At 44.0% G+C, this 121,896-nt stretch overlaps 1 protein-coding gene across 1 annotated transcript; it reads left to right on the top strand.

Annotated features, from left to right (window-relative positions):
• Positions 1–22,837: 22,837 nt before the first annotated feature.
• On the top strand, positions 22,838–80,712 carry ABCC12 (ATP binding cassette subfamily C member 12). Its single transcript, XM_057492742.1, is given in 34 exon segments — positions 22,838–22,950; positions 26,026–26,178; positions 28,443–28,590; positions 28,879–29,112; positions 30,351–30,524; positions 30,984–31,129; positions 36,057–36,207; positions 38,610–38,717; positions 40,749–41,039; positions 44,891–44,944; positions 47,342–47,451; positions 47,453–47,482; positions 50,232–50,304; positions 51,933–52,135; position 52,254; positions 55,499–55,633; positions 55,745–55,820; positions 55,880–55,974; position 56,456; positions 58,523–58,612; positions 59,319–59,351; positions 59,354–59,421; positions 61,351–61,548; positions 62,345–62,568; positions 64,997–65,134; positions 68,559–68,715; positions 73,800–73,836; positions 73,839–73,888; positions 75,595–75,801; positions 76,245–76,399; positions 77,468–77,546; positions 78,580–78,693; positions 80,231–80,395; positions 80,498–80,712. Coding segments are annotated over 34 exon segments (4,164 nt in total). The 3' UTR covers positions 80,651–80,712.
• The last annotated feature ends 41,184 nt before the right edge of the window (positions 80,713–121,896 follow it).

Here is a 121,896-nt window from a genome sequence, read left to right as displayed (position 1 = left end):
GGTCCCTACAAATGTCAAGTGATATTATTAGCAGTGATTTGCATTTATGAAGAAAGGAATGGAGGCAAGCAAAAGGGGACGCCTCAGACTTGCATAAAGAAAGTCTGCCAGCCAGCCCACCCCAAGCCAGGGAACCGTTCTCAAAGGACTTGGCTTCCTACACTGCCACGGTCAGGAGATCCTCCCCATTTCCTACCTCCCTGTTGGGCAGGAAAAGTATTGGCTTGGGTTGGGGAGCCTCCTCAGTGAGATACATCTGCAGAACTTGGAGGATCCAGAAACAGCCAGCAGGGGGAGGAATTGACCAGATAAGAGTAGAAAGAGGGTTGGGCAAGCTTGAAATACTATAGTAAAATTTATCATACAATTCACGCCAGTCAGGAGGTCTTCTAAGGTGTCCAAATTCTTAAAAATGAATCAGCTATTAATGAAATCAAGTGGACAAAAATCTTAGAAATGAATTTGTTATTTCTGAATTTAGAGCTTTTACTCCCAACCATCCACTGGCTACTGTGGAATCCTTCAGCCAACTCTGAGCAAGGCACCATAGCCAGGCACTTAAAAAGAATTGGAAAAGACCTGTTCTTCAAGGTTTGCCAAGCTTAAAGTGAGATAAATAAGAAACTCGTATATGCAAGAGGTAGCTGTTGGTGCCAGCCCTGGACTTACCTTTCATTTAATTCAAGAAAAAAAGAAGGGCTTGAATTGCCTTTTAGTTTTTGGTTAAATGAATAGGGAATGAATGAATATGATTTTCTGTGTTTTGAAGATTGGGTTCCCCTTCTTTCTGCAGACCTCAGAGTTTTCACCTTTGAGGGAACATGGGAAATACATGCCTCCTGGAACGCAGGGGACTTAGCTACAGGTCTCAGCCTTGCCCCAAGCAGGTCATGGAAAGCCTCCAGCTTGGAGGGGAGACTTTCTCCTTCTTTTATGCAAAGCTGTGATGTGACAGGCTCAGAGGGGGTGGCTGTGCAAGCACACTGTACCAGCTTTGAATGTCACTGAAGGAATCAGACTGTACCACAGGTCCATATTGGGAGGGGATAGAGCCCTTTAATGTGGGTAGAGGGAATGTTGGTCCCCCAAAGTTCCCTTTGCAGGTGTGGTGGGAGTGGCAGTTGAATGGGGCAGTTGGGGAGGAGGGCTCCAAGCAGGTAGCACAAAGGAAGTTGGATCTAAGGTCCTTGGCAAGAAGGAGACGCAGGCACCACCTCTGAACCCCAGGGCTTCTGACCCTTCCTCCTTTCCATCATCCTCAGGGTACTAGCATTTCCTGCCCAGATAAAGCTCCTCTCTGCAGCAATCAGCTTCCAGTTAGTCTGGGCCCTTGTCTCTCATCCCAGGACAGGCTGTGGTGCCCACGGGATAAGGCAGGGACCCAGCGCCTTCCAGAGCCTAAGGAAGGCCTGGAGAACTTCCATTTTTGGATCTCCCTTGTATTGTAAGAGAAAAAGTAGAAATGCCAAGACAGGATTTTCAAATCTGTGATATACAAAAACCTACACTGAATAAATGAAGTCTTTCTCTCTCTCTCTCACACACACACACTGTACTATTTACAATTTAATCACAGGATTTATTTTTCAGAAAGCTTGAATTTATGGTACACTATTATGTCTAAAACAGGAGTTCTCTTCTTCCTTCAATCTTGCCAGAACATCTCTGTAATGGAAAGTGTGACCGCATCTGGAGAGCCCATCACAGTACCATTTGAGGCCCTCTGGAGATGAGAGGCTGTGAGCAAAACTCCTCCGCCCCCTTCGGTACCCCCAGGCTTTTGGACTCCTCACCTGCATGTGCTTCCCTCTCCAACTCCAACCCCCACCTCACTCACAGGTCCTTCTCCTGGGAGGGTCCACCACATGACTACTGGGAACAGCTGGTGTAGACAGACAGCTTCTCCTCTGAGCTTGGGGGCTGGTCAGGGCCTGGAGGGAGGGCATGAGACCATCAGATATTGGCAATTTTGATGGCTTTAAATTAAGAATGAATTTATTAAAAAGAATTGGGGCCGTAATCCCTTACCTGGGAAGGATTTTGTGATTGAAAGTGTTTGTAGAAGAGTCCTAAGGAAGGACTTCCAAATGGCACTTAAGAAAACTGAGAATTCAATTCTCAAACAAAATATTGTTACTTGTTAATTTTCTGGGTTTGAGAGGTAGAAGCAGAGCATAATTGAGCAAAGAGGGTAGGTGTGGAAAATATTTCTTCTTGAAATGTCCTCTAGATATATTTTGCCCTTTGTTGTCAGAGAGAAACAAGTATAGGAAAAAATGATTCTACTGTAAGGGTAACAGCAGTGCAAATGTGATAATAGGTGCTAAGTTTTCCAGAGACCCAGAAAGTCAGGGCAATAAGGAGTGGTGAGGACTGTGGCAAACTAAAGCATGTACACCCTGGCAAAAATGGGTTGCTGCTGCTCAGCGTGAACTGATGGTAGCCACATGAGCATACAGAGCTCCTGACTCTTTAACACAAGCTAGAAGTCTTTTTTATTTTAATATGATATCTCCTAATTTGACTTAAAGCAATTATAAAATCGTGCAGGCCAAATAAAATGCACCTGCAAGTTTTATGTGATCCATAATCTACCAGTCTGTGTCTTCTGCTCTAAACAGAGGACTTCCTGCTCCTGGCTTGTCAGGTCTTTTGAGGTCAGGTTAGGAGCACCCTGCCAGCAAGCAGAGGGATACTCCAGGGACATTTTTGCAATTTCCTACCAACCCACAGATGCTCTGAGTAGAAAAAAGGCATGCCAGGAACATAGTCCTGGTGGCTGTGGGGGCCCTGGCCTGTCAGGCCCTCACTCTTCCAGCTCTCACCACCACTCCACCCCCGCCCTGACTGCCAGCAAGCAGATTTGCCGCTCCAGGCAGCTCCTTGCTCCTGGCAGAGGATGGCATGACAGACAGGGATAGAGACGTTAGCCAAAGTAGACTTCCTGATTTAAAGTCTCCTTTTCCCCACGGGCTGCCAAATTTAGCAAAGTGCCATTCCAGCTGCAGTGCTTCCAAGCTTAGGTAATCATAACTGCATTCCCTGTGGAGCGCTCAAGGAAATTACCTCCAGGTACCAATTTCCTATGTACCCTGATTACCTGAGCCTGGCCAGGGCAGCCTGGTCTCTGTGTTTGGCATCTTGGAGGCTGAAACCCTTAAGACAAGCTGATGACAGCTTCCTGCCAGGACTCTTTGCCACTAGAAAAGTAAGGAAAATAACCAAAGTCATAGGTAAGGACTCTTCACAGGCCGCGGAGCCCACGCTCTCAGAAGGAGGATCAGGACTGGAGGGACTGGGCTGGTTTAGCCTGGACAAGGGAGAAATTGAAATGGGTTGCTAAAGGTGAGCAGAGGGACACAACAGCCCTCACGTATCTGAGGGCACAGGAAGCTGGCATAGACCTAGTCTGTATGGCAGCTGAGCGCATAGCAGCTGTTGCAGAGAATCACCGCCAGTTTCACAGAAAGAAAACAGTTCATCCCCTTTAGGGCTATTTCTTTAAAACCGAGTTTAACTTCTTATTCTGAAATGACTTCAAATTTACATGAAAGTAACAAGAATAACCCTAAGAAATCCTAACTACCCTTCACTCCAATCTGCAAATTAACATTTTGCCACATTTGCTTTAACATTCTCTCACTGTGCATAATTATTATTTTTCTGACACATTTGAGAATAAATGGCAGATATTTTGCTTGCATATCTCTAAATACTTCAGTATGTATTTCCTAAGGATAAAGACTTTTCTTACATAGCTTTAATTATCAATATTATTATCAAATTGTACAGTTATCAAAATCAGAAAACTTTATGTTGATATAATATTATTACATAACCTACTGTCCATATTCAAATTTCCACATTGTTTTGCCTGGTCCAGGATCCAGTGCAGGATTGTGCATTGCTTTTAGCTCTCTTGTGCCTTTAGTTGTCTTTAGTCTGTAATGTTTCCTGCCCTTTGTCTTTCATGATACCAACATTTTTGGAGCACAGACAAGTGGTTTTCTAGAATGTTCCTTTGGGTTTGTCCAATATTTCCCTATGACTAGATTCAGGTTATCCATTGTTTGCAGAAATACTGCAAGAGAGCTGTCTTGAGAAGTGTGGGTCTATTGCCAAAGCTTGTTGAATTATGGTCTGATTGGCCAGAAGGAAATTCTCACTGGAGACTCTGAGTTTGTCATGTCTGATGTCTTCTTGGGTTCTTCTAATTTGCGTGTTCTGTGATTCTGTCTCCCCAAAATAATTTCAGTTGGGTTTCAGAACTTGGAGTGAACTCTTTCCTTTTTATCAGCTAATCTGCTTTCCTACCTTGGCTTTGTTCAGACTAACCTTCTGTGCAGCCCTCAGGACACTGAAGGCAGGTGAGTGACCCAGAGGGAGCAGGAAGCCTCAGGCAGTGGTTAGGGTCCAGGCTTGGCTTTTTATGACCCATGTGTGGCAGTAAAAGAGAGGAGGGGAATGTGATGGAAAGACTGCATGCAAGGCTATGCCCATGTCCAGATTCCCCTTACCTTGCCTCTCTGGCCAGGGCTGGATTGCATTTATTCCAGGAGTCAGAACCCATCCAAAAAACTGAGAGGCCAGCATTTTCTTTACTTTTCTTTTTTTTAACTCACAAGGTTTTACTATTTATTTATTTATTTTTTATTAAGATATCACTGATATACACTCTTATGAAGGTTTCACATGAAAAACATTGTGGTTACTCTACATTCACCCATATTATCAAGTCCCCCCTAACCCCGAATGAAGTCACTGTCCATCAGTGTAGTAAGATGCCACAGAGTCACTACTTGTCTTCTCTGTGCTACACTGTCAACCGCCATGTGTACCAATCACTTAGTCTGAGCATCCCAGCAGCAGCCAGCAGCCCTGCAGTGTCTTCCTGCAGCAAATCCAGAAAATCCAGGGCATGGTACTTTGGGTAGAGGAAGCTGCAAAGGGCTTTCTGGTAAACAGACAAATGCAGGTCTTGTGGGGAAGGCTCTTCAGGGGGACTTTTGCCCAGGGCTGGGCCCTTGCAGGGTCCAGCAGCTGCTGGCTACATACATAAGGGCAGATCTGAAGCCCTTCACTGCTGTTGCCATTCTTGTTGCTCTTGACTTTCTTGCCCAAGCATGCAGTGCATGGTTCCCTTAGTAGAGCCTCACTGTGAAGGTGCCTCACACGCAAACTCAGCTGAGCATCTCACCTGGATTTCTCTCAATCTCACCTTCTCTCCCAAACACCCAGCTTTTGTCTCACTTGCTGGAAGAAGTCTTCCCTAACCCCATCATCCTTCCAGACCATACTGATCTCTCCTTCCTCAGACCTGGTAGCTCAGGTGGTCTGCATTACTCAGGGACACTGAGTGCAGACAGCAGTTCCAGGGTTTACATTCTTTCACATTATAACTAAATACTGTAATTTCATTGGGCAATCCCTGTGTAACTTTTAGGTCTCATTTCTCTCCCTCTCAGAGGTAACCATGATCTTGAAATGGGTATTTACCTTTTCATTCATTTTTAAAAAGCAGACTTTATATCTAAGGACTGCTTTAGGTTTATAAAAAAATTGTGAAAATAGAACAGAGGGTTCCCCCTATTATTAACATCCTACATTAGTGTGGCGTATGTGTTCTGATATTGATACATCATTATTAAGTAATATGTATAGTTTATTTAGCTTTCCTTAGTGTTCACCTAATGTCCCTTTCTGTCCCAGCATTCCTCCAGGCTGCCACGTTACATTTAGTCATTGTGTCTCCTTAGGCTCCTCTTGGCTATGAGAATATCTCAGACTTTGTTTTTTGTGACCCTGACAGTTTGAGGAGTTCTTGTCCAGTATTTTGTACAATACTGCTTAATTGGGATGTATCTGGTTAGGCTGGGGTTACAGGTTTTGGGGAGGAATACCACAGAGGTAAAATGCCCTTCTCATTCATGTCATATGTCTCATATGACATAATATACATCATATCAAGGACTCATACCGTCAATGTGACTTATCGCTGTTGGTGTTGACCTTGATGTCACCTGGTTGAGATAATGTTTATGAGCATCTCCACAGTAAAGTTAAGCTTTTTTCCATTTTTCATATTGTACTGTACTTTTGGAGGCACTGTATTCTAGTTGATGAAGTTATTTCTCACAGGGCTAGCTATATGATGAAAGTCCTGATACTGCTGCATACGTATACTGGAATTGAATTAAATAAATGCTTCAAGCCAGGTTTCTCACTTTTGGGGTGGGAGTTTACAGATAAGCAAGGGGAGGAGGCTAGTTATGATGATTACAGTGATGAATTACAGTAGGAGAAGCAGTAGGAACTCATGTTTAGATTAAAATAGATACAGGTCATTTTTAGATTTATAGATATGTCTGTCTATACTGGTTAATATACATGCATACATTTCCTGCTCTGTCAACTGAAAGGACCTAGAAGCAACAATATCCCAGTAGCGAAGAATACACCTAGTGCCCAGACCTTGGTTTCTGATGCCATTCTCTGGAGAAAGGAGTCAGGGCTATTTGGAGAAGTGAAATTTTACTACAAATATATTTGTCAGTAAATGAATATATTGTTTTGCAAGTGTGTGAACTTTACACAAATGGTTGTCGGAGTGTATATATTTTCTTCAACTTGTTTATTTTCATCTCAAATTATCGTGTGTGATATTTGCATAGGTGGATGGGTAAAGTTAGTTCATTAATTTTTACTGTTGAAGAGTAACATACTGTATCATATTGTACAATTCATCTGTTTTCCTGTTGATGGATATATAAGATGTTACAAACAGAGCTGCTACACATATTTCTACAGACAGACCAAAAATACTTGTGCATGAGATTCTATCCTCTGTGGTTTTCTTGTGTTTTTTCTACATTAACTTCAGTATTGACATCAGTGAGTTTGAGAGATGAAAGGCTAGCAAAGGTTGGGAGAACCTGTGAGGATGATGGAAGAGAGCAGTCAAAATTTGCGGCCACTCCGTACTGACTTCTTGAACATGCTGAATTTGTTCAGGAGAACTGCTGGCTATGTTAGCAAAACAATCTTCAACTTGACTAGATAATGCCAAATTGCTTTAAAACCCATCAGTGGGATTAAAGAGCTGATGTGCTTTGTACATAAATGAAGATTTACAATTTTCAGACTTCATAATATTACCTATCTGAAGAATGAGAAATAGCTTTTGTGGTGATGGTTGTTTCATTTCATGCTTCCCTGATACTCATAGATCAAATATTTTTTTTTTGTATTTATTCTCATCTGTGAGTTGCCTATTTATGCCTTTTCCCACCATTCTAGTTGGTTGTTTGCCCTTTTGTTATTGATGTACTGCACACTCTTTGTAAATTCTGCATAACAATTCTTTTGTAGTTAAATGAGACACATTTATATTGGCATGTTGCTTCTCCTTTTAATCTTTAAAGATAAAAAAATTTTTTTTAATGTTTTAAAAATTGTGTCTTTTAGTTAACATGTCTTGTCACTGTTGATGTTGACCTTGGTTACCTAATTGAGTTAATGTTTGTTGGGATTCTCTACTATTAAGTTACCTTTTTATTCCTTTTAGTCCCTTTATATTTAATGTAATTATTGATGTAGTTAGGTTTAAGTCTTTCAGCTTGCTCCTTGTCTTTTATTTATCCTTCTGTTTTTATTCCTTTGTTGATCTTTGCCTGTATTTTTTGGGTTAACCTACTACTTAGTGCTCCATTTTATTTCTTTGATTGACTTCTTAGTTTTAAGTCTTATTTTCTTGTAGTGTTTTTTTCTAGGGATAACACTATGCTTAGTTTACATTTTTATGTGTGTTATTGTGTGCTGATTTCTCTTTTTCTGGGGAGAGGAGTTGTGTCTCAGAGTTGTCTCATCACCATCATTATACATTCATTTATTCCTTCATTCAACAAAACTATATTAAACATCAACTATGTACCAGGAACTATACTAGGTGTTGGAAATACAGCTATGAACATGACAGATGTGGAGCCCATAGTCTGTTTGGGGAAATGGATAAATAAGTAGGAAGTTTTCCCGAGGAGGACATGTCTGAACTGAGCCTCAAAGGCTGAACAGGAGCTAATCAGGTAAAGCAAGGGATCTTAGATTGTTTCAGGTTGTAGCAGTGGTGAATACAAAGACCCAGAGGCAGGAGCAATTGGTTAACTTCTTCAGGGAGCATTAAGTTATGCAGCATGGCTAGAACACAGAGTTAGGTGGTGCAAATGGAGGGTAGATTGTGGAGTATGGTGTGGAGTATGGTGTGGAGTATGGTGTGGAGAAGTTTAGGGAGTCCCTGTTTAGTAACTTCTAATTTTCTCATTGAGTCAGGAATGTAGAGCTCAGTGCCTGGTATTCATGTCATTAGTACTCATTAGCCTAGTGACTGAAGAAACTTTGAGCAAATTACTTCCTATAAAACATGTACTGGCCTCCAGGGAGGAGCCAAGATGGCGGTGTGAGAAGAGCAGCAGAAATCTCCTCCCAAAACCGTATATATTTTTGAAAATACAACAAATACAACTATTCCTAAAAGAGAGACGAGGGAATAAAGTACAACAGCCAGGCTACATCTACATCTGCGAGAACTCAGCACCTCACGAAGGGGGTAAGATATGAGCCGCAGCCCGGCGGGACTTGAGCGCCCCGCACACCCCAGCTCCATGGCGGGAGGAAAGGAATCAGAGTGGGGAGGGAGAGGGAGCCCAGGACTGCTAAACACCCAGCCCTAGTCATCTGCGCTGGGAGCGCAGACACACAGTGCATGGTGTGCTGGATATTAGGGAAATGGAAGAGTAAAACCTGCAAGGGGGTCCCTGCACCCAGTGCCCCTGGGACAAAAGAAAAGCAAGTGCTTTTTTAAAGTCTTAAAGGGACAGGGGCCTCACAGCTTGACAGAAGCATCCTGGCACACACAGCACAGCAGCTGGAAACCCTGGGGAACTCTGGGTGCCCTAACCCTCTGGGAGGCAGCACAGCTCTGAGGCCCCCATCCATTCCCCCTCTAGCATGGCCTCACCATAGCACAGGAGTAGCCTGAGAGTGGCCGTGCCCAGAGCAACCACCCAGAGCCTCGTCTGCAGCCACCTGCGCCAGACTCAGAGGCCCTGTTGGCATGCAGCTGCACAGCACAAGCCACTAGGGGTTGCCATTCTCGCAGAAGAGGAAGGTGGCCAGCAAGCAAGAAAGGACTTTGTTCTACCAGCTGACACCTAGCCAACTGCCAATGACTATCTCTACCACCATGAAAAGGCAGAAGAATTTGATCCAGACAAGAATAACCCAGACAACCCCCTAGAAGGAGTCTGGGGAGATAGAGTTAATCAATCTTCCTGAAAAAGAATTCAAAATAAAGGTCATAACCATGCTGATGGAGATGCAGAGAAATATGCAAGAGCTAATTGGGAGGGAGAATATAGAAATAAAACAATCGCTGGAAGGACTTAAGAGCAGACTGGATGAGGTGCAAGAGGCCATTAATGGAATAGAAATCAGAGAACAGGAACACAGAGAAGCTGAGGCAGAGCAAGATAAAAGGATCTCCAGGAATGAAAGAATATTAAGAGAACTGTGTGATCAATCCAAATGGAGCAATATCTGCATTATAGGGGTACCAGAAGAAGAAGAGAAAGAAAAAGGGATATACAGTGTATTTGAAGAAATAATTGCTGAAAACGTCCCCAAACTGGGGGAGGAAATAGTCTCTAAGACCACAGAAGCCCACAGAACTCCCAACAGAAGGGACCCAAGGAGGAAAACAGCAAAACACATAATATTAAAATGGCAAAGATCAAGGACAAGGACAGAATATTAAAGGCAGCTAGAGAGAGGAAAAAGGTCACCTACAAAGGAAAACCCATCAGGCTATCAACAGACTTCTCGACAGAAACCCTACAGGCCAGAAGAGAATGGCATGATATATTAAATGCAATGAAACAGAAGGGCCTTGAACCAAGGATACTGTATCCAGCATGATTATCATTTAAATATGAATGAGAGATTAAACAATTCCCAGACAAGCAAAAGTTAAGGGAATTTGCCTCCCACAAACCACCTCTACAGGGTATTTTAGAGGGACTGCTCTAGATGGAAGCACTCCTAAGACTAAATAGATGCCACCAGAGAAAATAAAATCACAGCAAAGAAAGCAGGCCAACCAAATACTAACTAAAGGCAAAAAATAAAATCAACTACCCACAAAAGCAGTCAAAGGAAACACAAAAGAGCACAGAATAAAACACCTAACATATAAAGAATGGAGGAGGAGGAATAATAAGGGAGAGAAATAAAGAATCATCAGACTGTGTTTACAATAGCTTAATAAGTGAGTTAAACTAGATAGTTAGATAGTAAAGAAACTAACCTTGAACCTTTGGTAACCACGAATCTAAAGCCTGCAATGGCAATAAGTATGTATCTTTCAATAATCACTCTAAATGTAAATGGACTGAATGCTCCAATCAAAAGACACAGAATAATAAAATGGATAAAAAAACAAGACCAATCTATATGCTGCTTACAAGAGACTCACCTCAAACCTGAAGACATACACAGACTAAAATCAAGAGATGGAAAAAGAGATTTCATGAAAACAACAGGGAGAAAAAAGCAGGTGTTACAGTACTAGTATCAGACAAAATAGACTTCAAAACAAAGAAAGTAACAAGAGATAAAGAAGGACATTACCTAATGATAAAGGGGTCAGTCCAACAAGAGGATATAACCATTATAAATATCTATGCACCCAATACAGGAGCACCAACATATGTGAAACAAATACTAACAGAATTAAACGAGGAAATAGAATGCAATGCATTCATTCTAGGAGACTTCAACACACCACTCACTCCAAAGGACAGGTCCACCAGACAGAAAATAAGTAAGGACACGGAAGCACTGAATAACACAGTAGAGCAGATGGACCTAACAGACATCTACAGAACTCTACACCCAAAAGCAGCAGGATACACATTCTTCTCAAGTGCACACAGAACATTCTCCAGAATAGACCACATACTACGCCACAAAAAGAGCCTCAGTAAATTAAAAAAGATTGAAATTCCACCAACCAACTTCTGAGATTAAAAAGGGACAAAACTAGAAAGAAATTGTACAAAGAAAGCAAAAAGGCTCACAAACACATGGAGGCTTAACAATATGCTCCTAAATAATCGATGGATGAACAACCAAATTAAAATAGAGATCAAGCAATATATGGAGACAAATGACAACAACAGCACAAAGCCAAACTTCCTTGGGACGCAGCGAAAGCAGTTCAAAGAGGAAAGTATACAGGAATCCAGGCCTATGTAAAGAAGGAAGAACAATCCCAAATGAATAGTCTAAAGTCATAATTGTGGAAATTGGAAAAAGAAGAACAAATGAGGCCTAAAGTCAGCAGAAGGAGGGACAGAATAAAGATCAGAGAAGAAACAAATAACATTGAGAAGAATAAAACAATAGAAAACATCAATGAAACCAACAGCTGCTTCTTTGAGAAAATAGACAAAATACATAAGCCTCTAGCCAGACATATTAAGAGAAAAAGAGAATCAACACACATCAACAGAATCAGAAATGAGAAAGGAAAAATCATGACGAACCCCACAGAAATACAAAGAATTATTAGAGAATAGTATGAAAACCTATACGCTAACAAGCTGGAAAACCTAGAAGAAATGGACAACTTCCTAGAAAAATACAACCCTCCAAGACTGACCAAGGAAGAAATAGAAAATCTAAACAGACCAATTACCAGCAATGAAATTGAATCGGTAATCAAAAAACTACCCAAGAGCAAAACCCCCGGGCCAGATGTATTTACTGTAGAATTTTATCAGACATACAGAGAAGACATAATACCCATTCTCCTTAAAGTTTTCCAAAAAATAGAAGAGGAGGGAATACTCCCAAACTTATTCTACGAAGCCAGCATCACCCTAATACCAAAACCAGGCAAAGACCCATCAAAAATGAAAATTACATACCAATATTCCTGATGAATGTAGTTGCAAAAATACTCAACAGAATATTAGCAAACCAAATTCAAAAATACATCAAGAGAAACATACACCATGACCAAGTGGGATTCATCTCAGGGATGCAAGGATGGTACAACATTCGAAATTCCATCAACATCATCCACCACATAGACAAAAAGAAGGACAAAAACCACATGATCATCTCCATAGATGCTGAACAAGCATTCAACAAAATTCAACATCCATTCATGATAAAAACTCTCAACAAAATGGGTATAGAGGGCAGGTACCTCAACATAATAAAGGCCATCTATGATAAACTCACAGCCAACATCATACTGAACAGTGAGAAGCTGAAAGCTTTTCCTCTAAGATCGGTAGCAAGACAGGGATGCACACTCTCCCCACTGTTATTCAACATAGTACTGGAGGTCCTAGCCATGGCAATTAGACAAAACAAAGAAATACAAGGAATCCAGATTGGTAAAGAAGAAGTCAAACTGTCACTATTTGCAGATGACATGATATTGTACATAAAAAAACTAAAGACTACACTCCAAAACTACTAGAACTAATATCTGAATTCAGCAAAGTTGCAGGATACAAAATTAATACACAGAAATCTGTTGCTTTCCTATATACTAACAATGAACTAACAGAAAGAGAAATCAGGAAAACAATTCCATTCACAATTGCATCAAAAAGAATAAAATACCTAGGAATAAATCTAACCAAGGAAGTGAAAGACCTATATCCTGAAAACTACAAGACACTCTTAAGAGAAATTAAAGAGGACACTAACAAATGGAAACTGATCCCATGCTCTTGGCTAGGAAGAATGAATATCGTCAAAATGGCCATCATGCCCAAAGCAATCTACAGATTCAATGCAATCCCTATCAAATTACCAACAGCATTCTTCAACCAACTGGAACAAATAGTTCTAAAATTCATATGGAACCACCATAGATCTCGAATAGCCAAAGAAATCCTGAGAAGGAAAAATAAAGTCGGGGGGATCTCCCCAACTTCAAGCTCTATTACAAAGCCACAGTAATCAAGACAATTTGGTACTGGCACAAGAACAGATCCACAGACCAGTGGAATAGAATATAGACTGCAAATGGACATTAATCCAAAGATATATGGTCAATTAATATACGATAAAGGAGCCATGGACATACAATGGGGAAATGACAGCCTCTTCAACAGTTGGTGTTGGCAGAACTGTACAGCTACATATAAGAGAATGAAACTGGACCATTGACTAACCCCATACACAAAAGTAAATTTGAAATGGATCAAAGATCTGAATGTAAGTCATGAAACCATAAAACTCTAAGAAAAAACATAGGCAAAAATATCTTGCACATAAACACGAGCAACTTCTTCATGAACATATCTCCCTGGGCAAAGGAAAGCAAAGCAAAAATGAACAAGTGGGACTATATCAAGCCGAAAAGCTTCTGTACAACAAAGGACACCATCAAAAGAACAAAAAGGCATCCTACAGTATGGGAGAACATATTCATAAATTACAGATCTGATAAAGGGTTGACATCCAAAATATATAAAGAGCTCACTCACCTCAACAAACAAAAAGCAAATAATCTAATTAAAAAATGGGCAGAGGAGCTGAACAGAAAGTTCTCCAAAGAAAAAATTCAGATGGCCAACAGACACATGAAAAGATGCTCCACATCGCTAGTCATCAGAGAAATGCAAATTAAAACCACAGTGAGATATCACCTCACACCAGTAAGTATTGCCACCATCCAAAAGACAAACAACAACAAATGTTGACAAGTTTGTGGAGAAAGGGGAACCTTCCTACACTGCTGGTGGGAATGTAAATTAGTTCAACCATTGTGGAAAGCAGTATGGAGTTTCCTCAAAAAGCTCAAAATAGAGATACCATTTGACCCAGGAATTCTACTTCTAGGAATTTACCCTAAGAATACAGGATCCCAGTTTGAAAAAGACAGATGCACCCCTATGTTTATCACAGCACTATTTACAATAGCCAAGAAATGGAAGCAACCTAAGTGTCTATCAGTATGAATGGATAAAGAAAATGTGGTACATATACACAATGGAATATTACTCAGCCATAAGAAGAAAACAAATCCTACCATTTGCAACAATGTGAATGGAGCTAGAGGGTATTATGCTCTGTGAAATAAGCCAGGCAGAGAAAGACAAGTACCAAATGATTTCACTTATATGTGGAGTATAAGAGTAAAGAAAAAACTGAAAGAGCAAAACAGCAGCAGAGTCACAGAACCCGAGAATGGACTAACAGTTACCAAAGGGAAAGGGACTGGGGAGGATGGGTGGTAAGGGAGGGATAAGGCGGGGGGAAGAAAGGGGGCATTACGATTAGCATGTACAATGTGGGGGGAGGTATGGGTAGGGCTGTGCAACACACAGAAGACAAGTAGTGTTTCTACAGCATCTTACTAGGCTGATGGATAGTGAGTGTAATGGGGTTTGTGGGGGTACTTGGTGAAGCGGGGAGTCTAGTAAACATAATGTTCCTCATGTAATTGCAGACTGATGATACAAAAAAAAATTTACCCCTTCTAGTTGTCTATAATGCTCCAGTTTCTACTGTGAGGGATCTGTCTTTCTGAGGTAACGATATTTTAAATTTCAAATTCTATTGTAAGAAAAAATATATTATTTAGAGGAGTGTTTATTGTAACTTAAGGGATTTTACTAGTTTTTGGAGATTTTTCAGGATTATTGGAGAAGAGAGGTACATCACTTTAACTTCTATCTAGACCTCCTCAGATGAGATAGTGCCACTCATTTTCATATACAACCCCCCACCAGTTTTATTGAGATACAGTGGACATATAACATCGCGTAATTTTAAGAAGTACAATGTGTTGATTTTACCACAGTAGCACTAGTTAACACCTCCATCTCCTGATTATAATGAGAATAACATCTGCTGTCTCAGTAACTTTCAAGTATGTAATATAGTAGAATTAAATAAAATCATCATAATGTACATTAGATCCCCAGAACTTATTCATCTTATAACTGGAAGCCTGTATCTTTTGACCAACATCTCATTTCTCCACCCCCCAGCCTCTGACAATTACCATTTTACTCTCTGTTTCTATGAGTTTGGCTTTTATAGATTCCATATATAAGTGATATTGTACAATTTTTTCTTTGTTTGACTTACTCCACTTAACATAATGCCTCAGGGTCCATCCATGTTGCTGCCAATGGCAGGATTTCTTTCTTTCTCAAGGCTGAATAATATTCCATTGTGTATATGTACCACATCTTCTTTACCCATTCATCCATGTATGGACACAGAGTTTGTTTCCAAAACTTGGCTATTGTGAATGATTCTGAAGTGAACATGGGGATGCAGATTCTCTTCAAGATCCTGATTTCATTTCCTTTGAATCAATAACCACAACTGGAATTACTGTATCATATGGTAGTTCTATTTTTAATTTTTTGAGGAACCTGCATACTGTTTTCCATCGTGGCTGCACCAATTTACTTTCCCACCAACAGTGCACAAGGGTTTCCTTTTCTCCACATCTTCACCAGCACTTATTTTTCTTGTTTCTTTGATGGATCCATTCTAACAGTTGTGAGGTGATATTTCTTTGTGTGTGTGTTTTTTAAATTGAGGTATAATTGACATATAACATTATAATAGTTTCAGAAGTACAACATAATGACTCAACAATTGTATACATTTTGAAATGATCAGCACAATAAGCCTAGTTAACATCTGTCACCATACATAGTTACAAAATTTTTTTTCTTGTGATGAGAACTTTTCAGATGTACTTTCTTAGCAACTTCCAAATGTGCAATACAATATTATTAACTGCAATCACCATGCTGTACATTGCTCCTTGTGGGTTTGATTTGCATTTCCTTGATAATTAGTAATATTGAGCACCCTTTCATATACATTTTGGTCATTTATATGTTGTCTTTGGAAAAGTGTCTATTTAGTTCCTCTGACCATTTTTTGATTGGATTTTGTTTTGTTTTGCTGTTGAGTTATGAGTTCCTTAAATATTTTGGATATTAACCCCCTATCAGATATATGATTTGAAAATATTTTCTCCCTTTCCACAGGCTACCTTTTCACTTTGTTGATTATTTTCTTGTGCAGAAACTTTTGTTTGGTGCAGTTCCACTTAATTATTTTTACTTTTTATTTTGCTTGTGCTTTTGGTGCCATATTCAAAAAAATATTGCCAGGATCAATGTCAAGGAGCTTTTCCCTATGTTTTCTTCTAGGAGTTTTATGGTTTCAGTTCCCATGCTTATGTCCTTACTCCATCCAGTTGATTTGTTTAAGTGGTGTACAATTTTATTCTTCTACATGTGATTATCTTGTTTCCCCAACACCATTTTTTGAAGAGACTATCCTTTCCTCATTGTGTATTCTTGGCTTCCTTGTCAAATATTAGTTGACTGTATATGCAAGAGTGTATTTCTTGGATCTCAATTCTGTTCAATTGGTCTATATGTCCACATTTATGCCAATACTATACAGCTTTGATTATTATAGCTGTGTAGTATAGTTTGAAGTCTGGAAGTGTCATGCCTCCAGCTTTGTTTCTTCCTAAGGTTTGCTTTGGCTATTCAGGGTCTTTTGTGGTTTCGTACATAGTTTAGAATTGTCTTTTCTATTTCTGTGAAAAATGTTATTGAAATTTTGATAGGAAGTACATTGAATCTAAAGGTAGCTTGAGGTACTATGAATATCTTAATGATATTAATTTTTCTTATCCATCAACAGCAGGTATCTTTCCCTTTGTGTCTTCTTCAATTTCTTTCCTTCCTGTCTCATACATTTCAGTGTAGAGATCTTTCACTTCCTTGGTTAAATTTATTTGTAATTATCTTATTTTTTCCAATACTATTGTGAATGGGATTGCTTTCTTTTTCAGGTATTTTGTTGTTAGTATATAGAAAAAAACTGATTTCTGTACGTTGATTTTTTATCCTGCAATTTTGCTGAATTTGTTGACTAGTTCCAACAGTTATTTTTGTTGGAGTGTTTAGGATTTTTCATGTATAAAATCATATCATCTGCAAACAGAGACAATTTTACCTCTTCCTTTCTAATTTGGATGCATTTATTTCCTTTTCTTGCCTAATTGCTCTGGCTAGGACTTCCAGTACTATGCTGAATGAAAGTGGTGAAAGTAGGCATCCTTGTCTTGCTCCTGATCTTGGATAAAAAGCTTTTAACCATCATTATTGAATATGATATCAGGAGTCATGCATACCTTTTTATTATTTTGAGGCATATTCCTTCCATACCCAATTTTTTGAGAGTTTTTATAATGAATGAATGTTGGAATTTGTCAAATGCTTTTTCTGCATCTGTAAGGATCATCATATGATTTTTATCTTTAATTCTATTAATGTGGTATTAATAGAATTGTTGATTTATGTGTGTTGAACCATCCTTGCATCTCAGTAATAAATTCCACCTGATCATGGCATGTGATCCTTTTAATGTGCTGTTGAATTCAGTTTAATATTTTGTTGAGAATATTTGTTTCTATATTCATCAGGGATACTGGCCTATAGTTTTCTTTTCTTGTAGTATCCTTATATGGCTTTGGTATCAGAGTAATGCTGGTCTCATAAAAGTTTAGGAGTACTTCCTTCTGTTCAATTTCTTGGAAGAGCTTGAGAAGGATTAGCATGAATTATTCTTTAAATGTCAGGTAGAATTCACTAGGGAAAATATCTCATTCTGTTTTTTTCTTTGTTGGGAGATTTTTGATTTTTGATTCTTCTTACTCATAATTGGTCTGTTTGATTTTCTGTTTCTTCATGATTCAGTCTTGGTAGGTTTTATTGTTCTAGGAATTTATCCATTATTTCTTCTTGGTTATCCAGTTTGTTGATGTGTAATTATTATACCAGTTTCTTATGATCCTTTGTATTTCTGTGGTATCAGTTGTAATGCCTACTTTTCATTTCTGATTTTATTTGAGTTCTGTCTTTGTTTTCCTTAGTCTAACCAAAGGTTTGTCAATTTTGTTTATCTTTAAAAAAACAGCTCTTGATCTTTTCTATTGTTTTTCTGGTCCCTATTTCACTTGTTTCTGTTCTGATCTTTGTTATTTCCTTCCTTCTGCTAACTTTGGGCTTAGTTCTTTTCTGTAGTTCTTGATGTATAAAGTTGTTTATTTGAGATCTTTCTTTTTTCTTAATGTAGGCATTTATTACTAAACTTCCCCATTAGAACTGCTTTTGCTGTATTCCATAATCTTTGGTATATTACATTTCCATTTACATTCGTCCTAAGATTTTTTGAATTTCCCTTTTGATTTTTTTCATTTGACACATTGGTTGTTCAGAAGTATGTTGTTTAACTTCAACATATTTGTGAACTTTCCTGCTTTCCTTCTGTTATTGATTTCCAGTTTCATATCATTGTGGTCAGAAAAGATAGTTGGTATAATTTTAATCCTCTTTAATTTCCTAAGACTTGTTTTGTGACCTATCATGATCTATCCTGGAGAATGTTCCATGTGCCCTTGAGAAGAATGTGTATTCTACTACTGTTGGATGGAATGTTCTATATATGTCTGTTAGGTCCTTTTGGTTTAAAGTATAGTTCAAGTGTAATGTTTCCTTATTGGTTTTCTGTCTGGATGACCTAATGTTGGAAGTTGGGTATTGAAGTCCTTGATTATTATTATACTGTTTATGTTACTTCCTGAAGATCTGTTAGTATTTGATTAATACATTTGAGAGCTTTTATACTGGATGGAGATATATATATATATGTACCCATCCAATATTGTAAATATATATATATATATATATATATATATACACATATATACATATATATACATCCAATAAATACATCCATCCAATACATAATATAGCAAATACAGATATGTTATATCTTCTTGATGAATCAACCTCTTTATCATTCATCATGTAATAACCTTCTTTATTAGTTGTTACAGTTTTTGGCTTAAACTCTTTTTTGTCTGGTATTCTATAGCTATCACTGCTTTCTTTTGGTTTCTACTTACATGGAATATTTTTATCCATCCCTTCATTTTAAGCCTTTGTATATCCTTAAAGCTGAAGTAAGTCTCTTGTGGGCAACATAGAATTGGGTCTCTTTAAAAAAACAGCATGGAAAATTTAATCTGTTTACATTTAGAGCAGTTATTATTATTATTATTATTATTATTATTATTATTATTATTTATTTTTTTTTTAGAGCAGTTATTGATAGGCAAGTTTTCTGGTTATTTTATAGTTCCCTTGTTTCTTTATTCCTATCTTTCTGCCTTCCTTAGTGAATTGATGATTTCCTGTGGTGGTATGTTTTGATTCCCTTCTCTGTATCTTTAATGAATCTACTGTAGGTTTTTGTTTTGTGATTACAAAACAAAAACAGCCTATATTATGATGATAATAACTTTGCCTACAAAAACTCTACCCATTTACATTTTTGATGTCCCAATTTGCTTCTTTTTCTATTGTGTGTTCATTAGCAAATTATTGTAGGTATAATCATTTTTAATACTCTTGCTCTTTAATCTTTATACTAAAATTTAGTGTTTAGCACACTACCATATTATGGTATTAGAGGATTCTAAACTTGACTATATATTTACCTTTATAATGTGTTGTACATTTTCATATGTTTTCATGTTACTAATCAGGGTCCTTTAATTTCAGCTTGAAGAACACTTTCAGTATTTCTTCTAAGGCAGATCTAGTGGTCATGAACTTCCTTAGCTTTTTTTTTGTGTCTGGAAAAGTCTTTATCTCTCTTTCACTCCTGAAGGATAACTTTGCCAGATACAGCATTCTTGGTTGGCAGTTTATTTCTTTTGGCTCTTTGAATACATCATCTCACTGTCTCCTGGCCTGCAAAGTTTTTGCTGAAAAATCCACTCAGCCTTATTGGGGCTCTCTTTTAAGTTACAAGCTTCTTTTCTTTTGGTGTTTTAAAGATTCTTTCTTTGACTTTTGACAATTCTATTTATGTGACTTGGAGATGATTCCTTTTGAGTTTGTTTGGTGACATATAAACTTTATGAACTTGGACACATAAATCTCTACCCAGATTTGGGAAGTTCTCAGCCATTATTTCTTAAATAAGATTTTTGCTCCCTTCTTCCATTCTTCTGGAACTTGAATAATTTTCAGACTGTTTCTTTTGCTCATTTTCCATAGATCATATAGACTTTCTTCCTTCTTTTTTCTTTGTTCTCCTCTGACTAGATAATGTCAAAGTTCTTGTCTTCTAAATTACAGATTCTTTCTCCTGGTGATATTCTTTATTGTATTTTTAATTTCCTTCATTATATTCATCAGCTTCAGAATTTCTGTTTGGTTCTTTTTAATGTTTCCTATCTTTTTGTTAAAGTTTCATGTTGTTATTGTCTTCTTGATTTAGTTAAATTGTTTTTCTGTGTTTTCTTGTAGCACACTGAGTTTCCTTAAAACAGTTATTTTGAATTCTTAATTGGATTAATTGCATATCCTTATGTATTTGAGATCAGTTACTAGGAGATTATTGTTGTCCTTTGTTAGTGCTGTTTCATTGATTTTTCATGTTCCTTGAAGTTTTGTGTTGCTGTCTTCACATTTGAAATAGCAGTAACTTTCTCCAGCCTTTACTAAGTGCTGTTGGGAAAGAAAATCTCTTTTGTTAAGTTTTTCCAGGGATTCTGAGGCTTTCTCAGACTTCCTATGGATATACCTTCACTGTGCTTCTTATTATGTCTTGTGACAGATTTCTTAAGCTTGTGTGCTTTCTCCCAGTCTTGCAACACACCAGGCTGGGTGCTGACAGCCTCCCTGTTGTTTTCCCAAAGGTGGTACTAAAGCTCAAGTTCTTGGTCCCCTTCTGGCCCATATATTTGGCCTTGCTTTCTGTGCATTCTCACTAGCTGTCTGTCAAAATTCCCTCTCACTCTGCCATCAGAAAGATGCACAGGGAGTTGGCCACACGATGGATGTGTGTGTGGGTGAGGCATGTGGAGTTTGGGGGCGCCTGTGGGCCATTTTGGGGCATCTATGGGTGAGGCATCCCCAGTAGCTCATGGGCAGGCTTCTTAATGTAATGCAGTTAGTAGGATTCACATTCCTTTAATGCCCTTTGAGAGTCCTACTGGCCTCTCTTCCAGCATCTTCCTTCCCCTGTCATTTAGTTGCAGTTTAGTACTATGGATGTGGTAAGAGAGAAATGGTCTTCTTTTTCAGCATCCTGCACAGCTAGGGAAGCTGGATGATCACTCACATACTTTCACTTTCCTCTGTGGAAAAAATCATGGGCTGAGATTTCTCTAAGCCCAAAGTTGTGTGGTCTTGGGAAAGGGTGATGTGGGTAAAGTCAGACTGTTTCTCCTACCATCTTCAATGCATCCAAACTGTATTTTTTGCCCCAGTGGTGTACCAGAACTTGTCCACTGGAAATCTGAATTTCTTCAAAGGTTCTCTTGTTTGTGGGTCTAAGACAGTGTTTTCCAGGGGTTCCTGGACCATGGCCAAGAAGGGCTAGAGCCAGTTCATGGGCCACTGTAGGGTCCTTAGGTGGGACTGAGGTCTGTGTGCCTATTACCTGGTAGAGAGTGGGCAGGACTCCTCCTGGGTCCCTTGGGATATGATTCTGGACCCCACAGCTTTCAGAAAGGTATTTTTACTTGTGGATGGATTCCTAATTGCTGTTGGGGACAGGGAAAGCATTAACAAAGATTTTTTTTAGTCAGCTACAATGCTCATGTCACCACTACATGTACTCTTAAGTAAGTCCCTTCCCCTCTTCAGGCCTCTTCTATACAGTGAAGAGCTTGTTAAAGATTGCATCCAAGGATACTTCCAATTCTGACATGCCATCTGACGTGCCATGGATTCATAAGCCATTATAACCTTGAGTAGAATTGGTTTATTTGATGTTTCTACCCATGAAAAGTTCCTGAGAGAATTCATGAGACTGGGACCCCCATGTATATACAGTATGAGGCCTCTGGTTCCAAGTGACAGAAGCTAACTCAAGATTGTTTACATAAAAAAGGAGAATTTATCCACAGCACATGGGGAGCGGCATGGCGTGGAACCCTGGAGCAAGAACAGAGCTTGGTCTCAGGAAAGGACTGGAACTACGACCAGGAAAACCTTTAGGAAATGTTCTCTATTCACTGGTGGTTGGCGAATGGGATGGTTGGTTTGTGGACTGGACAGGCACTCCAAAAGGTGTCCTCTTTGCCTAGATTGTGGTTTTCTTTGGGGGCAATGGTCACAGAGGTAGGAAGGAGGAATAGGAGTCTGTCCAGATGTGCATGGTCCTGAGGAGTGGCCTCCTTGAAGTTCTATCACCCTTGAGTATGGGGACAGGGGAATGTGGATGTGCAGGCTCCTGGATATCTGAGAGAATTGGGAAGGAAAAGGAATGTGTGTGACAAACTACCTGAATCATACTAAGATAGCAAACCCACCTTCTTGGAGGTCTTTTGCCAGGCTGGGACTCAGGCTTTGCCACAGGCTGGATCCCAGTAGAAAATCTACAGTAGGCTTTTCTGTCCTCAGTCAACTGAAAATGGGAAAGAAGGAGAATCTAATGTTCTTCCTAATGAGGAAGCCTCAGAATAGAGTTGAGAGGTCTGGTGGGGCTTCTGACCACTTTCTCCCTTAAATGTGGAAGCTAATTGATGAAACCAGGTCTAAGGGGTTGGAATAAGGGAGCTGCTCTGGATGCAGTAGGGGCTGTCCAATCTCATTTCAGATTGTCCATATCCATTAGTGAACCTTCCTCATTTCTCTGCTGCAGAGTGAATGTATTCTAGGTCAAGAGCCCAGAGCTCTGGACTGCCATCAGGATGGTGGGTGAAGGCCCCTACCCAGATCTGGACCAGCAAGGCCAGAGGAGATCCTTTGTAGACAGATATGACCCCAGCCTGAAGACCATGATCCTAGTGAGACCCTATGCAAGGTAAGTAGGGAGGAAGATTGGAGGGAGAACCAGGGCACAACATCCAGGAATAGCTTCCAGTCCATTAAGAGAGTGGGCACAGCCCATACTCCCTATGCTGTTGCTCTATATCCTTGTCCTCTTGTCTTTCCTTCTGTCCATCCATCTATACATTCATCCATCCATCCATCCATCCATCCATTCATCCATCCATCCATCCATCCATCTACTTGTCAACCACTTCTTGATTCCTAATGTCCTCTCTGAGAGAAAGAGACAATACTAATGTTTCAAAGTGCCAGGACCTTTCCAAGTACTTTACAAACATCTGCTCATTCAGTCTTCACAACCACTATGGAGGTATTTTTATTATTGTCACCTGATGGGTGAGAAAGTGAGGCACAGAGAGGTTAAGTAACTTGCCCAAAGTTCATTAGTTAGCTTTTGCTTTGTAACAAATAGTGCTAACACTTAGCAGCCTAAAACAACTACCATTTAGTTAGCTTACAATTTTGTGGGTGGGTCAGCAACTTGGACTAAGCTCAACTGGGTGATTGATCTGGTCCTGAACAGGCTTACTTACACATGTGCTGGTCAGCAAGGAGGCTGTGTTTCTGAGGGTTGGCTGGCTGTTGACTGGGGCAATGGGGGCAAGTGGCCACATAGGCTATTAATCTCCAGCAGGCTAGCCTGGGCTTGATCACACAGTGATATAGTACACTGCCAAGAGGATAAGTTGCAGCATATAAGGCTTCTTGGGACCTGGCTCAGGACTGGCACACCATTTCTTTCACTGAATTCTATTGGCCAAAGCAAGTCACAAGTCAGCCCAGATTCAAGGTTTGGAGAAAAATACTAGACCTCCTGATGGAAGGAGGTCAAGAATATAAAGTCATATTCCAAGGAACTGGGATACAGATGGGGAGAAACAGTTGGTTCAGTTTTGAACTGTAAGATAAGGACACAAGTGGTCTGATGGCCAAACTCACATGTTTAACTGTAACATTACATTACATCATATTATTACTGTTATATTAACAATATTATTATAAAGTGCTGCCTTTTCTACATGGAAAGGGCCCTGTGTCCTGTTTGCTGAGCCACAGAAGGCCACATGGAAGTGACACAGCACTTGTCTTTCCAAAATCTCTGAACCAATGATATATCTTTGAGCCCTCTAAGGTGAGAGGTGAAGGTTGAAAGGTAAGGGAATGAGCTACTGTAATAGTCCCAGTCAGAAAAGTGCTAACTACCCACGGTTGTGGCTCAGTTTATGATTGCTTTGTGGAGAGGCAATGTGGGGTAGCACTTAAGAGAATGATGAGACCTTGGAGTCATCACGCACTGGGTTTGAACCACTGCTCCACCAATTACAATTATAAGACTTTGGGCAAGTACTCTGAACTTTCTGTGCCTTGATATTTCTTGTTTATGAAATGGGGTCACAATATTATCCTACTATCCATCTCACTGTTTTGAGAGGATCATATGTGGTAATGCATACCTTTATCATAAAAGCCACCTTTTAGGAAATTTTATTATTTGACAGGCACAGAGTATCTTGTTAATGTTATCTTTGTTTGGGTTCTCCCTAAAGCAGACCCTGAGTCAAGAACTTGGCTACAGACAGCTCATTTAGGGGTTGGTCCTGGGAAGCAGGAGGGAAGGTTTAGGGAAAGTGAGGCAGGGAGAGGCAACAAGGGGTGTGCCATCAGTATAACTGTTGTAGGAATGGGGACTAGACTTCACTAGGTCTTCCTGAGAAAGTGTACTTTTTTCTACCCAAAGGAAGGGGTGGCATTTAAACATGGGCTCCACCAATGCAGTAGTTGAGGATTCCCCCTGGGGGTATTAACCCCCATCCCCTGGTAATTCTGGGCTGCACTTATGCTCCTGAGGAGGCACTGAGACAGGTGGTGAAAAGAGGAACAGCACACGAGTGAGGCGGGACACTGTCAGCGTGAGCGTGAGCGTGAGCTTGCACGACGTGTTCTCCACAGCTGAGATCAGGGGCTATGACAAGAGTCTGCAACCCCGCGTCTTGACTGCATCTGCCACAGACAGAAAGCCTGCACAGGGCCTGGAGCATAATAGGCACTCAGTAATTGGCAGATCACACTCCGTCTCTGATTTTATTCTGTTTTAGATGGGTAATTTTTCAAGGGCAAAAAACATGGTCTTTTCCTCCTTCCTCATTTTCTCTTCCTTTTTTCCTTCTCTTCTTTTCTTCCTCTGCTCACTCTTTCTCCTCCTCCTGCCCCCTCCTCCTTTTCCTCCCGTTCCTCTCCATTTCTTCTTCCTCGTTTTCCCTTTCTCCTCTCCCCTGCCTTCGTCTCCCCTCATCCTTTCTTTTCCTGCTGGCTGGTAGTTGTGTAGCCCTTTATAGTGTTGACCCATTCAGTGCTTACAATAAACCACAAGTTTGCCTGCAGCTCCTGCCTGCTTGGGCGGCCTCGCCCCTGCTGCGGCCCGCGCTGCGTGCGCCTTTCCCATCCTCCCGAGAGCAGCACACCTGTGCCCGACTCCTCTGGTGCCCAGCTGCCGGGTCTCCATTTCCTCGTAATAAGTGGAGCAGGTGCCCTCTTTCCTATGGGCTGGTCATGAGCTCAAACACTGGTAAATGTTTAACAATTGGCTGGCTATAAACAGTTTCCTGGTTTGAAATTTTTCCCGATTTTTATGGTGATGTCACTGAATGCAAAGTTGCACTCTATTATATGGCATTTCCACTATGTAGACACGATAGCCTTGTATAATCCAAAGAGCATAAATACTGGTAAAACCTAGTAAGATAATTAGGAAGTGATAAGTTTCCAGTACTTATTACATTTGTCTTCAAGGCAACCTATTTAAGTTTATGTAATTTAATATTGGCTGTGTTTTAACAGCTAACTTGCAAAATGCCCCAAAATTTTACAATTGGCTTTATAAGCTAATATGAGCTGGTCCCAGCCCACCACTGTTGGAAGGACTAATGGGTGTGAGTCACGGGTTCTGTGCATGGCCGTGGTTATTACTGTAGTTAAGAACTTAAGCCAGGGACTCTGGGCAATGACCGCCAATGTCCTGGAACACCAAGCATCTCATTTGTTTTAGGTTGGCCTCCAACCCAGTGGATGATGTGGGGCTGCTCTCCTTCGCCACCTTTTCCTGGCTCACACCTGTGATGGTTAGAGGCTACAAGCACACGCTGACTGTGGACACCCTGCCCCCATTGTCATATGACTCATCTGACGTCAACGCCGAAAGGTACCGGGGTCTGCCTGGGTCACTGTGGGAGGGGGGGCCCTCCCTGGGAAAGGGCCTGTGAGACCCTGTGTGTGGTCGCATTTCCCCGTGTGGAAATGGACATCTGTGGGTCCCAGTGGCCCTTTGCAGTGGCTGCTCCCTGACATGGGCTGGGCTGACTGAAATTCTTGGCTCAATATCTGGAGAGGGGGGACTGGGGAGAGTTGGTGGGGAGAAAGGACTGCTTGAGAGCTATTGGCCTGAGGCTTAGGACCATTCTGGCCACACTGTTGGCTGTTTGGTAGAAACGCTATGTCAGAACAATGATGGCCAGAATTTCACTTTGCTCTGTGCTGGTTGGCCCCGACCTGGACCACTGCATGCAGCTCCAGGCACTGTGTTCTGTTTTAATTAAAAATCATTATTGGACTTCCGCATTAGAAAATATACCTAGGTTAGATCAAAGGGAACTGCCAATATTTGACAATTTCAAATTGCAATAAATGTAACTTTCATTGGTTCAACCTAATGAATTCATATTCATTATAAAAATGTGAAAACAACAGAAGTTTAAATAGTGAAAGAAGCCCCACTGGACTCTGGTTCTACACCCCAGAGACGGTGCTGTTAAATGGCAGCGTGGGTCTGTCCAGGAATTTTTCTGCTCTGGTTAAACACACTCTGTGCTACCACCTTCTGTGGATCAATGTCTCTTCTTCCTCCCCATTTACAGGTCATGTTTTTTTCTTTAAATAAAGTGAAATATATAATGGTTAATAATTTTGCTGATTTCATTTAAGAGTTTATAAAGATTTGCTAGTGTCAGCAAAAAGTTATCAACTTAATTCTTTCTACCAGCTGCATTGAACTTTGAGGTTCTGATGAATCATAGTGTTTTAAACAATGGGGAAGTTCTCCAAGCCTTCTCTCTGAGTTCGATTCTTCTGGAGGTCTTATCTCTGGCTATGTGTAGTAAAGTGCAAGGCTTGCATATGTGCTCAAATGTCTAGGAGTTTTAATCATGGTCTCACAATTGCTTCTACAATTGTAGTACCCCTCATCTGTGCCCTGCAGAAATCTCATTCAGTGGCAGTTTCCAGAATATATAGTTGGAGAAAGTTGAGCACAGAGAGAAAGGGGCTGGACTGGCTGGTGCCCATGGAGTACTAGATTTTCCTTCCAGTTCTCTAGCCACTACATCCCTGTCTGCATCTGCCCCAAATCAACTTAGATCCTCTTCTCTTCCATGCTTTGTCTGTTGCTAGGTGATCTTATTCACTGCAAAGGCTTAATCACCAAACATGTCCTGACAACCTCAATAGCATGCTGTCTTCAGTCTATGCCTCCCTTCCAGACTCTGAATCCCTCTGCCCAGCCTCCATCTGGACAGCTGCACTTGGATGACTTACAGGTGTTTGTATCCACAGTTGCAATCTTGATCCACAGCCACTCCCTGATGGTGTTCTCCTCTTCTTCCTCTTTGCCCCATGTCCGTAAATGCCATTCATACAGTTGGTCAAGCCAGAACACTGGGATCTTTGATGCCTCTTCCCTTTTCTTCACATCTAATTTATCAGCAAGTCCTGCTGTCTCCGTCCATCTTTTCTCAAACCCACTTTCCTTAAATCCAGTGTCAAGCCACTGTCACTTCTCTCTTACGCCTACAGTCTCCTACTGTGCTCCCTCTGCTTTTGCGTTTGCCCCCTCATAATCCTTTACTTTCACAGCAACCAGAAGGTTCTTTTAGATATGTAAAGTGATTTTGTCAGTAAAGCTTAAAAACCTGGAGTGACTTCCTTGGCACTCAAATGAGATGTAAACTCCTTCCTGAAAACTAGAGGCTCTACCACTTTTGGCCCTGCCTGTCTCCCTGTGCCATGTCAGCCCTTCCTCTCTCACTGTGCTTCTGTCACACTGGCCTTCTTTCAGGTCTTTGAAATGGACAAACTCCTCCCTGCTTGGGACAAGATATCTCTCTTGATTTCTTTGTTGCCTCTGTTTTTTTAAATCAGAACTGGTATTGTGCCAGAGATGGGCAGTAGAAGCAGGAAATGGAGGCCTAGAAAGTGCCCAAATATGCCTGTGTCAAGACTTTGCCCCTGCCCCTCCCATATCCCACCTGTCCTGGAAAAGGAGAAAAGAGAATCGATGTTGCTTGTCCGAAGCCACCTGTGCCATGGATGAGGGTTATGCTAAACACCGTTGCTCGGTTTGTCCATTGAAGTTGTTTCAAACAGCAAGTGTAAGTGTAAGTCCCTTTCCTTCTTCCTGTTCTTTCATCACAGATTGCGAATCCTCTGGGATGAAGAGGTAGAAAGGGTGGGTTCTGAGAAAGCCTCTCTGGACCAAGTGGTCTGGACATTCCAGAAGACGCGTGTTTTGATGGATATTGTGGCCAACATCCTGTGTATTATCATGGCAGCCATAGGGCCGGTGAGTGGGGGCGACCTTTTTTCTGCCTTATCTCCTACATCCCCATACTGGCCAAGAATGTCATTAGTTACTTTCTCTACGAGCTGGTGGGTTTATACATTGTCATTATCTTTGAGCTCCTTGGGGGCAAATTTTCATAAAGCTAATCCTTGTCAAGCACAGCAGCAGTCACTAAAATTAATTAAAAAGTTTGCCTCATAAAGTCAGCTTGCTGACATTATCTGAGGCCTCCTATACCAACCTCAACCCCCAGCGGCCCTCTCCTTTCTCCACCATACTGTTTTACAGACAGTTCTCATTCACCAAATCCTACAGCAGACTGAGAGCATCTCCAGGAATGTCTGGGTTGGCATTGGCCTGTGCATGGCCCTTTTTGCAACTGAGTTTACCAAAGTCCTCTTTTGGGTCCTTGCCTGGGCCATAAATTATCGCACAGCGATCTGGTTGAAGGTGGCAATCTCTACCCTGGTTTTCGAAAACCTGGTGTCTTTCAAGATGCTGACACATATCTCTGTTGGTGAGGTAAGCTGGCCCAGAAGGAGTCTAATTTTAGAAATTAAATTGTGAATTTTCTGAATATGTGTGAGATATGTTTCCTGGATGGGACATCTGCTTCCCTTTTGTTTGTCAGTGTCCTGCCTATCATGTCCCATCTCCCTGCTAAATGATGAGGTGGAGACTTAAAACACCAAAGGAATACAGGGAAAAGAGGGCTGCATTTGAGCTGGAGAATTTGGAAAGACTGCCCTGTTCCAGTAGGAAGAGAGCTTAGGTGACCTCATCTAATTCCCAAGGAGGACACTGAGGCAGCATGGGGCACCCTATAGGCATTTAATGAAATTGATTGACTGCCATCAGTGTGGTATTTGGGGTGCCAAAGTCATAATGAAGACCACAGCTGTTGGACTTCAGAGATGACATTTGCTTAATCCTTAGTAATAAAATCCTGACCATTTATACAAGAAAATTTCCTTAGTCAAGGGAACCCTGGATGGTATGAGGTAAGAGAAAAGACTTGCTTCTTTCTTAAAGTTGCTCCTTCAGTATGTTCAAAGCATCCTTTATCAATTATGATTAGACTCACCTGCATATAACAAAAAACCCAAAGTAACAGTGGATTAAACAAGATGGATTTATTTCACTTTTTGTAAGAGGAGTCTGGAAAAGGACAATCCAGGGCTGGTATGGGGACTTTCAGATCTTTCTGTCTTTTTCATCACTGTCCTAGCACATGGCTCTCATACTGGTTCAGGATGGATGCCCATCTCAGCCATGTTTCAAGATAGCTGGTAAGAGAGAAGAACAACAGGAGTATGTTTTCTAAGTTGAGTTTGGTTTCTGTAAGACTTCATCCACAAAGTCCCATTTGACATTTTGGCTTTTATCACATTGCCCTTAACATAGTCACATGGCCACACTCCTTCCATGAAGTAGGCCGGTAAGTGCAGTCTCGCAGGGCTCGCTGCTGCCCTGGGTAAAGCGGAGTTGTGCTAATAAGGAAGAAGGAGAAATAGGATGGATAGCAAGCAGTCTCTGCAGCATGCTCTAGATGGTAACATTACTCTTCACACTTTTCTTCTTTGGAATTCTTGGTTCTAAAAGACCAAACTCATCGTGTTGGTTCCCTGACGACTCCCCACCCACTATTAGAGAGTTTTTCTCTTCTCTCTTCAGACCTCTCAGCCACTCTGAAAGCCTTCAGCTGAGGAAGCATTTTGAGTGTCCCTTCCAAAGACTGAATCCATGTGCTTTCTTTCCAGGTGCTCAATATACTATCCAGTGATAGTTATTCCTTGTTTGAAGCTGCCTTGTTTTGTCCCTTGCCAGCCACCATCCTGGTCCTAATGGCTGTTTGTGTGGTGTATGCCTTTTTCATTCTGGGGCCCACAGCTCTCATTGGGATATCCATGTATGTCATATTCATCCCCATCCAGGTAATGGCAGGTCTTTGCAGTTATAACTGCTTCACACTTGCATTTTGCACACACACTCTGACTGAACTGGATAGAACGCTGGGCGCCCAGTCCATGGGCCTGAAGCCTATGACTCCCCTTCATGCTCACAGATGTGCTTTTATTGCTGGCACAGCGTAGTTTTTTTAAAAACTTGAATCTGAATGCCAGGGGAGAGGGCGAAATGCTTCTTCAGTTTGTCAAAGCCCTCAAAGCTCTCTTTGCATCCTGCAATTCATGTATTTATATCACCTTCCATATCTCCAGGGGGGCCTCCCAGATCACATTAGCTGCCACAACTCAAGAGAAGGACTCAGCTGAGAATCTCAGGCCAACTTCCCTTAGAACTTTTCTTGGCACTTATACTCTGATTTCTGGACTTTTAAGCCAGCTGCAACTCAGCAATTCTCTCTGAACACAGTGTTTGTACCTTGATTTCAGATGTTTATGGCTAAGCTCAATTCAGCTTTCCGAAGATCAGCAATTTCGGCGACAGACAAGTGAGTTCAGACAATAAATGAGTTTCTGACCTGCATCAAACTGATTAAAATGTATGCCTGGGAGAAATCTTTTACCAACACCATTAGAGAGGTAGGATGAGCAGCTGCTTAAAGAACCACTTTCTTTTTTTTTTATTTTATTTTTTATTTTTATTGAAGGGTAGTTGACACACAGTATTACATTAGTTTCAGGTATACAACACAGTGATTCAACATTTATATACATGATAATTCTAGGTACCAGCTATCACCATACCAAGTTGTTACAATATTTTGACTATATTCCTTATGCTATACATTACATCCCAGTTACTTATTTATTTTACAATTGGAAGTGTGTACTTTTTTTTTTTTGTGAGGGCATCTCTCATATTTATTGATCAAATGGTTGTTAACAACAATAAAATTCTGTATAGGGGAGTCAATTCTCAATGCACAATCATTAATCCACCCCAAGCCTAATTTTCGTCAGTCTCCAATCTTCTGAAGCATAACGAACAAGTTCTTACATGGAGAACAAATTCTTACATAGTGAAGTTACATGGTGAACATTACAAGGGCAGTCATCACAGAAGCTTTCGGTTTTGATTATGCATTATGAACTATAAACAGTCAGTTCAGATATGAATATTTGTTTGATTTTTTTTTCTTTTTTTTTTGTAGATAATTATTTTTTATCGAAGGGTAGTTGACATACAGTATTACATTACATTAGTTTCAGGTGTACAACATAGTGATTCAACATTTATATACATGACAGTTCTAGGTACCAGCTATCACCATACCAAGCTGTTACAATATCTTGACTATATTCATTACATCCGGGTCACTTATTATTTTACCATTGGAAATGTGTACTTTTTTTTTTTTTTGTGAGGGCATCTCCCATATTTATTTATCAAATGATTGTTAACAACAATAAAATTCTGTATAGGGGAGTCAATGCTCAATGCACAATCATTAACCCACCCCAAGCCTAATTTTCATCAGTCTCCAATCTTCTGAGGCATAACAAACAAGTTCTTACATGGAGAACAAATTCTTACATAGTGAATAAGTTCTTACATGGTGAACAGTACAAGGGCAGCCATCACAGAAATCTTCGGTTTTGCTCATGCATTATGAACTATAAACAGTCAGTTCAAATATGAATACTCATTTGATTTTTATACTTGATTTATATGTGGATACCACATTTCTCTCTTTATTATTATTATTTTTAATAAAATGCTGAAGTGGTAGGTAGATACAAGATAAAGGTAGAAAACATAGTTTAGTGTTGTAAGAGAGCAAATGTAGATGATCAGGTGTGTGCCTGTAGACTATGTGTTAATCCAAGCTAGACCAGGGCAATAAAACATCCACGTATGCAGAAGATTTCTCTCAGGACAGGGGGGGTGAGGTTCTAAGCCTCACCTCTGTTGATCCCCAATTTCTCACCTGATGGCCCCCCTGCGACTGTGCCTGTCTTAGGTTGTTCCTCCCTTGAGGAATCTTACCCGTCTCTGGCTAACCAGTCATCTTCCGGGGCCATACAGGGAAATGTGAAGTAGAACCACTTTCTCTTTAGAATGTGCTCTTCTAAGGGGTTCTAAGTTCCCAGGGCCAGGTATTCCAGAAGGGGGCTGAGGAGAACGCCCCCTGAGCTGCAGGTGCTTCAAGGGATTATGGAGATTTTACAATAGATTTAGGCATCTGTTCTAGTGAACCCAAGAGCTCAGCAGGTGAATGACATAACGTTTAGCCTTTACTGGGGCATATGGAAGCTGGTACTGACCAGTCACCTTTTGCAAAAATAATCTACTAAAACATCAGTGCAGGAGAAGAGCTGTCTCAAGCTATTTCCTTGTCTTAGAAGATGTTTATACGTACACATGTAGTCACTCACAGTTATACATATATGTCCTCACTTGTAGCAGCCTCATCGTGATTGGGTAACCCACTGACTCAACATGGCTTGCAAATACAAGAATGCATATATATAGTTTTTTAAAAGCTGATATTAAAACCATTTCAATCAAATATAAATGCAAATCCAGTTGCAGGAACATTTACATAATTGCTGACATAGACACAGGTGGTTGGCCGGTTAATGATCTGAACTACTGTTAAAATTGACTCTCTGGATTTACAATTACACTTTTAGATCAGCATGTAATTGGACCTGAAACTGTATATCCATGTTTTAGGGAGTGACTTCAGAAAATGTACTTCTGAGCCTGCCAGATGGGCCCCAGGCTGGGGCATTGTCAGGCCTACGGGGCCCTCGCTGAAGACCCAGAAATATCTCCTCACACACTGAACTCACTCAGCATGATTTATTTGATTTGATTAAATTTTATTCCATTTGACTTAATTCAATTTAGCTCAACTCAATTTAACACAAGTTAGTTTAATTCAAGAACTATTTACCAAATGCTAACTTAGTAATGTGCTGTCTTGCCAATGGGTTTCAGCCCCAGGAAAGTCCACTATGGATTCAATATAACCAAAGAAATTGACAGTGAAATATTCTTGGGGTGAAAGGGTTATACCCAACTTTATTTCCAGGTGGCAGGTCAGTCACTAAAATCCCGTTCACTCAGAGCGAGTCTGTATGCATCAAGCCGGTCTCTGCCTCTGGGCCCCTCTGCCCGCACAGCCGTCCTTGGGCCTCTATACTTGCACAGCCGTCCTCCCAGCCTCTCCACCCGCACAGCTGTCCTCTGGGACCCTCTGTCCCACAGCCATCCTCTGAGCCTCTCTGCCTGCACAGCCATCCCACACAGCCATCCTCTGGGCCCCTCTGTCCCACAGCTGTCCTCTGGGCCTCTGTTCTTGGCGCCGCCACCACTCCAGCCTCTGCTCTCCTGCAGCCTTGCAGCCCTGCCACCATGTCATGCCCAGAGCACTGGGCGGAGGTCTTTATATACAGTCAAATTGCCCACAGGTGTGCAGTGAGCTAGTCAACCAGGGCCAGGTGAGAATCCTGGCCACAGGAACTCTCATTTTATCCATATGTGCTAACTAAGATAAAAAATAGCTGTAAGTTTGTGCACTCCACCTCTAGAATATATCTGGAATCTGTCTGCTTCTCTGTATTCCACCACCACCCTAGTCCCAGCAATATTCTGCCCCTTCTGGACTATGGCAAGAACCTGTAAATGCAACCCCTGCTTTCATGCTTTGCCTAAAATCTGTTATGCACTCAACAGCCAGAGTGACCTTTTAAAAATATCCATCAGAAAAAAATATATATATATCCATCAGATCCTGTCCCTCCCCTGATGAAAAATCTTTAGTGGCTTCTTATCACACTTTGATTATTCAAATTTACGACTTTTGAATGAAATCCAAATTCCTTTATATGTCTTATTAGATCCAGCATGATCTGGCCCCTGCTGATGTCTCTGACCTCATCACATCATACCATGACCCTTGGTGATTCTGCTTGAGCCCTGCGAACCCTCTATCTGTTTTTAGAACAAGATCCACACTCATTCATGCCTCAGGATCTTTTCAGTCGTTCCCTCTGGCTAGAATGCTCTTCTGCTAGATGTTCATGCTGACTTTGTGTCAATGTCACTGCCTCAGAGAGGCGTTGACCATGGTCCTGAACAGGTTCACTCCCGCCAGTTCCTCTTAGTCATTTCAATCCATTTATTACTTTCATATCACCCATATCAATTCATAATTATATTGTTTAATTGTTTATTTCTTTATTGTCTACCTCCCCAACTGAAAGAGAGCTGAGACAATTTCCTTTTATATTCCCTAACACCCAGCACAGCACCTGGAATATAGTAGACATCAGGTTAAAATTTGTTGAATGAGTCAACATATGAATTAATTATAAGATAAAATGAGAAAAATGCCACAAAAGAAACAGAGAAGCTCCATGGGGTTGAGCACACCAGGCTGGAGAGGTCAGGAAGAGCCTCATGGCAGAGGTGGCATTTTAGATAGGCCTTGAAAAACAGCAAAGATTTGGACACAGACAGAACTGGGGAAGCCCCCCAGGTAGGAGCAAAGGCATAGAGGTGGAGATTCAAGGGAGTGCTTGGAGAAAAGGAGGTGGCTGGGTGTTCTCAAGGTGAAGGGCATGTGGACAGCAGAGCTTGGAATGCAGTAGAACCAGGTTCCAGTTCTGCCTTGAGCACTTAAAAGACAAGTTATTTAACCTGCTAAGACCTTCCTCTCCTGGCAGAGGGCATAATATAATCTCCCCCTTTTCACATGGTAGTGAGAGTGTCCTAATGAGAGATTGTCTGTGCAGTGTGCTGCAGAGCACCTGACACATGGTGAGCACTCAGTGGGCATGGCTGTGGTGCCGGGTTGCTAGTGTCAATTGGTTTTGCAGAGGAGGCTGGAATTGGGGATGAGGACTTTAAACACCAGGGGCAGGAGTTTGAGTTTAATTTATGAGTGGTGCAGAGTTGTGGGCCTCTTCCAGACATAGAAAAGAGAAAAATACTCTTGGGTTTTTGTAGCTGCTCCTGAGACACAGGGCAGAGGCTCAACCTGGCAGTCTTCAGGCTGGCATATGTGTTTTGTTTGGCCCCTACAGTATTTAAATACTTCTTTCAAGTAGTTCCTAACAAAAGTAGGAGTGGAGAGATGTCTCACAAAATTCCAGATCTCAGACTTTGGAACAGTTGCAAACAGTGACCCTAGGTTGCTATGCACTGAGAGGTGGCTGCTCTTTACATGGAGGCATATGGTCCCCATTTGTCTCACTCCAAACCCTCCCTCTGGTCTTACTGTCTGACCATTCCCTTCATTTATGACTTGCCTGGGCCCTGTAGATGTCTGAGTGTATGACTCCTGACACAGAGGATGAGTATTAGAAGGGACCTCAGAAACCACCCAGCATGGCAGTAGACATGCACTGAGCTCCCAGCATGCTGGAATTATGCTCAGGGCAGTCTGTGCTTCCTCTCATTTAAACTTCACAATAGGAATCCTTAACACTTATTTGCAGGATGATCAGACAGGCATAATAAATTTCTTAATGTAGTATTGTTTTCTCTTTCACAGATATAAGGAAGAGGGAAAGGAAATTACTGGAAAAAGCTGGATTTGTCCAAAGTGGAAACTCAGCCCTGGCCCATGTTGCATCCACCATAGCCACTGTATTGACCTTCACCTGCCGCATCCTTCTCAGACTCAAGCCCACAGCCCCGGTGGTAGGAACCGTCTGTAGAGCTGGCCTCTTGCATCCCAAACCCAGCAAGTGTAGAGTGGGAAGCTCTTCCCCACCTTTGCCTGGCATTGGCAGGAGAACACCCAATTACAGTGGGCCAGGCTTTTTTTTTTCACCCTGACTTTTAAAAACAAATGTTTGAGTGACAGGGAGCCTCAGGGAGCCTAGCAGTGACTCTTATGTAGTCTATGGCAGTGCAAAGGTAGTAGTTAATTGGAACACAATTTAATATTTGGAGGAAAAAAATGAAACCAAAAGAGCACTTGAATGTTTTGTTTATATGTATCATGTCCTACAAGAAAGAGAGTTTGTGTGAGTTATCTGGGCGGGAGGAGATGTAGATTTTGAGAGAGGCAGTGGTATTAGGGTCGGAGTCCCCCTTGTTTAAATTGTGACTCTACTACTTAGTAATTATGATTTATGGCAATTAATTGAAACTCTCTTGGTCCTATTATGTGTTGGTGGGGTGATATGAGTCCCTACGGTTGTGAGGACTGAAGGAGTTATTTTATGTAATGCATGTGGAATAGCACCTTGTATGTAGTATATGCTGGGTTAAGTGTTTGCTATTCTTATTAGCCTGATGTTCACCCAGGCCAGACAAATTTGGTTTGAAAGCCTTAGAGGGAGAATTAGGCTGAATATGAAATGCTCAGGTTTTTACAAGGGGGCCTGTGCATTCAAAGGTAAAGGAACTCTGAGCTAGAGGAGAAATGGCCCTTGGCTGAAATAAAGAAAAAAACGGGTAAGATATTAAAGCCAGGATCTGAAGGCCAAGTCAATAAAGGCAAGAAAAAAAAAGAGAGAAAATGAAAGAACCAAGTATAGACAAACTCACAGAGGCAGAACTGCACCAAAACCAGAGGTTTTGGGGGGAAGTGGGGAAGCTTAAGAAGGCAAGATGTTCTTGCTGGGGCATCCGCTGTGGGGCTATCAATCCTTTGCTGCCCTGTGTTTCTTCGAGAGGTGCTTTTATTTCTCAGGCTCTTCATACACAGTTTAATCTCACACACTCTAGGGACTTGAACTCAGCCATGAACGAAAAGCCAGAGTGAATGGCAATGATGTACTGAAGCCTGAATGGAATGCAACCCAATTATTGTGACTCTATTCTATGGTCCCAGACAACAAAAAAATTTCCCCCAGCAACACACTAAGCAAATAAATTTGAAACCAAATCAAATGCACATAGCTAATATTTTCTAAAAAGATGATTTAGAAAATATCTAGAAAAAGAATAAATTCTCTGAATGCAAGACTCAGTATTTCTTTAGATTTAGTATCCTTTGCATGCTCCTGTTCTGCCAGGGCCATGGCAATGGGAAATCAGCTCAGAGGCACCTGGCCACATCAGGCAGCCCAGGTGCCCTATTAACCAAGGCCTGGGTTTTCTGAGCCAAGATAGTGCTTTGGGACCTGGGAAGCTGAGTCCTCTTTGGGGATGGATTTGGGACCAGATGTGATGAAAGGAGCTTCCCCCATGATTGTCATAATGAACTAGGATTAGGTGAAGCCCAGGGCTCTGTTCATGGGGCCCATTTAAAGCAGGCAGCATCACTCCAGGTTTGTCAATGGAAGTTGTATAATTCTTAAACGTGAGATTAGGGAGAGGCTGCTAATTACAAGTCAGGCAGAGGAGATGACATCTGAGAGAGAGATCATGCACCCCTGGGGCACGATAGAGCAAGGAGACTTGTTTTCACTGAGCCTGTGTGATATTAACCACCCACCAGGCAGGGCTCAGTGAGGAAGACCCAGTGAAGAGGGGAGGTAACTCTTCGGGATGGCTGTTGAACAAAGGCTGTCAAACCTCTCCCCGGTGTGTGAGGAGGCAGCGCATGGAAGGCAGAGCCTGGGGGCAGGAGAACCAGAAGTCACAGTCCAGCAGTCGGCATGGCCAGGTGGTTCTTCTAGGGATGGTCTCCCTGGGCTGTGTGTGGTATGGAGAGGATGCTCTAGCTTTGAAGCAACTGAGGGAAGGAGATGATTCAGGAAAATCTGCATAGGGTTTTCAGCGAATGGTCTAGGCCAAGTAAAGACATGGCCTTCCACATGTATTATGGATGTTTTATGTATGGATGGAGATTTCCAAATGCATTCGGTTAGAGGCCTCCCTCAGGTCTTGTCCTTTCTGGATTGGCAGAGATAAGGGGATAAATCTTCTGCCATTTTGGTGAAATTCGAAATGCAAAATAGATTAAGATGTTACTATCTCTAATTTGCCAACCCATGATTTCTGAGCCATGAAGTGAAAAAAGTGTTTCTGGGAGAATTCCACCTGTGCCACCGTCTTTCAACTCAGTAAACATAAGCCCTGTGGATATGATGGTCTAGAGCCAAGGCAACACTCCGCCCTAACACTTAGACCTCTCCTTTCTCCTTCAGGCATTTAGTGTGATTGCCATGTTTAATGTAATGAAGCTTTCAATTGCAATCTTGCCTTTCTCGGTCAAAGCAGTGGCTGAAGCCCGTGTCTCCCTAAGGAGAATGAAGGTATAACTAACACTGGGTGAGTAGGGAAGACAGATTTCATTTTTGGGTGGGAAAATTCTTAGATATGGGAAGCAGTGTCAACTCATTTGAGGGCTAGTCCCTGGTGTGGACATTGGAGGAGGCCCTCCATTCAGCTAGATATGCATCAAGGAAGGCACAGGCGGCGGTTTACAGCGGTCTGCCCTAGTGAATATGAAGTAGTTGCCATACCCGGAGATGGAGACTATGTTCCTGATCCTTCACTCTTGATCCAAATCAAATCTTAAGTTGTTCCAGGAGTGAGGTGGGGATGGGTTTGCGCTGAGCCATCCCCTCCTCTACTAATTTGCCCTACGATGGGTGTGGTTTTGGAAGTGATGAAGAGGTGGTGGACTCCATATTTATGCACTCACTTAGTCACTTTATCCATTCAGCCATTCACCAAAGATTAACTGTGTGTTTCCTACATTCAAGGCATTGTGGAAAAGCAAGTAAAAGGCAGAGCCTCCAGTACAGGACAGGCCCAGGTACCCGAGTAAGCATATAAGTGGCATCCAAGAAGGGCAGGTAAACAGAGTTTTGAAGTTCAGGCAAAGAGAGGAAACAGAAGAGGGCATTCCAGACAAGAGAACAGCAGGGTCAGACATCTGTGGATTGACCGAGATGTTATTTTATTGAGTGATGATTTTCTTCACTCAAGCCAGCAATCTGGAAGTCATCTTAAGAATCCGAGGTGCCTGTATCTTGTTTCCCCCCTACCGTACACATCCAGCCAATCAAGAACCCTGTTGAGTCACCTCCTGGCCACTATATCCTCTTTTTTTAAGAAGAGGCATTGTTTGTATGATTGAATTGGAAGGTGGCACTGTTGAATTATCACTTTTTGAACAAAACATAGGAATCAACATCTCACATTAATTGTATGTATGATGATATCAGGTATCTTGGACTAGAGGAAACGTGCCATTTCTTAACTCCTCAACCTCTGCTCTGTCCCTGCTGCCATCACCTTCATTCAAGGCCTCATCACTTGTCATCTGAACTATCACAGAGACTGAGGAGCAGTCCTCCTTCTCCAGTGTTGTTCTCTTCAAATCCATACTGCACTCAGCCACTTGGAGAGCTCTTAAAATATTGGTCTGACCACTGATATTCACCACTCGAAATCTTTAAATCTTTAACTTCTTCAGGCCTGAAACTGAGCCCTCTGTCAGTAAGGAGGTCCGCAGATATGCCTCTGCCTCACTTCCTATCCCCTTCCTACCTTGAGCTCTGTGTCTTGGTGACCCTGAATCGCTTGTTTCCTGCCTTCCCACACACGACAAACCGAGCTGCCGCATGCTTCCTTGCCTTTGCTCATTCTGTGTCCTCTGCTAGAGAGCTTTCATTCCCTTTGCCATCCCTCATGTTTGCATTCACAGCACATGTACAGACTCAGTTCAGCACCCATTACATAGACCTCTACGATGGGGAGCCAGGTGTCCCTTCTCTGGCAGTTTCAATGCTTTGACCCTGCTGCATTTCACTGAAATGATCTGTGTTTCCCTCTCCCCCCTGACGGTAACCTCTTCGAGGACAGGAACCATGCCTTAACATAACTGCATTTCTGCTATTTACCCCAGAGTCTGGCACAGAGCAGGCACTTGGCAAATGTTTTATTGAACTGAGCTGAGTGGAGACCTACGGAGAAGATACAGTGGAGACTGAGCATGTGACCTTGGTTTCATAAGAATTAGTGCCAAGCAATGAGGCCCAAAGACTGGCAGTGCTGACTGTCTTAGGCATGAAGGTGAAATGTAGCTGGGACCAGCATTCTCTACCATGGGTGACCCACACAGACCTTGTGGTTAAAGAAGCATCCATCCCAGACAGCATGAGCTGCTAGTCCATTTCTGCTGCAGCGTCTCCTGGGTAACTATCTTCAGAATACCTTTCCTGGATGCCCAGTGTAGAATTGCCAAGACTATGATTTTGGGTCATTAGAAGGTATATTGGGATGATTATTACACATGGATGATGTCTACCCAGTTTATTTTGTTTCTTTAATCTTAGAAAATTCTCACAGAAAAAAGCCCCCCATCTTACATCACCCAACCAGAAGACCCAGATACTGTCTTGCTTTTATCAAATGCCACCTTGACATGGGAGCAAGAAGCCAGCAGGAAAAGTGCAGACCTACAGAAAGTGCAGAACCAGAAAAAGCAGTTTTTCAAGAAGCAAGTGCCAGAGGCAAACCTCAGAGGCTGAGGTTTAAGTCCATCAGCCAAGGGAGTTGCTGGCCCAGAGGAGCAAAGAGGCAGCCCCAGATTGGTTCTGCACAATATAAACTTTGTGCTGAGAAAGGTGGACATGTGTTCTAAAGGTGTGGTGCCTTGCCAATGGGCTTCAGCACCAAGCAAGTTTGCTATGGATTCAATGTGACCAAAGAAATTGACAGCAAAATGTTCTCTGGAGTGAAAGGGTTTATTACCTGGCTTGTTCTCCTGGCAGTAGGTCAAGCACTGAAGTCTCTGCCTCTGCCCAGAGCACTGGGCCGAGCTCTCCATATAGTACAATAATAGCTTATTGCCTAAAGGTGTGGAAGCGGTAGCCTAGCAACACGCCAGTTACATCATCAGGTGGTTTAAATTCAGTGAGGATCCTGGCCATAGGAATCCCAACTTCCCCACATATGGCCTCCATTCTTCTTCCTTCTTTTTGCACAGCACTGGCCTTTGCAAGGCCTAATATAGTCCAGTTTGAGCTGGAGGTGGTGGTGGTGGGATGTCCCTAACCAGGCTGTTTTCTTCCCCCAATTTTAAATCTATATACACAGACAGGGGAGGAGATATCTTCTTCAAGCTAAGATAATGTGGTGGTTGTATTAGCACTGATCCTGGAACTGCATAGTAGTTGGGGGCGCTGCAATGCTGACTGGACAATCCATTTGGGGTGGCCAGGCTCAAACTATTTCATGAACATTTTCATGTTTGTTCTTAATTTCATATTCGAGTACTATGATCAGTAATCACTGACAATTATGATCACTTGCTCTCTAGCAGGTACATAATGAATGCATTCCACTACCCCAATAACCCTCTGAAGTAGGTACTATAGATCCCCCCGCTTTAGGATTGAGGAGCCCGATTCGCAGGAGGTTAAATAACTCACCTGAGATCACATATCTGGTAAGTGCAGAAGAGGGCTGCACACCTGGGATGCCTGATCCCAGAGTCTGTGCTCTTAGCTAACATGCTTGTTAAAGCAAATGAGGTCAACAAGCAACCCAGCAAAGGAAGGCAGCCAGAGCCTGTTGGCTGCTCAGTACTGGGGAATTAGTCTTTAGATGTGGCCCTGCATTTAGGGAATGTTTGGCCTCCTCACACATGAGGTTTTCTTCCACTGGGAGCCAGCAGCAGTGCTCCCCCATGGCAGGGCTCCCCGGATGGTGGTACTCCCCGGGGGATAGGGCTGATTTTGTTAGAGAGGTCTCAGCATTCATCCTGTGCCTGGTATTTTAATCTCCCATCTTGTTGACTCACCCTTTCCCCGTGCGAGCACTACAGAAGAAGTGGTTCTTATTTATTATGTGATGCTAAGCTCAATAGCTGGTGTAAAGTGGTGCTTTGTATAGTTAACAAGAGGATCTGCCACATATTCATTGGAAATGATATTCAGTCAGCTGAGTGCAGCTGAGCTCAGTTCTCAGCTAAGTCCTGGCGGATGCAGCTCACTTTGCTTTCTCATCACTGCCCGACTGACGTGCAGCAGCCAGCTTGCTCCAACCGAGCCTTCAGAGTTGGTCCAGAGAGGCCTCAGGGAAATGTCCTAAAGGAGCTGCCTTTTAGCCCTCCTATTGCTTTCCTCCTTTTTGGTATGTTGGTAATGCCTGGACATGGTCAGTGTTTTGTGAAACAAGTTGAAGACATAGTAGGGGCAGCCCGGTGTCATGTGGGTGAAGGGTATGCCTCTAGAGACTGGAGGACCTGGATCCCAGCCCCAGACACTTACCAGCTCTGTAACCTTGAGCATATAGCCTAACCTCTTGAAGCCTGTTTCTTTACCTGCTTGATGGGTATTTTAATAATAGTACCCACTTCACTAGGTGGGTGTGAGAACTAAAAGAGAAACCACACAAAAACGCTAAACGCACAGTAAGCCCCACCTGATGTTAGGTGTAGTTGCCTTTTCCCTCTGACAGTCAAGTCCAGCTTAAGTGCTGCCCTTCAAAGTCCCGAATTCAGGATATCCTTGCTTTTTCAAATTCAGTTTCATGAGATACTGTAGCCTCCTCGAGGTCAGGGTATGCATCTACCTTGTTCACAAGCATGGCCTTATGCTGATAGAGCCTGGCAGAGAGCAGGTTCCCGACACTGAGTGACCAAATGAATAATCAGAAACCCAGGCGGCACAGACCTCATGGATTTTCTGCTGAAGACAAGGATGAGCCTAGAAGGCAAAGACCTGGCCCCAAGTAGTGGCCGGGACTCAAAGGAGAGCCGAATGCCTAAGGAAGCTGGATCCATGCCTGTTGTCTCTTTGTCCCCAAATCTCCATGATACCCTAATTCCTTGAGGTCTTTTTAGTGGGATTAAAATGGGTCAGCTTCACTTCCTTGTGGATTCAATGACACTGTGGGCTCCATAAGAGGGGGACTGCATCTATCTTGATCACTATTTTGTCCCCAGGGCCTAGCATGGTGCCTGGTGTTCTGTAAAGACTTGTCAAAGGAATTTGTGATGACAGGCAGCAAGCCTCGCATGCTGGTGGTGGCAAGCAGGTGATGGGCCCAGGTAATGGTCTAGCTTGTGTGGGGAAGGAGCTGTATTTGGTCCCTTGCTGGGCATCTTTGCTCCAAGAGAGCCCGGAGAGCTGGTCTTAAGGAGAGTGTTCTCAGATGTTCTCACTACAGCACTGAAGAGTCCACTGGAACACAGTGTGAGGGTGCACCGACCCCAGAGCCTCCAGTGGACTCTCGCTCTGCCTGCATGGTTCCCCCAGATAGCTGCTGGCTCGCTCCCTCACTTCCTTGGTTCCTGCTCACACATCACCTACAGCAGATACTGCCAGTGACCCATCTGTGTGCCCAGGCCATCTTCCAACTGCAGGATCTGCATCTGTGCTCTAGAGCCCTCCCCTCCACCCACAATGTGCCTGAGTATCAATAGCTGAGAATCCATTTCTCAGACACCAGCTGATGGGTATTTATCCCTGGCTCCTTCAGCCATTAGGGGTGTAAAACCACCCTCAGTTTCCCAGTGACTCCCAGCAGGATTGAGTTTCATTTGCTCCTGTGGGACCTGATGTAATATTATATCCTAAAGGCCATCTCCTCTTTCCTGTACTATGTCCACTCTTGCCATCTGGTGTTCTCCAGATAAACTAGCTTCACTCAAATTCCTGGTTCAGGGCCTGTTTCTGGGGCAATTATAGCTAAGACACTCACTTTTCTAGTAAGGCTACCCCAGCTCCCTTTCCCTTTCCGGATTTATTGGTTTCTAAAGTATGTATCTGACATCCCCCATATTTAATTTATCTTATTCCCTGTCCATCCCCCCAGCTGAAATTGAGTTCCATGAGGGCAGACCCAGGCTGCTACTTGGGGTGTTCGCTGCTGTGCTGTTGCTGGTGCTGGTGCTCAGAGCTGTGCTGCACACAGCAGGCCCTAAAACAGCCAGTGGCTGAATTAATAAATCTGTAGTTGTGGAATTATCCATGAACCCAATATGTTGAAATATCATAACTACTCAATAATCTCAGACTGAGTTTCAGTATGGTGAAAGGATACTTTGCAAATGACTTCTGAAAAGAACACAGCTCTCTGTACTTCAAAGGATATCCTTGTTTCCTGGGTTGTACAGCCTTTAACTTCCATTAGATTTGCTTTCTTGGAGTCTAGGCATGGGACAGCCCTCATGTCCAGGGCCTGTGTGTCCCAGATTAGCACAAGGTTGCTTCACATCAGCGCTTAGACATGATTTCTAGAAGTGCCTACTCTGCTGTGCTGTGCAAGGGAAAGCTGTTAATTAAGATTTAGGTTCCTACATCCCCCCAGGCTGTGTAAAAGGGTTGGGGCATGAGGCTGTAGCTGTCACTTCCTAGGGACGACAGCAACCCCCTGGCCCCAGCCTGGCCAGCACAGCTTGGGGGCAAGAATTTGACCCAAGACCCTTTTAAGAACTGGGAGAACGTGTCTTTTTCTGTTTCTCTGGTAGGGGAAGGTCTTGGGACTATGAGGGCATGTTGGAAGTGGAAAGAGCTCCCTATTGCCACTCTCCTGGGACAGGTAAGCTGTGAAAATGGAACTCTGATGTGGCAATGAAATGGTTCCCTGCCTGCCGTGTTTGGGGCCTGTGAGCACAGCAGACCCAGCAGCTGGGCTCGGATGCTGTGCACATAGTTCACCATGATTTCCAGGAGGTCAGTGTGCTCAGCAGCTTCCTGCCCCTCAGCCAGGAGTGCTGAGCTTTTTGCACACTCTTTGGTTTACCTCCCGAGGATGCGTGTGCTAAATGGTGATGCTTCCTTGCCCAGAGCTCCATGTTCATCAAAGGAGGAGATGGGTCAGTGAATTCATGGATTTCCCACGACTTTGGGCTGTCCTGATGAGAAAGGCTGGCTCAATGGCTTGGCAGGGAGGACCCAGGAGCCTGCAACTCATGATGACTTTAGATGTGTTTTTCCACATCTGCCCAGAGCAGCTGCTCCGTCAGGCTCCCTCAGTGAAGGAGTGGCCGGATGCATGCACGAAGCAGAGCAGTCACATGCCCCCAGCCTCTCTGCAAACCTTGTGGTAAGAAGAGGGAGGAACTTAGGGTTCCTGTCCCTTGTCTGCTACTTCTAGCCATGAGACCCCAGGGAAATGGCCAAGCCTTTTACAGTATTCACAGAACTCTAAATTGCCATGGTTTCTCATCCCAAATGAATGAGAAATTCTCCAGGAAAAAATATGAAGTCCTATTTCTCCTCACTCCACTGTTACTAAGGAAGAGGTTGGGCCTCTGTGATTGCTTTTGCCTAAAGCAGGGAGACTAGGTGCCTTGTAGAAGCTAGGGCACTGGGTTCAGAAGAGCCCACCAGACCAGGGTGACTTCTCTTGGCCTCAGTTAACTCATTTCTAGAAATAGTAACGACTCTTTCCATGCCTGAAGGTGGGGTCAGAATCAGGTGAGTGCCTGAGGTCACGCATGCTCTGGGATTCCCTGCTTGCCTCTGTGATAACCCTAGAGTCCGCAGGTGCGTTACAGGTGACCCAACCCAGTTCTCCACCCAATAATGTGACTTCTCTCCACGGCATCCTAGAGGAGATGAGCCAGCCTCTGCTCAGCTGTATCCAGGGATGGGGAACTCATTATTTCATAGCCAGTATCCTCTCTGGAGAGTTTCGATATATATGGAATGATGTTTGCCTCTTTTTAACTTCTGCCCTGTGGTCTGGCCCTTTGGAACATCTCAAAGAAAATAGACTCTCCACATGACAGTGGTGAGATCATGGCCCTGCACCATGGTCACTGGGGGAAGAGGATAAACCAATGAGTGGGCTCTGGACCGCCTGTGTTTACTACCTGTCTCAGCCTTGTGCCCACTGTTTAACCTTGGAAAGTAACTTACCTTCTATGAGCTTTTGTTTCCTTATCTTTAAAATGGGGCTAAGGAGCATTTTGGTGAGGAGTAAACAAGATAATGTACCTGCAACTGGTTACAGGATAATTCCCAGTACCAGGCCTTGTGATCAGCATTTTATGTGTACTTAATGCAGTGCCTGGTACATATCCAATTAATTTTAGCTATTGTTATTACTATTACCATTATTGTTAATTATCACTGTCTTCTCCTCAGGTCTAATGTTCTCTGTCTCTTGGACCATTCCCAAGGTGAAATGGCATCACGTCCCTTGAACGACTTAGCTTTCCTCCTTCCCAGTCCTGACACACTGCTGCTGCCCCACAAGCATCAGCTCTGAGCCCCTCGGCCTGCCTCCCATGTCCCTTCCCCTGACAACTTTGAACATGACATCACCAACAGTGTCTACCATTATCTGTTGGATGTCCACTGTGCGGGGTTGTCTTAAAAGAAATGATCTCCTTGGGGTCAGAGCCTAGAGCCAATGCAAGGTTTTAAATAGAGTTGTTCAATTTTTAAACATCTAAAAGTTCCACATGAAACTGAGTTTTCTACTCCTCTTGAAAAATTAGAAACTCTGACTGCCCCAGGCCTGCATCCTTGCACTAGGTCTTGCCCCAAATGTGCAGCTGAGGTGAGGCTGCTTCCTGAAGATGGAGCATACCTGGGCCCCTGTTTGCAGATGAGGAAGCTATGTGCTGCACCTGGGTCCTGAATGAGCAGGGTGGGATCCATTCAGGGCCCCGGGGAGAAAAGGGAGCCTTTGTTCTGGTCTCACAAAGGTGCCATATGTGCCCGCAGCAGCCTGTGCCCTCCAACCTGCATCAGGGCTCACCACTGCCTCTGCTGCAACATTCCTGCCTGGCCCCTAGCTGTTTGACTTTGAGACCCTTGATCTGCACCTTTGGGCTTTGCAGAGTGTGGGCAAGACATCATGTTGACCCTCTTAGACCTTCATTATTAATGCTCATGGAATGAGTGAGTGGCAAGGGTGCAGCGGGCTCACAAGGAGAAGTCCACAAGGTTGGGCTTCTGAAGGCATTCTGGTACTGTTGCTCCAGTTGCAGTTACAGTGAGGGACCATGGCAGTCAACGGAACTGTGGCCTATGTTTCCCAGCAAGCATGGATCTTGCACGGAAATGTGCGAGAAAACATTATTTGGAGAAAAGTATGATCACCAAAGGTAATATTCACTTTGAAAGCACAAGGCACTTTAATTTAGTATTTGATATATTGCTACAGATGCTGATGCCATTGGAAATGATTGCTAAGTGGGTTCTTTAATGACTTCTGATTAAACATTCATCAGATCCAAATGGGTGTTTGGTTTTTCTCTTCCTGACCCAAGATTTCAGGAGAGGCACCTTCTGCAGACCTGTGATCACACTCTAAGAAATGGATGGAATCGGCACTTCACACCCAGCTCAGAGTAGCGTGTGGTCTGAGGCTCTCTGTAACCATTTGTATGCTGTCTGACTGGAAAGAGATGAATCTGGCAATTGTGTTTTAGGCCAAGTAACCAAAATTTTGCTTGAAACTATGAGTAGCAGGTATGTAACTAACCACCCCCAGAATTATTAATTGACGTCAGAGCTATAAGGATGTATTGCTCTTAGTGTCCTCAAAATGATCTGACGGAATAAACACAAAGTCCAAGTCATAATATTTAGATATACTTTGGACCTTGATCTTTAAGCTCTGAAAAATAATAGCTTCCTCTGGTCCTTTGCTGAGATCAGTGTGCTACCACGTACACTCTCTCATTAGAGTCCCATAACCACCCATTGAGAGAAATCCTGGCATCATATCTCCATCTTACAGCTGAAGTGTTGAGGCCCAGAGATGAGAGTTGAAATACCGAAGGTCAAAGCTATTGATTGGCAAAGTAGATTCAGTCTTGAACTCCAGGCCACATTTGTTCCTGCTGTTGCTGCCTAACAGCTGGGTCACCCTGAAGCCCCCCAAGTACCAAGATGAAACAAAGACAAATGGAGTTGGTTTTACAAACCTGTCAGCTTTCAACATCTTTCTGCTTGAACCCAAAAACTCTGTCCCTGCTGGCTGATATCAGCCAGCATGTGGGTTCCCAGAAAGCAGCCTGCTGTTTCCCCTTCTTTTCCCTGTTTCCCTGGCCATGACAGCCTGTCTCCAGGAAGCTCAGAAGTGGCAGGAAGCTGTGGTCAGTGTGGGAGTCCTGGGCACAGCTGGACTGCTCTGCTCCACATCTCCTGACCTGCCGTTGCCTGTGCCTCATCCCAGCACCCCCCTGGAATGGCTTCTCTTTCCATGGAAGCAGGCTAGGAGGCATTCCTGTCTTTATCAATGAGGACATCAGAGGGCACATTGTTACCACATACCTGCAATATGCAGGACCATGGGGGACACAAGGGTGCTCAGATGTGTCTTGTTCTCAAGGTATTCAATTCTGGAAGAGGATGTAAGAGATGCAAAAGATGACAGTGTACCAAGAGGTGGGAGACTGTGTTGTTCAGAGGTAATGGAGGTCAAGTAAAGGAAGAGAATGTGACACTTAAAATGGGCCTCAAAGAATGAATTGAGCACCCTTCATCTGTGGCATCTCTAGCAGGGGTTTTGCTTCTAGGGTGGCCACTGTGGCTCTCAGAAGCCACAGGAAGCAGGAGGATGGGAGGTATTTTAAGATGGGGGATGAGGGTGGAAAGGGGTTGAAGATGTGTTTAGAAGTCTGAATCTCATAGTTGAAGATTAGCAAAGGAATATTAATAACACCACTGATGGGGAATTTGCAATGAGCCAGACCTTGTGCTAATGGCAAATATGTGTTCCTGCTTCCTTCTCACAACCCAGTGAATGATTAGCCCAGTTTATTACTTGTTCAACATCACACAGCTGGATTGAAAGCCAGTTGTTCTGACACCAAAGCCCCTGGTCTTAACTACCATGTATACTAACCCTAAAGTGGACATGTGGGCACGAAGCTTAGGATGTGCACAGATTCTGTCCCACCGTGCCAAGTGCTGCTGGGGGCTGGTGTGCCCCCTCAGGCCAGCTGCCCATAATCTGCCTGCTCACTCTCATGCTGGTGTCTTTACTGGGAAGGTGTGTCTTGCAAAGTCTGAGTTATGAGGCCCACCTGTCATCAGGCATTGAGAAGAAAGGATCCCAATGATGACGATGATGGTGGTGATACCAACCCGCCAATCAGCAGCCCATCAAGCAGGACCGAAACCTAGGGCCCAGTGGTGGGCCTGCAGCACCTTGGATGGGGCATGAGCTGGAGATGCCAGCCGGCTCTCCAGGGAACTCGGAGCAGGAGCCAGTTCCTGAGGCGGCTGTGTGGGGGACTGTGGTGCCCTGTTTGCTGTGGGGGCTGTCTGAGTGGGAGTGAGTGAAAACTCAGAGAGAAGGGGCAGGGTTCTTTCACAGCTCAGGGCCCAGACATCTCTGAGTTCCTACCCACTATCTTACTGATTTTCCTGGATCCCTTGGTGTCAAAGTCCCCAAGGAGTGGGACCCCCAGCTCTGTTGTCCTTTGCAGGATGAAGTGCTCGCCCCACAGTGTGGCTGCTGAGAGTAGGTCAGGGCCTCGGTTGCTTGTCAGTCTCCCCAGACACTGGCCTGGGGCTGAGCAGCAAAGCCAAGAGGCTGGGAGGTCCAAGGAGCTGGGATCCAACTCCCGTTTGGCCCGTCTGCCCTGCATGTGGCATTCCCTGTGCCTCAGTACCTCAGGTGTCTTAAGGGAAGAAAGCTGTTCTCTCCAACCTGGTAGGAGTGATTGCACAGTGGGCAACAAGGGTCAAGGGGCAAGCTTCCTCAGGTACCAAAGGCAAGACAACCGGCCTCATCTTCAACCTTGGCCCAGTCACACCCATGGTGCCTGCTGAGGCAGCTCAAGGCAGCAGTGGCCGTGGGGTCCTTCTCACCGGGCTGTCTTCTGACTTTTGCACCCATAGGTATCAGCACACAGTTCGAGTCTGTGCCCTCCAGGAGGACCTGAGCAGCCTCCCTTTTAGAGACCTGACTGAGGTGAGCAGAACTGGATCTCAGCCCCATTGCAGCAGCCCAGGTCCAAAGGGCAGAGGCTCGGCAGGCCCCAGCTCCATCCACCTCTGGATACTCTGGAGGACAGAAAGGTCCCAGGAAATGCCAGGAAAGCCCGGGTCTGCCCTCCTGCATCCTCCTTCTGGGTCTGTTCCTGAGGTACCATTGCAGTGGATGTGATACCAACTCCACTTACATTGTGTTCCGTGTGGTCCCTTCCAGGGCCGCTCCCAAGCTGCCACTCATCTCAGGGAAGGTTTCTGGTGAGAGCTGCTTCCTCAGCTCATGGATCAGCTCTGTCCTCCAAAGAGAGGCCCCGGGGTGGTGTGCTGTGTCTGCAGTATCAAGGGCCCCTTCTTGCCTCCCTTGCTCTGCCCAGCCCAGGAGTTGGGTCACCTCCAAACATTGCCCCTGGGATGCTTGTCGCCAAAGAGCTGATTGAGTCCCGGGCTGACTCTGCCAACTCAGGTGAGTCAGAGGAGTTACTGTGCTGTTTTCCTTTCTCCCCTTCCCAATGTGCCCTCTGTTCAGCCTTCCCATTGTGCCCAGGAGCCCCAGAGGAGACCAGCGAGCTAAAGCATCCTGCAGAAAGACCAGTTCAGAACACCTGCCTTTCTCTGCTAGGACCCTCTGTGTACCCATGTCAAGGAAATGGCCAGCAGGGCCTTCCCGGCCTGCCATCTGGGACCCCCGCCTCTGCTGGCCTGGCCCACCCTACCTGCTGGCCTGAGTGCGCACTTGCCTTCCAGCTTCTAGAACTCTGCTCCTGCTCTTGTTACAACCCGCCAAATCCAACCCCAGATCTATCCCCTTTGGGGAAGACTTTTCCAAGGTGCCGTGGTCTGAAGTAATTTGCCCCTAAGTGCTTGGTTTGTGCCATTATTATATGTATAACCAGCCACCCTGTCCTGCTCCCTGCCAACATGTGAGGTCCCAGTTGATGGGGGACTTTTCCTGTCCCACTTCATGGGTCCTTCCCCAGTACTCAGCTCAGCACCTGGCTGGATGTGATGAGGGTTCACTTTGGAATCAGTTAGAATCACCTGAAGTAGGTTACGTAGGCTTTTCATCCTTTCAACAATACTTACTGAGCACCTGCTCTGGACTGGGCATGGTGCCAGGCCTTAGGGATGGAGTGATGTACAAGGCAGACGCGCCTCTATCTGCACAGAGCTTAGAGTTGCCTAGTCAGGTGGAGAGTTGTTCCGCAAGTAAATAAATAGAGAGCCTGCTGTGCATCTGCTGCCAGCCACTTCTCCCTCCTGTTCTCTGGTCCACTCTTCCGAAGCTTTCTGCTCAACAATTCCCTTTGTTGTTAGCGGTCAAAACACAGCCCCTTGTTGTGGATGTGCACTGGAACAAAGCTGTTGTGAGGCAGGTAACCCTTACTTAACATTCCCCGCTGCCCACCAGGCTTCCTGCAGGGGGGTGTCTTCCACTTCCCAAGGCACCTGGCGCAGTAAGGGGTCCCTGTAAGGGGAGCGGGGATGGGGATGTGGTGATGAGCTGTCCACAGAAGACTCTCGGGAGGCTTCAGGATGCTCCTGTTCCCCGAGGGCTGCAGGGTGGTGGGTGGGTTTCAGAGATGGGCAGCATATTACCCCTGTCTGCAGATTGGGGAGCGGGGCCTCAACTTTTCTGGGAGACAGAGGCAGAGGATCAGCCTGGCCCGGGCCATCTACTCAAACCATGAGCTCTACCTGCTGGATGAACCCCTGTCTGCCGTGGATGCCCAAGTGGGGAAGCACATCTTTGAGGAGTACATTAAGAAGGCCCTCAGGGGGAAGACTGTCGTCTTGGTGACCCACCAGCTGCAGTTAAATGGGACTGGCAGGATCCACAGGGTCACGCGGTAAGTGTGGCACTGATGCTCACACAGTCTCCTCTTTTGCTTAAAACCACCTCTCCCATCTGAGGCTGTCCTCACCTGACAGGGTGGGGTGGGAGCAAGAGACACTCATGATTTTCCCAAGCCACCCATCTCGCACTCAGCCCTGCCGCATGGATGGCCTCTACTGGTCCTACCTTTGGGCTCAGTAGGGCCAAGACCTTTCCTCCTTGGAGGGTAGATTCTCCAAGAGAAACTGAACCCCACCTGTCGGGTGGACAGAGGGGGTCTCCTCCAGCTCTGGGCCACTGGTGATGGGGAGATGGGAAGCCAGGTGGAAACAAATCAGGCCCCAGCCTTTCCTCCAGCAAAATCTGGGCAGCCTGAGGCCAGGGGCACCTGGTTGGGGTGGATGGAATGGGCGACCCCTTACATGAGGGGCTCAGATTCCTCTGGAATCACTGGCCAGGAGAGAAGGGCTGGAGACCAGGGCTTTGGGGCTAAGACACGAAGGTTGTCCCTGCTCAGAGCCAGTCTCTCGGCCTTAGGAACCGAGTCTTGCCAAGGAAAGTAACAAAGGGTGCCTTGAATGAGCTTGGGAATTTGGCAAGTCAGGACTAGTTCTCACTGTGCAGGCTACACATAAAGGGTTCTAAATGCCTGGTGGGAATCCAAGATGCCCTCTACCCTGAGACAAGTCAGGTTTTCTCCTATCCTATACTGTCTCCATCTTCCTCTCTGTAGTGAGTCCCCAGAGGTGTGTGTGTGTGTGTGTGTAAGTGTGCAGGTCTCCCTCTGGAGGAGAGAACCCCCGGGACTGACTTACTGAGGCTTGTTGGAGCAGAGGGAGCAGAGTTACTGTCTTCTTTACTATCCTGCCACCTGTGGGGAAAATGTTAAACATGAACCTGTTGTCGGGGGGTGGTAAGAGACAGGCCTGGTGGCCTTTGCAAGGGTAAGTCAAGCAGGGGGAGGAAAGGCAGCAAATGAGGTTGCCATGGCTGCTGGATGTTCTGGATGTTCTAGCCAGCATTTTTAGGATCCTCTGAAGAGAGGGAGTTTCTTCCAGACCCAGGAAAGCCAGGCCTTTCCATCGCTGTGGCTCTGCCCCCAGCCTTGCCTCCTTTACAAGGGCTGGAGTTCTCAGAATAAGTTCCAAGCACCTGAGTTTTACATGTGGGGACTGTCTGGGTTTCCTCTGAGTGGGCTCAATTGCCTCCAGGAAGCATCCAGATGGCTGCTGCAGACAAGAGTCCCTCATTCCTCTGCTGGCCAATGGTCAGGGTGGGTGAGAGGTTGGATTTCTTCTGTACCTCCATGAGGTGATGGTAATGGGCTCTCACCCAGTCAGGGTGCTAAATGATGGCACCAGAGCTCTGCACCCCGGGGGTCCAGTTCCTGTAGTGCACCTGTAGCAGGGAGGGCTGTCTCCTGATGGGCCCTGGGGACCTGGAGAGGAGCTCCCGGCCCCTGACCAATGTGGGTCAGAGCTGTCCTTCCAGGAGTCCCCACTGTGGGGGAATCAGAACTTCAGTCCTGGTCCAGTATTTAACACTTGGTAACCAAAGGCTCCACCTCATGCAGGAACTATTTTTCCCCCAGGCCTTATTCTCCTCAAAAATGTTACCTTTCACCAAGGTCATTTTATCTTACTTTTTACACATTGAAAAATGCAGGCAGCCACCAGATGGCACTGGAATCTCAGTCCAGCTGTCCATTTTTGTGGAGGAGGGGGCTCAGAGCCCCTGAACCAGAGCCCTCGGGCTTTTCCAGAACGTTTCTCCGCAGCTTTTACTCTCAGGCCCACAGGCATTCCAGGTGCTTCCTAGTGCTTGGGCTGCAGATTGCTCTTCTATTACCTGAGGAAACAGATGAAATCAGGCCAGTGGCTGACCACTGAAATCCAACCCAGGGTCAGATTCTGAGTGTTTGCAAAACAAAGCCTCTCAAATAATGCCAAATCTCATTAGCGTGAGCTGGGAGCTCACTACCCGGAGGGCCTTCACCAGGAGCTCCTGGGGCTGGAACGCATGTACGCACGCAGGCAGAAAATGCTGTGGGGCTCTCATAGGGTTTCCCCAACTGGAAGATGGGCTGATAATAAAGCTGCCTGCTTTCTTTACAGCATTGTGGGAGATTGAAAGATAAGAGGTGAGATCAGGCTTTGTAGATTTAGAAGATGCTGTGCAAAGGTGAGAGGTTATTTTCAGGAAAAAGGCTCTCCCAGAAAATGTCTCAACTGGACATTTAATAGCCAGGTTCTTCCTGCTTGTGGTGTCCAGGAGAGTGGACAGAGAACTGGGCAGTTAGCCCAAGGGAGCCGTCCAAGCTGGCTGACCTGCTGACAGTTGGCCTTGCGGGCACTACCCCCAGACCTCATATCGGGCAGACAGTAACCAAATGTAGCTCCTTCTCTCAGGCTTCAAATCAAGAGCATCAAAGGTTGATTTGACCTTGGGTGGACCCTGAAGTTCAGAGGAGGATCTCTGGCCTGTATTGCAAAGACTTCTTTAGGCAGAACCTTCTTAAATCTCACAGCGTCTAGCCTGTCTTTAGGAGGGGGCTTCCTGCCCTTAGATCGGTTGATCCTGTGGGGAGAGCTCTGTTTCATTCCAAATGAAAGGAACACCCCTCTTAGCAGAACTCTGATCTTAGGAGTGATGTGAAAATGAAGGGAATTAAAATTAGAAAAACAAGTGCTGTGGGCAAAATGTGGAGTGCCCAGTTAAATGTAACTATATTTTTATTGTACAGGAAAAGCTGGTGTAAACTCCTCAGGCCAGGGGCGTGGTTCTGTTTCTCCTGGGCTAGATGAGGATGATGATGTGGGCTTGTAAGGTCAGAATCCCTCTCCACCAAATCCTGTCTGCACTGACTTTGTTGATTTCACATCCAAATCTCCATGAACAGGTTTCTTGGCAGGGCAGTTCATTTAGGGAGCAGCATCAAAGCTAGATTCAGTGTGCTTTACAGTGACAACCAAAGATCCCCTTTGTGCTCGTGAGACTTGTGGGTGCTAGATCAGTGCTTCCCAAACCACGGACCATTTTGGCCCCTCGAGTGCATTTGGCAATCAATGTCTGGGGACATTTTTGCTTGTTATAACTGGGGAAGGGGTGCTACTGGCACCTAGTGGGTAGAGGCCAGGGAGGCTGCCAACCATCCTACCATGCACAGGACAGCCCCGCCACAGCAAAGAATTATCTGGCCCCTCAACATCAATAGCACCAAGGTTGAGAGCCCCTATTCTGGATGAGCCTGAGACGCTGCTGGATGGGATTTTGCATGGCATTCTTCTCTCTCTCTTACCAGGGAGGAAGTTCATTGTAGATCACTTTAATATTTCTGCAGTTCTTGGAGTCCTGCGATGAGGTCATTTTGTTAGAAGATGGAGAGATTTGTGAAAAAGGAACCCACAAGGAGTTAATGGAAGAGAGAGGGCACTATGCAAAACTAATCCACAACCTCAGAGGGCTGCAATTCAAGGTAACTCTTCCGGACCTGGGTGCAAGACCTTGGGTGACGGCCCTCATGATTTTTTGGCCTGGAAGAAGTTCTGTCTCTTAGCTTTCAGAAGGAACTTCATTTTGTCCCCAGGATCCTGAGCACATCTACAATGCAGCAATGGTGGAAGCCCTTAAGGAGGGCCCTGCTGAAGGAGATGAAGATGCTGGTACACCCCAAGTTTGAGCCACACCTCTCTTATTACTCATAGCTCATGAGTGGACACAGATCTCTCTTTATTTCTCACCCTACTCTTGGTTGCAGGAGATGAGAAAGATGGAGGAAAAGAATCTGAAACAGACTCAGAATTTGTAGACATAAAGGTACTTACCATTTATTCCTTCAGTTATACACTCTTAAATATCTGTTGAGAATCTACCATTTGGGATAAAGAAGTGTGCACAGTGTATGCCCTTTTGGACTTCCAAATTATATGGTTGGCTATTGTGTAAGCCTTGAGGTTCAACTGTCAGAGTCCAAATTCTGCCTCAACCACTAACAGTTTTATGATTTTGAGCAAAGTACTTGGCCACTCTGAACCTTAGTTTCTTAGTCCACAAAATGTGAAAATAGCAGTGTCAACCTCATAGGACCTTGCAAAGATTATGTAAGAAACTATACAAAAAATGATTAGCACAGTGCCTGACATATAGTAACCCTTAATAGTAGTTTTTATTTTTATTAGCAGTAGTTGGAAAGATTAAAGGAATTCACAGACATGAAGGGAAAAAGCACATATTAGAGATGTTTCCCACTCTTTATGGGGGGCATTGAGAAAGGATTATACAGCAGGGAAGAGATTAGGGTGGGATAAGGTCGTTCATTCTTTCCACAAGCGGACTAAGCAGCCCACCATGTGCCAGGCACTAAACTAATCTGAGGACAGAAAGAAAATGTGCTCCTGTCCTCAGGATCTTATGGTCTGGTGGGAGTCACAGGCAAGTGGGTAATCCTAGAAAACTGTGGTAAGAGTAATGGGGGATTAGGGTGGGAGTAACAGATGAGGTGGTGGGCAGCAATGATAGAGGCAGCAGCCTTTGGACTGGTCCTTCAAGGACATGTAGGAGTTTTCCAGGGACACTGTACGCAAGCATGTGGAAGTGGGGAAGGTAGAGGGGCTTGGGGCTGAGGGCATGAGGGAATTCCAGGGACGAGGGTGCAGGCTGGCCAAGCTGCCTCTTCTCCTCCCCACTGTTACCTTCCACCCCTCCAGCTGCTCAACATTGGTTGAGCACCTGCTCTGTATCCTGACCTACTCTGGGCACTAAGAGAACAAGGATCTAAATCTGTAGTCTCTTTCTTCAAGGTGTCCATAGTGAGGTGGCTTTCCAAGTTAGAGTTCTGTTCCTCAGTAATGTGTCGCTAAGAAAAAAGAACTTCGTATATTTCATAAGATTTAAGATGCCATCCATTTTAATATCACCATTATTTTAGGTACCACTTAGAAAGAAAAATCTCTGCCAATTAAACAATATGGCATACTACCGAATGGAAGGCACATCCTGATTTCAGAGATGTTAAAATGTGAGAAAAAAAAGTGAGTCTTCGAATTGATGATATTTGGCACCATTAAGTGCTTGTGAAAAATGCATGCATGAAATATTTTTGGAAAGATAATATATTTTTAATGCTCTGGAGGCTGCCAAGGCTGAAGTGAGGTACCTAGCCATCTCTTCCATGCTTTCCCAGGAACGCTCCAGGTTGCTCGGGATTAGGGGCCCTGAGGAGAGAGGAAGCCCTGCTCCTCTTTTCCTCCTTACCCAACTCCCCACTGCCCTGGAGAGGAAAGTGAGAGCTTGAAAGTGAGTGCTCCAGTGGCTATGGGAAGGGGGCCAGCTAAAGTCAGTACTGCCTGCCACAACCCTCATCAGGGCAATTTCTAAAGTGCAGCAAACAGACAGAGCCTCAGCAACACTCCTGAATGGGCTGGAGGGCTCTGGGGAGATTTGACCAGTCCCTTTGGTACCCCAGGTTGCTGTTCATTAGGCTCTGCTGACCCACTGAGGTGGCTCCCTCTTTTTGCAGTCCCAGAGGGAGACACAGTGAGGGAAAGTCAGGCTGAATATTTTCAAAGAAGTGCAAAGTTTCCCAGGCTGATGTATAATAGCAGCTCTATGCATGGAGGCACCTTTGAGGTGTGACAGCTTTCTCTGTTGGGGAGGGTACAGAGAGCCCGTGTGCAGGGGTGCCCCTTGTCTAGCTATATTTATCTCTGCTTATAAAAGCCACGTATTGGTGAGGATTCTGCTCTGGAGCTGACATTTCATGCTTCTCTGTGGAGACGCACATTCAGTTCTGGCTGTGGGGGCTGCTTTAACCAGCAGCCCTGTGCCTCTGAGGGTTGTTTCCATGAGAACTTGAGTCATTTTCTCTTCCCTCTGGGACATGGAGAGGATGTGGGACAGCCATGTGGAGGGAATCAAGAGTCCATTCAGTGGCTGTCCTAGGAAGATGCCCTGGGCTTCTGCAGCAAGATTTCTCTCCATCGGCTTAAGCTCCAGTTGTCCACAGGGGGTGATGAATAGATGCCTTTTATTTTTGCCTTTCCTTCCCTTAACCTCTCTTCTGAATAAACTGCATGTATTCATATTCTCTTTTTGGGATCTGCTTCTGGAGAACTAGAGCAAGACAACCCCTGTTGCCCAGGACTGTGCACATAGTAGGTGTTTGATAAGTATTTCTTGAAATACTGAAAGCCACCAGCCTTACAAGGCTGTGGGGAGGGTCGAATCAAATAAAATGAGCAAGAGTGTTAGGAATTTTCAAGCGTAGGGTGAATGGAAGGAAGGGTGAGAACTGCCCTGTGGTGACGTGGGGCTGGGCTCCCAGCCCAGCCAATGGGGACCGCAGGACATGTGTTTGTCTCCATAGTTCCTCTGCACCAGCTCGTTCAGACTGAATCCCCCCAGGAAGGAACCGTGACCTGGAAAATGTATCATGCGTACATCAAGGCTTCTGGAGGTTTGGTATAAAACAACAGGTTTCTTGATTTAATTTGCATTGAAAAACCCTTTTGTCAACTACTGGGCACATGTTTTATGATATCTCTAACAATTACTCTCTTTATGTTTAGGGCCATTTGTCAATGCTAATATTCCCCCCCAACCCCCCACCCAAAATCTCAAGTCTGATAATGCAGCCTTTTAAATGGAATCACCTTTCATCTCCATTAAAGCTGCCAGACTCTATTTATTGAAACTGAGTGAGCAGCAGCATGGCCCTGCTATGGCTATTCTGTAACCTCGCTTTCTGTCACTGAGTACAACAGCTGTCAGCTCACTGCCTGCCATCAAAGCAAGAGTCCCACCTCTGTGTACAAAACACACCTTACGGTTTCATTCCCTGTCTCTCCCCAGCAAGGCTGGGTTTTTGTTTGTTTGATTTTAAAGAATGCTGAGTCACTTCTATTTGAGTGCATATTAGTGGTTTTTCCAATATGTTGACAATTTGAACCCACTTTCCAGCCATGCAGAACAGATGTCCTCACTGGAGTTCAGAGTCCCAATAACCAGACTTGTCCCATCAGCCTGGAAGGTGTTTCTCAGGGGTGGGGCCCCTTTTCCTGTAGGCTTTGAATTTCTCACCAGCATTGGGCCTTGAGAAAGATAAGCTCCCTGCAGCCCCCTCACCTCTGTAACCCTCTCGGACCTCTCCCCTCCTCTTGCAGGCTACCTCCTCTCTCTATTTGTAGTGTCCCTCTTTTCCTGATGATTGGCAGTTCTGCATTCAGCAGCTGGTGGCTGGGTCTTTGGCTAGACAAAGGCTCGCAGGTGAGTTTCCCTTTCCGCCCTGGGAAATAAGTCAGTGGCTGACAGAGTCTGAATGCACCCCGCCCAGCACCACAGAGTGAACCTCCACAGCCCCGTCCCATGAAGTTGAGGTCAGTTCATTACTTTACATAATTCAACTCTTAAAATCAATCCCCTTTGGGCTTTTAAGACAATTAGGGCATCCAGATTTTTATGTGACCTTCAGGTTTTAAAGGAAGCACTGGTTAAAAGTATTGCACCAAGCTAAGGCAGCCTGTCTGTGGTGTCATGCTGGTACAGGATAGGGCCAGTTTTGCAGTCTCTGCTGTAAGGCGCCTCTGAGGAGGGCATGGGAGAGGTTGGGGAAGCCCAACATGGATTCCTGTCTTCCTGCCTCTGAAGAGAAACTGGTATCTGTTGACACTGCCTGGTGTCAGAGGGTTCCATCTGGCTCTGTTCCTCAAAGTCCCCCTACAAGACAGGACATGCAATAGTCAGGCTCAATCCCTGGTTGTGCTGCACGACGACCATTTGGTGTCTTTCTCAGACACTGGTTGTCTGCTTCCCAAGGGCCTGTCTAGGCAAGGGCCCCTCCTGGAAAGGAACGGGATGTCTACTCTCACTGGACCTTGCTGGAAATCCTCCCAGCTTTTGGACAATGGTTTCAAAGCTTTCCTGGAGTCACAGGAAACGCTGTGGAGTTGCCTGCCCATCCTTCAAGATTACATTTTGGTACAGCTCTGTTGCTATGACAACCGAAGTAAGGCGGCATTGAGGAAGATGCAGACAGGGGAGAGGCCGCTGCAGTCTTCCTGGAGTTGGGTTTTCCCAAGGGGAGAAGTCAACAGAGGGGCCTGTTCTGTGCAGAAAGAGAGCCATCTCTGGAATGTTCCCCAGATCCCTGCAGGCTCATGAAGAGCCCTTTCCTTGGAAAGCCCAAGGTTTCAGGTCAGGGTGGAGCCTCCCTCAGGCATGGTGCTTCCCCAGTAGACCTATGCCAGTGGTTGACTGAGCATGCAGCAACGATGGCAGACCCGTGTGTTTGCCTCTGACCCCCGGAGTGCAAAGCACAGCAATGCCTCCTCCATTTGGGCTGGGCCTTTCACCAATTAGCTCTGGAGATGGTTTGCTTTAATGGCTGTTCATCCATTAGCCACTGGTTCATTTGTTTACATTTCTGCTATGGCTATAATCAGCAATATGGCATTTAGAGGAAGATGGTTGTTTGCTCTCCAAAGGCAGTCTTGACTTTTCCCACACAGCTCAGAGAGAAATGAAACTGCCAATTTCTCAGGAGGAGGAGACTGCCTCTCCCTAGAAATGCTAGCAAAGATGTGTCTCCTTCCTAGCAGGGGATGGAGCAACACGCCATGGTCTCTTTGAGTCCCCCTAAAGTCCCCTGGTTTACCAGACTCCCACCTCCCTATCAGAGACTCCAGGCAGTGGGACGGTGGCCAGGACCAAGGGAGGGAGGGGGCCATGGGGATGGTTCACTGAACAAAGAAGCCCCCTGAGTCTCCCCAAAGGCCTGGTGGCCCCTCAGGCAGGTCCTGAATCTCTGCTCTGTCTGGGCCACAGGGGTTGGTCAGCTGGCTTCGTGGAATCCAGGTTTCCTTTGCTTCCATGACCTTCTGGCCCAGCCACACCTCTGGTCTCATGGGGCACAGTTAGCTTCTGGGTTGCCTGCCCCAGACCTGCTTGCTTGCTTTTCCCACTGACTATGTCAAGTCTCAGAAGCTGGGTGCCCTTTGGGGTCAGAAAGCCCAGCAGGGCGAACCCATGCAAAGCTCAGAAATCCCCAAAGGGAATCGACTTGATTTTACCGCCTAACTCATTCTTAACAATTACATACCTCTTTTTAGTTTCTTCTCCCTGTAAAGATTCTCTGGAAAATTCCCATTCTCCTGACAGTTTACCAGTTCTTGATGCTTCTCTCATTTTTCTCCAGAGATGATGTGTGGGCCCCAGAGCAACAAGAGCATGTGTGAGATTGGCGCAGTGCTGGCAGACACCGGGCAGCATGTGTACCGGTGGGTGTATGCAGGGAGCATGGTGTCTGTGCTGTTGTTTGGTGTCACCAAAGGCTTCAACTTCACCAAGACCACATCGATGGCATCCTTCTCACTACACGAGTGAGTGTTTGACAAGGTGCAGCCTCCAGGGCTTCATGTGCATCTGGTTATTCAGTCAACAAGGTTTACTGAGCACCTTTGGTGTGCCAGGCACTGTGCTGGGCTCTGGGGATAGACACAGTGCTCATGGAGCTTACGGCTGAGTCTGGGAAGAGTCTCTGATACTTGACTACCAACTGCAAAGGCAAACTCCAGGGGTTTTGCCAAACTGTGAGGGCGTGTCACAGCCCTCAGGCTAGGCTGGGGTGTGAGGTGGGTGGTCAGGAAGGTTTCCCTGAGGACATCACACTGGAGCAGACGTGTTCAGCCCAAGAAGGCATTTCCAGCTCCAAAGAGGCCTGAGTACATCCAGGGCCTCAGCAAGTGCTCCCGGCCTCCTCCTCATCCCACTGTTGCAGTGGGTGGCAGCCAGGGGTTACCATGGGCCCTGGCCAGAGCACACAGTTGTGACCTGTACTTTGGGGGCAGACAGACATGATGCAACTTGGCTTTTTATTGCCCTGGGGCACAAAATCCCTCCCTCCTCCAAAGGCACTCCAGGTGGCACCCGAGATTTGGAGGGAAACTTAACAGGCAAATGCTTTCCCTGAGGCTCCCCACAGAGGCCAAACCTCTCTCACATTCACTTGCTTTCAGGGACAGTGGCTGTAAGAATGGGGAGCATCTGCACTTTCCCAGCATCACCTGGCAGTTTGTGCTGGGCCCTGGACAAACATTCAGGCCCTGCACACACAATCCTGGCCCCAGCACCAGCAGAGTGGCTGGGTTTATCAAACATGCACCTCAACACTGAGTCTCCGATTTTTCCACAGATCCCAAAGAGCCCAATGAGCTTATTTGACACGCCTCTTGCTGGCAGGCTAATGAATCGTTTTTCCAGGGATATGGATGAGCTGGATGTGAGGCTGCCATTTCATGCAGAGAGCTTTCTGCAGCAGTTTTTTATGCTGTTTATTCTCGTGATACTGGCTGCTGGATTTCCTGCTATCCTTTTGGTCCTGGCTGGCCTTGCTGTAGGCTTCTTCATTCTTTTATGGTAGATCAATGCACTATTTAAAAAGGAGCAAACCAAACTTAATGCATTTGGTTAACTGTGCGCAGTGATGGGGTAGTACCAGCTGATAATGAATCCTTGCCGTCTTCCCTGAATGGCGGAGCATGCTGATTTTTAGTAGTGATGAATGCCAGGTGCTCCACTAAGCAATTTGCACATCTGACATTTTAGCCTCAGAGCAACAGTGAGCGGTGACTATGACTAGGAGGTTAGGTTACTGGTCCTAGGGCAGGAAACTAGTAACCATGGTTGCTGTCTGTCTGCTGTTATGTTCTTAACCATGGGCTCTGCCATTTCTGCTGCTGGAGAAGAGAGACCAGCCCCAGTCACCCTTGAGCTTTTGAGAAATAGCATTGATGTGGTTAGGGAAAGGCTTCAGGCTGCATTGTGCTGGGGAGCCCTCCTGAGGCTGTGCTCTGTGCCCACCTTTGTGCCCACCCTGGGGGGAAGCAGGAAGGCAGACGGACCCCAGTCTTCCAGGAACCCAGCTCCTCCCTGTTGGTGGGAAAGCTGGAGTTCTCAGCAGGCAGCATACTGGGTATTGTGTGAGGCCAGAGGGTTGGAAATCAGAGAAGTCTGCACCAGAGCCTCAGCTTGGCTGGAGAGCCTTGGGGAAGTTAGAGAACACTGCAAGCCTCAGTTTCCTTGCCTCTGAAATGGTCATCACAACATATGCCTCACCTGTTCCAGGGGAGTTCTTGTGAGGATAATGAGACTATAGGACTCTAAGTGTCTTGTAAATTAGAAACACAATACAGTGTTATAGAAACTGAGTTTCAAAAAACTCAATAAAATGTTTATTGTGCTCCTAAATGCGCCCAGCTCAGGGCTGGATACTGACATTCTTAAAGAGGGTCCTCCACATTGAAAAGGATTCAGCCCACAAATCCTGGGCCCACCTCTGCCTATAAACAGGGCTGTTCATTTTTATCTGGGGATACCAACCCTCAGAACCCAATTTTAGAAATACTGTTTTCGCCACAGTGTGGAGGGTGGACAGAGCTATGGAAAGATCAGGGCAGGCGGATAGGATGGGAAAGTCTGACTGAGAGATGAGACATAGGCCACAGCAGCAGGGACAGAAATGAGGCGTGGAGCTGAGAGCCATTTTTGAGATAGTTGTTGGGGTTGGGGTGGGAGAGGCCGTAGATGAGTCCAAGATGAGAGTGACATGAGGAGTGGTTTGGATGACACAGGAGGAGAAGCAGTTTGGGTAATCAGGACTGTGGCTTTTGTGTTGGGTGTTTTAAGTTTGTGGAGAAAGTCCGAGGACAGCGCCAGCAGACAGCAGAACAGTGGTGTAGGAACGCATCAAGGCTAGAGAGGCTGACGAGTGTCCTGGGCCCTGGGTGGGGGCTGGGGTGGCTGTGGGAGTGGCTAGCTCTGGGTCCTGGGACTCAAGGGGCAGGGCTCTCACCTCAGTCTCCACTGCCTCTCTGGTGACTCGGAGAAGGACCCGTGGCCACTGTGTCCAGCCTCAAGGGTTTATTGTCATGACCAAATAAAATAGCTCCTGTAAATCCTTTACACAAATAAGCATATGCTGGATGCCACCTCTTAAAGTGGACTCCTCGGGCTGGTGTCCATATTTGTGATCCTTGTGTGTGTTTGTCCTACCATTGCTCTGTCTACTCTCCTGTTTATGCCATTGATTTACTTAGCAAAATGTTTGTCACTGTTCTGCACCCCGACTTCAAGCTACAAAGACAGGCCAGACCAGGGTTGGCTGTGACTGAATCCTGCAAATATTTCCAACTAACTCACTTGAGCTCTGAGCTTATAGGGCTTTCTCTTCCTTTCCCTTAGGTGAGTTGCAGCTGAGTCAACAGGGCAAATTAGATTTGTGGTCAAGGGCCAGCCTGCCAATGTACACGCATGAGGATGGGAGTCCCACCAGCACCAGGCTCCTGGACCTTCAACACCAGGGAGCTGCACCCATGGAGGGTTTTGTTCTAGTCAGATCCTAAGGCTATGATGATGTTGGTTCAAAATTATGTGTGAAATGCTTTTAGAAGACCATATATTGGCAGCTGACACACTGGAATTTCCTCCAGAACCAGAACAGATCACCTTTTCTTTGGCTGGGCACCCAAGAGTGGTTGGCTTGTATTAGCAGCTGTACTGTATGAAAAAATCTGGTCTTCAAAGACTGGAATCACATCTCCTGCAGCAACACACACAGTGAGAAGCACTCTGCACCAAGACCACAGGAAGGGGTGGCTCACGTTTCTGCACCCTGGCTTCTCACATAGCTGGGATGGGCACACCTAGAGGAGAATGCTTGGCCAACCCCTTCTCCCTGTTTGGACTGCACTCGTCTGACCTAAATGTATTGAGAGGACAGACGGATCTGCATGGCTGAGGGTAAACACATTCGTGGGCCTTGCGGCCCCTCTTGCTTTCCCCACAGCATTTTCCATTGAGGAGCCCAGGAGCTCAAGAAAGTGGAGAACGTCAGCCGGTCACCCCGGTTCTCCCACATCACCTCGTCCGTGCAGGGCCTGGGCACCAGCCACGCCTATGACCGGAAGGAAGGCTGCATCAGCAAGTGAGTCCTGACTTTACACTGGCTTCCCACTTCACACTGACCCTGATGGGAGGTCACAGGAACAGGTGGCTTTCTGGCTCTGAGAAGGGACGTCTGGGCGGCTGGGTACTCCCTGCAGATAAAGAGCTGGCAGAGTCAAGGAGGAGCACTGTAAGACACTAGGCCTTTCTTCCCAGTGTCTGGGTGCCAGTGTGAACCCATTCAGTGGCAACTCAGTATGGGGATGGACATGTTTCATTTTTTTGCTCTTAAAGTGAAATGTATTCAGTTCAAGAAAATAGGAAAAAGCATGGAAAAGAAGGAAAAAAATCACCTAACAGACGCCTGACCAAAATCTTTTTAATATATTCATTTATTTCCTCTGGCCTTTTCTTTTTCTCAAGTATTGATAATCATTTTTGTCTTATTTCATTTTTAAATAGGATTTTTCAAGTTATTACATATTCCTTGTAAAAACAGATTTTAAAGGACATATTATATTTCACTTGGTGGATAAACCAATTTCCTTCTTTTTAAAGTGTGGAAACTAGATTAGGAAATTTCTCTGGAGTCTTCCATCTTCAAACTTGTAAAATACCATATAAGTTGTATCAACCACAATAGGCTCACCTGTGGTAACAAACACTCCAGATTTTAGGAGCTGAACATAATACATGTGACTTGAGTCACGATGAATGAACAATTTAATGAGGATCCATGGGGCAGGAGTACGGGATTCTGCTTCAAAATCTTTCCATCTGAGAGCTTTTCCATCTGAGGGCTTCAGGGTTTTTGTCTAACTGGAAGATAAGGGGAGAGAGGAGGGGTGGAGGACTCTGGGGAAATGTTATGAGTCAGCCCCAGTGAAGATACTCATCATTTCTGTCCATTCATTGTCCAGTTTTCACTCACATGGGCTCACCTGACTGCAAGGGAGGCTGGGAAATGTAGTCCCATCGTGTCTGTAGGAAAAGAAAATGGAGTGTGGTGAGTCTGAGCAGTCTTTGCCACATGGATGCCCTTTTTTTTTCTCTCTTTTATCTTTATCTGCCTTAAAAACCTAATACACACTTCAGAGTTTGCACCCAATTCTTTCTCTTTCTCATCCTTCACTTGGGCACCCAGGATCTCAGTGAAGACTTGGCGTCCCAGCTTGTCTTTTGTTCAGTCAGCAACTAGTTCTGTTAGTTTGACCAGAACATCATCTGTCAAGAGTCCTGCATCACACACTGACCCTTCTGATTTCCCGGTCACGAGGAAATGTCCTGTCTATGGAGCCACCCATCGACTCACTCATGACAAACAAAACATTCAAGTTTTGTCTTCTTGCAGATTCTCCTCCAAGGTTTCCGAGAGAATCCTGTAGGACAGCAGAGTCCTACATAATGGTGTCTCTCCTCTTGTAATACTTGATTTCCTGTCATGGACTTTCCAGAGGGCTTGGGTTTCTGACATACATTGCTTTTGCCACCAGATAAAAATGCCACAACACCAAAAAAGGCTTTGAGATTGGTTGAAAATACAATTTGATCCTAGCCTTCTGCTGCTGCTTCTTCGGTTTCTGTGAAATCTAACCAACCGTGCACATGACTTCTAAGTCACTTAATCTGTCAATTGAATTTATAGCTTTATAGCTACATGACAGAAACACCACACTGTTTAGAAGATAATTTTAACTAAGCTCTAGGAAGAATGGTTCGAGTGGAAGCAGAAAGGAGAAGGGTGCCACGGGGCCAGCATGGCTAGTCAGAGGTGTATCCAGAAGAATTCCTGTCAGGAATTTTAGAACAGGATGGGGTAGCAATGTCTGAGGACATTGAGACTGTACCAATGGAGGATTGTACACCTAAACATTTCAATGTAGGTGTTTCAATATTGGAAGGTGTTTTTTTTCCCAATAATTTTTACTGGTTGTTCTGATGAAGCCTCTTTCCCAGTAGGTCAAAGGAACTTTTGCTGGTAATTGAATCTGATACCTCTTATGGTTAATTGTTAGTTTAGTCCAGTTAAAATTTCAATCTTGAATGTATTCAAGTCACAGCCCTTCCCACCCCCTCAGAGTCTTGAGGGGGAATGTTGCATTGCATGTGTGTGGAGTGTGGTGGACATTTGTGTCGCTGGGAAGCACCTGGTCTATTCTTTTAAACATCCCCTCCCTTTTCTCTGAGTCTGGTTCTCTGATGCTGGTGCAGGGGAATGGAGGCAGGAAGGACACATCCTTAGGTGACTGCCCATGTCTGGGTCATTCTCGCCTCTCTGCTGCTTATTCCTGCTGATCCAGCAGCCTGTGCAGATGTGGCATGGCAGGGTGGAGGCTCCAACAGGGCCAAGTCCCTAGCAGGTCTCCTGGGCACTGATGATGGGCAAGATCTGCCTGGGTTTTCCAGTGAGCTCTGCCTGGGAGCCTCACTCTGAGTATGTCTGATGTGGGGCCTCTCTGCCTTACGCCAAGGAATGTCGCATCAAGGCTGCAGCAACAATTTCATCTTCCCTCTGCACTCTCAATTCTAGGATCACAGGAACAGGCAGATCAGCCTTCTATATGTCTGGGGAATGAGGACCTCCAGGGTGGGTCCTGCCCTCACCCTCTGGCAGTGTCATCCTTCTCACTCTGCCCTGTGTTCTTTCTCCTCTTTGGCTCAGTGAACTCCCAGCAAGGGTACAAGATATCACCCTTCTTTTCTTGAAGAGACCCCTAGATTTATAAGCAATTGCCCTGGACCTTCTTTCTCTGATTTGGGGAGGGTACCAATCAAGCAACCTCCTTTCCTTCTCTACCATCACAAACATTAATTCTCCCTAAAGGTAACCTCCTCTATAACCCACCATGCTGGACCTTTTTATTAGATCAAGGAGGCCAACTGTCAGTTCTTCAAGGCCTTTAGAGGGGTGTCTGACTCCACTAGAGGGGTCTTTTGAAGGGAGAACATGAGGTACTTAGCACCTTTTTTTCTTAGATGTGGGTTTCAGTTGCTAGTTCTGGGAGAGATGGAAAGATCCTACTTAATATCATACTCTACTGACATGTGGGATTTCTCAAAATATGCACAAATCCAAGATGTCTATGGAAGTAGATTTTAAAGAATGTGGCTATATGCTCATCTTGGTAAGCAATTTCTGTGTAAGAGTACATTGGCCCTTGATTTAAAATTCCCTTTGCCTTCATAGTGAATCTGTGGCATCTTCCTGCACTGATGGACAGTGACTGCATTGGGGTATGGATGGGAACTTGATAATATGGGTAAATGTAGTAACCACACTGTTTTTTCATGTGAAACCCTCATAACAGTGTATATCAATTGTACCTTAATAAAAAATTTTTTAAAAATTCCCTTTGACGTATTTCTTAGTAGTCCTAACCCCAAGTTTGAAAGCACAACCTGATCTCCTGTTTTGTTTGGTTTCTTAATTTTAGGTTTAAGATGCTAAATGATGAAAACAGCAGCCACCTCCTGTACTTTAACTGTGCTCTCAGGTGGTTTGCTCTAAGAACGGATGTCCTCATGAACATCGTCACTTTCATTGTGGCCTTGTTGGTGACCATGAGTTTCTCCTCAATCAGTGCTTCATCCAAAGGCTTGTCATTGTTTTACATCATCCAGGTAATGCCTGGTGTAAGGTTGGGCTTGGCCTGGAGGCTCTGGCATACAGTGTATCAGGGAGGATGCATGTAACAGAAAAACCTACCTCAAATAGGTTTAAACAATAAAGAGAGATTAGTGGCTCCCATCATTAAAAGATCTGGTAGCGTGTGGACTTCAGGCACAGCTGCGTCACGGCACGGGCTCTAGCCTCCTCCTGTGATGACTTTCTTCATTGTTGCACAATGGTGCCTGGCAGCCTCTGGGGGCTGTAGCAGGAAGAAGGCAGGAGGTCTGATCCTAGCCAAGGGACAAACGTCCTGAGCTTCACTCTTACTGAATTAATCTAGGCATCCCAGAATTTATTTCACCTGGATGGGATTAGGATGACTGGCTTAGGCTAAAGGATGGAGCCACACCACCTTCTATCCCCAAGTCACACAGCTGGCTCACAGTCAGGGCAGGGAAAAGGATGCTGGAAAGGCAGCCACAATGTCCATAACAAATAATTACCGACTTCTTTTTTGGTTGCTTTGGTGTTGTTCTTTGAAAAATAGCAACAATAGGGAAACAATAATAATGACAATAATAATGAAATGCATGCCACTTTAGGCACTATTGTAAGTCCTTTACATAAACTAACTCATTTATCTTACAACAACCCTATGAGGTAAGTACTGCTTATCCCATTTTACAGATGAGGAGACTGAGGCCCAGAAAGACTTTGCCCGGGTTCACACACCTTCATGTGTAGGAGCCAGGATTTGAGCCCAGTTCTTCTGGCTCTGATACCCATCTGACTCAGTCTCATTCTCTAACGTAAGCCTCATGGTTTTCTCTTTGAAAGCTTTTCCAGTCAGGTCCTTATCCTTGGCAAACTGAAATTTTGAGATAATGTGGCCAAGTATGGGTCCTTTTTCATTTATTCTGTTCAAGGCTGTGGTTTCTTTTCTGTTAAAGTCAAACTTCTCTTCAGCTGTGAAAAGTTTCTCCTTTTTCTCCTCTTCCTCTCCTTTGCCTCTGTTTTCTCTTTCTAGAGCTCATATTGGTTGAATATTGGATTTCTTGTGTCAAACTTCAATGTTTCTTTTCCTCTGTCTCAAAGTTTCCATGTTCTTATATTTTTATCTTTATTTGGGGAATTTTCCTTAGCTTTATCATTCAGCCATTCTTTTGAATTTTAAGTTTGGTAATCACATATCCATACACTTAATTTTCGCAAACTCTTTCTTAGTCTCTGAGTTTTTAAAGAAATTATTTTTACATGGATGCAATATATTTTAAATCTCTCTAAGGATATTAATTAGAAGTCCCATTTCCTTAAACTCTCCTATCTTCTTTGACTGGTATCTGTTCTTTCTAGGGTCAATTTTTCTGTTTATCTGCTTCTTGCTCTTTCATGTCATTGGTTTGTCCATATGTCTCTTGATCCATTTGTATTTAATGATGAGAGATTGGGTTGGGTTCTCCGGGTTTCCTCTGCCTTTGTCTGTGCCTTGCTAGATGTCTCCTAATGGGTCAGACTTTTGCACAGGCTAGCTTCACTTCAGGAAAGCAGCCAGGGAGGTGGCCTTCAGGCACCAACGTGCTAATTTAAGGGGTTTTATCTAAGGTACTATTCCCGGAGCTTCATTTTACCCAGGTAGTCCCTTCGATGTCTTTCAAGAAGTGTGTGTGAGTGTGTGTACCTCTGACTGAGAGAAAGAAGAGGGGAGGGGAGTAAATGGGTCTGATAGAAGTAGCTGTGTATAAGCAGATAGTCAGTCTCTTTGTAGGCCCTTCTCACACTCGGATCCTCCCTGATTTCTGCTAGACTCTATAGCGCCTGCAGCAAATTCTTCCTCCATTCTATCAATAAGCTTTCATCTTTCCATCTTTTAGAAATTTGTTACTCTCCCATTCAATGATATCTCTTCCCAACCCTGTTGGGTTGGGAATGAAAGGTCTAGTCCTTTTTGAAAATATGTTTTCATTTTAATGATATTTTTGGAAGGAGGATGAATTAAAACATCTTCTTAAGACTCTAAAGTGGGAAAAATGAATTTTCCTTGGGTAGCCAGTTTCCCTTGTTGATGGATGTTATTTGTTTTTGTCTTGTAAAATATAAAACAGATGATGTCAAATGGATTCCTTTTCTTGGTCCAAGTGAAACAGCTTTCCTCAACTGAAGTCATGCTTTTGGGAGATATCATCAGCTTTCCATGAGATTGTTTTCAAACATCCCTGTAAGAATGGAGAATTTGCACACACTGATATCTAGGCGAAATGCTTCTTCTCCAGCTGGCTTCGTGGCTTTAATGAGCATTAGCTCCCTTCGGAGAACACAAAATCTGAATGACACAGCTTCCTATGAGAACAGCAGAAGCTCCCTCAATGGATGAGAAATTGGTGTGAAGTCCCACAGAGCAGAAAGTGAATGCAAAGTAACATCACATAACATCACAGTGAATGAGCGCTTACTGGGGCCAGTTCTGTGCTGACGTGGGAATTCTAAACCTGTGGAGGACTGCCCAGGCCCTTGAGAAACTAATAACATTGAATTTAACAAAATACTCTCTTCTAAAGGGCAGCATTTATTCATTCACTGAATATCCACTGAGCACCTACTGGGAACCAGGAATTATGCTAGTGCTGTGGATTTAGCAGTGATCAAGCTGGACAGGTTCCTGAGCTCATGGGGCTTATATTCTAGTGGGATATAAAGGGACATAGAGTGGAATAGAGTAAATAAGTGTGCAAGTAAATAAATGAGAAGACTTCAGAAATTAAGTGTTATGAAGATAACGAAGCAGGGTAATGTGACTGTCAGGGATGAAACAACATTAGATATGGAGTCAGAAGAGGCCTCTGCTGGGAGGTGACTTCCAAGCTGGTTGTCAAGCAAGGAAGACAGAAGGAGAAGTGCTTCAGGCCAAGGGTCAAAGTCTCAGGGTAGGCAGGAGCTTGAGGCATTTGAGGAGCTTGAGGAACTCAGAAGTTCATGAGGTTTAAGCAGACTGGTAAGAAATAAGGTTTGAGAGGTTGGCAGGGGTAGACTGTGCAGGGTTTTGTCAGCCATGGGCAGAGGTGTTGCCTATATTCTAAGAAAGGGTTTATTGGTTGTAGCATTCTGGACATTTGGGGCAGATATTCCTTTTTGTAAGGGTCTGTCTTAGGCATCATAGGATGTTTGCGGCCTCCCTGATCTCTAACCAGGAGATGCCAGTAGAGGAGGAGACTCCCTAGATGCCTCTAGACATTGCTGAATGTCCCCTCTGGGCATGATCATCAAGGTTGAAAGTCATTGCTGTCAGAGAAATGGGACTCCAGTGGTGTGTGTTAGGCAGGGAGGCAGGAAGGGAGGCCTGCTGAGGGCAGCTCTCTGAGGGTCTGGATCCACACCTCTTTCCATCTCATTCACCTGCTTGGGTCACACTGACTCCTTCCTGATAAGACCATTCACGCTGTGCAGAGCTTTCTTTCCCTGAGTTTGCCTGGCGGCCTTCTTACATAGACATAGCTCCTTAACCATCCTGAGGTAGCCCCACCCCAAACCCAGCTACTCTTTCTTATCATCCTGTTTCATTGACATTTTCATCATTCCCTGAAATTGCTTGTGTCTAGTCCGGCCAGCCTACTAGAACAGAAGGTCCATGAGTGCAGGGATCTTGTCTATCAGTCACATTCATCCCCTGGGAGTCCAGCCCCCTAACAGTGCCTGGCCCACATCACCGTTCCCCTAGTGGGAGAAGACCTGGCTTTGCCTCACCCACTAGCCCACTTTGCGACTGAGGAGGGTGCTGGTGCCCCACACTTCCAGTGCAGGCCAGCTGGCCTCCCTGCTGTGGGAAGTTGCACAGGCCAAGCCCACGGCAGGCAGCAGGTGCAGGGAGTTCTCCCAGAGTGGCCCCAGCAGTTTCTGAAGGAAATTAGAAGAGATGTAGCCCACTTTCCTTGGGACACCTCCACCGTGTACTCCACCATGCAGTGTCCCGGAGCCCCCAGAGGGATCAAACTTCAGATGCCCACAGTTGAACCTCTCATGACTCTCCTTCTCTTCCATGCCTCCCTTCTCTTAGCCCCCACCTTTTGTGTCTGCCACCTGGATTAGTTTCCTAAGGCTGCTGTAACAAAATACCACAAGCTAGTGGCTTAAAAAATGGAGAAATTCATTTTCTCACAGCACTGGAGGTCAGAAGTCCCAGTCAAGGGGTCAGCTGGGCCGTTTACCCTCTGAATCTCTGGGGGAGAATCTGCTCCTTGTCTCTCCTGGCTTGTGGCTGGCGGCCATCCTTGGTCCCCTGGCTTGTAGCAGCAGGACTCCAGTTTGCCTCCGCCTTGACATCTCCTTCTCCTCTCCTCTGTGCTTTCTCCTGTCTCTCATGAAGACACTTGTCCTTGGCTTTAGGGCCCACCCAGATAATCCAGGATGACCCAGGATTATACCTGCAAAGATCCTTTTTCCAAATGAGGTAACATTCATAGCTCCAGGGATTTGAATGTGAACATATCTCTTGGAGGAGGGGGATCCCTCATTCAACCTGTCCCAATATACTGCTTATGCTCAACTCTCAGGGTTGGCTTTTGGAGGATCCTTGTCCAAGATGGGTGGCCTTAGTGAGCCACATCTCTTAGTCTGAGCCTAGATTTTTCTCATGTCCAGAGCAAGCACCGGGGCTTGATAGCTTTCTTCCACCTCTGATGATCCATGGTGTCTGGACTTCAGTTGTGTCTTGGCTGCAGGTTGGGTCAAGTGGGGAGGGCCTGGGTGTTGCAGGACCCTACCAGGTGGTAGCAAGCAAACAGTACCTATAGCAGTTCTGTGGCCCTGGGAGGATTCCAGCCCCACAGCAGCTCTCCACCACTCAAGCCAAGAGGCGAGTTATCTAGTGATGCTGTGGGAGGAGTGCCAGGGAAAAAGTCATTACCGTTTGTTTCCAAAATACAAAGAACATGTTTACAGGCAGAACACCCCAACAGGAATATCTTCACTTTCATCACTTGCTGGGAATGCAAGCCTCCTTTTTGTGAGGTCCTGAGAGCCAGAGAGGGGTGATTCCTGCAGGTGGGATGGCAGGGCCTCAGGGAGGGGAGGGCTCTAACTGTTGCTTGTTCCTTTGCAATAGCTAAGTGGACTGCTCCAAGTGTGTGTGCGAACAGGAGCTAGACCCAGGCCAAATTCACCTTCGTGGAGTTGCTCTGAGAGTATATTTTGGTAAGAAATGAGTGTGTACCAGGGGAGGGAAAAGTTATTTGGCAGGATTTATGCAAGCATTTGATCTTTTTACATGTGAAAGGGATCTCTTTAAAAACTGAAATCAGACCACAAACCCTCTTCTTAAAAACCCATATTTGCAATACATCTAAAGTCCTTGATTCTGAGAGACAGAGAGATTCTTTTTAAAAAAAAAATTCTCAAGGACCGTTTTTGTATTCAGAAAAGAGAATTCAGTGGCTTACTTTAGTTAGTAAAAATTAATATTTGATTGACTAAAGTTGTAAATAGAAAAAAAAATAGTCTAACTCTTCTTTAAAAACTTTTATGCTCAACTTGAAGATCCCGGTATTCTTTGAAAAACAGTCCAGCCAAGTCAAGCAATCAGTTTTAAGGGCCTTTGAATAGTGTTTGGCACCATTTACAAACTTAAATACTTTAAACTGAATTTTAAAACTTAATACATTTTATTTCCTTTTTAGGTACCTTTATTTGATTTAACAAACAAACTTTTCTGAGGTTAAATAACGCCAATAAATTAAACTCATAAATAAAGAGAGCTTTAAGTCTGCATAACAATCCCAATGCTGTACATAAGCAGCAAGCTTTTAACTTAAAATCATGTTTAAATAAATTATTCAATTATACATTTTAAATTAGAATCATAAGCCCAGATGTCATTAATAGTATGAATACTTAAAACACCAATATGCATATTCCTTAAACTAAAAATATTACTGTTATAATTTTGCTTCTCTTAAATATTTTTATTATTCATTCTAAATTTTCCAGAGCTTAAAGCTACTGTCTACAAATACACTTATTTTCTCAGCTAATTGTGGTTGCCTGTCAACCAGAGATTCAGAGTGGCTGGCCACCCTAATGGGATACGTGGAAGCCCTAGTTCTCATTGCTAAATGGGACTTCATAACTTCAGAGGAGGAATTGGTCTTGTAATGCAGCAAAGTTGCTCTACTCCTTAATTAGACTTTGCATATCTTGGGCTCTTAGGAAACTTAAATGTCTTTTCGATGTAAGTCTAAAGACCACTAAACTTGACATCCTGTGTTCTTGTCATCTTCCTACTTATAATACCATGATGACTCTTGCAGATATTGAAATTGTATCTGATTGAATTATGCAAATTTTGAGGCTTGGTCTGGGTTTGTCACACAGCTTCAGGGTCACACTGCTGACAATTGCCCAGTCCCACAAGGCCACCCAGTATGAGCTGTCCCTGATAGTTGTCTATTTACTAAGCTCCACCCACATGACTTCTTTCTATTCCTCAGAGTTCCCAAGCTTGTTCCCATCTTGAGGCCTATGCACTTGCCATCCACTCTGCCTGGAAGGCTCTGGACTCAGGTCTTCTTGTAGCTGGCATCTGCAGCATTCCAGGCCTCAGCTGAAGTGTCACATCCTTACAGGTGCCTTCCTGGACACTTGAGCTCCTCCAGCCCCTCCTAGCACATTCATTCTTTATTCTACTACAGTACTCTGTTGTATTGCCTTCATTTCTGATTCTTTCCAAGTTTATTATCTGCCTTCCCACTGCAATGTAAGAGTCTTGAGTGTGGGGTCCTTATTGGTCTAGTTTGCCACCATAAACATCAGTACCTAGAATTGTGTGAATGAATGAATGAATGGATTAAATGAATGGAAAAGCAAATGGCCATTAACCTGTCACTGATTATTCTGCTTTTCAGACCTGTGTCCCTGAATGCACTCACCTCCTCAAAGAGGGGACTTGTCCTCACGACTGGCCCACCCATGGGGAGATAACATTCAGAGACTATCAGATGAGATATAGAGACTACACTCCCCTTGTTCTCGATGGGCTGAACTTGAACATACCAAGTGGGCAGACTGTTGGGATTGTGGGAAGAACAGGCTCTGGGGAGGACAAGCTCTGAGTATGCTTCTTTCGGGTAGTTTTCTTTGCACTTCCATGGGTATGTACTTAAGCCACACCAGAAGGCAACATGCATGTGAGGCAGACTGGCTGCCTCCCCTCCTCTGCAAATCACTTTATTGTAAATTAGGATTTCAGATTGAATGGGTGTGTGTGTGTGGAGTTGGAAGCAAACACACATCAGTTTTTGGATTAATTAAATGAGAATCATTTTGGTGAAACAAGAGGATGAGTCTCGTGCTAACAACCCCTACAGGGGTGGGCAGGTTAGCCGCACCAGGGCAGCTGGTTGTGCCCACAAAGTGAGCCATTGCTGTCTGTGCACTTATCTGCACAGAGCCATCCTCATTGCATAAAAAACTCCCTTGATTAGATACTTGGATATGATGGAAGTGCAAGCTGATGCTTGATTCCAGGTCCTTGCTTTTATCATTCCCAGGAAAGTCATCACTGGGAATGGCCTTGTTTCATCTGGTGGAGTCAGCCAGTGGCATGATGTGCATTGATGAGGCGGATATCTGCACTATTGGTTTGGAAGAGCTCAGAACCAAGCTGACTGTGATTCCACAGGATCCTGTCCTGTTTGTAGGTACAGTAAGGTAGCTGTTTTTTATTGTTGTGCATTCCCATTTTTGGACAGTGAAATCAGACCAACCAGGAACTTTGTGATGCACCACAGGGTGGCTGGCCTGGGGCTGTTCTACCTGAGGGAAGCATCATTTCCAGGTGCTCACAAGCACTGCTAGTGTTAGGAGAAGCCCAGGACTAGGGCCCTGAGCATTACTTGTGTTTTGTAAACTTTATTCCTAATAAGCAAGACGCTTGTATGTAGGGAGAGCAGATACCCCAGTTGGCCCTTGAGAGTCCTGATTTATGCCTATGTCTCAGCATCCTCTTCAGTTTAGCAGTAGCCACTCTCAAAAGCAGCCCAGTTTGCAAGATGAAATAAATCATTATCCTACATCTGTAGGGAAGCGCACCAATTCAGTCCCACTAAGGAGTGAACAGAAGCTGTTCAAGTACAAGAGCACCAGGGATGCAACTTCTACAGGGCTCAAGATTTGATGTCAAGCCACCAAGAGGAAACCACAGCTTCTCATTTAGTCCTGTGCAGTGGCTGCCCCTCTAATGAGAGGTCCATGTCTCTCACTGAGCACCAGATGAAGTAAGGGGCTGTATTTAGAGCTCTATGAAAAATACATTCTGAGTCTTGAACCACTAGATTCCCACCCTGCAAATGAGAAGCTCACCCTCTGCAAGGCCCAGGGAGCTGCAGATGCACCTCTTGCTTCTGAAGGTGGAGTAAATGCAGCAGCAGATTGAATTGCTTGCTCCCCCTGCCAAGCATTTACATAAGGTCAGTCCGCTGCTGCACAGAGCTGCCGTGTGGGCCAGATGTGCCTTTCTTAGTGCCTAGCTTGGTGCTGTCTCAGGCAGGACTTCGCGTATCCCTCCTTCCTTGGTGGTTTCTGCTCCATCACAGAGTTAAGGGTCCTTGGTCTCTTGGCCTGTATGACATGTGCCTTTTTTCTGAGCTAAATATTGCTCTTGGAGCCTTGGGCTCACCACACACCACCTTCCTGCTTTCCTCCACATGATGCAGAAAACATGCTCTCCCATCCTCTCATCCTCAGAAATCCAGCTCCCTCTCCTTTCCTTCATTGCAGGCACAACTTGGATCCCTTCGAGAATCACCCCGATGAGATACTCTGGCAGGTTCTGGAGAGAACATTCATGAGTGACACAGTAGGTCTCTGGGACTGTCCAGGATGTGTGCCTTTCCCAGTACCAGTGCCCCAGATACCTGGGCCAGGTTTAAATTTGACAAGCAATGGGCTAGCATCTGGCCAGGTTTATTTGTTGCACCCCCGTAAGTCAGTAGACTCTAATCCTTACTTATTACAAGTAACGGATAATATTTATTTGGCCTCTGCAGTGATCCAATCAAGAACTCTATGTGCATTATTTCCCTTAGTCCTGACTCATCTTCTGAGGCTGATACTCCAACCCTGACGTTCAGAGATGTAGAAATTAAGACTCAGGTAAATAACGTACACAGGCTAATGAGCAGCAGAATAGAGACTTGAATCCAGGTCCATCTGACTTTAGAGCAGATGGAGCACCCTGCTGTTCTGTCTAAAACCTTATTTGCTTATCACAGCAGATAAGACATGGGAAGGAGTGGGGGTATGACATGCTCTGGGAATGGCGAATGGCTGGCGTGAGTGGTGAGAGTGCACCAAACTGTCTGCGGATGGGGTCCTGTCCTGGAAGAGTTGCAGCTGGGGTCAGCAGGAGAGCATGGCCACCTCGGCAGCCCTGGGGGGATTTATTTTCCCAGGACAAGGTACCAAGGTGAGCCTTTCCCAAAGCCACTTTTACTTATACTGGATACATCAGAGCCTGTCTTTCTTTCCTTGATGACCAGAAAAATCTCTCACCCATCTCTATTTTGTCCACGGAAGTAGGGAGGCTGGAAGTCACTTATATTTGTTTGTGTTTCCCTGGAGCCATATGTGCATCATTTGTACTCTTTTGGCGAGGTGTCTACAGGGTTCTATGAATCATACTGTAATTGTAAATTATTAATGTCCGCCTCCTCCCTGGTCTTTCCCTGGTGCCTGTTTGCCATGCTGAAATGGTTGTTATTTTGTGCTTTCTTTCCCACAGTAAAATAAAGCCAGCTGATGAATAGATGAAAAGGGGGCAATCAATATAGACAACGCAGGACAATTTTATAGATCATCAGCATAAATGTGGCATTTTCTGTGTTTTACAGATAATGAAACTTCCAGAAAAATTACAGGCAGAAGTCACAGAAAATGGAGAAAACTTCTCAGTGGGGGAATGTCAGCTGCTTTGTGTGGCCTGAGTGCTTCTCCATAATTCAAAAGTAAGGAAACAGTGTGGAAAATGGATTGGTCAAATTTTCTATAATTCCCACAGTGCCATTCAGTCCATAGGTAGAACCACCCACTTGTCTTTCAGCAAAGAGAGAGCAATTGAGCCATTTAAAAACCGATTACCTTTTCTTAAGACAAAGTTGTGAGGGGTAAAAATTGAAAAATAACAGCCATTTACAGCAATAGCACCTGCCTCCCCTGGGCCTCCGCCTGGGAGGTCTCGCTTAGGTGTTCTCTCTCTCTCCTTGTAAGTGGTTTGAGTTTGAGAAATCTGCTTCTCAACTTTTCCCCTTTGTCCCTGAACAATTCCGAGTCCTGATAGACATTACCCAGGATTCTAACCAAGGCCTTTAGAATGCTAAGACATGAGATTATAAAATTTATACTCGTTTTTCCAGCAATTTAGCTGTCTTTGCTTACTGATTTCAAGGAAGGGATTGTTGTTTTAGAGATCCCATTGTCTGAACCGTGCTCAAGTGTAATCCATTGTGCATTATCTCTAAATGTGCTAATGGCAGGACAGGGAGCCAACATGCATTCACTGCTAAGCAGTTTATGTATTATTGTCTTTGCATTTCATGCTCAGAATAAGGTGCAACCCCATTTTACAGATGAGAAAATGGAGCCCTGGAGAAGTTAAGTAACAGTCAAGGTCAAACAGAGTGAGATTTGACCTCAAGACCTCTGACTTACAAACCAGCATTGTGGTGGGCAGAATAATGCCTGCCCTCTCCCCAAAGATGCCCATGTCCTGACACCTGGATCCTGTGTATGTGTTACCTTACCTAGAAAAAGGGGGCTTTGCAAATGGGATCAAATCAAGGATGTTGTGATAGGAAGATTATCCTGGGTGGCCCCAGTGATAGGAAGGTATTACCTGGGTGGCCCCAGTGTAATCACAGAGGTCTTTATAAAAGTGAGGAAGGAGGGTCAAAAAAGGAGAAAGAGATGGGAGAATGGAAGTAGAGGTTATAATTATGCCAGGAAGGGGTCACAAGCCAAGGAGAGCAGACAGCCTCTAGAGGCTGGGAAAGGCAAGGAAACAGTTTCTTCCCTAGAACCTGCAAAAGGAATGCAGCCCTGACAATACCTTGACTTAGAATTCTGACTTCCAGAATAATATGTTTGTGTTGCTTTATGCCTCTAAATTTGTGTTAATTTGTTATAGTAGCAATAAGAAACTAATATAAGTACTGTTATTACACCTTATGCTGGCTCATGTTAGCACAGTAGATGAAGCCTGTGGTGTATTTCTTCCTACCAGTTTATAGTGTTAGAATAAACCACTTAAAAATGGAGTAAAGAATGTACAACTTTGGTTCTCCAGCCAGTTCCTCTGAAGAAGATGAAGGTGGTGTAACATGACTTTAATTTTTCTTTTTCTCTTAACTTCTTGAGGTGGACACCTAGCTCATTACTTTTTAGCCCTTCTCTCTCTCTTTTTAATAAATAGAGTTAAGACTATGAATTTCCCTCTAAGTATAGCTCTGGCTTACTGTGACTTTCACAATGTTCCTTCCTCAATAGATCATTCTCCTTGATGAAGCCACTGCCTTTATGGACTCTAAGACTGACACCCTTGTTCAGCGAACCATCAAAGATGCCTTCAAAGGCTCCACGGTGTTGACCATCACCCACTGCCTCAGAACAGTCCTCAATTGTAACCTCATCCTAGTCATGGAAAATGGGAAGGTGCAGAAAGATGACCTCATCTCCTCAGGGGCTTCAGTGGTCTGGGATGTATGGTGGGTTTATATTTTCTGACAATTTCAGCTTTTCTTTTCTGATTTTCAGGTGGTTGAGTTTGACAAGCCTGAAGTCCTTGCTGAGAAGATAGCTTCTGCATTTGCAATGTTATTAGCAGCAGAAAACAAAAGTCCAATTACAAAGGTCCCTGTGGAGGTCACATCAACTGATTTTAGAGGACAAGGAGGATGCATGGAATAAGTTGGATGAGCCTGCAGGAGGAGGGGCTGTCATCTCAGCCATCAGCCCTGGTCCACCGTCCCTCCCACGTCCCTCCCACCTTAATGTACAGGCTGAGCTGAGGCAGAGGTTTCTTCCTTCTCTCACCCAGCCCATTTCTGACCTTACTTAGCAGGCTTGGAGTTGGCTCTGAGTGTTGAAGAGAGGCAGACAAAGCTAATGGATTAAAAAATTGCCTCTCACCTCCTAAAATCTGAAAGGTCCCTTGTGGATCCCCATCAATACCCAAGAATTAACACATTGTAACTTTCAGTTAAAACCTGGTCAAAGTAAACAGGGAACATACCTAAGGATAAGTTTGTTAAGGCCTCTTGCCTTGTTTTCTAAAGGAAAAGAGCAGAGTTTTCTTCTTGTTAAACTCCTATTCACATCTACTTGAGTGAGTGGCAAGCAGTATCTACACAGTGTGATGTGAAAGACTGATTATAGTGTTTGGCAAACTTTAAAAAAAAATCATATTGCATGTTCCATTTGTTCTATTAGAATAACAGGGAAAACAAAATGTTGGACTTTCTCTAAATATGACATTTTTACATCTTCTATATTGGTCATTAAAATGCAGTAGGAAATTAAACTACCCTGAAATGTTTGCTTGCAATTATTTTACTGAAGATACTCCAATGTATTTACTATTTCCTCTCACATACCCTCGTTGTTTTCTCCATTCGCTAAGAAATAAACTTCCACAGAGTTTCCCAAATAAAAGGCTTTCTTTTCAACCTCAAGGTTGGCTATATTCCTAGTAGCCTAGGAATAAGTGCTGCTAATTCATGGTAATATTTGAAAAAAAAAGAAAGAAAATCCCAAAGGCTCTTGGGCAATGTTTGCCAAGGGCACATCCTCAGCCTGGCTGTTTCTCATTCCTTAGGATGGAAAGCCTCAGTGACTCACCTCCCAGTGCCCAGGCTGAGCTCTAAAGGCAGCTGGGCGGTGATGACTGGCAAAGCTTCCATTTCAGGTCTTCTACCCCACTTCCTTCTAAGTCTTGACCACACCCTCCTCCCTGTCCCTCCAAGCATGGAGGAAGGCAGTGCCTGGAACACAGGGGCACTCAGGAATGAGTGGTATGAGTGCATGACAACATGATGAACCTGCAGATGTATTTGCATGTTGAGGGCTTAATAAAGAGGGGCTGGTATTTGCAGCAAACCATCATCCAGCATCTCAAGAGTTGGGCTTGTAGGGTTGGCCTCTAACAAATCATTCTCCAGTATTCTTCCAGCCAGGCCCAGGCAGATGTCTGCAGGACCAGAGGTGAGGTGGGCACAGCTGGCTGCAGGTAGAGCACCCAGTCTGGTGAGTGTTAAGGCCCTGGCTAAGGCAGCGAGGCAGCAATTCTGCTACCAGTGGAGGGTGCCCACCAAGAAGAATGTGGTTGAAGAGGCAACATGTGAGGGGGCACCTTTCATGGGCACCTCTGTGCCACATATGAATCTTCCTGTGAAGGGACACAGTGCATCTTTAAAAAGTCCACTGCCCTAACCTCAGCCTTCTCCCGCTGTGTTATGTGAGCCTGGTTTCAAACCCACATCCACTTGGTTCCCAAGCTGCTGCCCCAGGGGGAGTGTGGCCAACACCTTCATGGATACCCAGTGACATAAGAATTTTGACATTTAATTATCATTTTATTTTAGTGGCCTAGTTTTGCTGTGCTCTGTTCATCTGCCTGCCTATGGGATGATCTTATGTCCAATGTTATGAATTAGAACCTCTTGAATAGCCTCTTTTAGATGCCAGCAGAGACTAGGATAAGCCATTTATAAGCATTGTTATTATAAATTAATAAATAGCCTATGACATGTTCCACAGTCAGTTGTGTCCTACAGTTAATTGTGAGGATGGCTGATCCAGAGCATGGGCAGCCAGCCTGCCACCTGTTATTCTAAAGTTTTTTTGGAATATAGCCATTCTCATTTGTTGATGAATTACCTATGGCTACTTTCACATTCCAGTGGCAGAGTTGAGTAGTTGCAACCTAAAGTATGTTCTCAAAGCCAAAAAGTATTCACCAGCCTGGCCCTTTACAGAAAAAGTTAGATGACCCCTGATTTAGGCATTGATATGTAGTATAATTCAACTTGATGAGACAGTGAGATATGAGAGGGCAGTTGGCTGGGGGCTGGGCCCTGGGTTCTGCCTGGTGTGTGTGTGATGTCTAAAGCTGTGGCAGCCATGTTGTGACCATGGAGGAGGTAGAGAGATGGACGAAGCACTGGTCTTTGCTTATGACACTGAGCTGCTGGTTTACCAATCCTGTAGTTGCCCCACCTCTTGTCAAGTGAAAGATGCATTTTCCTTATTGTTTAAGCCAGCTTGAGTGAGCTTGCTGTTACTTGCAGTCAAAAAGCATCATAAATGATGCAGGAGACAGTGAGGTCCTCTTTCCTAGGAAGATGCTGATCCTGACCTGAGGAAAAGAGAACCTGGGTTCCTGCCCTGGTTGTTACTCCATCCTTCTCCACCTTAAATGTGGCCCAAATGGGCATCCGTTCACATCCAAGCAAGGAAGAGTTTCCATTTCTCATCCATCTGCAAAGATTCATGCCTTTTATGAATATTTCCCTCACTTTCCCTTCCTGCTGCCTAAGATCTGAAGGACTCAGAAAGAATTCACAGATTTTATTCTTGCTATTCAAGTGAACAGATCTGAAATTGGCCCAGAATTGTTGGTAAAATGTGAAATATTCTTTGTTAAGAGTTAGAATCACTTTGGCCGGAACAGCATGATTTAAAATGAATTGAAAAGCATAGGAGGTCAGTTTGGGGTCAATGTACGATCAAAGAAATCATTTTTCTTTCAGCCCTGTGTAGAAGGTCACCTCTGGGTGAGGCTAAATCGAGCACTAAAAACTTCAAATAAATGCTGATTTCCACAGAAAGGGTCTGCCTGACTTCATGATGTGCACGTTCATGGCTCCTGCTGCAAAGGCCTCCCTCTGAGACCAGCATTAAAGGGCCAGACCAGGTCTGTTTCTGGGGTTTCAGTGCAAAACATTGCAGCAGTCAAGCGGATTGTTACCCTCAGCTCCAGGAACCAGGACTCTGGGCCTCCCTCACCCGGCGAAAATCACACCCAAAGAAACCTAAGTGTGTTTTATGGCAATGTTTTACATTTCTTTAGAATTTTATTATGTTAAAATACATATAAAACTTACCATCTCAACCATTTTGAAGTGTACTATTCAGTGGCACTAAGCACATTTACATCATTGTGCAACCATCACTACCACCCCCTCCAGATCTTTTTCATCACCCCAAACTGAAACCTGTACCCATTGAACAATAACACCCCATTCCACCCATCCCCAGTCCCTGGTAGCCCCTATTTTGCTTACTGTATGAATTTGACTACTCGAGGTACTTCATATAAGTGAAATTACACAATATTTGTCTTTTTGTGACTGGATCATTTCTCTTAGCATAATGTCTTCAAGGCATGTGTCAGAATTTCCTTCCTTTTAAGGCCACCCTAGAAGTGTGAAGTGGTATCTCATTGTGGTTTTTATTTGTTACTGATGTTTAGTGAGATAGAGTATCTTTTCATGTGCTTATTGGCCTTATATTTCTTGAAAAGAGAATTTGCACATGTAAGAATCTTAGAAGAGACAGTGTTCCACTATCTTGCAAAGTTCCATAGCATCTTGAATGAATAATATCACTGTGTCAGGATATGGACAGGAACTTAGAGACTGTAATTATTAGCTGTGGACTAAGCACCCGCCATGCATCATGTCATTAAGTCTTTAACAACTCATGAGGTAGACATGGTTCTTCCTGTTTGCTTAGGGAGATTACATGACCTGCCCAAGTTTACCCATATGGTATGTAGAGGAAAGGGAGAGGGGAATGAAGGCTGGCAGAGGTAAGAACCATTCTGGAAACCGTGGGTGGTTCCTGCAGGACAAGGAGGGGCTGAAGACCCTGAGGACTGGAAGGTGCGTTCCTGGTGGGGAATCATCCTCGGACCTTGAGGTGAGGGATGTGCCTGGCCCAGGGACACAGCAGGTGACTGCTTAAAGGGCCCAGGGGTGTTGGAAAATTGTCTGGTACTTCACCATCTGCATATCCAAACACAGTTGGAAGCCACCACTGGCTTGAGGCTTGGATACAATTGGTGATGGAGAACAGTTTGTTGTAAAAACAATTAGGGCCGGTGAGGGGAAGAGCTCATTAGCGACAAGAAGTCTGGCCAAAGAAAAGCAGGGCCTCAGACAATCCCACTGCAGCAAAGCCAACAAGCTACAAGGATCAGAAACAGGCTGGTTCTGCCACATAACCCCCACTACCCTCCTCCGCCGGGGCAGGATGGGTGTCCTGAGGACAAACTGCCAGTGATGGGCAACGTTCACACTTGCCAGTCTGTACCACGCATGCTGTCCGCACCAGCAGGAAGCTCTTTCCCAGGTGCTCAATAAAGAGATGGGAGAGCCAAGTTCCCTCTAGTGCCTCCATTTCAGTGTGTGCCTCTTTGCTTATGCAACTGGTATATCAGAGATTATCTGCATAGCAGGATCATTTTGGAAATGATGAGCCCACTCTGTGCGGAGAGCACATTTGGCTTGGCAACCAAAGTAGTTCTTTGGGAAGTGGTCATAATGGTGCTACAATACTAATCAAATTCTTCAGTTTTCTCTGACATGGGGATTGTAGAGCCAAGTGTCCTCACAAGCAAAGACAACATGTTAATAGCTGTACTGACAAGCTAGAGGACAGGGACATGTAGCACAGAGAAACAAGCCTGGGCTATAGGAGTCTAGGAAAAGCAGTCAGTGCTCCACCCAGATCCTTCTGGTTACTTGTACACTTCAGCATGCTTTTGATCTGTGCCTTTTAACTCTTCTTCCCAGGACCGCTTTGGGCTGCTGGTCCACTCACGAGGAGAGGAAGAGGAACCTAGATGTACATTCCTCCAAGGCAGTGCTGAGCTGGCAGGCCCAGCTCCCTAGTTCTGGGGTGAGACTGTTCCAGGGTGAAGTGTAACTTACACTCCCAGGTTCCCACAGAGATCAAGCCTGGGGAAGACAGCCCCTGCAGGGCTTCACCAAGATCTGGACTTCCTCTCTTTCTCATCCTTTTCCCTGGCCCTTACAGATTTTCCCTAGGAGCAATTTCTTGATAAGTTACTAGCAATCAATTCTTGTCTAGGGGTCTATTTCTGGGGAATCCTACCTAAAGAGGAGGTCAAAGAAATGAGCTGAAATGCAAACCCATCATTTCAGGTCTCCAGCACTTCATGCGGGACCACCTCCCACTCCATTTTTAGCTCAGGACCTAGGCAGTTGAGGTGATTCTGACCTCACCGATCACCTCTAGGGAGGATGGACCTGGCATCTGGACCAGGCCGGTCAGAGTCACATCTCTGTGTGCTGTGAGGGGTTGGAGTGGGTACATGCCCCAAGCTTGGCCAGTAGGTGCCAAACCAAGGAACTTCACTGGAACTAAGGGGAAAATGGGGCATTTCCTCCTTGAATGTGCAGACCATAAAACTTTTAGCTTCAAGCCTCCATATGCTATTTTGATATCACAAGGAAATCGTCTGCCTGAGAATGAAGCCAAACCAAAGGAAAGTCTAAGGAAGAGATGGAGAAAACATTATTGTGTGCTCTGGGCATTCCTCATCTCCTGCAAGACAGCACAGTCCCCACTGGTGGATTTGCTGCTCCTGGCCTGCCCAGGGTCCTGACTCCTGGTGGTTCCAGGGCTTCCTAATCTCCAAAGTACCCGAATTTTCCTACTATGCCAGAACTATGCTGTGCTGTGCCCTGAATGGCAAGAAGAACCCTCACCGAAGAGCCCTGTCTCAGCCAGTGGGGCCAGGCTGGGAGCTAGATTTTTCCAAACCCAGACCTCTGTCTCCTACACAAATGTCCTCCTGCAAATCAGTCCCTCAGTGCATGCAGTTGCTGTTCCCATTTCACTGAGGCCCAGGCAAGTTACTTGCCCAAGGATCTTGCATTTTTAGCATACCACTAAGTTTTTTTCAGTGACTTTCCATCTTTAATATAATTTATCATCACAAAAGTTTCCTGAATTGGAATTATTATCCTTTATTTAGAATTTAAAAAACAATCCAAAGCATAAACAGTTGAGATACATTGCATATGGTCAAACAATTATTCAACATTCATTCAGAAAATACAGAAGCTCAGAGTTGTAAGGAACTTCATAAACCAGGCCATTCTGCTCATCTAACTGGAGGGGAGACAGAGGGTCAAAGGAGACAGAGGTTTGCTTAAAAGCCAGGTGGGGTCTGGAGTCCTAATCTTATCACTTCCTTTATTCTGCCATGCTTTTCTAAGAGTACGTGATTCTCTCTGTCTTTGTCTTTGCCTGTGCCTATTTGTGTGTGTCTCTCTCACATACACACACTGTACCTGCTTACATTCTCAGAAACTACTCATCCTCACCCTCACCCCCAATTCCCCATGCCAGGGTGACCCTCTAACTTCAGAAGGAGCAGGGGTCTGTGCTAGCCACAATCCCTCTGATGAGCAAACTCAGGTGACTTTATTTCCCCTCAGGAAGCATCCTCAGTGTCCAAAGGATTTTCAGGTTTCTCTGAATTTTTAGGGGAAGACAAGCTGAGAGGAGTAGGCAATACATAATGAAGGGACCAGCATCCCCAAGGGGTGGGCAGGGCTCCCACAGACTGTGAGCATCCGGGAGAGAGAAGCGGAAGGGGGATGGGGGTAGAGTGCTTGACCGGTCGGACTGGTGGGCTGCTGAGCAGCCATAGCCAGCACAGAAGAGGACTGCAGCCAAAGAGAAACCCAGGCGAATGAAAACTATCAGCTGCACCAGGGAGGTGGTGAAGAAGGCTAATCACAGAGGCAAGGCAAACGCTGACCACCAAGCCAAGCCGGCCCTTCTCCCTTCTGAAAAGCTAACGTGTGGATTGATGTACATCTTCTAAGTTGAAGTCGGCAGCACAGGTAGAATAATAACATGGAAATGGATTGTAGTAATAGATCCAAGTGGAAAACAAAAGGACTTTTATAAATGAGTGCCAGCTAGGAGGAGAAGACAGATGCAGGGAACAGTAGAAGGCAAGGGGCCTCCGGGAGGAGTGGGAAGACACTGAAGATGATTACCAGAAATCATTTATTTGAATCTTTTGGTGACAGCAACTCCAGAGAAGAGTTATATAATTAAACTGAAATGTGAAAACTTGGCGGTATTCAAGGGATTGTCACCAGAGGGGAGAATGAGGATGAACAGAGGAAAACTTGAAAATCAAGAAAGTGAAGAGCAGGACTAAACAAAATTGTGTTTTGTAACTGTGTGCAGAGTGGAGTCCACAGGGCCAGAGCTCCGCTGGACAGCGATGGATGCATGGCAGAGACCTGCTCCAACGGGCCTCTGGCACCCGCTTCAAGGTGGAGATCTGCTGCAGATGGTGACCACACTGGGGATCACGGCCAGGGTCCAGTCGGCTCTGGGCAGCAGTTAACACTGGGCGTTTCCTAAGGCTCAGGCTTCACAGTTTCTTGGGAACTAATTGGCACCAGGGCAGTGGGATCTCAGGTTGAGCAGTGTGATTTCCCCCAGTGGTGCCCATTTTCCTCATCTGGTGAAGAAAAGGTGATGGGAATTTTACTTTCTACCTGCAGCAGAGTCAGTGGTCACATCCAGAATTCCATGGCTTCTCCCCAACCTCCACCATTCCCAGCTCTCTTGCTATTAGGGTAGAGATTTTTCAATTGCCTTGCAATTTTGGTTAATAGGTTTAAGTGGCAGTGACATGCGTCAACACGGACTGATGCATGGAAGATACCATGCAAAACCCTCTAGCTATCTTCTCCAGTGTTTTGAACATATTCCAGTTGGCATTCCAAATAGTGGACCCCCTCCATCATCCGGGGTTCTTGAGTAAGTATGTTAAGAATTCTCCCTTTCCTTCCATACTCCTACCACCAGCTTACCTATACAGGTACTATGAGCAAGAAGTAAATTTATGGAATATTCAGTGAAAGAAATATCTCTATTAGGTTGAAATTTTGTTACAGTGGCATGGCCCAGCATATTCTGACTAATACACTAACAGTCACCAACCACTATCTATGATGATTCTCACAAAAGCACTATGTCAGTAAGCTGTCTTAAGATCCAATTATTTAAATTCCACAAGCATTTGTTGAGTACCTACTAGGCATTGTGCTCTTCCCTGTGGCCAACAGAGATGAACAAGATCACAGTTCTTTCCATTTATCTGGAATGATAGGTTCATGGGTATATATAATAATGATGCAGTGGGGGAAGTTGTTTTGGGTTCAGAAGTACCATAGGAAACCAGAGAGCTGAATCCAAGAAGCTGAGGTGGGGGTAGGAGGCCAAGAGGACCCTAAAGAGGTGGTGTCCTTTGAGCTGGGCTTTGGAGGAAGTGTACAGATATGCCAGATAAAGAAGGCTCCAAGAGTGCTCAAGGGAGGGGAAGATTAGAACACCTTCCTTTTGCTTCTCTATTGGACTAACTTACCTGCTATGTATCCTTTAAAATCTCAGGCAATGCCACTGGCTGGAAGCGTTTCTCACCTGTCCTCTCCCTCAACCATCACCCACCACCACACAAAGAACCCCAAGCCCAGGATAGGCTGAGTGGCCCTCCTCTGTCTATCACAACACAATTTTGTCAATCTGCACTGTCTTGTATGTCTTCCCTATTGTGTTGGAACCCTTGATGTCAGGGACTGTCATTTCCAGAGCCCAGTAGAGGGCTCGATCCATAATAGATACTAAAAAAAAACTAGTGATAAAAGTAACAAAAACAGGAAAAGTTAACAATCCAATCAGAAACAACTCAAGATTTCATCACAGACTTAAGGAAATCTGGGTTCTATCTGGCTCCCTGTTCTAACAGTAATGAGGAGGGGGAGGCTGGAGGGGAAAGGCTACCCAAGGCCCAGAGAAAGTGCAGTCCAGCTGGGAAAACCTTGCTGAGCCAGGAAGGGACCGACCTTCAAAAGCAGAAGGAGAGCAGCAATTCAGTGTGGTAAGGTCACAGAGGTGTCACGAGTTATTGATTTTGTTAAATCATTAGTGGATTGGCTGTTGACCAGGAAATAAACTCTTTCTTATGATTTCTAATTTATCCAGGAGTTTCACTGGTTTTCTGAAACTTCTGTTAACACATGTAAATATCTCAGTGGTAAATTCCAAGTGTCACGGTTCTTAGTGACCTGACATTTCTCACAGACTTGAGACCTAAAGTTGATCCTGTGTCTGCAACTAATACTTGATGAGCATTTGCTCTGGATGAAATGCAGGGGCAGGAGTTGGGAGGACACTGTGATATACAAGACATGTTTGAGTTCTTGAGTAGTTGTAATCTACAGAGGAAATAGATGTGTTCTACACTATCTAATGACCCCTCAAGGTAAGGGTGAGGTGCAGAGCAAACCCTGCTAACACCAGACATCATGGTGGTTCCAGGACTGTATCCAGGCTGGGCAGGTGCTCACACTGCAGGGCAGGGTGTGTGATAGGAGACATCCAGAAGGGGAAAAACGCTGTGTCCTAAAGACAGGAAGGATCAATACCAGGGAAGTCAATTTCTGTGCTCAAGTTCAGGAGGAAGCTCAAGGCCAAAAATAGAACTACTGAGAAGTCAGAAGTCAAGAAAAAACTGGAGTAAACAGTGAGGCACAGGATGGGAGAGCAGAGAAGATCTGAGACACTTTGGTGTGAACTGGCTGGCAGTCCCAATGCTCATTTTTTGTTGCTCATTAGCCATACCTTTTGTGGGGGAGAGGATTTGTTTATAGGTCCAAGGTCTGGGTGTACGTCTGTACAGTGCTTTAAGCCATGGCCCACAAAACCTAGTCCCATGGCGGATTTGAGGTCAAGAGAATCCACCATCAAGAGTAATTTTAAAACAAGCACTCCTGTCCTTGATTTATATTTTGCAGACAGCAAGGAGGGCACATATAGACCTCAGCTATTCTTAACACATTCTTATTTTCTCTCTCATCCACTTTGTTCCTGTGCTCCAGCAGCTCTGAACTTATTTTTTTCCCCAAACCACTCTGAAAAACTTCATCCTCTAAGCCCTGCCTTTCAGACCTCTTGCATTTCTCTTCTTCCTCTTTGCTCTAGATTCTATGCTACTGAGTCTAAAGGGTTGGTCTGCCAAGCGGTGCCCTTCTTGGAGGGTAGGGAGCAGGCCCAGCCTGACACTTATTAGTGGAGAGACTGGGAGCACCCAACTTTTAAAAATTACATCCCATCACATATACAACAGACCACCCAATGCTGAACGTAAAGCCAGAAGCCAGCAGAGGTCATTGGGTCTATGTGTGGGATCAGACATCATTCTTTGCATCTGCTGTGACACATCATGGAGATTGCCTGGAACAGTGCTGTGGGGTGTCCCAGAGAAAAGATTCCATGTCCTTCCAGGGCAACATAAAGTCTCCTTGTCCTTTCCTTACATAAATTTGGAGGGTATTTTCCTATTCCTCTGGGATGGTCTGGACTCCAAATGTAGGTGTGATCTACCATTTCATGGCTGATTTCCCTCCGCACTGCTTCCACATCCTCAACCACCATTATGAATGCCTACGCTTTGATGGTAGGGCACACCTTAGATTTTCCAACAATAAAATGATCCTATTTTATAACACTGCAGGCACTGCACTGCTTGAATGCTTCTCAGTCCTGGAATCGATCCTGCTCAAGCCAAGTTGTTGGAAAAAAAAAACCCTCCCCAACCATTTTCCATTCATCTCAAATGTTGAATTTCTGACATAATTGCCCAATCCTGGGGTGTCTCTGCCTCACCATCTCACAGCTGGAGGAGATTGGTACTATTTCCTTACATGTAGAAGCAGAGCAGGAGAGTAAGTTCCCTCACAGGGAGCAAAAAATATATATATATTTTGTGTGAAGTATGAATCCTCTAGGAATTAGCTTAATGCACACACTGGGCTTGAAATGCAAGAATGGGAATTCAAAGCAGGTCCTGTAACAGTAGATGGACCTGTTTAACACCCATGTCAGTCTCTTCCCAGCAGACTGGGCCTTTGAGAGGGCTCTGTCCCTGAGGACTCCTAACTCCAGGTATGTCTAGGTGGCCAAATATTCCCCAGCCAACATCTTTCCTGACTCACTCCGTGATCATCCATCCCATCCTCAATTTCTTCCCCTTCAATACCTCTGAGAAAAGAATTGAATAGTGCTTCTCAAAGAGTGTTCTCCAGAAAGCTAGTCCCTCAAGATGAACTGGGAGAAAAGGATTTTTTGGTCAAATATATTTGGGAAAGGTCTCAGACTATAGCCCTTCAGATTTACAGGGCAAGTTGGCTGTATCTCAGTTTGGGTTTCCCAAGAGCATTTACTGAGATAAAGTTTCCTGATTCCCAGAAGATGCAGAGCAAGAAGGGGAAGTGAGACAAGGAAGAGAAAGCCAACAAGGATGAGCTGCAAGGTCAGTCACTACTGTGAACTGAAAGTTTAAACCAGTGGGGAACTCTGCAGCCACAGGTGGTGCGGGAGAGCTGAGGTGTTTCCACACCTCCTCCATTACCGTTTGGTTGAGAGCTTCTCCTTGGAGTGCTCATTCCTCAGCACTTCTTGCTTGCAGGTGAGAAAAGTGGGCTCCAAGGATCAAACAAGGCCCTCAGGAACAGAAGTGCAGGTGCTGAATAGGGAAGTACGGCTGGCACGTGCTGAACTGGGAAGAGCAAGGCATATGGCTGGACTTTGAAAGTGTCTGCCAAAGCATTTTCTAAACTCATTTGATGGCAGAACTTCCCTCCTACCCCCCCAAACAAATTCCTACACTGTGACAGATTTTGGATAAACCTGGCTAGTATACTTAGCAGGAAGACATATAAAAAGCAAAAGTTGAATGTGGTGCTTCTGTCATAAGAATAACAGGCTTTTTAACCAGGAAAAAAGACACCTGAGAGATAAGGGAAGGTCTATGAAGTGTTGCCAGCCAAGGGAGCAGACCGAGCCTTGTCTTCTTGGAGGCCAGTGGACAGATTTGGCTCAGGAAAGGAAGAAATGTAAAGGGTGGGCCAGCCACTGAAGGGCTGGAGGGAAAGTGAACTTCTCAGCATTGGCTGTATTTTAATAGCGTCAGAGTTCTCTGGGTGTGTGTGTGTGGGGAATATGAATGGAGGGGACATTTGTTAGAAGGCTGGACAATCTGGTTCTGAGATTGTATTGTATTAAGTCTTCATTTTGATTCTCCCTCCAGGACTGGAGGACAGGAATAGGGAAAAGGCCAGATTTCTCCCCAGTTTTCTGCTTACCTGGCATCTCTAATACTAGCTGTGTCTCTCAGCACCCACTGGGCACCTTGGGCATGGTCTAGTTTTCTGCTGGAAAGCTCCAGCTTCTGAACTTCAGTCACAAGGTGGAAGGCTTACTTCTGCTCCTAGCAGAATGCTGGCTCCCATTAGGCACTTACCCTTTGGCTGAGGGGAAACCTGTCCTTTTCACAGACCTGGGGTGAGAGAAGGGAAGAGAGGGAGTGGCACAAGGTCCTAAAGTGGCACAAGGTCCTAAAGTGGCACAAGGTCTTCTCCTGCTGTGGCAAAGGCCACTCTCTTTCTTTCTTCCTTTACCGCTGTTAAAGTTCCCACAAGAAACTCAGCCTTGCTGAGATCCCCAATCATATCTCAAGCCTCCAGACTGCCAAGGAGGCAGGGAACTTTCTGGGCTCTTAACTCATAAAGTTGTACTTTTCTGTTAATAAGAAATAATAGTTGTTCCTTTTCCAGAGCCAGACAAATGGATTAGCCCCTTGGGAACCTACAGATTTGGTTTAATCTTCCATGGATGTATGAAGAACATGAAAGAAAATCCCAGATCAATAATAAAAAAAGCTCAGGCACTTGCCAGAAAAAAATTAAGGGAACTAGCAAATCTGATGCCCCCAATCCCAGCAGCATTTCCCTTTCTGCTTTCTGTATTGTTCTGTATCCTAATGGAGCAGCCCTGGGCATGTAGTGTGGTTCCAAGACCTTTCTAACTCAATTTTTTCCAGTGCTTTCTGACACTTCCCAGTGGAGAAATGCTCACTTGCATTTTAATTCACCCAACAAGACAACATTCTGTGCTGGTTCCAGGGAAAACAAGTTGCATTAGCAAGTGGGGAAGGAGGCTACACTGGTCAATGACCTGTTTTCTCTCAGATTCATTCCCTACATTCTTTGACTCAGTGTCATAGGAAACTACATTTTCCAGACTTCCATGCTCCCAGGTGGGAGGAGAGAAGGAGAAAATCCAGGGTCTTTCTTTTCATCTCCCTCTGCGGCGGTGGCTGCGTCTTCTCCATGGTTTCAGCTTCACCAGATGGTCGCTTCCTCCTTTGTCCTTGTGCTTCCCAGCAGGCCCTGCCATGGTCTTAGCTCCTACCAAGACACCTGGCTTCTGGGCTGTGTAGATCCACCTCTTCCCTCTGTCCTCAGCCCTCAGGTGAAAGTGACTTCCTGCTGTTGCTAATTTCTGGCTGGCATCGCTGACCTATGCTTGGCCTCTTGGCTTTTGCATTACCTGTGTCACAAATTCCCCATATTAAACTGCTTCTGGTTGAAAGACGTCGTCTTTTTTCTACTTTCCTGACTGGATCCTGATTAAGATAGTATTCTGTTCTACGGGATGGGAACAAAAAAATCCCTATTACCCTCCATTGGCTAGTGAGATAAGAAGCTGATCGTCTTAACTGAGCGTGTGCTAAACAGAAGCCAGCTGCCAGCAGCAAGGATTTCGGTCAACATCATAATCAGTCAACAGTCACAGAAGCCCCTTGGTGCCGTAGTTCCCACAATTTCCCTCTGTCCTGACCCAGAACACTCTAGGGTAGTTACTATTTTAATGACTAATTGGATAACTACTTTAGAAATAAGGAAATTGAAGGCTGGAGACATGAAATCAACTGCTGAAGGTCAGTGTGGAGTTGGCACACAGGCAGTCTGACCCAGAGCTCCTGCCCACCATTCTACTCTGATGCCCCGACATGTTCTTCACATGGTCCTCAAAATAAGTATTGCCCAAGGACCTCTGTTTCTGATCTGCTCAGATGTGTCCTGGTTTCTCTGGTCTCAAAGGGAAGTTGGGCTGAAGCAGAAGAAAAAGAAGATGCTTGATTTCTGCATCTTGGATCTCATTTGATATCCAACCAAGGTAAGTCGCTAAATAGCTGTGCCATAAAATGGCAGAAAGAGCCCCAAGTCCTGAATGCTTAAGCTATAACTAATAAAATAAAACAAAGCCACAACGATGGGGGCCACTTTGCGGATCAACATGCTCTCTCTGATCCAGCAGTAACAAGCCAACCTCCACACTCTCTCAACATTTCTGAATGCTCTGAGAACATTTGCAAGATGCTAAGTGACACTGGGGGGAGGCTGTACTTCCAGAATGGAGCAAAGCCCATTTCTCTACATGAGGATGGAGCCAGGACACCAGCCTCATTAGCAATTTCTCTGAACTATCAGCAACAACCATTGTTGCGAACTCCTTTTTTTCCAAGAATGTTTTAGGCCATAGACTAAAAAGCTGTGTTGCTACCCACTCCCTGGGAGCCAGGTCTCATTAAGAAGAGAACTTAGATGTGTCCAAAAGTTCCTCAGAATAAAAAATTAACTAAGCTTTTTATAAACGGTGGCCTTGGGAATGAATAGGAACTGGGTTATTCCCAGTGAGTCTGCTCCACTGATGCAGGAAGTGTGCTGTCTTGCAAAGAGCCTGGAAGGGAACAAGGCACCTATTAGGAAAATAGAGTTTTCAGAGATGGATATTCGACTGACCTGATTTCTTACTGGAAAACTCTTGCCTGGTGTTGCGACTGGAAACACAAGAGGTTTCAGGTTTATATCATCATCACTATCATCAGTGACACAATCATTCTCAGCTCCAAACAATATATATTAAGTCTTCTGGGTTAGGCACTGTGTTATGGCAGTCAAATAAACTTGGGGTAACCAACTGTGAAATTTGAACCCACATCTGGACTCCAGTCAATCAATCAAACATACATTAACAATTCTCTGGGTATCTGTGATGTGCTGAACCACTAGTTCTCAAGCCTGGCTGCACATTAGAATTACCTGGAAAGATTTAAAATAAAACCTGGGCTTGGACCTCACACTGGCACAATTAAATGTAAATATCTGCTCATGAGACCAAGCATTTGTATTTTTTAAAAAGGTCGACCAGAGACTTTAATGTACAGCCAGAGTTGAGAAGAGCTGTAATAAGGAATGTGCTAGGAACTGTAGAGAGATTAAAAAACAACCCTGACCTCTGTGAATTTACCACCTAGTTAGGGAAATACAATGCTGTTAAATAACAATGTATGTGTTAACTAATGAAATAAGACAACAACTCAAAAGGAATAAACAAGTTTAAAAGGTGCTGAGGTAAGAGCAGTTGCAAGCATCTAGGAGTGATTTGTGAAAGAACCGGAAATTGAGAAGGGATAGTAGTTGGATTATTCCAAGATAAAGTGGTCCAATAGTTCTAGAAAAGCAGATTAAACTAGTATATTTTGGAAACAGTGGCCAGATCAAGAATATGTTAAATAGTGAGTCCATAAGACAGAAGATTAAAAAGGTAGGTCATGGGCTGGATTGAAGATGGCCTTGGCTATACTACACAGTGGATTTCTAGAACTTGAATTCATCGTGTATAACTGAAACTTCACACCAATTGAGTATAGTGCCTATAGTTAACAATACTGTTTTGTGCCCTTAAAAATGTGAAATTTGTTAAGAGGGTAGATCTCATGTTAAATATTTTTACCACCCACACAAAAAAACACAAGGAAACATTTAGAGGTGATGGACATGTGTATTACCTTGACTGTGGTGATGGTTTGACATGTGTATCCATATATCCAATGTGTACATTAAATATGTGCATTCCTTTGCATATCAATTATACCTCTATAAAGTTTTTTAAAAAAAGAAGGAAAGAAAAATGGCCTTCACTACAAGCTGAAGTGCTTGGCTTTTATCCTGTAGGTAATGGAGAAGCTCTTGGTTTCTGAGCAGGGGAGTTTAAGATGCAGAGATTTTTTTAATTTTTGTTCATAGGAGGTTTCGCTTTATAATGTAATGAAATGTAGTATGGACTGGAGTGGAAGTGAAGGACCTAGGGAAAGAGGGAGCATGTAGGAGGCTATTGCATTATCTCAGGAATGAGAGCTTTGACCACAACAAAGGAGTAGAGAAAGGAAGATAGACGAGCTACTCTGGAAGAAGAGTCAGTGGGCCCTAGTGACCAGTGAGATCTTGGAGTTCCTGGCTTGGGTAATTGATTGGGTGGTGGTGGCTATTTACTAAACAAGAAGCATAGTAGAAGGTAAAGACTTTGGTTCTGCTGACCTGAAGTTAAACTGTGGCTGAGTCACTTACAAAAATGAGCTTAGACTCTTTGAGATGTTGTTTCCTCATCTGTACAGCAGGGCTTGTAATTTCTATCTTACATGTTAGCTGGGAAGACTACAAATAATATTCATATAATGCCTACTATAGGGCCTTGCACAGAGTAATATCATAGTGTTATTTTTAGTATTATTATGGAGCATAGGAGATGTTTAGAGGAGTGGAATTTCTATAATGAATTGAAGTTTACACATGTTACACTTGCAGAATATCTCAGCAGAAATGTCCAGTAGGTGGTAAATAATATGGACCCTGAGCTAAATTTGGGGCTTGAAATAAAGATAAGGAAGGCCATCTACATACAGGTGAAAGCAGAAACTTGGGGAGGTGGGTGAGACTGCCAAGGAAAAGTATCTAAGAGAAAAAGAGTTCAAGAGTGGGTTTAGGGTTTGTTTCAGTCAGGACTGTGGTTATAAGTGACAGAACCCTAATTCAACTGGTTTAAGAAAAAAATGGTAAGGAAGGAATTTTTACCGACTCCAGGAACCAAAAGTACAGGGGAATATATATATGGTTTCACTCATGTTCTAGGTTTGAAGCCAGGTACTCAAAAGATGTCATGAGGCTTCTTCCTTGTGTTTTCCTTTGGGATGGCTTCATTCTCAGGCATGTTCTCCCTGTGTTACGACAAAGATGGCCCTGAGGCTTTATCCTATAATTCAGAAATCCCAACAGAAACAGGGCAGGCCTTTCTCAACAGTTCTAGCAGAACCAAGGTGATTGTCATCAGTTCATTGCTCTGTCACCATGACTTTGAGCCTGGATCACATGACTACCCTTAGGCCTAAGGAATGGGCTTAGAATCACCTGAATATGAACTGAGGATAAAGAAAGGGTGTCTGCTCAAAGGAAAATTGGAAGTGCTGTTAATTTACTAGAACAGGAGTCCACAGGGCAATCCCTTCCTCCTACCACCCATTTTTATAAATAAAGTTTTATTGTAACACAGCCATGTCCATAAGTTTATGCATTGCCTATGGCTGGTTTTGAGTTCTAACAACAGAGCTGAGTAGTTATTGCAGAGACCATCTGGCCTGCAAAGCCTAAAATATTTACTATCTGGTCTTTTTGCCAATCCTTGCACTCAGATATAAATCTGTAAGAACAGGACTTTGCCTGTTATATGCAATGTCCCCAGTGCTGGAAGAATGCCTGGAAGATGAGAAGCACTGAGTAGATATCTGTGGAATGAATGAATGAAGGGGAAGTGGATACTGGATTGGTATAAAGACCAGTTATCTGTTGCTGAGCCACAGAGAGCATCAACACTTGGCAGGGGTCAGTTTGAGGGATATAGGAAAGAACAGAGGAGGAGAGGAGACCCCCACGGGAGCCGTGTCTCCGGAGCACCATGAAGAGAGCAGCCTGGAAAGGCAGGTGAACTGCAGGAAGGCCTGAGGGGAGGTTTGCGGGTCTGGATGGTGAGATGACCGTCAACATACAGAGCTTCCCCGAAGCCACTTTGTGGTTGCATGTTGGATGCAGCCTGCTGAAAGGCATGTGAGCGGGTGGAAACGGTTCAGGTATGCTGCATTTGGGGTCTTGAGAGGAGCACGTGCTCAGCAACCAAAGGTCATGTGGAAGAGGGGACAACCTTTCACATTCAGGTTGATAGGAGGGGTGAGGGCAGATCATGATGGGGAAGAAGCTCAGGTTCTTAAAATGCCCGAGTCCCGTGGGAAGGTCTCTGGTGATCTAGGCTTGGAATCTGACTCCTGAGAGCCCAGCCTACTCACTCTAACATCCACCCTTCAAAGGCTGAGAAGCGTGTATCAGACGTGGTTGAAAGGATCTACTGTCTCCTTACTGACTCCTTTTTACCTCCAAGTTCCAGAGCTCTGTGCTTTTTCCCTTGGGTTTAACATCTTCTCAATCTTTGTGATAAGCCCTGGGGAAAATACCCTGTATGTGCTGTTAAAATTTAAAGCAGGAAATAGAAGGGCTGGGTTTTCTTCTTTTCTTCTTTGTTGAGCTTAATTCAAAGACCCCTTCTGCTAACTGTGCTCGAGTATATGAATTGATATCAAAATCACCCAACTCAGTTTCAGTTGCATTTGAATCAATTTAAACATTTGCCAGTCCATTAAAGGCAGGATTCCATTCCTCCAAGTATAAATTCCCTCCCAGAGTTCTTCACATGCTGTCTTCTCTGTGTGTCTGAAGTGGGCTAAGTTAGTTAAAGAAGCATCCAGCAGAGTCTCAGCACTCAGTAGGCATTTGCAAATCCATTTCCAGCCCTTCCAAAATGGGCCAGGGAGGAGGGTGGTGCTTCCCACTGGCCTTTCATTCTAGAAGGGGAATTTTCAGAGGGACTTGACTATCTAGACTCCCTTAAGGAAAAGTAGTCTTTGCAGGAATTCATCACCTGGGGGTAGGTATCCAAATTCTCCCCTGGGATGATGTTTCAAATAACCTTTTGTATTTAAGTTTTCTTTTTAAAGAAAAGTTGTTTAGAGTGTCACCCAGGGTAGGAGTTTGAGATTTTGTTAAGTCATTCCCTGAGAAGACATTCTGCTGCTTAATGCAGGACCCTCTCTCAAGGGAGCAGTTATTTGCCTTCCCTCGGCGGGTGGTGCCACCTGTGTGAGATTCGGGATAAAAGCTGTGAGCCCCTGATGAGGCTCTGTCTGCCCACCCCTAACTTTTGACAGCTGATTCTTCTGAACAAAAATCAAGTCAGGGCTGGGCCCCAGTTTCATGGGATACACTGGGCCAGTGAACACGGGAATTTGATGAGTCACTCCCTCTTCTCACTACCGTGCTGCACCTCCCACCCCGGGGTGCTCCTTGACCCTGACGCCACCCCTACCCCACACAGTGTCAGGGCAAGCATACATTTTTGCGCATTTGTATGTGTTGAAAACAAAAGGCTAACCTCAGCCCCTAGGGAATAAAAATTAGACCAATGAAAGTGAGCAGGAAGGGTGGGGTGGGGAAGCTTTAGGCTCCTATTAATGTCTGGAGGCATAGTGAGCACAGTCTAAACTCTACAGCCCTTCCTTTTGGGATCCTTTTGCAGTCCTGTGAGCTCCAGAGTACTGCCACTAGGGGCTGCTGTGGTCAGGGAGTAGAACCGAGAACAGAACTGTTTACAAAAAGGGAAAAAGCAAAAAGACAAAGCAATGATAGTTTCAGTTCATGAATATTTTTGTGATTTCAGAGGATTTGGGTAATGCGCTTGCACCCTGTCCCATTTCGCAATTATGTGACTCCTTTCTTACAGAGAGGCCTGGCCAGGACGGCCCCATCGGAAGGTCCCCTCCGTTTGACCCTCTAGCCTTGTGTAGGCAGGAGCAGGCTGTTATGGCTGACACAGGCTGGGCTGCGCCCCGTGCTTTGTGTCCAACGCATCAGTTGGGGGCAAAGCTCCTCTGAGGACACAGAGTAGAACTGGATTCTCACTTACAAGTTGGGTAGTGAGTGTGGGAGAGAGCACACTAGCTTGGGGAGCAAGGTGTTGATCAGCACATCTCCCCAAACGCTGTGCTTCTCCACAGGGCTAAGACCAAGACAAGAAACTGTCCATGCTTCAGTTTAAGTCCACACAGCATTCCTTGAGTGCCTACCACATTCAGGTTACCTTACTCTAGTTCAACAAAATTTATGTAAGTCCTCTTTGGAAGAGCCGAGTTAGGAATTTGAAGGGTGGGGTAGGGGGAGAATTGAAAGGCTTTTGAAAATAGAGTTCACAGGAGTGAATGAAATAAGAAAAGCCTGTAAATTGCATCTATTTAATTTACCAGGATATAGAAATTGGATGGGGGAAACAGTGAATTAAAGGATAGGGTGCAATGCTTTATTTCCTGTGGCTAAAAAACATGAAAGCTGGAAAAATGATTTCCTGTTGAAGAGTCATTTTACTCATGTAAAAGGTCATGGTGGCATCGCTATTATTATTTTTGTCATTCTTACCTTGGACATTTTTTGCCAGTATAATTGTCCACAAAGGACATGCATTACTGCTTATCAATTTAGCCCTTCTCAATTGAAACAAAACAAAACAAAGCAAAAAACCCATTCCTGCCCTACTAGAAATAGACATGAAATCTGCAGCATTAATAATGCTGTCTTCATGCCACAGCATTTTGGTCTGGGCTGGAGCACTTTTATGGTCTGGCACTCAGGCTCCAGGAGAGGATCTGTAATTCTGTGAGGGCAGAATCTGTGCAGGACTTCTGCATTTGCTCTCTGCAGCCCTCCCTGGGAGCAGACAATGCTGGAGGAAAATAACAACTTGCAGCCATCATCACTAGATTCTCCTCATGCAGCCAGGCAACCTTGATCTGGGCATACTTTGGTGTCTGTCTTGACCCTGCAGAGACAGTGGACTTAATCAAAGTTGGGACCTGTGTACAGAGGGACGGAAGAGCAGTCTGGGAAATGTTTACTCATCCCTAATGTCCTTGCTTATCAGGAAACTTCTTTACTCTCTATTGCCCTCTAATGATGGTGCAATGAGCATTAGGGAAAATGTGTGGAATGAGCCTGGCCCATTGTCTGGCACGTAGTAGCTGTTCAAATAATGCTATTTTCTTTTCCTCTTCTCCTTTCCCTGTTAATTTGCCCCCAACTTCTCCAAACAAGAATCTGTCAATTTATTGATCTCTGGTGAGAAAGGACTCTTCTTATCTGATGGTTCAGGAATGATCAATGTCAGCTTAAGAGGTGGGAGGCAATTTCCTTGGGCTTTCCAGGGCCAAGTGAGGGAGCAGCATCACAGTGGAAATCTGGATGCGGAGCTGGTAATTCAGAGAAACAGACCCGATGGAGACACTGTGAATGAGAGTCCTCATTTTGTAGAGAGTAACGGCAAGGGGCTCTGTCTTATGAGTTCTGCATGAGTTATGTATTTTCCACTTGTAAAGCATTTGACAGGTTTTAAATGCATCAAACTGAGCAGATTTGCTGTGAAATGCAGTACACATATGTTGAGCATTTTGGTAGAATCATAGTCATCAGGAATGCTATTCTTCTGGTATGAAATATGAAGACAAAAACATCCTCTTTCCTTTGATCACAGCTCCCAGCACAGAGATTTCTGGATTTGCATAAATATAAAGATGAATTTGTACTTCTGGAAATCACTCCCTACCAGGTTTCTCAACTGTTTTTCTTTTTTGTAGAAGGCTCAGCCTGCAAAGACTCTTAGTGATGGAAGTGGCCCAAAATGATTATTGACATTAACCTCTCCAAGGAATTTCATCTATACCCACCCTGGCCCAAAGGGTGGTCCCTGAACAGTGAACACTGGCTTCACCTGGAAGTTTGTTGACAATGCAGAATCTCAGCTCTATCCCAGATCAAATGAATCAGAATCTGCATTTTAACAAGAGCTCCAGGTGATTCAGGAGCATGTTGAAGTTTGAGAAACGTTTTTCTTCTTCATCTCTGACAGATGCCACCCACTTCCCCCAAAGACAGTCAGTTCTTTGAAACTTTTCTACTTATTAGCTTTCATCAAGCTTTCTGAAGCAGCATGTAGTAAGTCAGCCCCCTCTTCTCCAAGCAAAGCAATTAATTGACTCACCCAACAGATATTTATGGTGTGCCCACTCTGTGCTAAGTGTTCGTGGGGGAAGAAAGATATATATGCGAAGATACCAGCTCTGCCTCCCATTGCTCTTCCTTCTCCAAACTCCCAATGTATTCGACTGGTTTTCAAATAATATGGCTTTCAGACCCCTTCGAAATTCTCTTCAGCTCATCTAAGTTGTCAGATTTTTTCAACATTAATTCATTCAAAAATATTTACTAAATCCCTCTTAAAAATCTAGGATTTAGACAAGACCATATTTTTTTTCCTTCTTCTTTCTCTTTTAACCATATGATCCAGCAATCCCACTTCTGGGTATTTATCCAGAAGAACTGAAATCAGAATTGTGAAGAGTTACTAGTACTGTTATGTTTACTGCAGCACTAACCTCAACAGCTAAGATGTGGAAATAACCTGAGTATCACCCAGCAGATGAATGGATAAGGAGTATGTGGTATACAAACAATGGAATCTCAAAAAGAGGGAAGTTCTTCAATATTCAATGACATCAATGAACCTTGAAGATATTATGTTAATGTGAATAGGTCAGTCACAGAAGGCCAAATACTGCATTGAAGTATTTCAAATAGTCAAATTCATAGAATCAAAGAGTAGAATTCCAGAGCAGAATTCTAGAGATTGAAGAATAGGGAAATGGGGAGTGACTAGTCAATAGGTATAAAGTTTCACTTAAGCAAGATGAATAAATTCTAGAAATCCATGCTATAATCTGTACATTATACCTACCTATCATTAACAATACTGGATTTACACTTAAATATTTGCTAAGAGGTTAGATGTCATGTTAAGGTTTTTGTGACAATAAAATTAAATTTTAAAGAAATCTTGTATTTCTAATGTATCCTGAAAACTTAATGATTTAGAGGGACGTTTACTTCTGTGGTCTGGACAGGACTGTCTGGGGGTCTCTAGTTTGAGTCTCATGTCTACCCCTAACTAGCTGTGTGACTTGGTGGGTAGGGGCAAATTCTTTTACTTCTCTGTATTGGAGTACATCACAAGGTTTCTCTGTGTTCTACACTTTATTCCAGATACTATGAAAAGGAAGAAAAAGAGAACCATGCCTCATCACACCGTGGGGTGCGCACCTTGTCCTTTACTCCATAGTTACTGAGCAACCCTCCTCCCCCAGAGTCAGGTGCATCCCTAGGCCCTGGAGATGCAGCAGTGACTAGAGCAAACAGCCTTTGCCTTCACGAAGCTTCCATTCTGGAAAGGAAAGACCGTCAACGAAGGGACCCAAAAATGAGCCTCTAGCCCAGCAGACTAGTACTGCAGCTTAGATGCTGTGGCTGGAAAGGCAGTGAGAGGAGTCAGGAGAGGATTTGCTTCTCCTCTCACTGTAGCCCTATCAGCAGTCCTCTGTTTCGCAAGCAGGCTTCTCAAGATTGAGGGAATGAATAAACTAATATAAAAGCTTTTTGTTTCTTTCCAGACACTTTCATTTAACACTGGCTCCTACAATGAGAACTATTTTCCTTTTCCTGTGCAGTAACGGGAGGAAAAGAGGAGAGAAGCAGAAAACCTGCAGCACCAGGGAAGCAGTCCTCCTTTACCCCAAGGGCAGCAGGAAGGAGCCTGAGTGGGTGCACTCTGAGGTGTGATTTCCAGAGGCTCACTTGCAGGCCCACTCCACTGAGCGCTCTGGAAACAAAGCTGTGCCAGAAAATGGAAAATGCATGGAAAAGACCCAGGGAGTGTAACCTGCCCTACTGCAGGTCCAGGGGTGAGTGCTTCAGACTTGACTCACTGACATTTCCCCAGGAAGGCTCTTTCAAGCATCTCTGCCACACACCAGAATTGGAGGATGGCCTTTCTACCAGATGCCTGTCATTCTGTTGGTGCAAGGGACTCTGTGCAGGAGAAAATGACACTTTGAACAGGCTTGGTGATGGAGCGGCATCTCTGGAATGTTCCATACAAAGTCTGTGTCCTTTGCCTCGGTCAATTCCTGCTTTATGCAGCCTTTATTCTCTGGGTTCCCCAGGAACTCTGGCCATATAATCCACCATCCTGGAGGCTCCAGGAGCTTCTCACTGATTCAATGATGACTGATGAGCATCTGCCAAACTCAGGATCTGCTTACCTGTAGCTGTCTGGTCCTAGGAGGACCCAGTCTCCTCTGCTCCCTTCCCAATCCCTTGGCTGTCCATCTAAGGCCTCAGTGACCAATAGAGGGCTGGAGCTTTGGAAAGATTATAAGCCCTGCAAACCCCTTGGCATCAGTTAGAGTCTGGGCTGCATGTAACAGAAAACAGCTTTGGTCACTTTATACAACTGGAGACTTACAGGAAAGCTGTAACGGGCAGGAGCTGTCCTATCTCAAGTGTGGATGCCATGGCCACTGTCAACTCCACCATCACCACAGTGAATGACCTCCAACTATATACTCTTTTGCTTTCAGCACTGTTTCAAGATTCAAGGTGTGGGGAGAGAGCACCTGTCCTAGATATTGTGAGAAGGATTTGACTCCCTTAGTTTTGTAGTGAAAGATAAGCATCTTGAATTGTTTTTCATCAAGGCAATCCTTACTGGGAAGGGGTGGAAGGTAATTCACCAACAGAAAAGTGATGGGCCACTAGGGAGAAAGATGGATGGCAGGAAGAAGCCAAAGCTGACGGATATCCATCACATAGTTGGCCCAGCCTTCAACTTGCAAAAGACAACCAAAAAGAAGGTGTCTGAAGCTCTCCCAGTTTTATCCTCTTTGTCCTTTGAATACACCAGAGGCATCACATAAGAACCCCCACTTTGGTTAGCATGTAAGGATCGAGTCCTAGCCCCACCGTGCCCTAGCTTGGTGTGCTTGGCTGTAAAATAGGGCTGGTCCTGTCAGCCTTGCAGGGTTACTGTGAGCACAGAATGAGGAAATGGGTGTAAGTGTTCTTGAACAGCAGAACTTATCCTCTATCGAGAGATATTAAACTTGCTCTGAATGGGCCAGCTGTGCCTGATCACCAGGTTTTCACTCCCTCCTGCCCTCACTGTCCTGCTTCATTTGCTTTTGCTCTGATTCACTTATTTACTTTGCTTTATTCCTTAGAAGCTTGGGCTCTCATACGGCAGAATTCCCTCTTCCATTCCCTGGCAGGCCAGTTTTTGCTCATATCTTGGCCTCTGTGACTTCATGGGGGCTTGTGTCTCCCTCCTTTGGATTCTATGTGTAGCTGATGGAAAAGCTGGAACAAGGGTGGGGATCACTCTCTGATGGGCAGACTTTCCTCAGTACCCACAAAGGGTCGGGGTAACTTTTCCAGGCTCTTCCTCCTTTCCAGTTCATTCCAGCCCCACTCTCACCCCAGTACATTTCCCTCTTCCTCCTCTTCTCCTCATTTCCCTCTTTTTTCTTCTTAGTTTAACTGCATTGGGACCACTGAGACCCTACAGGCTGAGTAAGTTTTCAGTGTCTTGTCCAAGGCCCTACGCTTGTCCAAGATTACGCTTCCTAATCTATTCTATTCCAATGAAATGTCATTTAGCTATAATGGTAGCAGATGGAGATTCTCATTGGAAATAACCAGGCAGAAATAACACCCTAAGCCCTTTTGAAAAACACCCAACAACAAAATACACCCAGTTGAGAAAGAAATTACAATAAAGAACTAGGTAAGGAGAAGCCATGGAAAAGGGCAGGTTCTGAACACAAGAGTCACTTTAAATGTAAACCAAGACTAAATAAATTGGGAATTATAGTTATAGAACTTCAAATGTCATAATATTAACAAAAAATAAATATTAACAAAAAATATTGTTATTAACAATATTAATATTGTTAGTAACAATAACTAACAAAAATAAGGGGAGGGGAGCGCTGATTTCCCTATCTTCTAAAGAGCGGAATAAATAAATATTATTTGAAATTGATGTATACAGATAACACCTAAAAATTTGAGAAAGATAGCTTTTAAAGAAGTAACCTAAGCATTTTCAGGTTTTAATTACCATTATTATTTTAATCGAAGAGGGCTTCTTTAGGAATCAATACATCAAGTGATACAGTAACTTTTACTCAAAATTTATAAATTCTTTCAGTTTCATATCAACTTTTTCATACTAAATTCAAGTAAAATTGTATTTGTTTTTTAAAAAACATGTATGGTATCATCCACTTCACAGAAATGCATTCTATTAGATTTATCTGTTCTCCTATCTCTCTATATATAAAAGAGAATGAGGGATTTGGAATGATATTCTTTCAATTTTTGAAATATAAATTTCGATATCTATATCTAGGGGTTAGATCTGGGCTAAATCTTTTACTTCCTTCTTTGAAGATTTGGCATTGTTTAAAGTCTTTATAATATCCCTGCACTGTTTTAGAAGCCCAATACAATCATTACTCTCAAAAATAGCATCATGAAGAAAAGCACTCTAGGTTAATTGGAAAATCCACTGTAGAGGTGAATAATTCAATGTGGATTCTTAGGATAGCACACATGATTATTCATGTTTACATAGACTGTTTGAATAGATCTATAAATCCTGCTAATTTATAACTCAGACACATATTTTTTAAGCTTAAAAACTTCCAATTTGGGGGCTCTCTTGTCCCCTCCTGGCGTGAGCCAGGAGCTCTATTCTCTCACTTTATTTCTAAATAAAAGCCTGCACCTTGCTCTCCTAAAAAAAAACACAAAAAAACCCACTTCCAATTTGGAAATTTCTCTGCGTGCTAATATATGGCTATCTCATTGTTGAAGTATGACACCACACTTTCTTAATCCATACTGGGGTGCAGAGCTGATTAAGTTGGGGCAGAGAATAAAGAATGAGCTCCTGCATTTGGGATGATCAGTATAACCAGAGCAAAACAAAGTGAATCTACAGCGAATTAATGATGTGAAGGAACTGCTGAAAAGAAAGACTCCCATCAGGGTGACAGCAAGCTTACCATTGTGACTTAAAGCCCAATTTTTATGGCTTCACCACCTCCAGTTTGGGCTTGATATAGTGACAGCCCCATTCTTTTAGACTCTCTTGTTCATGTGATTTTTCCCTGGGTGGCAATTTTTCTGCTCTCAATTCAGGGAGAATGAGCTAAAAGCAACTGGGTCATTGGGAGAAGGCTAGCCTGTGGTAATCAGGGAGGTGATAGGCTACTTTTCCTAGTCCCCAGACCCTCCTAAGGAAAACCCCAGGGAAAGCTGATAATATAGTACCCTCTGTAAAGGGGGATCATTTTACATTTGAATTGATCTGGGCAAATCACATTTCTCCAAATGTATGCCAACATTCTGACCCATGCTCAGACTTTGGAGCCACCCAAAGCACTGGTGTTTAACCAAGGACTGCCAAATTTATGCCAAAAAGCAGTCATGAAGTCACAGAGGCCAAAAGATACATGACCTAAGTACCCTGTCCATTTCTACTGCCACTATGAAGAAGTCTTTGAAATTGCCTGTCATAAAAAAATCAGGAATACATGCATACATATTCACCCATTGAGATATATGTGTTATTTTAATATAAATTGTATCATACTGTGTATTTATATAAATGCATCTAAAAAGGTTGGCAAATTGCATTTCATAACAATGGTGGCCTTTAGGAAGAAGGGAGGGGACCAAGGTAAGGCATGGGGACCTTAGCCAAGGGACTTCTGTAATGTTTTCACATTTCTCTCCTCTCTTCCTTTTCTTCTTTTTGTTTTTCCTTTAAGAAATACAGTCATACTTTAATTCCTTAGCTAAAAATTATTTTTAAAGATTTGGGAATAACACTGCAAAAAAGTCCAGTTTATACTCTTGATGATTGCCTAGTCAAATTGATTTTTGAGTTGTTATGCATAGTATGTTTTGTGATGTAGCCTATTCCTTATGGTCACTGAATGAAAATATCAGAGATGATTTTTTTGATCTGATGTTTTTATCTGAATAAATATTTTTTGCAGTTTGGAAGAGCAATGAATCTGTTCATGGAGAGCACACTGTATCCACTCAACAAAATGTTTGTTAAATGGCTGGCTGGCTGGGTGGAAGAATGATAGATCATCTGAAAGATAGATGGATGGAAGAATGCATGGGTGGGTGGGTGCGTGGATGGAAAGATGGATGGGTGAATGATTAGTCTGGTGTCAGAGAAAATCACTTGTTAGATTAATGATAACCTTGAGCACATATAATAAATTTGAAAAAAAAATAGATTAAAACACATTCTTATTTACTTTTGACCAATGGCTGAATTTGACAAAGGCAGTATTTCTTGCCTTAAAAATGTCAGCAAAATGAGGGGCAGACAATTGCGCAGTAAGTCTGGTACAAAGCTGAGACTCTGTGGGGACATCAGTAGGGAGCAATAAACTGTTTCTTCTCACTAAGTGAAATGAGAGGAAAACATACAAATGAACACTAAAATTGGTGTTTACACCAAAGTTATAGGGAGGTCAGTAGTGCCCAGAGGTGCTGCAAAGCAGTCAGAATAACCAAATCTGCTGTACAAATACGGGTTTTATTCCAAAAGGGACAGTGGAAGGAGACAGTCACTGGCAGCCAAGTTAGCTCTCCACCTCAAATAGATAATGGAACCAATAATCCCACAGAAGAACCAAGAGGTTCGCCTTCTCGTGGGTACTCAGTGAGAGGAGAATAAAAAGACGTTTTCGCTTGACCAGTGTCGTGTGTTTTCCTAAATGATCACCTCCTACTCTCTCACTTTATACTTCCTAGCTCATTCACCACTTTCTCACAGAGGCTCTTCATAGTTTTGCAGCTCTGGATGTGGAAAAAATGAAGACTGAATGTGAAACATAAAACTTTTATCCTGTGTTTCTATTCATAGGCCATCCATCCCAGTCCCTCAGGGAAAACAAAATGTTTTCTCTAAGCTCTAGAAGGTCTTCAGGAGGCATCTTGCTAGAAAACACCTCCTGGTTTTTACAACAGTCTCTAGGAGCTGCTGGGTATTATTACAAAGGGCGCACCAAGGCAGAGAGCCACCTTAGAAATGAGCGGGAACAGTAAGGAAATGGGTTTGCTTATTTCATACAGCCATCTTAAGAGGACAGACTGTGGCTCTGGGTGGAAAGAAGAAAGAAGAGAGAAATGAGGGCCCCCTCCCTCCCCACTTCCACATCACACAAAGCCTGGCAGTGATTGACTTTGGAAGTGCCATATACACAACTCCGCTTAAAACACATGCTGTCAAACTTGTTTTTCTGTGCCTTGAAAAAGTCTGTCAAATGCCATAAGCCATTCTGTCAAGAAAACTCTTGTTTTTAACTGCCAGATCCTTTGCCTTGTTCTTTCTTCTTCAAAGCATTAGCCTTCTTCATGGGCTATTGGGCAAATGGATGTTTTAGCTAGTCATCCCAATGACTGAATGTGCTATTTGGTGATACACTAAGCCACAAACCTCAAACTCAACTGTCTACAGGGGCCAGGCAGGTAACAAAAATGAACAAAGCAGGCCTGATGGTGGCTTTGGCAAAGTGGACTGAGGTACAAGTGACCAAGGTCCACTCAGATGAGCTGAGCACTAGCCTGAAGGGGGAACCTGCTCCTCAGCTACCGCTCACTGCTGACTGGCCAGTCTGGTGCTGCCAGACGCATGGATCTGTTCCATCAGCTTCAGGAACAGTGATCTTACCCTTTGTATATCTCTAATTATATGTTTCTATTCAGCTTGCCATAATTACTTCAGTGGCAAAGCTGTACTATCCCCTATCTTTTAGGAAATTGTGTTGTTTTTCTCTTATTCCATGACTCTAAACTGTGACTTCATCTCCCCATCCACAATAACTTTTCCAAGAACGGGCACCTAACCCAGGCTGAACCGATTCTAGTACCTCACCCTCCTGGCCACAGTGATTGGTCGAGGGACTGGGCATGTGACCCAAGGTTGCCAATCAGTATCCTTTCCTGATTCTTTTCTTTTGAATTAGAGCTTGATGACAGCAGCCTCTTTTTTCATGGTGCAGCTGTGCGGGTGTTGCTAAGAAATAATTGGTGACCCTGACTCCAGCCTTGTGGAAGAAGTCAGCCTGAGGGAACCGTTGGAAACACCGGATAAGAGTCCTGAGGGCAGTCACATCCCCAGCCCCTGTTGTCTCAGGGAGCAGCTCCCTTCTTGTTCTTTTCAGGAATTGGATAATGAGCAAACTCTCCCTTTTTGCCTAGCTAATTTGAGTTAACTTCTGTCACTTGGAATTCAATAAACCCCAACAGATATCTGGACTATGCGGCTAGACTGCTTGGGTTAAGTCTGTGTCTGACACTTGCTAGCTGTGTGATATTGAGAAAGTTTATTAATCTCTTTGCATCAGTTTCCTCATCTGTAAAATGGGAACAAAACTAGAACCTACTTCACAGGGTTGTTGTGAGGATTAAAATAGTCAATATAGATAAAACACCCGAACATAAGCATTGTCACCGAAGTGTGATCAAGTGACAAAAAATTTTAATTGATTTTTGATTAATTGATTAATTGGATCCCAGAAAGAGGGACCCAATTTGTCTGCAATGCGACCCAAACTATCTGTACTTCTGCCTATAGAAAAAATTTAAACCTAAAAGGTAATTCGTCTTTTATCAGTTTCTCACCCTTCAAAGAATGGTATCTCTGAATAAGAAGAATGTCTCTCTTTTCCTTTTCCAAAGGGAAGGAAAAAAGAATTTTCTAAAATCAAATTCATATTACATCAAGAAATTAGAAGACAAGTTAGACAGGAGCTCTAGAACAAAGTAGAATTCATTAATATTTTGAGAGGGATGGGAAGTTGAAGCGTAGAGTCATCATAAGGCATTTAAACACCCACTACAAAGAGAAGTTACTAATGGGTGAGTGTAGGTATAATTTAATGCTTGCATTTATGAGAAAATCCAGGAAATGACAGGCCTGTAATTTTGACTTCAGAGAAGAAGAAATGGAAATGCTTCTCAGGCTTAGAGCAGCAGAGTGCTGTGAAAGTTATTATTTAATTAGGAACTGTAAGCACAGATTCAAACAGGGGAAGAACTCTCATTTTGCATGCAGTAGTTTCATTGGCATCCTGAAGACATGAAGAGCAGCAGAGGAGTGAATTACAAACTTCTTCAGGAGGGCCTACCTGAAATGTAGCGTAGAGTGAGATTCTGGGGTCACAATTCAAGGAAACCTTTTTTGCAAGCTACCTTTACCCTCAAGAGAGAGCCCTTGGTGCTGGTCTCAACAGAAACAGTGTGATCTGCAAGAATTTGGAGAAGAACAAAGTTTAGCAGTCCCTTAGTTCATGTGTTTTAAGGACTAAACTGAGGAAGGAAGAGATTGAATGAATGTTGAAGGGATTGCATTTTTTGACAGGAGAATCAGTTTTGTGAAAGTCTAATGATAAAGGTTCAGGTTAAGGCTATGGAGTCAGGACATGGTATCTCCCCTTTTGGAGGTCTTCAGAAAGGGGTATAATAACCACCTGAAGACAGTGCCTACAAGTGAGTGAGACAGGTCCATTTAGGGTGATTGTAATACTATTTTGCACACCTTCACCACTTCCGCAACACATCACAGTGAGTTATACTGACATTAACAGACTGTTGTAGAAAGTTTCAGCACTAAATCTCTTTTAAAGACAATTGAACATTTCAGGCAAAATTCATGATCCTTGGGAAGCCCTCTCTGTTAAAATGATGGGAGAGGCAGGTCAGAACACCAAGGAAGCTCATGGCTATGATTGACATCACTGTTTTTCCAAAGATGTGCAGTGGCTTTGAAAAATGGTTATTTACACTTAAATGCCCATCATGGATAAATGGGTAAAAGATGTGGTATATATACACATGGGATATTATTCAGCCACAAGAAAGGAGGACATCCTGCCATTCATGACAAAATGGATGTATCTTTAGTGCAGTATGCTACATGAGATAAGTGATACAGAGAAAGACAAGTACTGTATGATATCACATGTAGAATCTAAAAAAGTTAAACTCATAAAAAACAGACAGTAATATTCATGGTTACTAGGGAATGGGAGTGGAAGGATAAGATTAATGTTGTCTAAGGGTACAAACTTGCAATGAGTACTAAATAAGACTTAAAGATCTAATGCCCAGTATATTGAATATGGACAATAATATTGTGTTATGAGTATGTAATGTAATAAATATTACTATAACAGCAACTATATTACAATATGTAAATGCATAAAAGTAGCACATTGTTTACACAATGTTTAAGTAGCACTTAAATTTACACAATGTTACATGCTAAATTTATCCAGTAAAAATGGTTATTTCCACATCAGAAATTTCCTCTTGGAAAGTCAGAAAAAGGGTAGCTTATTGGACCTAAGATTAATTTCACTTATCTTATTTGAAAAGGTTGAAAAAAGAAAGGAAATCAGAGACTGACTTGGAGAATCTAAGGAGAATGCACTCCATGGGTCAGTTTAATTAGTCCCAAGACAACTTAGTCTGGTCTCAAAACTCAAGGCCCCATGTTCATAAGTATTAAATAAAATGTGCTTTGAGGGAAGCACATCTCATTGTGAATACAGTGTTGACTGAGAAGGACAGACAGAGCAAGGGCAGTACCAGGACTGCTGGAGACCAGAGACCAGGAGTAGAGTGTGTTAGGAAGAATACGGCGGCAGGAAAAGGAACTGAAGAGCCTTGAAGGTCAACAGGACGGGAAAGAATCAGGAAAAACAGGAGCAGAGTCAGCGCAGTTAGGACTAGGTTCTACTCCAGGTCCTGCTCTCAAGTTCCTTCTTCAAAGTCAAGCTTTTGATTCACCTCCTTGAAGCTTTCCTTTGTAACCTGCCCCTGGCAAAGGCTGAATACTTTATCTTTTCCAGGTTCTTCCTGAGCATCCTCCCACTGTTTTCTCTTTCTGGAAAACCCTTTAACTCCTTCTTTGCTGGTGGAAATACATCATCTTTCATGATCCATAACACCATGCCTGACCTCAGGAGGGTTTTATCCATCAGGGCCTACAGGGTTTTCAGGAGTTGATGATAATGTTTCAGGCTTGTAGTGGAGGGGAAAGAACTAATGAGCTCCAAAATATGAAAACTGAAGAATCAAAAAAATGTTCTAAAAACAAATTTTTGAAAACAAATACTATATTTAATACAAGAACTAGATGCATCTCAATAGGATTACCATGTCTTGGAGTCTTCAAAGGAAAAGGTGTCTGGAGCTGACAGATGTCTCATAAGAGAAGACTTCCGCTGAAGCCCAACTCTGGAGAACTGTCCCCATCCTTCTTGCTTCTCTAGTACTTTGGAGATACATCCATTGCACCAGTAGTTTCACTCTATGTCAAAGTGACCTGGGTCCACTGCTGCCTATTCTGCTTCTTGAGGACAAGAATCCTGTCGCCACCTGGGGGTCCCAATTAGTAGCCCGTAGGACAATATACAAGTTTTTCAAATCAGGAGACTTCACCCAGTGCCCAGGTTTCTGTCTTCTTTTAAATTTAGATGCTCTGCAAAGGAAACCATTAACAAAACAATAAAGCAATTCATAGCATGGGAGAACATATTTATTAATGACATATCCAATAAGGGGTTAACACCCAAAATACATAAAGAACACATACTACTGAGCACAAAAAAACAAATAGCCCAATTAAAAAATGGCCAGAGGACATGAATAGACATTTTTCCAAAGAAGAAACACAGAGGACCAATGGACACATGAAAAGATGCTCAATATTACTGATCATCAGGGACATGCAAAACAAAACCACAATGAGATATCACCTCACACCAGTCAGAATGGCCAGTATCCAAAAGACAAGAAATAACAAGTGTTGGAGAGGATGTGGAGAAAAGGGAACCCTCCTACACTGTTGGTGGGGATGTACGTTGGTGTAGCCACTATGGAAAGCATTATGGAGATTCCTCAAAAAACTAAAAATAGAAATACCATACAACCCAATATTTCCACTTCTAGGAATTTTCATGAAGAAAACAAAATCTCTGATTAGAAAAGATACATACACTCCTGTTTATTGCCACATTATTACAATAGCCAAAATATGGAGGCAACTAAAGTGTCCATCCATAGATGAATGAATAAAGAAGGTGTGGTACATATACACGATAGAATATTATTCAGCCATAAAAAGAAAAATATCCTGCCATTTGGACTTAGAGGGTATTATCCTAAGTGAAATAAGCCAGATGGAGAAAGACAAATGCCATATGATTTCACTTATATGAAGAATCTTAAAACAAAACAAAATGAACAAAACAGTAATAGACTCATAGACTAGTGACTGGTGGTTACCATGGGGGAGGGGTGGGAGTGAGTGGATGGTGTGACTGAGGGGGATAAATAGGCACAAAATCTCAATCATAATATAAATTAGTCATGGGGATTAAAGTACAGCATAGAGAATAGAGTCAATAGTTCTGTAACATATTTTTATGTTCACAGAAAGTAACTACACTAGTTGGGGTGAGACTTTAATAATGTTATATACTGTGTCGTATACTTGAAACCAACATAATATTGTTTATCAACTATGCTTCAATAAAAAAAATAAAGAAGCAATTCAATAAAGATGGTAAATTGTTCAGTGAAAAAAAATTTAGATGTTCTGGCCATGTCTGTTTTACCTTCGCACCAGGTAACAGGTGACTAGAGCTGAGTAGGTGGGGCATGAGCCCTCCCATTTGCCAAGCCCTCCCGTGCCCACTTCTGGCATTCATGCCTGCATCCTGGCAAGTGCAGGCACTGATTCTGGGATATTCTAGACATATTCCTTTTTGTGTAACTCCTTTCCCTCCTCTTCATATGAAACCCCCATGATGTCTTGCATATTTCAGGGGTTTAATATGTATTTGTTGAATAAATAGGGTTTGGAGCTTGATGTCCCCAGAATTCACTGTCAGAATCAGACTTCAAATTGCACAAAGCAAACGTTAGCCATTTACTAACAATATGACACTATTTTCCCTTTTCCAGCTGGTTGAGGGAGGGAACCTAATAACAAGCTATGTGGAGTATAATTGGATCATTTTACTGAAAATGATCACAGCAGTAGCAAATTGTATCTGTATGATGGATCTCCAGCACTACTGAATTTTTTTGTCAAATTTGCAGGCAAATTATTGTCTTAATTCCAAAATGATGTGTCCAAAGATTTGTTAATGCAGGAGTGTCAGCTGCAGTGGAAATTCATAATGAAATATAAACTGAAGGCAAGAGGAATGCATACCATCTAGTGCTTCTATTTTTCTTTTATTAAGCAAAACTAATCTTCTCCTATAAATTGACAAAAAATACTCTTAATGAGATAAGAAACTCAGCAAAAAGGAATGCCAGAGAAGCCTAAACATTGCTGATCAGAGATTTGAAACCATCATTTCAGAAAACTGAATTTTTTTTCAAAATTTCAAATTTGCATCCTAGATCAAAGCTACAGAGGTCAGGTTTGAGACACATTTTAAAAAACATGCTGTTTCATCGTTTCAGCTGTGGAATTTAAGGTGATATTTTCAGCAACAGTTTGATCTAAACCATACGTGCACTGTAGCGCTGACATGGCTGGTCTACGTCAATATGGGTGAGCATCTCAACTTTCCAAGCAGACCCTAAGTTCCCTGAGGGTAGGGACTGTCTCTCACCATGCAGCCTGTCTGCAGTTCCCTGCCATTGTTGCCATGTGCATAAATGACGCCTACATATTTGATTACTTTGCTAATCCCCACACCCAAGCCATTTGCCATTAAATGCGACAAAGCTTCATGCAACCCTCTTATGAAAATAAGCTCTTAAATCTGGGGAGGTCATGGAAATGTGAGTAGATTTATAATGATGGTGTTGTCATTAACAATTCTTGGAGGGAGAAAACTACAAGGGGTGAACAGTACTCACTCCCAATGCTGTGGGTAAATTTCTATAGTTTTGCAGTGGAAATGTTACCACCTTTGGTAATGGGAACTGGGATTTATATATTGGCCAATTGCATCAAATCAAATGCTAGTTGTTCAATTTCAGAGTCGACCTGTGGGATATTCAAATCAAGGAAATAATGGACTAGAATGTAGTAGAAATCTGTTGTAACATTATTTCACAAATTAAGAATATACACAGTATTATCCTATAAACATGATGTGTGTTTCTATTCTTTGACCAAATAGCTATTGAAACAAATTAGTCATTGAGGCAGACATAGATGAAGGGACACAGTAGATTGGATTATTCTTTAAAAAATATTTTCTCCCATACACCTCATCTAATGTCGAAGGCAAGAGTGAACTTTCCTGCCCCTTGACTTGGAGCTGAGCCGCGTGACTTGCTTTGGCTAATGGGATGTTAGTAGATGGGACTACAAGCAGATGCTTGAGGCTTGCTTGGGTGTTTGGTATTACCCACTATGCTTCTACCATGGATATGGGAAAAGCATGCCCTGGGGGCCAATGACCCTTCAGTCTGAGCCCTGAGCTGACATCTGGGAAGCAGAAACACCCCAGTGATCTGCATGCATGTAAGTTGTCCATTTGAGGGCACTTGGTAACATAACAATAACTGACTGATACAGGTGCTCTACCTGCCCAAGGTCAAATGGCTAGGGGGTGGTGTTTCATGTATGTGCACCAGGAAACTTGGACATACCCAGCATCTCAGCTCTCTATCTTACAGAGGGAGAAGGACACAGGGAACTGGGAAATATTTTCTTTGGGGACTCAGACAGAGAGAGAGGTAGCTATGGGTGTTGATTCTAGAATTCTGGGGCTGGGCTCCTGTCACACAGCTGTGCTCTGAGAGTCCAAATGAAAAATTCCATCATCAAAGAGCTATATAAACAAACCAATGGATTACAGACCCCAAAACTCTCTATTACCACCACCTCTTTCTTTTTCTCCTCTTCCTTCTCTCCTTCTCTTTCAATTTAGGGATGAAGGCAGTGTGGTACAACTGACAGTAAACTGGATAGTCAGGAAAACTGTGTTATGGCAATGGCTCTGCCACTATCTCTTTGAGACTGGCTAAGTTACTTCATCTTGTGGAGTTTCATTTTCTCCATCAGTAAAGCGGAGTTAGTAATACTACTTTCCTTGCAGGAGCATTGAAGGGATTTATGAAATAACAATTTTAAAGTGCTCACAAAAGTGTCTGGCTCAAGCTAGGGAGAGAGGCAGATATCTCTTCCTTTTACAACCTCCTGCAGCAGAAAAGGTTACATATTTCCCCCTTTATCAGGTAAAAATGTGCAGAGCCAGCAGGTCTTAGCATCTTGCTGTCAAGAAAACTGGCACACAACAACCTCTCTGGCTGAGCAAAACAGGTCAGTGGGGTCCTGTGCTTCCTCTGTAAAAGTCCTAATTTCTTCTAAAACCCTCGTGTGAGTTACTCTTAATAAAAGGTAATGCCACCTATTTTCCAATCTAGTCTTTTGACTTGTTGTTTCACACATCAGGCTCCACTAGGGGCCTCAGACAAGTTTAGACCTTCCTAATCACTTTCATTCAGCCATTTATGAATTGTTATTTCATAAATTCCTTCACTTCTACCTGTGAGGCAGGCAGACAGGTCCCCATCTTGTCCTCAGGGAGCTCACAATTGCCCTGGGGACAAGACCTCTAGTAGGAAGTGTTCATTTATTCATCAGGTATTTATTGATTGTCTATTCTATGCCGGGTCCCAGGAATGCTGTGGCAAATAGAAAAATGCACCTGGAGACATTTAGTCTGCAGAAGCTAATACAATATGAGCCACATGCATAATTTTAAGTTTTCTAGTAGCTTTATTTTAAAAGTAAGAACAGATAAAATTAATTTTAATAATATATTTTATTTAACCCAATATACCCAAAATATTATCACTTCAACACATAATCAAGATTTTTATGTTCATTTAGTCAAATGAACCCTTTGAAATCTGGTGTGCACTTAACACTTACAGTACGCTTCAGTTAGGACTGCTATATTCCAAGTGTAGGATGGCCAGGTGTGGCTAGTGGTGACTACATAGGACAGCAGGGGTCTAGAGAAATCGGTGAGTAGTGGGAGGTGATGGTACATGCCAGCGAAGAGGGATGGTGAGGGTATCAGACATCAGAGGGGCTTTTGAAGGAGGAAGTGGAGCTGGGCCTCAGGGATGGGAGGTTGAGGGAGGTGCCAAAAGCAGGTGAAACATCACAGCTGCCCAAGGAGCCAGCTCAGCCAAGCTGCTGGGAGAATATGGAGAAGAGGGTGAATCAGAGGTGCTGGAGGTGTTCCAAGTCTGCAATGGCACAAATCATCCCAGCCAAAGCAGCATTCTGAAGGAAGAGAAACCAGCTGAGATAAGAGCACCATGGCCCTGAACATGTGGCCTGGCCTCTGAGCACTGATTCACTTTTTATTAATACACAAATATTCATTGAACAGCTATTGTGTGCCAGGGACTATGAACATAATGGTGAGTAAGATGGTCCCTTCCCCATGCAAATCACATTTTACTTGGGTGGGGTAGACAATAAACAAGCAATAAATAAATAAGAGAATTTCATATGATGGTAAATGCATGACAGTGTGGGGAAAAGGCAGGCCGAAGTGATAAGCTGATGATGGATGCAGTGCGGGGGGTGATTAGCTGGGCATTCTCTATTTTCCCTTCAGACCCACTGTCCACCCATCTCTGCTCTGACTTGCTCCTAGGAGGTTGAGCTCCGTGGAATGCAGCAGCATGCTCATCCTCTGGCTTCCTGTTGGGTCTGACATGAGTTGGAGGATTGGGAGGAAATGGATACTAGATCTCAGAACCCAGCCCTGTCACAGCTAAGACCATAGTTTGGGCAGTGGTTGAGTTCCTTGCTCCAGATCTCACCAGCACTCTTAGTATCATCTCCTTCTCTTGCCCCTCCAAACTAGATTGGTCATGGCCCCTGTCCTCTTGGATGCTTCACTCTTCCTCTTGATTCCTATAACCCATATGCACCTCTGTGAAATGCACCTCATTAAACTCTCTTCAGTTGCCCTTCCAAGGGACCTGCCCTTTCATGCATGGTCCGGGAAGTCCTCTTTGACTTTTGGCTTGAATAGCAAGGAGTCAGCCAAGGTGATATCTGGGTATGAGGTCCCCAGGTAGAGGGAGAAAGGTCTTGCAAAGAACAAACCCCATGTATCACAGGAACAGGGAGAAACCAGAGGGACTGGAGCTCAGCAGAGACAAAAGAGCAGGGAAAATTGAGGTTGGAGGTGAGCAGGGCCAGAGGACTCAGGGGTTCATGTCCTGTGTGAAGAGCTTGGGGGCTTATTCCAAGTACAGTGAGAACCTCCTGAGTGTTCTGGGCTGAAAGGTAACATGATCTAATTTAAAAAGACATGGCCTGTGTCTTTTTAAAGAGAAACAAAGACCAAAACAAATCCCTAAAAAGATGGGGACACATTAAAGAGTCACAGAAGCCAACCTGAAAGAGTTGCCAGTGGCCAAACTGGAGCAACTTGAGCAACAAAATAAATAACAATAGTGTTAGATTATAACCCAAAAAAGGAAAATACATATTCATGAGTCCATATAAACACATGATTAAATAAATAATGCATAAATAAATAAATAGAGGAGAGTGGTTAACTCTTCCTTACAGAAGAATTGTAATTAATAAGTGGAGAAGGAATGAGGGAAATAGGAAAATCACCATTGAGCATCACAGTAATCATTGCTTAAGGCAAGACCCACCAATGAATGCCTAAATTAGTGAAAGTTTAAGTAGAAACAGGGTATTTGCATAGCCTCAAAATATCTCCCTTCAGATTTGTATTAATTACTGTGGTGGCTTTAAAATATATCGCCAAGGTCTTTGACACACCTTCCTCCAGGAGGCAGAGCTTTACTCCCATCCCCCTGAGTGTAGATTGATTCCATGACTCACTCCTAATGTATAGAGTATGGAAAGGGAGAAAGAATTACTTTACAGTGGGCACCACTTTAACCAAGGGACCAAAGTTAGCATCACCACCAGCTAGACACATTGTCCTCACCTACCCTCCAATATGATGGGATGAGAAGGGCTCCTTGTCTCTGAGGTGTACTTCTCCAAATCTATAACCTCAGTCTAATCATGAGAAATCATCTGCCAAATTGATTGAGGGAAAGCCTACAGAATACCTCACTGGTATCTTTCAAAAGTTTCAAGGTCATGAAGGGCAAGAAAGGACTGAGGAAATGTCACAGATTAGAGGAGATAAAGATGACATGATGACTAAATGCCATGTGGTGTCTTGGTAGGATCCAGGAGCGAGAAAACAAAATATCAATGAAGTCTGTAGTTTAGTTAATACTACTGCATCAATATAACATTCTTTGTTTTGATAACTGTACTGCGCTCATGTAAGACGTTAGTGTTGGGGGAGGCTGGATGAAAGATAAATGGGAAGTCTGCTCTCTTTGCATCTCTTCTGTAGGAAAGCCTAAAAGTATTACAAAATAAAAAGTTAAAAAAATAAATGGTTGTCAGCATTCTCTAGAGAAAGAGACCCAATAAGATCTACATTTATATCTATATCCATATCCATGTCTATATTTATATCTGTATCTATAGCTAGAGAGGTATGGTGAGGAGTTGGCTCACACATTTTGGAAGCTGAGGAGTCCCACCGTCTGCTGTCTGTAAGCTGGAGACCAAGGAAAATCATCGGTGTAATTCAGTCTGAGCCCAGAGGCCCAGGAACCCAGAAAGCTGATGATGTAATTCCCATCCAAAGGCACAAGACTGATGTCTTAGCTCAAGCAGTTAGGTGGAAAAGAGACAAATTCTCCTTTCCTCCTCCTTTTGTTCTGCTTATGGTCCTCAATGGATTGGATGAGGCCACCCACACTGGGAAGGCAATCTGCATTACTGAGTCCACTGATTCCAGCATTAATCTCATCTAGAAACACTTTTGCCAACACGTCCAGAAATAATGCTTAGCCAAATATCTGGGTACACTGTAATCTACTCAAGTTGGCACATTAACGGTGAGAATGGTCCAAGATGAAAATACATGTAACAGCAAGAAATTTGCATTTAGTCATAACCATAAGAGAATCACAGGGAAGTTTCAGTACCATCACTTTTACCCTACAGGCTATAGTGCTTAAAATTCAACTGCCCCAGCAAGGCTGTGTCAGTGCAGAAATCAAGTTAGCACGTCCTCAGAGCTCTCTTTTCCACCCACACATCCCACACAGGGAGAGGGACGAATCTATTTCCATGCATCTTTCTCACTTGACTATATCCCCAGTGATTTGCAGGAGCTCAAGTTTGGCCTCTTAGAGACTTGGTGGCTCCAGATGGGGAGTTTGACTTAGGATCTCTCAGGCCTTCTGGGTTTGAGATGTTCCATTCTGAGGCCAGATTTCCTGGGTGAT

This window comes from Manis pentadactyla, chromosome 15 (assembly GCF_030020395.1).
Source record: "Manis pentadactyla isolate mManPen7 chromosome 15, mManPen7.hap1, whole genome shotgun sequence".
In the NCBI taxonomy this organism is placed as follows: Eukaryota; Metazoa; Chordata; class Mammalia; order Pholidota; family Manidae; genus Manis; species Manis pentadactyla.
The sequence above is the reverse complement of the archived record's forward strand: the minus strand, read 5'-3'. Positions and strand labels throughout refer to the sequence as shown.